The following is a 140972-nucleotide window of genomic DNA, read 5'->3' on the forward strand; positions in this document are numbered from 1 at the left end:
GATCAGACTGAAAACAGTGATTTTAAAATCGATGATCAAGGTGTGTTGAGATTCCGAGGAAGAATTTGTATCCCAGACAATGAAGAGATTAAGAAGATGATTCTTGAAGAGAGTCATAGAAGTAGCTTGAGTATTCATCCGGGAGCTACGAAGATGTATCATGATCTAAAGAAGATTTTCTGGTGGTCTGGTTTGAAACGAGATGTGGCACAGTTTGTGTATTCCTGTTTAGTTTGTCAGAAGTCGAAAGTTGAGCATCAGAAACCTGCTGGAATGATGGTACCTTTAGACGTGCCAGAATGGAAATGGGATAGTATATCCATGGATTTTGTGACGAGTTTGCCAAATACTCCTAGAGGGAACGACGCAATTTGGGTTATTGTTGATAGGTTGACGGAGTCAGCTCATTTCCTACCTATTAATATTAGTTTCCCTGTTGCCCAGTTGGCAGAGATTTACATCAAAGAGATTGTGAAGTTGCATGGTGTTCCTTCGAGCATTGTATCAGATAGAGATCCAAGATTTACTTCTAGATTTTGGAAAAGTTTGCAAGAGGCCTTGGGTTCGAAGTTGAGATTGAGTTCGGCGTATCATCCACAGACAGATGGTCAGTCGGAGAGGACAATTCAGTCGCTAGAGGATTTGTTGAGAATTTGTGTTCTTGAGCAAGGAGGAACTTGGGATAGTCATCTTCCGTTGATCGAGTTCACTTATAATAATAGTTATCATTCTAGTATTGGAATGGCACCGTTCGAGGCTTTGTATGGTCGGAGATGCAGAACTCCGTTGTGTTGGTTTGAATCAGGAGAAAGAGTGGTCTTAGGACCAGAGATTGTTCAGCAAACTACTGAGAAAGTTCAGATGATCCAAGAGAAAATGAAGGCGTCGCAGAGTCGACAAAAGAGTTATCATGATAAGCGTAGGAAAGATCTTGAGTTTCAAGAAGGAGACCACGTGTTTTTGAGAGTCACTCCTATGACTGGTGTAGGACGTGCTTTGAAGTCAAAGAAGTTGACCCCGAAGTTCATTGGTCCGTATCAGATATTGGAAAGAGTTGGAACGGTGGCTTACCGAGTGGGTTTACCGCCGCATCTTTCGAATTTGCACAACGTTTTCCATGTGTCGCAACTTCGAAAGTATGTTCCGGATCCATCTCATGTAATCCAAAGCGACGATGTGCAAATTAGAGACAACCTTACGGTAGAGACTTTACCGTTGAGGATTGATGATCGTAAAGTGAAGACGTTGAGAGGCAAGGAGATACCTCTCGTGAGAGTCGTTTGGTCGGGAGCGACTGGTGAAAGCTTGACGTGGGAGCTTGAGAGTAAGATGCTGGAGTCTTATCCAGAGTTGTTTGCTTGAGGTAAATTTTCGAGGACGAAAATCTTTTAAGTGGGGGAGAGTTGTAACGCCCACTTTCGTTTAATCGTTATTTAATCGAGATTAGGCAATTATATGATAATTATATAGTATATGCATGATTTTGGTATGTTTTGATGATTTGATCGATGACGTGTTAAGTTATGAGTATTGAAGGATTTGATTATGATATGGGAATTATTTTATTGTTAAATAAAATAAAGATTTGAAAATAATATAAAATATTTAGTTGAGGGCTGTTTTGATATTTTAGATAGTTTTGGGGGAGAAAGTGAGATAAGATAAGTAATTAGAAAAAGATATAAATAGGAGAAGACCTAATATTTTAGAAACTCATTGTACGTGAAAACTTTTGGAAGAAGGGAGAAAAGCCAAGTCTAGAGGAATCAAGGTAGAGTGCTGCGATTTTCTTCATTCAAGGTAAGGGTGAGACTAATAATTCAATAATGTTAATTACTGTAATTCTGATGATTAGTTGACAAAGTTAGGATTGATTTAGAGAAGTTTTGGAATTAGGTTAAAACCCTAAAAAATTGATGATCAAACGGTAAAACTTGTTAGATTGATGTAGAAACCGTCCTTTAACCTTAGAATATGTTTAGGATGAATTCTGGAATCAAAATTAGGCTTTGAACCATGTTGTGTGATGGATTTTTGAGAAAAACCCTAGTCTGCCCGTGCTTCTGTTCATCGCTCGCCACGGCGAGTGATGATCCTCGCCTCGCGAGTGATGAACTTCATCGCTCGCCACGCGAGCCCCTTTCCTTCGCCTCGCGAGTTGTTTGGTCCAACTCGCCATGGCGAGCAACCTTTCCTCGCCTCGCGAGCTTAGGCAGAGTGCATGTCATATTTTGTGTTTCGACCTTTTTAGTTGGACCTTGGATGCCATAGAGTGCCTGAACATACCTAGTATTGATTAGGAATGAATGTAGGATCAGAGGGAACCCAGAACGACCTTAGTTTGGGAGTTGAGTGGTACTCGCCATGGCGAGTAAGAGCTCTCGCCTCGCGAGTACAACCAGGATGAACTTGATTATGTGTTTGTGCGATCTGTGTCGCACTTGTTGATCAAGAGTGAACCCCTAACTGGTAATGAGACCTAGTGATGTCGTTTAATGCAGACTGTAGAGTTGTTTAAGTTATATTAATATTAATTGGATAAGAACTATTGTATTGTATATTCATGCAAAATGAGAAGATGTGATAATAATGCAATTTATGTGCTATTGATATAATGATATCATCTTGATATGTGACTTGTTTATGCTGCTTCCGTTGTTTAACTAAGTGCATAAGTATATGATGAAGTTTAGCTCCAAATTATTGGATGCATGTTGATAAGTCGATTACGTTGTTTTGTTCATATGTGTCCATGCATAGCATATCATTGAGCTTTGTCCTCACCACGAAAATTAGGAGCTTTGTCCTCCGCACGTTTTATAGGAGCTTTGTCCTCCGCACGATTAAAGTATATTAATACTTATGATGACGATTGGTACCACATGCATATAAGGAGTCTAGGAGCATTGTCACATTGTCATGATTAAGATGCCTTGTTGATGATGAGTGGATTTGTGATTACGTGATAAGTGTTCATTGATTTTGTTATGTTGTTTATAATGATTGGATATATGATTACGTGATAACTGTTTAGCATTTATGCAAAGTTAATAATGGAATGATTATGATGTTAATTTATGATTCGCAATTACATTGATTAATGTTATTTTATTATGAAATCTCACCCCTTCTGCTTGGAAATGTTGCCCTTCGTATGGGTAACTTGCAGGTGATCGTGCTTAGTGTGCAGTTGCTTCAGTGAGTGGCCTTGCCTCTCTGTGTCGTCTAGGTCGCTCTGATACGTAACGGGATGGGGTTAATGCTATAACATGCTTCATTCTTTTACGTGAACTGCCATGATAATTTATGCTTTGATAAACTCTTTTGAGATACTTGTTGGGGCCTGCGTGCCAAACTGATTTATGATTTCTGAACTAATACTCCGCTGCTATGTTAAGATATTATGTGGAAGTTGAATTATTATTTAACTGTTTTTGGATTACGTTTCTATGTGATATCCCGTTATGGTTTTCACTCTGATAAATGTTTAAGAAATTTGTATATTGGGAAAACGGGGTGTTACACGGAGGCACATGAATCTTATCAGCATAGATTTGACATTTGTGGCACTTTCTGGCGTGCTGGTAGCAATCATGCTCCATGGTCATCCAGTAGTAACCTGCCCGCAACAACTTCCTTGACATAGTATGCCCTGTAGCATGGGTCCCGAAGGTACCGTCATGTACATCATGCATTAACTGCTCTGCTTCATGTTCATCAACACATCTTAACAATACCATGTCATAGTTTCTCTTGTACAGAATATCTCCATCTAACATGAATCTACTGGCCAATCTTCTCAGGGTCTTCTTATCTTTGTTGGAAGCACCCGGCGGATACTCACGGCTCAGCAAGAACTGTTTGATGTCGTAGTACCAGGGTTTATAGTCAACCATATTTTCGCCAGCCTGATCGATCACATCCCCAATAGCAAACACATGTGAAGGTCTTTCAAGGCGTTGCACTTTGATTACTGGCACATCGTTCCAATGGTTTACTCGAAACATGGAGGATAGAGTAGCAAGAGCATCAGCCATTTGGTTCTCATCACGAGGAATATGGTGCAGCTCAACCTTTGTAAAATATGTCAGCAAACGTCTCGCATAATCCCGATAAGGAATCAACTTAGCATGGTGGGTCTCCCATTCACCCTTTATCTGATTGATGACGAGCGTGGAATCTCCATAGATGTCGAGGTGTTTGATTCTCATGTCAATTGCTTCCTCGATCCCGAAGATACATGCTTCATACTCAGCCATATTGTTGGTACATTCGAACAGAATTCGGGCGGTAAAAGGAATGTGATGTCCCTGCGGGGATACAATGACTGCCCCAATTCCTTTACCATAAGCATTGACAGCACCATCAAAGACTAAGCCCCACTTGCTATTGGGATCTGGACCTTCATCAATCAACGGTTCTTCGCAGTCTTTGGATTTCAAATACATGATCTCTTCATCGGGGAAATCGAACTCAATTGGTTGATAATCATCAAGAGGTTGGTAAGCAAGATGATCGGCAAGAATGCTACCTTTGATTGCCTTTTGAGTTTTGAACACAATATCATATTCAGACAAAAGCATCTGCCAGCGTGCAATCTTCCCAGTAACAGCAGCTTTCTCAAAGATATACTTTATCGGATCCATTCTGGATATCAACCAAGTTGTATGATTCACCAAATAATGACGCAGGCGTTTAGCGGCCCAGGCCAAAGCACAACAAGTCTTCTCAAGCATTGTATACCGAGTTTCACAATCGGTGAACTTCTTGCTTAGATAGTAGATAGCATGTTCTTTCTTTCCAGTCTCATCCTGTTGACCAAGTACGCATCCCATGGATTCATCAAATACTGCCAAATACATAATCAAAGGCCTTCCTTCCACGGGTGGGACAAGGATAGGTGGTTCCAGCAGGTAATTCTTGATGCTATCAAAAGCTTCTTGGCATTCATCATTCCATACAATAGGCTGATTCTTTCTGAGTAGCTTGAAGATCGGCCCGCAGGTTGCGGTCATATGAGATATGAATCGGGAGATGTAATTCAAACGCCCGAGGAAACCTCTGACTTGCTTCTCGGTCTGTGGAGCTGGCATTTCTCGGATGGCCCGGACTTTATCAGGATCGACTTCAATGCCCTTTTGGCTGACAATGAAGCCTAATAACTTCCCGGATCTGACGCCGAATGTACATTTGTTGGGATTCAATCGAAGCTTGTATTTTCTCAACCTTTCAAACATCTTTGTCAAATATTCAACATGTTGCTCCTCATCTGTTGACTTCACAATCATATCATCCACATATACTTCGACTTCTTTGTGAATCATGTCATGAAACAGAGTAGTCATTCCTCTTTGGTAGGTAGCACCAGCATTTATTAGGCCGAACGGCATCACTTTGTAGCAGAAAGTACCCCATGGAGTAATAAAAGACGTCTTTTCTCTATCTTCAGGAGACATTTTGATCTGATTGTAACCGGAGAAACCATCCATGAAGGAGAACACCTTAGACTGAGCAGTGTTATCAACAAGCACATCAATATGAGGTAACGGAAAGTTGTCTTTTGGACTGGCTTTGTTCAGGTCTCTGAAGTCAACACACATCCGGACTTTACCATCCTTCTTTGGCACAGGTACAATATTGGCAACCCATTCAGGGTACTCAACTTTCATGAGGAAACCCGCATCAATCTGTTTTTGAACCTCGCTCTTAATCTTGAGAGCCATATCTGGATGAGTCCTTCTCAATTTCTGCCTGACGGGAGGACATTCAGGCTTGGTGGGGATCCGATGCTCCACAATCATAGGATCTAGACCTGGCATATCTTCATACGACCATGCAAAAATATCCGGATATTCCCGGAGGAGTTGGATGATCTTCTTTTTAACCCCTTCCTCTAGAGCAGCACCGATCTTGATTTCTCGCTTGTTCTCCTCGGTACCTATGTTGATAAGCTCAATCTCTTCCTGGTGAGGCTGAATGGCTTTCTTTTCTTGCTCAAGTAACCGAGTGATCTCATATGGTATATCATCACCTTCCTCATCTTCGGCCTCATACACTGGGAATTCAAAATTCGGAGGGAATGCAGGGTTACTGTGCCCAACGGGTTCATTATAGTTCAATCTGCGTAAAATGGTTGGATGATTTTAGAAAGAGGGTTTTTATGCAGATTTTTGAAATTAATAAGAAAATACAGATGTTTTGATTTTTTCTGGCATTACCATTATTTCCAAGAAAAAAAGCACTAAAAAGCAGTCGTGAAAGAAACGACAAATTTTTTTTTATTAATCAACGGCAATGCCGAAACAAACATGCCCTTACAGAAAATATCACTCTCGCTTTGGGCAGAGCGAGAGGATTGTTATTTTGAAAAAACAAGATACTTAAGCAACAAGGTATATTACTCAGAAACATGCATGATTGAGGGAATGTCAATGGCATCCCAATCTCTCGCAATGCCTCCTGGTGTAACAAATACAGGCCTCGGGCCAAATCCAGTTGCTTCTTCTGTGATTGCGTTGACAAACCCAGCACTATAGAATGCCCCGGTGGAAACTCCTGAAGTTGGGGAAAAGCCAAGACCTTCCTTATGCTTGTTCTCACGAAGCTGTATTAACCTGCCCCAGCCGGCAGCTTGACCCTCTTGGACGGCTCTCTGTGCATCCTTCAAAGAAGCCATTGCAGTCCCATCCCTCTTGGGCTCCGTACCTTCGACAGTTAATCCTTGAAAAGCGGTCCCCTCTGCAGACCCTGCTTCTATGCAAGAGAAAGATGATAGCTGGCTGACCAGGTATGCCTCCTCTCCATGAATGGTAACAAGCTTTCCACTTTTTGCAAATTTCAACTTCTGATGCAAGGTAGAGGTCACTGCCCCCGCGTCATGTATCCATGGTCTCCCCAAGAGACAGCTGTAAGAGGCATTAATATCTATGACTTGAAAGGTGATTAGAAAGGTTTCGGGGCCGATAGTTATGGGCAAGTCTATCTCCCCGAGAACACTCTTGCGGGTTCCATCAAAGGCTTTGACCAAAAAAGTGCTCCTCCTCAAGGGAGTTCCCCGGTAACTCAGCTGATCCAGCGTTGACTTGGGCATCACGTTCAAAGATGAGCCAGTGTCTACTAACACATTTGAGATCATGTCGGACTTGCAATTTACGGAGATATGCAAGGCCAGATTATGATGCTTTCCTGCTTCGGGCAATTCATCTTCACTGAACCACAGGTTGCTACATGCGGTAATGTTCCCCACTATGCTACCAAAGTGATCCACAGTGACTTCATGATCCACATAAGCCTGCTCCAATACTTTCAAAAGGGTATCTCTGTGGGTAGCGGAACTCAGGAGTAGAGACAAAATGGATATCTTCGACGGAGTTTGCAGCAGCTGATCTACAATCTTATAATCACTTCTTTTGATCAACCTCAAAATCTCGTCCAGATTAGAATCCTCTATAGACCGGCCTGATTGGCTCGCGTCTCTGTTAACGGGAGAAACATCAGTCGGGGTTGGTTTGTCAATGGGTGGCACAGTAAGCGTAGCTGCCTTCTTTTGAAACAACGGTGGACGAACTCTTCCGCTCCTAAGGGCTGCTGAAGTTCCTTCGGCGGTATTGTTCATCACAGCCAAGGACACCAGAGGCACTTCTACTTCGTTTTCAATTATGGTAGCATTATATTTGTACGGGATAGCCCTATCTGAAGTATACGGTACCGGTCCGGGCAACCTTATCACCAGAGGCTCAGCATTCTCCTTCAAAGGTATACTCTTGACAGGCGGATCGTGAAAAACTGGCACAATCACGCAGACATCACTGACAGTCAAAAAATTATCATTCATCAAGCTTTGGATGTTATCTTGAACAGTGTAGTAACCCAAAGGATTATGAAGGCATCCTAGGCACTTGGCATGATCATGGCTAAACATAGAAGCTTTGCACAGCTTGATGTGTAGAGGCACCAGAGGAGTTGCGACGTTACGGACATCAAGTCTAGGAGCTTCCTCACATACTTCGATCATATTTACAGCGGCATGATTTGGAAGAGGATTGTCGAGGACATGCGGGACATTATTCTCAAAAGTCAGCTTTCCTTGATCAATGAGCTTTTTCACGATATACTTCAAAGCATAGCACCCCTCGACATCATGACCCAGGGCGCCTTGATGAAAATCACATTTGAGATCGGACCTGAACCTTGGAGGCAACAGATCAGGTGGGGGCTTGCCCTGTCTGGTTGTACAATGCCCTCTATGGAGTAAAGTCGGAAGCAACTCAGCATACAACATCGGTATCGGAGGGAAAGTAGGTCTAGCTTGCTGATTTTGTTGTTGTTGTTGAACTGGCAACTGTTGTTTCATCTGTTGAGCGATTGCATTAACGGGTACTTGAGGTTGACCCGGTGGCAGAGGGTACTGATGATAAAATGGCGGAAAGAAAGGATGCTGAGAATACGGCACATATGGGTATGACGGAGGCATTTGGGCTGCATTGATAGGAGCAACAGTAGCCATGGATTGACCGGCTCCAGCTGACACCATCCCTACTTCCGTTTCTTTCTTCTTGTGGTGTCCGTTACCATACCTCTTCGATGCATTCACAGAGGATTCAGCTTTCTCGAACACAATGATTCCATCCCTGACGGCTTCCTCCAGACGGGTTCCCATGGTGACCATCTCCGAAAAGTTATTCGGGGCAGCAATGATCATTCTCTCAACATAATCTTTCTTCAAGGTCTTTAAGAATGTCTGGGTCATTTCTTCTTCATCAAGAGCGGGAGTAATGCGGGCAGCCGCCCCCCTCCATCTCTGTGCGTATTCACGGAAGCTTTCCTCCTTCTTCTGGGAGAGAGATTTGAGGAATTCCCTGTTCGGCTTCAATCGGGTGTTAAACCCGTAGTGGCTCTTGAAAGCAGCGGCTAATTCATCAAAGGTATGGATGTCATTTTTGCTCAAACTAGTATACCACTCTGCAGCATCTTCCATCAAACTATCCTGGAAGCAGTGGATCATAAGGGAATCATTGTCTTTGTAATTGCCCATCTTTCGGACATACTTGATGATGTGGTTCTGGGGACAAGTCAGCCCGTTGTATCGGTCGAAATCTGGGATTTTGAACTTCTTAGGGACATCCACCTTTGACACCAAGCAGAGATCTTGAGTTTTGAAAGAGTCCGCATTTCCTCGATTGGCTTTGATCTCATGACGGAGTTCTTTAGCAAGTTCCTCCATCATCTCTTCCATGGTTTTGGTCACGGGGATGTTTCTGTGTTGTGTGTTGATGTTAACACCTTGACGCATGGTATGCACAAGAGGCTCGGTGACAGCTGCCGTTGTTTGTGGCAAAGTAGCATTGATGGAGACAGCATTTGTTGCAGGGATCAGAACATTGTTAGCAGTGCCCGAAGTGCCCGCTGCAATACTGGGAGTGAAGAACGGTGGAAGCCCATACGGAAACCCAACTGGCATAGCGAAGCGAGCGTCTGTAGATGCAGTTGGGAGCATGCTTGTAGTCACCGGTATAGCTGTGGCTATAGGGATAGCCGTGGCTGATTGTTCTTAAGCGGCTAGCAGAGCGGTCATGACATCATTAGCTTTAGCCAATTCTTCCCTTAGAGTGGCTAACTCGGTACGGAGCTGAGCATTCTCTTCTTCCATGGCTGCCGAATTCTTCTTTCTGTAGAGTCTAGTCCGGTGTATTCTGTCTGATTCGTAAACTTTCCGAGCACGAGCCACCTTTCAATCTCTGTGGCAGAAGAACTAGGAGGCAGTGAGCACTTGGAAACCTTTTGTGGCTTGATGAATGATGCACATGATGCATGATATGTACAAATGCAAATGCAAAAGTTGTTTTTGGACATCGAAGGATTTTTAGACAAATTAGGAGTTTTGTAAACAATATCTAAACAAACAAAGCAAAACGAAGTGTTTACAAGATGAATCCCTTTGAAATACTAAGCCAAGGGAAGACTTTTGAAATATAAACAAATAAAACTCTCAAGCATAGGAAGTAGTGGGATGATCCTCAGACTCAGACTCCGAATCCGAACCGCAGTATCTAGCATAGAAGTTGCGTCGTCCTCTAGCTCTCTTGGAGTCCCGCATAAGCAGCTCATCCTTTTCTTCAAGTTCCCTTCGGACCTTAACCAATTCCTTCTTCAACATCAGGTTCTCATGAGTCTTCTGCTCATCCTTACCATCCAAAGTCATGATTAGATTCTTAGCCTCATTGTATCGGGCTTTCCACATTTGTTTCTCACGACTTTCCATGGCCAGATGCTCCTGATACATCTCCTGAGTAGTGGGAGGTAGAGGTAAAGGTATAGATGGAGCAGATGCAGCCACATGTCTCATAGCAGGGTATGGCATACCAATCTCTTCGGCTCGGTTTATTACCCACTGAGTATAGGCCTCATGAGCAATACCAGATCTCACACCCAAATGCTTCACACTCTTCCTACGGACCTTAGACCAAGCCTTTGTGAAAGCCTCCCTTTGTCCGGTGGGGGCGTTCGAATAATAGAAGAAATCCGGAGATGTAGCAAGATTGATGGGCTTTGTCTTCATAGGGAACCCAAACTGTCTCATAGCAAGCTCCGGATTGTAGTTGATTCCCCCACGGGTACCAAGAAGAGGTACATTGAGAAAGTCTCCACAACCAGTAATAATCTCCTTAACCTGAGCGGCGGGAGTGATCCAGACCACCTCGTTAGGAGAGAGAGCCATTATCCGCTGTGAGTAGGACCAATCCTCCGAGTTGTCATGGAAGGAGCTCGGAAGGTGAGAAATAAACCACCTATATAGGAGAGGCACGCAGCAAAGGATATACCCACGACCTTTGAGAGTCCGGTCATGGATAGCATGGTACATGTCGGCTAGCAGGGTAGGAACCGGATTCCTAGAATGGAAGATCTCAATAGCATTCATGTCCACAAAGTTGTCAAGATTCGGGAAGAGAATGAGCCCATAGATAAGCAATGCAAGAATAGCCTCGAGTGCGTCCTGACAAGTAGTTTCGAGATTAGCTTGCTCAAGTAGATACTTGGAAGTGAACCCTCGGATGTGAGACTTAGTAGTAAGATGCTTGGAGACATCGGAAGTCTTGAGATAGAGATCCTTAGCAATAACCAGAGGAGTAAGAGAAGCCCCGGGACCGGTGAAAGGCGTCTTCTCGGCTATAGGTGAATCCAATAAGTGGGAATAAGCCTCAAGAGTAGGGACCAACTGGAAATCCGGGAAAGTGAAGCAGCGGAAACTCGGGTCATAGAATTGCACTAGAGTGTGCACGAGCTTCTCTTCGACATTAGTCCGGAGAATAGTAAGCAAACCACCATACCGGAGTCGGAAACCTGTTTGATTCTTCACCTTGAGTGTCAACTCTCTCAAACTAACCAAATCAACCTCCTTGAACTTGTAGGATTTAGTCTTCTTCATACCTGTAATGTTTACAAAGTTTTTAATTTGTCCAATCCTTCGACGAAAGTATGAGAAAAAATTTATGCATGAATGCATGTATGCATGATTGTTTTTTCAATTACAGAGAAAACATGGAGGGTTGAGATTAAAGTCGAGGAGCCACGGGCGGACACGGTGCCCGGTAAACTAAAGTTTAGGATAATAGTAACCAAGGTTCTAATTAAGTTCCCAAACTACAACCTCTCTTACGTATATCATGGTAGCACGGGACAACGTCCGTTCCATGTTTATTCGCAAGAAGGTCTAGCTTGAGTGTAGTATCGCGTGACGACTAAAACTCGAGACAACACTCGGTTTAGCCACCGCACTACGTCCTAAAAAAGGCCAGGGATGGGTTTGGTAACTACGGTCCATAGCATCGTCGAACAATTGAAAGCAAAGTGCCTAAGCATGACAACACACGCCGACAATATTACTTCCAAAATGCCTCAGCTATGTGAGATTGATCGCATAACCCAATACACGAGGCAACCCTCGGATCGAATTGTCGATTATATCTCTACCTATTCATAAGTTCACTCAGCCCGGGTATAGGACTTTTGATATTCTCACCCCACACGTCAAATGAAAATAAACAAGTATTCACATATGTAAGCAATAAAACAAAGTGTAAATATAAACTAAGGAAAACTAGGCGTGACCCGCTAAAAGGTTTCCCCAGTGAAGTCGCCATTTCTGTTATCGCGATTTTCGGGTGTCAAGTCATTCCGTGGATCTGTGCAGAATAAAGCTATTTATAGACTGCCATGTGTAATTTTGGACCAATGAGGCGCTGCCATCTGGACTTGGACCTTTCTGCAAAAAAAGAAAAATTGAAGGACTAAACTGCAATAATAAAAAAAATGGACCGAAATGAAATTTTTAAATGTTTTGGACTAAAATGCAATTTTAGAAACTGTCTCAGGGACTAAAATGCAATAAAAAATAAAATTGGACTAAAATTGGTAAACTGGACAAAACGTAAAGTGAAACCAAAAATAAAATCAACAAAAGGACTAAAATGAACCAGCTACAAAAATGAGGTATTTTAAAATACCTCTCTGCCGAAATTTTGACAGGAAAAGACCAAAATGCCCCTAGGGACTAAACTGACTCAAATTGACTCAGATGCAAATTTTGAAATGACTTTTTAAACAAAGACTCAACGGTGATTTGTACAGACAAGTTGAGAAGACTCAGAGGCAATTACAGGGACTAAAATGGGTTCCACTGCAGGAAATGACCAAAATACCCTTTTGTATGATTTTTTGAAATAAAATGCAAGAAAAGTAATGCGACGTTTCAGAGAGTTCTTAAATGACTTGTAATGCAAGAAAAGACACTTTGAATAATTTTATGCAAGAAAATCGAGCTTGAACGTACTTTGAGACAGAGATAGTAAAATATGCAGATGAAAAGAGAGCAAAGATTCCGCGTAAAACAACAGCGAATTGACAAGTATCAGTGTTAAAAAAGAAATTTGAACGAGTATTTTTAGGTCCAAAATCAGGGTATAACACACATATTCAATTATGACATACTTCATCAACCAATCAAATGCATGCAATGTTCTAGACTCTTCTAGATGCATGCGGTACCGGTCTCACCAATATTTAGGCCGTCGCCCATGATGCCGACAGAACATCATAATCTCACCATTTGGATATATAAAAATATCTGTCTCCATCAGTCATGTATGCATGAACATATGACTCAACAACAATACATATGTTCACACAAACAACTCACCACATTGGATATAAAATCCGTCACCATCAGTCATGTATGCATAAACATATATCTCAACAACAGTACATATGTTCATCCAAACAATTCACCATATTCTCACCAATATTACTTGCATTTATGCAATCACACCAATAATTCATCACCAATATTTATTTGCATTTATGGAATCACACCAATAATTCATCACCAATATTTATTTGCATTTATGGAATCACACCAATAATTCATCACCAATACATAATCAATACCATATCATAATAACAATGTATATGGACTCACCAACTAGCTTGGAAACCCGTGCCAAGCACGGGCTAGAATTCCGACTATTATTATTATTTTTATATAAAATCTAATTAAACGGCAAATTCATTATTTTATATACAATATATCAATAAAACACATCGTTATCGTATTTTCGATTACATATTATATACAAATATCAACGTGTATAGTTATTTGGATTTTCGCATCGTTAAACATGAATGATTTAACGAATGTAAAGTCGAAATGTTAGTATTTAATGCCAGAATATTTTACAAGGATGACTAAAATTAATAACGGAGACATGAGTCTTGCTTTTTTTTTTTTTTTGGTTGTTCTGCATATAACTGGGGGTATTAGAGTCTTGAGACCTACCACTGCATATACAATTAATTGTCCCTACCCAACAAATTGTCTCTACCAGATGTCCTTATATCTAGTTTCTTTCAAATTCCATGATTTCTATAGCGGATACCCTTATATATACAAAGTTAATATCGTGCATACATTTGATTCATCTTAACATCCAACACGAATTTGTAATTATTCAATCGCGTAACAAATAAGTATAACAAACAACGACAAATACACAAACTATCTATCGCATTTTTTTTTAACTAAGCATATTATAAAATAACCCATCAACAAAAACACACCAAAAATAAAGGCTTGAAAAAGGGACTACAAAATTGTCATGTGCATGCACATAGACATAGGCGCTCCAAAGAACAAAGAAAAAAAAAAGACGGATATATAGCTGATTGTATAAAAAAAAAATGAAGCAGAACATATAGTTCATAATATGGTCACTGAAAAAGTACGACTTACATTAGGAAAAATGAGAAAGATCAGAAGGATACTAACATTATAAATAAATTTAAATTGAATATGAGAATATTGGAGTTGCTCTATCAGATAATAGAAAAACTGAAGTCTCAGTAGATAAACACCTTAATTTATCAGGCATTGTTAATTTCGCAGCCGAAGAGAAGGCATTGCACCTATTGCAATTGGTCAATTATATTTCAATGCCATAGAAATTCCATTAACGTCAGCTTGTGTACATCTGAATGATATCATATCACCTGAAGCACTAAACCAGCACTTGAAGGTACATGAGACCAAAAATATTGTGAAAAAGGGATAAAAAATATTACTCCATGTAACATATTAGTCTTTATAACAAATCAATCACTCAACCTGTTCTTTGCACAACAATAAATGTCATTGAATTTTATACAATGAAATAAGAAGTGTGATCTCAATTGTTAGTTGCTAAATTGTAGTTTATCTACATGACCAATCCATTACTCTTTCTTTACGCAACTATTAGAATGGTTGCAAGTAGCAACAACCAATTCATATCCAAATAATATATATATATATATTACAACCAAGTTTAAAAGAGAGAAAAAAAACTCATATCCAGGAACCACCGGTTAAATGTTCCGAAAAATATCACGGTACATAACATTAGTGATCTCAGTACACACGCGATTTTCTTCATCCAGTATAAGCATTTTCAATCCGATTTTGGAAGTGACTCTCGACACAGCGACATACAACTGTCCATGAGTGAAAACCGGTTCGGAAAGATAGATATCAACGACTTACCCGAACTTTTATTTGTTGTCATTGCAAAACAAAAAACCAACGGGAACTGTCTCGTAGTTAATTTGAAAGGAAGTTTAGGATCACTCAGAAATAAGTTCATTCTTGGAATAATTACTTTTTCACCATCATTTTTTTTTGTAATAACAGTTGCACCGATAAAGTTCTTCCAAAGATTGTCTACAATCAACCTAGTCCAATTGCACAATCCAGTTTCTTGATCAATGTTCCTCATCAACATAACTGGACATCCAACTTTAAATCTCAACTTGCGGTTTGAAATATCGGAAAACTTGATATTGTTCAAGAATTCGATGGTAAATCATTCACTTTGTATCTCACTATTCTCGTCTGATTCGCAAACCAAATCAAAATTGATATACTCCTTTTCGTCTCTTGGAACCAATGATAGGAGAAATTTGTTTACATGCTCAATTGCGTTCAGTGTGGGAGCAAGTATCCCCCTCTCTTGAAAAAAAAATCGGATATACAAAATCAACCCGAGAACGCAACGGATCAGAAGAATATTTTATCAGTAACTCATCAGGAATGAGTACATTAATTTCTCCACTCTCGTTAGCGAATCGTATTCCATCTCCAATTGAAAGCATCAAATCAACAAACTTTCTTATCTCATCTCCAATTGAAACCACAGAAACACCCCCAAAAGGTTTGTCTGTAATATCAACAACATCATAAGACATTATATCGCCCATGGTTCGGTCAAATGCCTCAAAACAATAACGATGGATTATTGGTGCCTCATCCCCTATTATTAATTTTGAGCATAACAGTTTTGTCGCTCTCTGTATCGAATCCATAATTTGACACTTTGTACCTCATTATTCTCGTCTGTTTGCATACCGAATCATAACTAATATATTCCTTTTCGTCTCCTGGAACCAATGATAGAATGAATCCGTTTACATGCTCAACTGCATCCAGTGTGGGATAAAGTATCCCTTGCTCTTGGAAACAATCCGGATATACAAAAAAAAATTCAAGGGGCTGAAAAAAATCTTAATATTTATGGAGAACATTTACATAATTAACCATTTTTCAATGTAAAACTTTGTTTTTCGATGTCATTCACTTTTCTTTTTTTTGTATTCAAACTCTATTTTTTCAAACTCCTTCGAATATGATCTATGATGGATGTGACAATGGAAAATGTACATGTGTCAACTGATGAATTTACAAAATACATGTTTATTAGACATTTTAAAAATAAAAACATTTTGCTTTGACCCTTAAATGATGCTTCCTACGTGGAATATAAACATTGATTCTACTAATTTTCACTTCCTTATTAAATTACAACAAATATCTTGGTACATGTTGTATTTGTTTTTTCGTTTTTTTTTTTTATCTCTAATTGCACATCATGTGCCTAGTTTAAATGCTATCAATATTTTTATTTTTATATTTTTGATTTTATAGATAGAAAAAATCTTAAATTCAGCTCATTAATTTTTCAAATCACATAAAAAAAATATCATTTACTTCCAAAAAATTATAAGTATAATTCAACCTTCCCCTAAAAAGAAAAATGTAATTCAATCTTAATCTTCAAAAAGTAATTTTTTTTTTGTCAAGAAGGTATTCTCCAATGTTTTAATTTTCTTCATTCTATATTTATTTCAAATTAAAAGGCTATGAAAATGGATCTAACATATTTTCATGATTTAAAAGATAACAATATTTTAAATTTTAAATAATTTAAATATACACATTTTCTTGATGTATGTTCTTAGGAGAAAATTTTTCTTAATATATTCTTTCTTGATTTGTTTAAATATACACATTTATTAATTTTGTTTTTACGGAAGATTTATTATTTAGTTGCTTAATATAGATTTCCATAATTTGTGCATATTTGAGTGACCTCTAGTCATTCAAGATATGGACTGGTCCAAAGGTGGACCTTAACCTTTGGTACTTTTTTTTTAATATTTTTCAATTACTATTATTATTAATATAAAAAATAAATTAAAATTTATGGTAAATCTATCTTAGACCATTTTTTAGAGATTTATTTGATAATTAAAATTGAGATTTACAATAAGAATTGAATGAAAAATAATTATCAATCACCCATATGAATAAAATAAAAGAGAAAAACGATGCCACAAAATAGAATATGACATTGTAATCAACTTATGACTATGGTTTGGATTTAAAATTATAATAACAATCATAATTAATGAGAATTGATTCTCTAAAAAAAATTATGAGAATTGATTTTTTTATAGTTAACTTTTTATTTATGTTATTAGCGACAATTAATGTTTTTATATGTTATCAATCACATTTATTGTGTTACCAAGTGTATCATAAATTTCCCTAAAGAAAATGTATCAGAGTTTATTGTAATTTATTTAATAACTTGACCTCATAAATAGATTTTTAGATACCATTGTTGGCAAAAAAAAAAAAAATTTCATGTTTACGATGTTGATCTAGAGATTTATAATATTACATAGTATAATTATTAATTCTTGTGAATCTTGCAAAAATAAGTTTATTTGCACATTAATATTAACCTACAAAATAATATGATTATAAGAATATTTCATAACAAAATAAATTGTATTTTCGTATCTAGGTTAACGAATACATGAATGACATAGTAAAAACTATTAAAAAACCTACAATTCATAAAGAAATCCATAAAAAATATCATTCTTTATATATATATATATATATATATATATATATATATATATATATATATATATATATCACAAAAAATAAAGTCCTTTATATAATGAGTGAAAACGGTAATGAAACATACAAACATCGCAAAATCTTATAAAAAATGCAAAGAGGAATGAGCAAAAATCTGAAGGAAAAAAACTCCAATAGAATTTAGAATTGGTCATTACAATTAGTTTAGATGAAAAAACACCAACAATAGACTTATCAAATATGGATTATCAATTTTTCTCTTGTACATAAACATTCTTCAAGTTAGTGATTAGATCTATGCGATAAGTCATTAGAACATGAATATCTTAGCATAAACTTGCGTATTTGAACAACATACATTAAGATATACAAATATATAGTGGATTGATATGAGAAATTGAATCAATTCTCAAAATTTGGAGTCACATGTTCTTCAAAGGAACCCTTAAAAGGTAGACTTAGCACTAAGTTTCAAATATTAAAAAAAAAAACCATAATCTACAATCATGCAAATAAAAACACACTATAACTTTTTTATGGGAGAAAAACGAATTTCTATATGTAGGGAAAAAATGTATTAATTTACAAATGAGTCATGTTTCATTTTGATTGGAACATGAAAAACAAATGAGTTATGATCCTTTTTTTTTTAAAGAAGTCATTATCCTTTTCTTTATTGGTTGATATAAAATAAATGTGTCATAATCCATTTTGATTGGATGATAAGAAAGTATTAAATGAGATGATAAATATGAAGATGTCATGTGTACTTTTAATTTGAAGGAAGGAAAATGTTTATAATAGAGATCGAAAGACATTTTAGTTATCAATGCATTTACTTAGATAGATCATTATTTATTTTTATTTGTTGCTTTTTTAATTTATATTAATTATGACTCAATTTCTATTTACTTAAAATGAACAAATTTGAATGTGCACTTGACCAAATTAAAGATCTTTTTAAAGAGGAAATTAAAAATATTTATTTTGTCATGTTTTGTTTCTAGTGTCCATTTATCGTCATCAACGCATATTACGAAAATAAAATTGAATAGTAGTCGTGTTTGTATGAATTGATCAATCAATATTATTAATTTTTTTTTTTTGAAGGAAGGAATCAATCAATATTATTGTCATTATTTGATACATACATTGCATAGCACACTACTTTTCAACAATACAAAGGTGTGGAAAAAAAAATCAATAGCACAAAAATGTATTGAAATAGTGTGCAAAAAAAAGAAGTTGCTTATGTGGCTCTTCAAAAAAGTGTGCAAGAAAAAGAGAAATTGGTAGAAGCAAGATCAATATTTGTGAAAAATGTTTACAATGGGAGGCTATATTTATAGTAAAATAAGGTCGCAAGGGCAATATAGATATGATGATGGAAAAGACCTGATCAAAGGAAATCAATAATTAAAGTTTCGATACCGAAAATGAGATAATTGATTGGCTAATGATAGAAATCATGTTGTTTTACTTTTGGTTATGCAATTTTTTAATAGCAAATCAATTAATTTATATAGAAAAATCAAATGTGTGATTAAATACAATTAATTACATGATATGGTAATATTATACATTAATAGAAAATCATGGGTTTGACAAAAAAAAAATCATGGTCCAGAATTATGATAAATAAATGGCTTATTCAAATTCAAATATGAGATGATGTGGATCAATGATGAAACAATAGCCAATAAGAAACTTATATTTATATGATGAAGTGTACACATGTATATTTTTTACAACATGGCAGATCATTAAATAAGACTTAGAACATCAAAGTGGCATGTGTACTCTTAAAAAAAATTAAGGCAAATGTTTATGATAGAGAAGAGATAGAGATAAAGATATCACTAATAGGTTGCCACGTGTACCTTTAAAAAAATTATTGTGACTATCAAATATCGTGGCGTCAAATTATAAACTCGAACACTAAAAAATTTAAACAATGTAGCAACAATTTTACAAATACTAAAATTTTCAAAAAACAAAACAGCAATTTTTAAAGTTGATTATAATTGTCAATAAATTTTTTAATTGATAGTCACAATAAGGTCACAATGTTTATTAAAAAAATAAGAAAACCATTACCCTTTGTTTTCCATAATTTTCGGTTGCATTCGAAAAACTCATTTCCCCTTTGTTTTCCAAAATTTTTGGTTGCAATCATGGTACAATAAATAATCGTCCGAATTTTAGGAGTTGACATTTTGGTGCGTATATTCCCTCAACAAAAAAAAACATGTTGGTGTGTAGATGAAAGAAAACATTAAATGCAATTATGATTCTTTCACTAATAGGTTGCCACGTGTACTTTAAAAAAAAATAGTGCAAATATATATAATAAAGATATCATCTCATCATTCCAATATTTCTCATATACCAAGTAAGAGAACATATAACACCTCATGTTAATATCATGTCCAATATATCATAATTCAACATCAACTATCACATATAGTTTCACCATTCAAGCATTCCTTACATTCTAAGTAAGATAGCATACATATCTCATGATAAACATCATATCCAAAATATAATCACTCATTCAACTTCGCTTAGTCATATAAGAATAGTCACCATAAATCATAAGACAGATGACTCAAAAAAACATTTCCGACAAAAATCCAAATCATGTGGCAAACGGCCAACATTGATAATTTTCAAAGCTAGGCAACTTATTCAAATTTAAAATCCTACAATTCAATCTTAATCAATCATGTAGTCAAGGACTTAAGCCACTTGCAAACTATTAGAAATTAGTTCAAAGGATAGCTTAAGTTCGTATGAGAAATTCCAAGACAAAACAACATTTAGCTCCAAACTCGTTTTCACCGATTCAACTCCGCCCAAAATATTTCTTAAACCATCAACACATTCACATTCCCAAATACATAAATGCATACTCAATTATTCACTCTAAGTACTTCATTAAACCCAATATCAAGTTTGGAAAAGTCTCACGGCTCATAGAAAAAGTTATGCTAAGTTTTCACAAAAATCCACATGACCCATGTGTAGTAATTTGATCATAACTCAAGTTCTAAAAATTATTTGGACGTCAAACCAAAGCCAAAACAAAGCTAACACAATTATCTAAAACTTTCATGTTTACACCAAAGGCCAATTCAAAACAGAAATAGGTGAAAAAGACGCAAGAACGCGAAACAGGGGATGCTGGAACTGGGCATTTTCGCCTGGCGGAATGTTTTCTCGCCATGGCGAGCGAAGGCAGTAACTGCTCGCCACTAGCTCGCCATTAGCTCGCCCGGCGGAATCGCGCAGTTCAGAAAAATTCAGTTTTACGGGAAAAATCCATTTTTCACCCCAAAATCCCAATTTTCGACTTCCCATTACCCAAATTCGATTCCAAAGTATATCCAAACGTTTCTTAACATGAAAAGACACTCAACTACATATAATCACTTGAATCAAACATCATCTTAAACCAAAATCACCATTTGACCCATTTTTGCAAAACAACCAACAGCATCTTATTTCTCACCAACAATCATGATATATGAACACCCAAGCCATAATCATAAACAACAACATGTCTCAGCAACAACAACATCAATTAAAACTTGATTCTCACCTCAATTCAACAACAACAACTTGTCATAATTCATCAATTAAGCATAATTTTATAACAACCCATTCTCATACATTATGAACATGTTATTTCATCACTAACAATTCATTTATCATTCAATTAACATACTCAAAATTATCACCAAAACAAGAGCACGAATTTAACAACAATTATCAATTCATTCCAATCAACCCATTTCATACAACAAGGAAAATTGCAAACAAAACAATCATGATTATGAAGAACACTAACCCCCTTACCTTAGGTTATGATTAATTCACACTTAGGCTTCACTTTAGCTCCTAATTCTTCAATCTTCAAGTTTCTCCCTTTCTCTAACCCTTGTTCTTCCTTTCTCCCTCTTTCTCTCTCTACCTCTCTCTAACTTGTGAAATGAAATGAATGAATGAATTTCTCTCCAAGTTTAGGTTTAGGTGTGTTCCCACTCAATTGGGCTCAATTCTAGACCCTAATGGGCTTAACCCATTCTAACACAATTTTAAAAAGTTTCTATACACTCAACGGTAATTACTAACAACGGTAAAATATAACCAACGGTCACTAAACGGTAAAAACTAATCACTACACTAGTAACTTGGTAAAATAAGGGTTCTCACAATATATTAAAAATAATTCTCACCAAAATTACCATTTTACCCTTACCCGCCAAATGACCAAAATACTCTTCTAATACGGTAATCCATGAAAATATCACAATGAGAGTGGTATTGCAGTTGATCCTTCGAAAGTTGATCCTTTCTTGGCCACATTATTTCTGGCCACATTATTTCTGGTAGTGGTATTGCAGTTGATCCTTCGAAAGTTGATGCAGTATCATAATGGGAGACTCCGAAGTCAATGACTGAAATCAGAAGTTTCTTGGGTTTGGCTGGTTATTACCGCAGGTTCATTGAGGGATTTTCGAAGTTAGCACTTCCGTTGACTCGGTTAACCTGTAAGGGTGAGTCGTTTGTGTGGGATGCTCAGTGTGAGAGTAGTTTCAATGAGTTGAAGCGAAAATTGACAACTGCTCCTATTTTGATTCTACCGAAGCCGGAAGAACCTTTTGTTGTTTACTGTGATGCGTCGAAGTTGGGTTTGGGTGGTGTTTTGATGCAAGATGGTAAAGTGGTAGCGTATGCTTCTAGACAGTTGAGGATTCATGAAAAGAATTATCCTACGCATGATTTGGAATTGGCTGCGGTGGTTTTTGTTTTGAAAATTTGGAGGCATTATTTGTATGGTTCCAGATTTGAAGTATTCAGTGATCACAAGAGTCTAAAATATTTATTTGACCAGAAGGAGTTGAACATGAGGTAGAGGAGATGGTTGGAGCTGTTGAAGGATTATGATTTTGGCTTGAATTACCATCCTGGTAAAGCCAATGTGGTTGCAGATGCCTTGAGTAGGAAAACGCTGCATATGTCTGCTTTAATGGTGAAAGAATTCGATTTGCTAGAACAGTTTAGAGACTTGAGCCTTGTCTGTGAATTGACACCTCAGAGTGTTCAGTTGGGGATGCTGAAGATTAACAGTGATTTCTTGAATAGTATACGAGAAGCTCAACAAGTGGATGTGAAGTTTGTTGATTTAATGGTTGCTGGTAATGGCACTGAGGATAGTGACTTCAAGGTTGATGATCAGGGTGTGTTGAGATTCAGAGGAAGAATTTGCATTCCTGATGATGATAATTTGAAAAAGTTAATTCTAGAGGAAAGTCACAAGAGTAGCTTGACTATTCATCCGGGAGCTACGAAAATGTATCATGATTTGAAGAAGCTGTTTTGGTGGTCCGGTTTGAAGCGTGACGTCGCTCATTTTGTGTATGCATGTTTGACTTATCATAAGTCTAAGGTTGAACATCAGAAGCCTGCAGGGTTGTTGACACCGTTGGATGTGCCGGAGTGGAAATGGGATAGCATTTCTATGGATTTTGTGACGAGTTTACCAAACACTCCGAGAGGGCATGATTCTATATGGGTTGTGGTCGACAGGTTGACGAAGTCGGCGCACTTCATTCCAATTAATATCAGTTATCCGGTAGCTCAGTTGGCGGAGATTTATATTCATAACATTGTGAAGCTACATGGTGTACCGTCGAGTATTGTGTCGGATAGAGATCTGAGGTTCACTTCTAGATTCTGGAAGAGTTTGCAAGATGCTTTAGGTTCAAAGTTGAGGTTGAGTTCGGCTTATCATCCGCAGACAGATGGTCAGTCGGAGAGGACGATACAATCTTTAGAGGATTTACTGAGACTGTGTGTACTTGAGCAAGGTGTAGCTTGGGATAGTCACCTACCGTTGATAGAGTTCACGTACAACAACAGTTACCATTCGAGTATTGGTATGGCACCGTTCGAAGCTTTGTATGGTCGGAGGTGCAAGACTCCTTTATGCTGGTTTGAGTCAGGAGAGAGTGTTGTGTTGGGACCGGATTTGGTTCATCAGACTACAGAGAAAGTCAAGATGATCAGAGAGAAGATGAAAGCGTCGCAGAGTCGACAGAAGAGTTTTCATGACAAGCGTAGGAAGGCCCTTGAGTTTCAGGAGAGTGATCATGTATTTCTGAGGGTTACTCCTATGACGGGTGTAGGACGCGCATTGAAGTCGAGGAAGTTGACTCCAAAGTTTATTGGTCCGTATCAGATTTCAGAGAGGGTTGGAACAGTGGCATATAGAGTTGGTTTGCCACCACATCTTTCGAATTTGCATGTTGTGTTTCATGTGTCGCAACTTCGGAAGTATGTAGCGGATCCTTCGCATGTTATTCTGAGAGATGATGTGCAGGTTAGAGACAACCTTACAGTTGAGACCTTACCGTTGAGGATTGAAGACCGTGAGGTGAAGAAGTTGAGAGGCAAGGATATACCTCTAGTGAAGGTTGTTTGGGGTGGAGTAACTGGTGAAAGTTTGACTTGGGAGCTGAACAGTTTTTAACATCAACCCTACGAGGCTCTGAACTAAAGTGTCAACCCTACGAGGCTCTGTGTAACGCCCTAGTCGTTAATTTATTTATTTTGGATTTATTTAGAGTCTTTTATGTGATTTTAAATAATATTTGTGATTTATGTGGTGTGTATTATTTTATTATATAGTTTATTTTAATAATAATTAGAATAAGTGGGAAATTAATATTATTTTGGAGTTTGGGGAGTTAATTAGAATTTATTAGAATTAAGGGGAGTTTAATGAAATATAGGGAAGTTACATTTTGGGAGTTAAGAAAAGAGAATATCATAAAAACGTTTTTACGTGAAAATCAACTTTTGGGAGAAAAGGGAGAGAAGAACAAGTAGAGCCAAGAACCGATTTTGCTGTGCATTTCTTTCTGCAAATCTAAGGTAAGGGTGTGGTTTACTTCAATTGTATTGATTCTGAATTCTGATTTTGAGTTTAACAGGTTTTGGTAGAATTTGGGAATTCTAGGTTTATGTTGAATTAGTGGGTTTGAGTGCAGAGATTGCTGTTTTGTTGTTAGAATTAGGTTATGGTTGCATACAACACTTAGTTTAGCATCTGTAAACTGATTTGGGGAGTGGAATTGAGAAAATTGGGATTTTGGGTAAAAATCTGGGTTCTGGTCGTGCTGATATTCATCGCTCGCCTAGGCGAGTAGATCTTCCCGCCTCGCGAGTGAGCAACTTCATGGCTCGCCTCGCGAGCAAGTGCCTGTGAGATCATGATTTTTGAAGTGTATTTATAAGCTGTAAAATGAATAGTTTTAAGTACCTAGATGTTTTTAGAGAGGTCTGGGACAATTTTCAGATTAAAAAGATGAATAGGGAACTTTAAAATGAAGATTTAGTGAGAAAAATGTCAAAACTCCCGAGAGCACCCCTTTTCCAGTTCGCCTCGTACTCGCCACCGCGAGTAACCTTTTTGCTTGAGCTCGCCATGGCGAGCAGATGCACTCGCGTGGCGAGTTGCCCAGTTTCAGAGCTGTTTGTGTTTAATTGTTTATTGTTGATTGGTATTGGTGTTTAAGCATGAATATGATAAATTGTGCATTTTTCTGGAATGATTGGATTGTTTATGATGACCTGTTGATCTCTGTGATGTATGTTACATTAATTAAATCATACATGGAGTTTCGTTTAGCGGAGTTGTAAGTCATATGTACATATATGCATTGTCTAGTTGTATGTAGATATACACAAGTGGAGTTAGTTGCATAAGCACAAAAGCGGGAGGGCTCCGGCCCTGGAACGCCTTGTCGTTCAAAGCGGTGGAACACTTTGTTGTTCAAAGCGGTGTTTAGCGGTGAGGACTTATGTCCTGAAAAAGAATGCTTTAACCATTCGATTAGCGGTGAGGGCTTCGGCCCTGAATATGGTACCACATGCATTGTAGAGGAGTCTTAGTGGAGTTGTGGAGTCTTGCATGAGTCGATGTTGTTGGTTTTAATTGCCATTTGTTGTTGATGTTGATAATGATGATATTTATATATGTTGATGAATTATTATTATGATAGGGTGTTAGATTCAATTGATGCATTCATTATCTATCTTTATTGTTGTGAATCTCACCCCTTCTGCTTGAAAATGTTGCCCTTCCTATGGGTAACTTGCAGGTGATCCTGAGTAGTAGGTGGTGGCTCAAAGTGTCTAGGCTCTGTTACGTGGGATGGGATTTTAATGTTACCTTCATTCCTGTGTATCAATTTTTGAATATTGCTGATGTAGCCCTATGGTTGTGGAATTTATGTTGATAAGGCTTTTATGCCAAGATTTAATTATGGAGATTTAAACAGTTGTTGTTATTGTATTGATGCAAATTTTTCTGCTGCAAAATTAATGATGATTTTGAAGGATGTTTATTAAATAGATTTTATATTCTATTTAAGAAATTTTGAAAATGTAGTGTGATATGCCCGTTTGGGAATTACTCTGATGCATGTTTATTTATTATTAAATTGATTTTGGGTAACGGGGTGTTACACTCTGAACAGTTTTTAATGTCAACCCTACGAGGCTCTGAACGAAAGTATCAATCTTACGTGGCCCTGAACGCCCTGTCAACCATACCAGGATCTAAACAAAACGAGCAACTTACAAAAATTCTACACACCATGTTCGCCTACAAAGATACAACCATAAAATATAAAGCACAAACTATGCGACGAAATTCGACGCAACACCATAGGAAAGTTCAACTCGTCAAACATATTATCCACACTGCCATAAAACGTCAACAGTTATAAAAAGATAATCGCCAGCAATCGTCAGAAAATGACCAAAACTATAGTTAGAAAAACAGCCATATTTCCTCAACAAAAAAGCAAGCATCACTTAAAAAAAACGCACCACAAAGCAAAATTAAGGACAAACTTTGAAGGAAACAATAAATAACTAGAAACAACATTGTGATCGCCTAAAGGAAACAAAATCACAGATACCACTAACAAACAATCAACAAATCGAAGCAAAATAGAGCACAACACTACAAGCAACAAAAAAATTGTTGCACGAATAGGAGACAAAGAAATACTAAAATACAAAGTATTAAGAAGGACTCGCCTGCTTCAAGTTATATCCAAAATAAAAATCACAAGTATTTAGGACGCCATGTACAACTTGTAACACTCCTATTTCTATTAAAGCAATTAAACATGCGAATAATACATTTATTCAAGAAATAGAGGCTACATTATCATTCAAAATTCAAAACCAAAGATTCAAGCATGCATGCCTAAATAATCTCATCGGTCGCAGCGGAATATAAACCAGAGTAATCCAAATATACATGTCATGAATCAATCATTACATCAACATAGATGCATCTCAAAATCCCAACATACGGGTAATCTCCAAACATGACAAAAGTCCAACAAAAGCTAATCTAGACCGACACAACGAAGCCTAGATCAGAGCCAATCTAACTCTAAACACCGATACCGGAGAAAGATCCCGGTATCACCAAGCACAAGAACTCACCAAACACTACTCCTGCACAACGTCTACCCATCCATACAGATAGGTAGGTGGTTAAAACCACTAGGGGTAAGTATTACATCATCATAATCCAAATAACAGTTAATATGAATATTTCAATATAAACATCATGTACTTGATCAATAATAATATTCTCATACATATACTTACATCAAACCCCAATATCTCACATCAATAATCACCAATCACATGTGTCATGAACAAATATCAATTCACAATTATTCATACACAATCACCAATCACATATATCAATAAGACTCATGTCATGATATGCACCTATTGACACATATATGCATGTGGTACCAAATCACCTCAAGGTCGTCACCTGAATCCAGACCACCAAGGGTCTCTACAAGACCGAAGTCCACAAACTAGATCACAAATGATCTCTGCAAGACCGAAGTCCACAAACTAGATCTCAAAAGATCTCTGCTAGGCCAGAGCCCAATAATGAATAAAACATCATATAAAATCTCAACACGACTATGATGCATGGACATGTACAAGGACTCGATAATGCGACAACAATCCACAATTTTCACCTCAATATATAGGACAACACCCAATTATATTGATTACCTCCACAACATTGCATTATCAAGAAAACATGCTCATACACAATTAATTCATAGTATTCATCATCACACATCAACATGATTATCAATAATCAACAAATGTCATTCAACTTCAACTATCACATATAGTTTCACCATTCAAGCATTCCTTACATCCTAAGTAAGATAGCATACACATCTCATGATAAACATCATATCCAATACAATCATTCATTCATACAACTTAACTTAGTCATATAAAAATGGTCACAACAATTCATAAGACAATTGGCTCAAGAAACATTTCCGACCAAAAACCATATCAAGTGGTCACCGACCAACATTGAAAAATCCCAAGGCAAAACGACATAGACAAGTTGACAACCTTCAAACAATCTTAATCGACAATATAATCATGAACTTAGGCCACCTCCGGATCATTAGTCATCAACCCGAGAATAACTTAAGTTCATACAAAACCCCATTTTCACAACCTTTCACATTCCCACCCGAAATATCCCTTTTACATGATTAAGATGTTTGACCACTCTTACCTAAGTCTATATGAGCTGTAGGTTCAACTTGCAAGCTTCATTAGTTTACAAAAGTTGTTTTCGACAAAAGTCTAGAATTCCCAAAAATTCCCAAGTTAACACTAAAATGAAGAATTCCAAGTTTAGGCAAGCTAATCATTGTTCCAGTAGGTTTTAGGGGATTAACAGTAGTTAAACATGCTTAAAGAATCATTTTACAAAGCTCAGATTGGCCCCCAAAGACCCGGAACAAAAGATTAATGTGGCTGAAACTAGAGCTGTTCGCTTAAGCGACCACCTGGTTCGCTTAAGCGAACGAGTTACAGTGACAAATACACTTGCACGTTTTCTGGTCGCTGACTGGTCGCTCACCAGTTCGCTTGAGCGACCACATGTTCGCTTAAGCGAACGAGTTCCAGTAGCTACCAGAAAACTTCGTTTACCAGCTCGCTCACCGGTCGCTTAAGCGACCTAAACCCAGAAAAGAGTATGAATACTCGCTTACCAGGTCGCTTAAGCGAACCTTCACAGTTTTGCAGAAAATGTTACGAGTTTGGACCCCTTTTCACCCCAAATGCCCAATTTTGATCCCTCATTGCCCAAATGTGTTTCCAAAACATATTTATAGGTCAATATGACTAAAAAGACCCACAAAGACTCAATCAAACTTGAAAACACTTGACAATTGGACCAATTCACAAATTTCACGAAAACACCAACAACATCTCATTTCTCAACAACAAACCATGAATCATGCAAACTCAAGCCATGAATTATCATCAACAACATGACATATCAACAACAACATCAATTGATCATGAAACTTATCACAATTCATCAACAACAATGCATAATTCACCAATTGAGCATATTTTCAACACATACCCATTTTCATACACTTTGAACATGTAATTCAACTACAACAATTCAATTATTCATAACTTCATACATCTAAGCATGTCATCACAATTAGAGCACGAATTTCATCATATATGAACAATTAATCAATTCATCCAATTAAACACTTATCATACAAATAATTGAAATTACAATAAGTGATTATGATGAATTATATCCCCCTTACCTTAGTAGGTTAATCTCTCTAGCTTAGACTTCAATTTTGCTCCTAGCTCTTCTCCCAACCCTTGATTCTTCAAGTCCTCTTCTCTCTACCCTTTTCTCCTCTTGCTCCCACTCTCTCTCTCTATTCACTCTCAAAACTATCTTATGAAGGAAAGTGTGAGGAAATTCTCAAAAGAGTAGGTTTTTATACTAAGTCTCCTTATTGGGCCTAACCCTCCACTTAATAATGGTTAAGTAACGGTCAAATGTCACTAACGGTCACTAAACGGTAAAATCTTAGTTTTACTCTAGTAACTTAGTAAAATAACTATTCTCACTAATCACTAAAAGTAATTCCCACCAAAATTATAATTTTACCCGTTCTCACAAAATGACCAAAATACCCCTAAGTCCAAAATGACTAAAATACCATTCTGTAATGGAAACCCATGAAAATGCACCCAATGAAGAATAATCACACACAAACACATAAAACACATAATAAAAGTAATTAAAATAAATCTAGCTAAAAATCGGGCTGTTACACAACTCGCCCCGATAAATTACATCAACAATGAAGTTACAAAGTACTATGTCGCCAAAAAGGGCTTGCCCATACATACACCTGTGAACTCGCCGAAGATGTCATGCAGATGCAAAATCCCCCATCTCCCAATATTGAAAGAGCAACGTTATAATTAATCACTTTGCCTTGTCCCAAGCCTCGTGCTTGGGGGGTTATGGACCATCATTATATTCTTAAGGGCTTAAATGCCCTCAAGAAAGACTCTGGAATGTCTAGGTGTGCCGCTAAAAAAGTCACAAAATCTAAACTGCATGATCATATTAGAAATAGAAGAACTCGCCTCGTAATTTTAGGACAACTCGCCGTAAGTTTCTAAAAAAAAAAAAGCCAACTCGTCAAGCCATTACAAATCATGCCGCCTTATCCAAGACTCGTGCTTGCGGGGTTGTTGTGAACCATCATCGTATAATTGAGTAAAAGAAAAAATTGGGAAATGTTAGCATCTACACAAATTAAAATAAATAAAGCTTCCTAGGGGGCTCTAAGAGCCTCGGCGAAAGCACCCCAAGACACACGAATAAAAACATAAACATACGTAGCGAATTTTTGAAGAAAGCATTGAAATTAATCACTCTGCCTTGTATCAAGACTCATGCTTGGGGGGCTGTGGACCGTTAATATCTTCTTAAAGACTTAGAAGTCCTCCCAAAGGGTCTAAAGACCCTCCTAGATGTCTTAACGCCCTTCTAAAGGGCTCTATGGCCCAGGGGGAGCCCTCCCTATGGCGCCGCCTCAACAAGCTTCTAGAAGTCTTTAGAGCTCGACATAAAGACCTCAATACTCTCATTACTTATGGCTTAAGTCACGATAAATCAGGCCCATAGAGGCTATAAATACAACCTTTCAGAGCCTTCCCAAGGCATGGACAATACATATTAACCCTAATATCAATTATTGTACTTTTGCAGGTACAATATCTTAGTGATTCTAGAGTACTAAGTGTAACGCCCTAGTCATACTTTATTTATTTTTGATTTATTTAGGGTCTTTTAAATGATTTTAAATAATATTTGTGATTCATGTGGTGTGTATTATTTTATTATATAGTTTATTTTAATAATAATTAGAATAAGTGGGAAATTAATATTATTTTGGAGTTTGGGGAGTTAATTAGAATTAATAGAATTAAGGGGAGTTTAATGAATTAAAATGAAGTTACATTTTGGGGAGTTAAGAAAAGAGAAGTCAGAGAAACATTTTTACGTACAACCAAGCTTTTGGGAGAAAAGGGAGAGAAGAGCAAGTAGAGCCAAGAGAATCAATTGATGTGCATTTTTTTCTGCAAAACTAAGGTAAGGGTGAGGTTTACTTCAATAGTGTAGATGGTTAATTCTGATTTTGATTTTAACAGGTTTGTGTTAGAATTGGGAATTTTAGGTTTATGGTGAATTATTGGATTTTGGGTGTAGGAATTGTTGTTCTGATGTTAGAAATAGGTTATGAGTGCATATAGCAAGTTATTTCACATCTGTAAACCAATTTGGGGAGTGAAAATGAGAAAATTGGATTTTTGGGGAAAAACCTGCATTCTGGTCGTGCTGACATTCATCGCTCGCCCCGCGAGCAAGCCAACTCGCCATGGCGAGTACCCGTGAGAAAAACATGATTTTTGAATTGTTGTTATAAGCTGTAATGTGGATAGTTTTAGGTGCCTGGATGATTTTAGAGAGGTCTGGGACAATTTTCAGATTAAAAAGATGAATAGGGAACTTAAAAATGAAGATTTAGTGAGAAAAATGTCAAAACTCCCGAGAGCACCTGTTTTTCGTTCGCCTTGAGTTCGCTGTGGCGAGCAGCCCGTTTTCTTGTGCCGCCATAGCGAGTAGATGTACTCGCGAGGCGAGTTGCCAAATTCTGAAGCTGTTTGTTAGTTAATTGAATAATGTTGAATGAACTTGAATGTATGAGCATAGTTATGCTTAATTATGTATTTTCTGGACTGTTGGATTGATTATGATGACCTGTTGTTGACTGTCATGTATGCTTATTTAATTAAATCATACATGTTCTTGGATTGTGGGTCGTGAGTCATATATGCATATATGCATTTGTTGAAGTTGTATGTAGATATACACAAGTGGAGTCAGTTGCATAAGCATAAAAGCGGGAGGGCTCTGGCCCTGGAACGCCTTGTCGTTCAAAGCGGGAGGACTCGTGTCCTGGAACACTTATTGTTCAAAGCGGTGAGGGCTTATGCCCTAAATGAATGCTTTAACCATTCAATATCCGGTGAGGGCTACTGCCCTGTAAATTGGTACCACATGCATGTGCATTGTTGAGGGGTCTTAGTGGGGTCGTTGAGTAGTTGCATGAGTCGATGTTGTTGGTTATAAATACCATTTGTTGTTGATGTTGTTAATGATGATATATTTATATATTGGTGAATTATAATTATGTTAGGGTGTTAGATTCATTTGATGAATTATTATCTATATTGATTGTTGTGAATCTCACCCCTTCTGCTTGAAAATGTTGCCCTTCCTATGGGTAACTTGCAGGTGATCCTGAGTAGTAGGTGGTGGCTCAAGTGTCTAGGACTCTGATACGTACGGGATGGGATTTATCTGCTTATTTTCATTCCTATGTATCAAATTTTGGAACTTAATGATGTAGCCCTTTATTGGTTGTTGAATTTATGTTGATGAGGTTTTTATGCCAAAATTTATTTATGGAGAATTAAACAGTTGTCGTTGTTGCTTTTGATGCAAATATTCCGCTGCAAATTAATGATGATTTTGAAGGATGTTTATTAAATAGTTTTTATATTCTATTTAAGAAATTTTGAAAATGTAGTGTGACATGCCCGTTTGGGATTTACTATGATGTATGTTTAATTATTATTTAATTGCTTTTGGGTAACGGGGTGTTACACTAAGAGTCTGATTTGTTTTGTATTGTGAACACCACTGATTGTATATCAAATGTTGAAACCAGACTTATTTCATTGTAATTTGTTTGTTTAGAAGTCTTCTGCTTTTGTGCTTGAGCATAAGAAATTTTTTGCTTGTGTGCTTAAACATTTGTAATCAAATTGAATTATAGTGAAAATCTCCTTGAAAGTGCAAGGGAGATTTGACTACTTCCAGATTGTGGAAGGAACCAGAATAATTGCTCTCTCTCTCTCTCTCTCTCTCTCTCTCTCTCTCTCTCTCCCCCCCCCTCTCTCTCTATTATCTTTTATATTCGCTGGATTAGACTCTGAACATTGTTCCAGACTCTGAACTCTATCAGACTCTGGACTTAGTTTTAAAAGAAGAAAAAACTAACACAATTCAACCTCTCTTCTTGTGTTTTTCTCACCTTCATAGAGAAATAAAAAAGAACCAACTATGAACATCTTGAGCCATTCCGACGAACATTTTTTGTACACTTAAGAATTTTCCTTTTTTTGTTTTTTTTATACTTTGTGTGCGTACATTAGGGATGACAATTGGACCCAGGCCCAATGGACACCCGCAAAAAATACCCGCAATTGGTATGGTAAAACCCCGCTTTCATGGGTATGGGCTTGGGTCAAGGTAATTACCCGCAAATTTAAGTGGGTATAGGTGCGGGTAAGGGCACTATACTACTCAGCCCCGCAACCCACATATACATATTTACATAATATAATAAATACTTTATTTATTTTTGGTGCATAATTACTCAATTTCTTTAGCTATTTATGACTATACCTAAACCTAAAAACTAATACGATAATTTTTCATTCTTCCTTTCATACCTTAAATCAATTTGATGTTTATTTTAGTATGCACTTTTTTATATGTATTTTGAATGTTTTTACTTTTATTTTCAAGGGATATTTTGGATGTTTTTTTATTTAACTAAATATTATGATTCGTACTATTTTATGAGTTGATTTAAAAATTTTGGGACCATAATTTTATTTTCAATTGTGATATATTTTATTGTCTTTTGATAGTTAAAGTGCGGATAATGGGTACATGTATGAGTACTTAGACGCCCATAAGGTATGGGGAAGGACACTAAAATTGTTGCCCACGCGAGTATGGGATCGGGTACGAGTATTTTTTACAAACGCATGTATGGGGAAGAGTACTATAGTACCCTACCTATTAGATACCCATTGCTATCCCAGGCCCTACAAGTAATTTAGGTAGAATCAATCTAATGATTTTATTTTAAAATTATATAAATGAAATAAATTTAAAAATGCTATTATTTATATGACATAAATTCGATAGTATGCTAAAACAAATGAAATAGTTTACCATCAATTTGTTTTTTTGAACAAGCCAAAATGGAATATATTATATCACCAAAGATGATTATTTTTATTTTTTTTCCAAAAAAAGAGTAGCTAGCAATGATTCAACTTACACAAGGTGTGCAAAAGAGAACCACCCACCAAAAAAATACAGCTAAATGTCTGGTGCCATAAATGGACACTCTTGAAGAACAACAAAGCAACACAAGGCTACAATAAAACACTCATACAAGGTAAAGGGTGCCGCCACCAGTCGTGGTAACTAAAAGCATAAGTAGGCTTGTTTTCCTTTAGCCAAGAAAAAGACATCAATTTAATTTTATCCACTAAATGATCCAAAGTATCAATCTTCTGGTTAAAAATCTTGTTGGTTCTTTCCTTCCAGATAACCCAGACAGTAGCCATCCAGATTACCGTTAGAAAAGAGTGAATAACGCGCGGAAACCCCGCCAAATGACAAAACTGATGAAGATGATCGGAGATAGACGCCGGAGCAATAAAATAAATGCCTAGCCACTGAAAGATGCGATGCAACACCACTCCAAAATGAGGACAATGAAGTAGGAGATGATCCACCATCTCGGGAGAATCACAGCCAACAATGCAAGAAATGTCGTCGAAAGGAATGATGCGCCGACGGAAGAGGTTATCTTTAGTTGGGATTCGATTGCGGAGCAAACGCCAAACAAAGATAGAGACCTTAAGCAGAGCTTCCTTCACCCACACATCATCAAACCGATCACGTTCGGAAGGCACATCTGGCGTCGTGAGATAAGCATAAGTACCCTTCACGGAGTTGCCATGTAAAGGATCCAGCATCCACCGCCACCTGTCAGTAGTATGGTCCTGCAAAACAACATTATGCAACAAAGATGCACACTCAGACACCGTCTCCTCCTCCCACGCCAAGAGACGTCTCCTCCACTCCCAAGCACCTCCACCATCCGCCCATCCCCTACTCTCCATCTGCTGCACCGTTACCCATTTATCAACTGCCAAATCAAAAAGGCGAGGGAATTTAACCCATAATGACACATCCCCCACCCAATTATCTGACCAAAAGAATGTGCTAGAGGCTCCACCTACAATCCTACGTACATTATCTTCAAACCAACTCCCCTCCCACAACCCCACACCACAACGGATACTAGAAATCATCCGCCACCACGAAGAACTCTCTCTCCCACCCTCCTTTAGCCTCCCCCTTCCTCCCCATACCTAGCCTTCAAAACTCGATACCATAACCCCTCCTTATTGACCAACATACGCCAACACCACTTCCCCAATAAAGAAACATTAAACTCCCTCAACCTCCTCACGCCTAGACCACCCTCCTCCCTCGGTAAACAGACAGAATCCCAATCCACCCATAAAATTTTCCTAAAATATTTTTTTATTATCAAATAGTCGAGCGGCTAGAACGAAAATCCAAAATTTCATTTAATCAAATATTTTAATGGGCTCTACATGTAAAGCAGATCTAGTCAGACACAAGCCTGATGGTTCTAGCTATTTCGTGTCGTCTCTTATAAACCCTACTGCGCGCACATTTTTTCTCGTCTCCTTCACGCCAAAACCCTAGCCTCTTCTATTCTTCCATCAATCACCGCCGCCCCAAAAATGGTACCTTGTTTCCTTTCTCCTATTCATTGTTTGGAACAATTTTTATCGTTCCGTTTCTCATTTTTCTTCCTTTTTTTTTTCTTCTGCAGACTGGAGAAACAGTGAATCCAAAAGCTTACCCTTTGGCGGATGCACAACTTACGATAACGATAATGGATCTTGTTCAACAAGCTGCTAATTACAAGCAACTCAAAAAGGGTGCCAATGAAGGTGAGCTTTTGATGAATATTCGTTCATTTCTGTTTTTGTGTTATGAGTTTTATTTTCAGTTTCTATGATTAGAAAGAAAAAAGTGGTATTTTAAATGGGTTATGTTTGATTTATGATTAGTGAGTGATACTGGATTGTATGGTTATGATTTTGTTTTATATGTTTTTTCAGCTACGAAGACACTTAACAGAGGCATTTCTGAGTTTGTTGTGATGGCTGCAGACACTGAACCACTTGAGATTCTTCTTCATCTTCCTTTGCTTGCTGAGGATAAGGTAAATTTCCAACAAATTTAATTTTGTCTGTTTTTTTTTTTCTTTTTCTTCTTAATATGTTTGGGTTTTTGAAGGGGCGGGTCATGTGTGATTGTGATTCTGTTTCGATTATTACTGTTGTTATTGCTGCTGTCCTTTGTTTTTTATTTGTATGGGGCAATTTTCGAGAGGAGAAAAGCTTGTTACCTCGACCCTGGGGTGACACGGATCTAGTCAAGTGGCGGAAAAAGGGTACAGGGAGAGGATTGAAATGTGGTTAGAGATTTAGAAGATATAAAGGATTTATGAGCTTGGGTCTCTTGCCACTCCTTCTGTTGGTTTTTCGAAGGACATGTGGAGCCGGTTAAGCACCGGTGGAACCAATATGGTTTGGGCAGGAACAATGTCAAGGTTAGGTAGAAATTTGCACGCTGGTTTGGTTAGATTATTGCATTGGTATGCTAGTGGTAAACCATGGTTGAGAATTGGTTTAGGAAACCCCTGTCCTCTTAATGCTCTTTGGGCACCCTTTGATTTGTTTAGACTTTGACCTAGACATAATCGCTATGGAAATACACTATTAGGGCAATAAATTCATGTTTATGCTAATTTTTTAAGTTCTGTACTTTTATTTGATTGAATTCTGATTATTTTGGTTGATTTTTTTTGTTCTACTTCTGTTGATGAGATGCAATTAATAACCAAATAGAAATATTTATTCATGATTTTTCAGTATTTAATTAATTTATTACAAGCCCTTTCTTTTGTCTGTTTTGTTTGTATTCTATTTAATTAATTTGATTTAATTCCTCTATTGAAAAAATAAATTGGGTGAAGAAAAGAAAGATAAACTAAAATCTTGTTCTTTTGGGTTACTTCATCTAATTTATTTTCAATTTTGGAATTAAATCAAATAAAATTCAATATTATACAAACAAAACAGACCAAAGGGCTTATATATGAACAAATACTAGAAAACTATGACTAAACATTACCATCTGATTAATAATCTCTCATCTTATCAACACATAAGTGGAACAAAAAACATTAATCAAAAAAATCAGTATTCAATGAAATAATAGTAGAGCTTAGAAATTTAGAAGGAAAATGAACCATTACAATCTGGTTAATAATATAATCTCATCAACACTCAAGTGGACATAGAAAATGAACCAAAAAAAAAATCATAATTCAAGGAAGTACATGTTCAGAGCTTAAAATTTTAGCAGAAACATCAAATTGCCCTAGTAGTGTTTTTCTATGATGATTCATGTCTACGTTGATGTCCATACAAATCAAAAGGTGCCCAAAGAGCATCAAGAGGACAATGGTTTCCTGAATCAAGTCTCTTCCATGGTTTACCACTACCAGACCAATGTAGAAAACTAACACTAGCAGCACGCAAATGTCTACGACTACCATTGACATTGTCACCCAAACCATGCTGGTTCCACCGGTGCTCAATCGCTGCCACGTGTCCTGCAAAAACCAATAGAAGCGGTGGCAGAGCCCCAAACTCGTAAATCCTTTTTTCCTTCTAAATTTCCATCCACCTTTCAATCCTCTCCATGTACCCTCTTTTCCGCCACTTGACCAGATCCACCACCATCACCCAAGTGTTGAAGTAACAAGCTTTTTTCCCTCTCATACGTGGCCTTGTTGTTGTTGTTGTTTCTGCTGCTTTCCTTTGTTTTCTTGAATATTTTAATTGAAAAATTGGTTGAGCCTATAACTTTGGTTCTTTGGGTTACTGCCGATATCAATTTTCTATCACACATGAGAAATGTTTCAAATTTTGTTGTGCATCTGACTCTGCTGTTAATGCATTTGAGGGATTTAAAAATTAGGAATTAGTTATTCACTTATTTGTGTGTGTGTGTGTGTATACATATTGTTTAGATTCATTTCTTGTGGAAAGTGGCTTGTTTTCCAACATGTTTGTATTCATGACTCATGATTTCCCAAGCGGTATGCATTTGAGTTTGATTTGCATTGATTATCTGCATGTATGCCATGTTGAAATTTGTAATGCCTTCCCACTTTGGGAGGGATTATTGAATGGAAATTGTTTTGTTGGTAACTGTTAAAGTAATCTGTGTAGTGGCTTTTTATCAAGTTTCGCTGTGGCTACTTACCCTATCAAATTCCTTATTGATAAGTAATCGGTGTAGTGGCTTTTGATCAAGTTTCTTTGTCTGGAGCTTAAATTGTGTTTTACTATAAACAAGCCCCAAAACCAATCTTTTAGCCAGTAGCCGTGAACCTTAGTGATGGTCTAGTTTGATCCGTAATGTTCCAACGATCACACATTGCACCACATTGTCTTATACATATAATTGATTTCCATGCCTTTTGTAAATTGTGGCTAGGGTTACTGTGTGGTCAACTGTAAGCTGGGTACTGAGACAAATCTTAAGTTTTTTTAATAGCTATGTATGTTAATTTCATCCTGAGATCCAACCTATTACCAATATATGCCAAATTGACTGATATTCCCCTGTTTTGTTTTTTCCAGACTACAGCCACATCTATTTCTATTCATTCATGTTCTTGGCATTTTAATATATGACAGTTGAAAAGCCCAATAACCATGTAATTATTTGAATTTTCAGAATGTTCCTTATGTATTTGTCCCATCAAAACAAGCACTTGGACGCGCATGCGGTGTGACCCGGCCAGTGATTGCATGTTCTGTGACAACCAATGAGGGAAGTCAACTCAAATCTCAAATACAGCAACTGAAGGTATGCACCATGTTTTGCTTGATATTATTATGTAGTCACCAACAAACTATATTAGCTGTTATAATGCCAACACATTTCGACATTCTTGATATGCAGGATGCTATTGAGAAACTATTGATCTGAAAGATTGATTTCGGTATGATGGGCTTCTTGAGTTTGCTGAATGCTCCTTTTGAGGCTTTGACTGGACGAGTTGTGTTCAACTCGAAAAGGTGCTTTAGATGTAAACATACATTAATATTTATATCCACTGTTTGAGGATTGAAAGTGCAATTTTTAAGTTTGCGTGCTCGTGTAATGTCTTAAACTTGTGTACACTATAAATGCTATTTTGGAAAGTGCTGAGTAAATTTAAATTGTGTGTGAATTTTTCACTCGCTATTTTGGATAAGTCGAGGATATATTTAGTTGTCAATAAGAAGAGTATATTATTCTGTTTATTTCATTTTCACTTGGTTGGACAAGTTGAATTTTTGAGTGCTTTATTTTTCCTTTTTTACAAAAAAAAACTTGACATTTGAACGCTTTCTTTAGTAGGGGGAGCATATTCGAGTTTTTGGTATATTCAAATTTCCATTGAACTCTGAAAGCAGTTGAACAGACTTATTGTGATTTTTTGGATGACTAAAAATAATCACACTAATCTCTAAATGCTATTTTTCTGTTTCAATTATGAATCTCTTGATTTTTATTTGACCAATCACTTTTGTGACTTGCTTACTATTGCACCAACCTTCATTCATGTATTCAAAAAGCAATGAATACGCTCTCCTTAAGTAACTCATAATTTAATGGATACCAACCAATATTTATTTTAAATGAAGACTTTGTACTATTATATAATGTAACATGATTATTAGTGGTATACTGGTATACATTAAAAATTGATTCCACGATGAAGACTCTGCATCGACCACGTTCAATCAAAAGTGGCTGTTAGAAAGGTGAGAAAATGCATTAGATTAATACGTGATCAAAAGATAGCTTTTGGGTTTTTTTTTTTTTATCTCAAATACACTCAACTAATTACAAAAGAGCAAAGCAAAGTTCATGTGCAACAATGAAGAAGAAATAGAATATGAAAAAGTAAACTATTATGCTTCTGGTTTGAAAAAATAACGTGATCTATTCGTGTAAAGCATGGGGCAGAGTCAAATTCTCTCAATTCCTAAAAAGAAACTCAAGTTTTAATTTGAGAAGAAAACTCATTTTACCAAAATGAGCAAAGTATTTTCAAATGAATGAGTGAAGAACGATGGTGCGGAGTACAACCTGTGAGAAGATACTTATCGAATTTTATTTTGGCGATAGTTGATCCATGAAACTTAATTCAATATGTAGAGATGACAATCTTCACAATCGTTATGTTATTTCAATCGTTAAATGAGAGATTGCTCTAGGTTTAGAATGCATAATTTTTTTGAAAACACGCTCCCAACCGCAACATAATTTGAAAAGAAAACTCATCATGCCAAAATGAGAGAGTAATAATGATTTAGAGTACAACTTGTCAAAAAGGTACTCATCAAATATTATATAAAATTGCAAACAGATGTGTTTGACGAAATTTATTTCAATTGTGAAGTAGAAACGGCAGTCTCTACAATCATTATAATTTCGATTGTTAAACTCCCAAGAACGCCCTAAGTGGACAAAATCGTGCACGGAAGACATAAAAGTCTTAAAAAAATATATTTTCAAAGGACTTAGTAGAAGGAAAACCAGCACACACTAGAGTACGAAAGTAGAAAATTGCATATTGAAATTCACGCTCCAGTATATAATGTGTCAATGCAACATTTTACCATTTGAGCTAAACACGCAACATGTTTTTCGATTGTTGAAAGTGCTTGCGGTCACAATTAGAGTTGTAATTGTAAAGCCACAACTTAAACTACAACTAGAGAAACTAAAAAATAAAGTAACTAACAAGAATATGAAGATAGCAACCACGAATTATGCTCATCAATCATCATCCATAAGATTGTTTGACCATACAATTTGTTTGGTAAATATCCATAATGCCTAATTCATTCTCTATTCATAAACTCAATAAAATTTAAAAGGGACATAACATCAGTATAGTATCAGCCCCAAACATGGACTATACCAACAAACATGCATAATAATGTAAATAAGAATAATTTCAGTATCCAAATATCAGGTCAACAATCATTTCAAATCCTATTCTCATTCTTCTTTGTACTTTCTTCATCATCTTTCCCATCTCTCTCTTCCAACAATTTCCCAGCCTCAGAATCATCTTCCTGCTGAACCCTGACCTTTTGTGCCTCAGAAGCCTTAAGTGCCACCAACTTACAGTGATTATAATAAGCAACCCCCAAAAATGCAAGTCCATAACCAATCAAATTGAGTGGTGTAACAGTATCCTTAATCACTGACCAAGAAAATGCAATAAGCAACCAATCCTTCACAACACCAGCAACATTCATCGTCAAAGCCGAAGTCTTCCCAACAAGCAAAAACACAGCAAGGTTCAAAGCAAAAGCACACAACGAATTACTTCCGAAAACCCAAAAATCAAAACTCAAACTTGCTTTATCCCTCAACAAAGGATACTCCATAACGAACCAAGGAAACGACAAAAAAACCAAACAACAAGGAGCAATGTAGTAAAGCGAGGTAATAGGATTCAACTTAATCCCTTTCGAGTTCAAAAGAATTTGAATTAAAACCAACCTCGTGGCTTCAAACGCTACAGCCATGAGCTGTAGCGTAACACCAAAGACATCAAACTTGGCTTCGCCATAGGCAGCTACAGCGACGCCAAGTGATATAGAAACCATGTTGATCATGGTTTCTTTTTTAAACGATTCTTTTTTAAAAGAAACCCCGATGGAGTAAACGGCCACGGGCATAAGAGCTTTTAGCATTTGAATGAATGAAACTGACAAGTAAATGTAAGCAGAGTTTGAGAACCAAAGGGAAAGAGAGTAAAGTGCACCAATAGGGACCACTGATTTAAGGTATGTGTCTAAAGACATTGAAATTGGGTCAACTACTTTGAAGATGTTTACAAGGATGTAAGCAAGGGAGGAACAAAAGGCCATGTGGATCATTGTTAGTGATATTGGGAATGGCCAATTGTACATTTTTTGGTCTAGGATGTATTTGTTGTAGACAATTACTGAGAAACTTAAGAAAATCCATATGGCTACATATGTGTATGATAGAAGCACTTTTTTCATCACACCCTCTGATACTGCCATGTTTGTTGTTGAGAATTAGGTTTGGGGATGAAGTTATATGATTATGAAGGAGATTTGAGATATGATGAGGGTTTAATTGGAAGGATTTTTTTTTTTGATTATTTGGGATTTGAGAGTTTGAATTTGAGGAGGAAGGTATGCATTGAAAAATTTGATTTGATGAGTTAATTGTGCTGTTTGGTAGTGTGGAATGAGATTTGGACTATTTAAGGTTTGTTGAGCTTTCTTTTTCTGTAGTCTAAGCAAAAAACGTACGACTTCTTTTGAGTGATTATCGTTGACGTTTTTGTTTGGTGAATTACCATATTTTGGTGTTTCATTCATTGCTTCCAGCCGGAAAATGTGGCTTTTTTCTAACGTTTTTTTTCCTGACAATTTTTAACTTTTTACCTGGAACATAATCAAATCATATTAATTTATTCCAAATAAAACATTAATTCTGGTCAAATTACTCAGAGTCTCATATTAAAACATATTTAATTTTCTTCTAAAAATGGACGTAAAATTTGCAAATCATCATCAATTGAGTAAAAAAATACATTAGTTTTCGGATCGATTATGTTTATTTCTGTATAATATAATTTTTTTTTATTTTGTACCAAATTTATTTATTTATTTATTTAATGATTTAACAAAAATGTGTATTCTTCCAAGCCTACCTTCTGCCAAACCACTGCCGGGAACCGTCCATTACCTTCTACCAAACCATTGGCTAAGCTCTATAATATATAGTGGTCCTATAGACTATAGCAACCTAAACTTGTTGGAATTATCCGTAAATTCTTTTATATTTTTGATATAATTGCATAATTATTAATTTCAGAAGTAAAATTCACAAGAATGCCTCTTAAATGTAGTGGCCAAACCAAATTGGTAATTAAAGTAAATCGTGAATGAGGAGGAGCACATCGTGAAAGATCACGTGAGGGTCATTTTGTTGTTTTTTTGGGTACATAGATCATGTGGGATCATGCTGTAACTTGTGTATAAGAGAAGTACTGTCCAGCAAAGTGGATGGTGGCTTATTATCTAAGGGGTTGCGTTTGAATTTTGGGTTTAAACACTCGAAAAATATGGGGTGTTGGATGATTTATTTCACATGGGATAGCTGACTTGTGAGACACTTTACCAATATAGAATACGACTTGCACTTTGCTCATATTGCAATCTTCCGAGTCTCAGTTTTGGTAAAATTTTAGCACCTTAGTTAAATAGAGACATAAAATAGAACAATACAGCAAATTCCATGTGTGAAGCCGATAAGAGTGTAACACCTAAATGTGAAAGCAAAGTAAAATGGATTTAATTTTTATACACCGGAAAACCGATATGACTTGTGAAACCATAAATGTGAAAGCATCGTTAACCAGTACCCTGGAGCACCGGTTAATATTTCCCTAATTTGTATACACCGCACTCAATGATACCACTTTTTTGGGTTAATTTCTAAAATATCTCTATAACTAATTACTTGGCATGTTTTGATTAGATGCAATATAAGTAAGTAAAATAGTCACATAATATGCCACACACATACAAAAAAACACCCATATCAAGTCAAATACACAAGCATCCTCTAATATCCAAGGACCGTCCTTCTCCATTTGATGCAACATGATTACATGATGACATGGCCACAATTTATTGCCATCAACACTCCCTACACAGGGCAGCAACATGCTATCCCCCAAAATCAGAAGCAAGAGATAATAAGTCGATTGTCTGTATAGCTATAAAGTATAAACTCAGACACGGACACCGGACATGACACGGACATGTTGACAACTATAATAATTTGAGAAAATAATATAATTCAATGTAATCATATGTGTCGGTGTCATCATGTCGGACATGATACGTATCAGATAACGGGACACGCCTAATCCAAGGAGCATGTGCTTCATAGCTATATAGAAATCTCCATGCGTCAAAACTGATAAAAATGCATATCGTTTTGACATAAGCTTAATTCACCATTATCTTTTTATGAGAGAGCTATGTGCAAACACCAAAGTATAATTGTAAATTCTCTCAACTGAGAGCTTAATATATTTTTGTCAAGACAAGCAGATACAATAGTCTATTGCATTCCAAGTAAGCTACTCATGTGTATATTCAGGTGACAAGATACATATAATTAGCAGAACACTAAAAGAAAATTTGGAATGAAGTCAAAAATTAAGAGTGACAAGGATGAGAGAGAGAACATTATAGTGTTGTGATTTATAAAATCTATTCTAATAGTCTGTAGATGCAGTGGCATGATTACTCGGAATTTCAATACCCTCTGAACTTGCCAATTCTTTTCCTGTCTCTGTACCACATATGTTTATGTTGCTTGTTGGTAATCTCACTACATCCTTTGTTAAGCATCTGAGATTAGCTGTGTGACCATTCCATACACATTCATTTCATTGGTAATTAGGTTATATGTTCCACTTGTGTAATTTCTCATTTATTTTCACGGTATGTTTGCCTAAACACAACCATTTGCCTAAACACAACCATTTGCCACTAATCTATTGCAGGAGATCAGGAGTTTACATCTATACGGTCTTAGCTCAGCGGTAGTTTGGAATTGTTAGCTCAAAGAAAAAAGTTTAAATTCCCTTGGAGACAATTGTGAAATGATCATTAGTAAAACTGTATTTTATAATAAATTCCCCTTCTCCGATTGTTTTCTTTTTAAAGATTAGGGGTTTACACAACGCTAAGATAAATCCGAACTATAGGAAATCTAGAGAAAGAAACTCACAAGTGATAATTCCAGTTCCTGATTCTCCAAGTTCTTAAACTTTGATTCTTGATTTTGCTCAGGTTCTGCAAGGATGATGCGTTCTCTCCCTTTTACCGAATACTGTCTATGGGGTGGAGATAACTAGCCTAGAACTGTCTTGGTGTATTATGCAAACTTTCTGTCTTCCCCTGAAGGATACTTTTACACAGACATCTGTAATACAGAGGAGTTTTGCAATACCACTATGAATCACGACCACCATTTCATGGAACAACCTTCCAAAAGAACACCCAGCAATGCTCCTTTTGCTAGAAAATTTGTCAGGAATGTACCTGTCTTCAATAAGATTGATGCCGAACTCTTGGGACGAAATGCAGATGGTTGCATGCCTAATATGTGGTTTAGTCAAGCAAATTCAAGCGTCACTAAACAGCATTCTGCTGTGAGAAATATCACCGAACTTAGGCTTGGTCCTGGAGCTGAAAGGCTCAAACATCGTATTGATGGTTATTATCGGCACAAGATTTTCACGCAAATGAGTGTTCTTAACACCCATGTTTGAAAAACCCATTTTCTATCACCAAACAGATGAGCGGCAAGAGGTTTCTGAGGATATCAAACATAAAAGATGATTAACAGAAGGGAAAGTAGAAATGGCTACTTCTGACAGAATATTTTATCAAAATCTATAATGTAACCCCAAATTTGTAGCCAAAATGTATTGGCCAGTTTGTACCAATCACTATAGTTTATTGCATGACAAATCATCAATGCAATTGTTGTACTCTATATAATCGGAGAAAATTAAGAGATTCAATTGATAAAACCTGAGAGCAAGACACATCAAGCTTGAACTTAAATAAGCCAGTGTACATATTCTCCAAATTCTTTATATAAGGACATGCTCTAGTTATATGAATAAATGAGTAACAATTTGTATATGATTTCTTTTATCATTACTATAGGCCCTGGCTAATGACTACAAAGCAATAAGATAATTTGGACGCAAAAATTAACTTTATACCCAATTAGAAGTTGTCTATATTCACCACCGTCTTGAGAATTGAATCCAGCAACCTGCACATTTCCTGTGCTTGTGGATGAGATTGATCACCAGCAAGAAACTCTTCAACTTCATTACCTACCTCGATTATACTGCATCCAGGTTTCTTCTTCATCCCAGCTTCCGAAATCATACTTCTAACTCTGTTAGCCTCTGCATCCCACCCAGCTTCTCTATATATGTTATATGTAAGAACATGGGTACCACAGTCAGCTACACCCATATCTATAAGCTTTTTCCACACTCTATTCCCAACATTAATATTCTTATAAATTCTACACGCATTGAGTATCGCACCCCAAACATTAGCATCTCCAGCAGCAAATCCACCCATTTTCTCCTCGATAAACCTCTCGGCTTCCTCCACCATTCCAGACCTAGACAAAAGATCCACAACACACGCGTAATGCTCCGCACATGGCTCAACTCCATAAGTACCACTCATCTCTTCAAATAACCGAAGACCTTCGCGAACCATCCTCGCGTGTGTACAAGCAGTAAGGACAGCCACAAAGGTAGTCTCATTAGGCTTATTCCCACAAACAATCATCTGTTGAAACAACTCCAACGATTTCCTCGCATCACCATTCAAGGCCACACCAGAAATCATAGCATTCCAAGCTCCAACATCCTTATCAGAAATACCATCAAAAACAGATAAAGCTGATTCCACACACCCACATTTCGAATACATGTCCACTAAAGCCGTTGCCAAGATAGGATTCGAGCTTACCCGGTCGAATCTCCTAGCATAAGAATGCACCCACATTCCCTGCGTGAGTGCACCCAGGTGCGCACACGCAGTTAGCACAGTAACAAGTACAGAATCATTCGGCCTCACGCCTTCACTCTGCATCTCTAAAAACAAATCCAACACTTCTCTAAACTCACTAACACGAGAATACGCAGCCATCATAGCACTCCACGACACAACATTTCTCTCCGGCATTTCATCAAACATCTCTCTCGCACTTTCAACATCCCCTATTTTACCATAACCATCAATCATCGCCGTCCACAAAACAACATCTTTCCTCCCCGTTTGATCAAACAACACCCTCGCCTTTCGTAACTCACCCAAAGCCGAGTAAAACTCGATAAACCCACTCACAACATAAGCATCATTCGTTAGCCCGAATAGAACGACATGACAATGCACCAAACAACCAATCATAACACTCGAAGCGCACTTCGAAGAAGCAGCTATAAGTGCAGTGCAGGATTTGATCAAAGGTGGGAATGTATAGTTATTAACGGCAATGCCGTTTTGCAACATTGTCGTGTAGCATGAAACAGCGTGTGTAGGGGAATGGTTTTGAAGATAGGCTCTGATCATGGTGTTGTGAATGAAAGTGTTACGGTTGCGGTGAGTGAGGTTATGGAAAATGGAACGAGCGTAAAGGAAAAACGATGTGTAGTTTGAGGTTGCTGCGACGGAGAGGATAGGAGCGAGGGCGTAGGGAGAGTGTTGGATATGACATCGGAGGATGTGAGCGTGTAGTTGTTTGAGTTGGGTTAAGGAGTTGCAATTTTGTGCAAGGGTTGTGAGGAATGGTTTTTGAGTCATGTGAATATTGAAAACTGTGGTGGAGCATTTTTTTGGGTTCTCTTATGCACTTCACTTCACCGGACAAGGCATTTGCAAAATTGTTTGTTTTTGCTATGAATTGCTGATTACACATTATATAAGGCTGTGCCACACGAGTACTTTACGAAAATGCCCTTCGGCGGTTAACTGCCGAAGTTTTAGTAAACTGGCGGCAGTAAACTGCCGAGGAAAACCTCGATAGTTAACTGCAGAGGAAAACTTCGGTAGTTAACTGCCGAGGAAATCTGATTGCAGACAGTGAGCTCTGCATCATTCTAAAACATTTCCAAACCTTTTTTCGACCAGTTTTTACCTGTAATTAAACCAGAGCATTTCGAAAGGCAAAACAATTCATACAATATTGAAACTCAGACATAAACAAGATAAATACAATATCTTTTACAATTGTCCATAATTAAATCAAATCGACATTTGGTTCAAATTACACAAACGTTTGAAATTCATCATAACGGTTCAAATAACAAAAAAATATTGGCGCAAATGCAGTTAACTACCGAGGTTTTCCTCGGCAGTTAACTGTCGAAGGGCATTTTCGTAAAATACTCGTGTGACACAGCCTTATGTAATGTGTAAACAACAATTCTCATATCATTTTAGTTCTTTCGTGTAATAGTCACTTCAATGAATGTAAATTTTATGGTTAATTAAGTTTTTAGTCCCTATAAATATAGCGAATTTCGTTTTTAATCTTCATAAAAAAATTTGACAGAGTTTGGTTCCTATCAAATTTTTCAGCATGTAGTTTTAATCCATGTTAAATTAAACTTGTTTAATTATGCTTAAAAATTTAATTTTTTTTAATGATTTTTTACATACTTGTTTAAAACATTATAAAACGTTCCTCCACAATAAGTTATCTCAAAATTTTATTTTTAGGTCTAAATTTTCATTAGTTTTATCTAGAATTTTTTGTTTTTAAAAAAATTATATTTAATTCATTATATGTTAAAAAATTCTAATTTTTTGTGTTTAAAAAAATTATATTTAATTCATTATATGTTAAAAAATTCTATTTTTTTAAAAAAGAGATTATTATAATGATCTTAACATGTCTGTTAAAAATCATTTAAAAATATAAAAGTCTAAGTATAATTGAACAAATTTTAATTTATCAGGGACCATCGCATACTTTTAGTCCTTGTAAAATTAAAATTCGCTTAATTGTGCTTAAAATTTTAAATTTTTAACATATTTTTTACATACTTGTTTAGAACATTATATAAAGTTCCTTCGTAAAAAAGTAGCTCAAAATTTTATTATTAGGTCTAAATTTTCATTAATATAATCTTAAAAATTTGGCTTTTAGAAAAATTCATATTTAATTCATTACATGTTAAAAAATTTATAAAAGAGTGTCCTACGATGTTATGAACGTGTATGTAAAAAATCTTTCAAAAATTTAAAAGTTTAAGCATAATTAAACAAATTTTAATTTGACAGGGACTAAAACGACGTGCTGAAATTTTTTATAAAGAATAAAATCTGTCACTTTTTTTATGAGGACTAAAAACGAAATTTAGTATATTTATAAGGACTAAAAACTTAATTAACCCTAAATTTTAAAACAGTTTCATTTTGTTAGTTAAAATAATTTCTAACGTTAAAATATTTGCTTTTTAGTCCACGTGAGCACAACTCAGTTGACATAATGCATTGTTATGTGCAGGGGTTGAGGTTCGAACCCCAGACGCCCCATTTATTCACCTTATAAAGTGAATTCTAACAACTGAGCTACTTGATAAAAAAATGTTTGCTTTTTAATTATCTTATATTAGTCTTTCAAGAGACATATTTACTGTCATATTAGTGGCTATAAGTACTCACTATCATATCATTCTGTATTGGACCGTCATCTGTCCTTAAAACCACTTAGCCCTTACGAAAAACTCGTGTTTGGGGGCTGTGGACCGAAATGTTGGAATAGACTCCAAAGGTGAAACATTTAAGATAAAGACAAGTATTGAGGATAAGGGTGCCATAAGACCAACGAGTGGGTGCACATATCTCTTAATCCAAGCATAAGAGATAAAGCCAAGATTCTCGGGCAAGATACCTTGATGTAGATAAGCCATACACGCCTCTCCTTATAGGAACTGATTTGCTAAAGCTCAGAAAGAGGATCTAATGTTGTTGCGGCTAAAAGGAGCCAAAAACATTATAACGATGACCCTTGGGATCATTCTAAGACCAAGACCTAAACAAATACAGAAAACCTGAGAATTTCAGCTTAGCATATCGGAGGATAGGTTCCTATATTGTACTCTTGCAAGTACATTTGGAGCCCATCGTGAGGCCGATAAATCTAACATGGGTCGCACTCATCAAACCCAAAATTCATAGGCTATCTCAAAATGATGGTTGTTGAAACTAGAACAAATATCAATCCAGGCACCGTAGAAGCGATGCAACTTCAACTAGAGCAACTACTACAACAAAATGAAGCCCTATAGGCCTCCATGACCACAATCCATCAACAACAACATGATAACAACAATGAAAACAAAGGAACCAAACCCCCAACCAATATCAGCTAAAATTTGGAACACCATAGTCCTAGATAATTTCAAGCCGTCTCCACTGTCCCATTTTGAGTGAAGAAGCGATCAAGTTGAGCATATGAATCACTCAAATGCAAGCTATTGTTCGAAATCCTAAAGGAATCCGCCCTACGATGGTACATGAACTTACCCCGCTTGTCCAACATTGGATACTAAGACATGTCGCGTAAATTGATCCACCGGTTTTATGCTAGCTAACATTGCAAAGTGTACACCAGCAGCCTCTTAAATGTGCGCCAGAGACATAATGAATCGTTGCGAGAATACCTTGCCCAATTTAACACACCACAATCAAGGTTGTGAGCTCAAACCACTAGATGATCGTTGGGGCATTTTAGAATGGTCTAAAGGCGCGCCAGTTCAATGACTCCCTTGCCCAAAAATCGGTGGACTCAATGGAGGAGATTATGTTAAGAGCAGAATGCTATATCAAAGGCGAGGAAAGTATTGTTGAAAAGAAAGCTAGATATGCAAAGGAGATAAGTTACATCGTGTCTGAACCAAGAATGAATCATTACATCCCCCAATAAGAGACAAAGGAACATTCAAAAAATTAGATAGAAAGGCCGTAGAAACTTTCAAACCCCTCAATTCGAGGAGAGAACGTGTCATTTAGGAGGTTTATCACGACAAAATCATCATATAACCTCCAAGACCATTCTAAGAAATGATGGGATCCAATCTAGAAAATTGGTTTAAATACCACAAAGTCAAAAGGCATACCATAGACGACATCATCCATCTGAATAGGGAGATTGAGAGGTTGATCCAGAAAGGACAATGTCAGTGACATTTTGCCAAGTTTGAATCGCGGAACAAAGAGCGGTTGTAGAACTGGAAGTATCAGGGGTGGTGTTCTTGGGGTCTCGAGATCTGGCCATCAAAAAGTGTAACATAAAACAGTTACGGTGGTGGATTTGAGGAAATTCGAAGGAATTGATGAAACATTTCCCTTCTTCTAGCGGTAATGATCTGAAGTAGACCATAACTTCGGATGATTGGTGGAAATGCTTGTGCAAGACGGATTCCAGTGCGGTGGTAGCTATTCTTTGTGTGGTGGAAGAGGTCATTCGATAGGGGAAATGAACGTAGAAAACAGGTTAGCACTCCAACGCTCAAGTCAGTATAAGATTGAGGAATGAAAAGTATGTGAGAAGAGGTAAAATATGACCGTACCTTAGGTTTGATGCAAAGTCACACTTATATAGTGGAGATCAATTGTATGTGTCTTCGTTAAATCCGACGCAGGGCGCAGGAGGCTGTTGGAGATTAGCTTAAGGCGAGTTCTTCTGCAATGATGCTCACAGAAGATCATTTGTGTTACTCCAATCCGAAGAGGATTATAGGTTAATGAGCCTCCATGTATTGGGTAGGCGGTATGGGCTCTGCCGAGTCCGTGATATAATATAATGTCTCCCCTTACTTTTTTTCTGTTAGCAACAAGAAGCTTCCTTACATTTCGAGCTGCCCTATAGCCATAAATTTCAGTAGATATTATAGGAGATTTAAGCATTGTCAAATGTGATGTGTAGTTTCATAATTAAATTTTCCGTTCATTCATTTAGAAGAAGTCCATTAATATTCAATTCTATTGTTAAGATGATTGAAAGAAGTGTTTTAAAGACCAAACCAGCTGGTTTAATCAGTTGAATCTAGAAGTTGTCACGCTATTGGTTTGTTCAATTTCATTTTAATCATAGTTTAGTCAAACTGAATTGAGAATAAAGGTCAGTTTAATCAAATTTGAACTTTAAAAGTCTTATTAACAAATTTTTGAAGTTGACACCACTAATATTCCGTTAAAGCAAGTTTGCTTAAAATCAATCTTATTCCAAAGATTAAGTTCCTGAGGCAACAGTGGCATTTTAGCTTCCTATTCATTACATGATCACTCATCTGCTAAAACAACAACTTTCTTTCCAACGTTGTCTCCATTGAAGAGTCCAACAAATGCAGAAGGGATGCTCTCTACACCCAACGACCTGTCTTCAATCACCCGCAACTGACCATTGCGAAGATAATCCAATGTTTTAGCAGAAAAATCTCCGAAAACATTCATATAATCAGCAGCTAAAAATCCTCTGATGGTGATTCTCTTATATACAACATCCATCATATTTGGTGAAGCTCTCTTTCCAATATCAGTATACTCAGAAATTACGCCACAAACAGACACTCTACCAAATGCTTTCATGTTAGCAACTGCTGCTTCTAGCATTTCTCCCCCGACATTGTCAAAATATATGTCAATTCCATCTGGAAAGTACCTGAAATATTCAAAACAAATTACATCAAAAGAACTCAATCTCGTTAAATATTTCTAATTATGAACTTCTATTCAATCTAAATGATATAATTTAGCTGCGTAGCATTGACACTTCAGATGAAAAACAATTTTTTGTGTCCGAAACATGTGTTTGTGTCTTTGTCGTGTCGAATATCTATGTATGTGGTTCTTAGTACTCCCTCCGATCCTAATTATAAGAGAAAGTTGGATCAACAAAAGTTTATGTATCTGGACTGAATTTTGAACTAGGTATATCAACTTTTGTTGACCTAATATTCTCCTATAAATAGGACCGGAGGGAGTATTTGACATCGCTAACAAACCTTTTAAGAGTGGAGTTTAGATCAGTTTCTTCCTTGTAGTTGAAGGCATCATCAAATCCTAGCTCTTCTTTGAGTAATGTCACCTAAGATAAAAATAAATTCATGGATTAGTATTTTCAGCTTAAAGCCAAAATCATTGTACTCAAAGGCATGATCCTAATAAAGCTCACCTTTTTTTGGCTCCCAGCACAGCCAACAACATAGCAACCTAAAAGTTTTGCATATTGTCCTACAATATTTCCAACTGATCCAGATGCTGCTGAAACAAATACCGTTTCACCCTTTCGAGGTTTGCAAATTTCAAAAAATCCTCCATAAGCAGACAGTCCACTAAATCCTGCAAAAAGTATATCTTATAAAACACTTTTCTTTCCATTTACTAGACATTTTTCTTCAAGTTTATAACAGCAAGTAAAAACCAGAAAAGAGAGAGTAGTTCGGTGCTAAGTACTAAACAATTACCAAGAATTCCAAGATGATAAGTGAGTGGAAATTCAAAGGACTCTAATTTTTTTATGATGCTTTGTTCCTTAACCACACTGTACTCAGCCCAAGTGAATACTCCCATAACCAAATCATCTTTCTCAAACTTAGCATTCCCAGAAGTCACAACTCTTCCAATAACTAGAGCATCAATAGCCTGGAAAAGTGCCAAAATAGGACAATAAGAAGAAGCTTAGCAACATTGTTTTGAAGAAGAAGCTTGCCAAAAATTCATAGAATATATATAAAATTGTGTCAAATAATTTACAAAAATTATTAACTGGGACGGTTGTTAATTTTGCTTAAATATTACACCCTAGATGAGGGTTCAGGTCTTGGCAAAAGCTTATTTTTGAATAAATATGCTTAAAAAGGTGGCGGTGTGACAAATGCAAACTACATAATATTCTCGAGGAGGATCATACTTCAAAGTCTCAAGTCAACACCACCAAGCCAGCCCAAGTGGGGTCTCCACTGGTCATATTGAACCGGATGATAAATAATTAAAGTAAGAAGCTATTAAAAAACAAATAAAAATGAAAACAGGTTGAATTAACTGCCGTTGGACCACAATTAAACCCATTAAACCAAGATCAACTCTCATTCAATATGACTGAACTAGACTGCGATGTAACCACGATCAAACTAACCCGTGAACTGGCCGGTTCTTGATTCAACAACTAGTTGAATCAGCCAATTCGGTCCCGATTTCTATAGCATACTTAGGAAGACACAAATTATTAACGAATAAACCAAATTCTACTTCTCCTACATCAAGAATTTTGAGTACCAAACAAGTGATGAGTACCTGGCCTGGAGTTAATGGAGTTGCAAAGCTAATAGCATTATGAGAAGCACTGTAACTTTTCATGCGGTTAATAAGATATGGATCAATAGAGATATATAGATTCTTTATTATGACTTCATCAGAACCTGGCTTCAACGAAAGACCAATAGCCTCAGTTTTTACTTCAAAATGGGACTCCTTTGGGGAATCTTCAATGTGATGCTTTATCACTATGTATTTGTTGGTCACTTCCATTTCACTTTGCTTAGTTGCTAATTCTCTGGTATTAGCTATATAGTTTCATTAATTTTAAGTTTTCTGAAATTGGTTATATAATAGTAAGAGTAGTAACTAGCAACTAAAGAAAGTTAACAGTAACAACAGATTAGGACTAAGAAAAATGGACGGCGAAAAAGTGGCCTGCAAGAAACGACATTTCCAATAGCAGACAAAAGTGGAATCATAGGAATACACAATCGTATCACTATCATTAGGTAGTTTTATGCTCCTAGTCACTGTTGATGCCTTTTATGTATTTTTATATTTTATTTTCAGAATTTCGACAAAAAAACAAAAAAAATTATATTTTATTTTCAGAATCAACAACTTTCAAACTAGAGGAAAATATGGAGTACACACTATGCATGGAGCATTCACCACCAAGGTACGAAGGTTTTAAAAGATGGGGGCGTTACCGCGATAACGGCCGTTACAGAACGGTATAGGAAGGCAGCGATACCGTTATTGCCCGTTTTAAGGTTGGGAAGAAGAATCACAAGAAAACGGCGTTACACAACGCCGTTTTGGTAGCAACACGTCGTTACGGCCGTGACCAACCGTTACAACTGAGAAAAAAACAAAGTTTCCGGATTTTGGTACTTCTTCTTTATTTAAAGCTTCATTACTCCTTCAATTCCCATATCTCTCCTCCTTCACCCACTCTCTTAATTTTGGCATTGTTGTGTAAGTGTGTAACATAGATGAAATGAGATTTTAGAGGAGAGAACAAATGGAACTTTGAGTTGAGTATATTTATGTGAATATGGTTGTGTGAGTTCGGACTTTAGAGATGAGATATTTGGTGTTTATGAATCCGTGGTTGCTTGCTTTAGTACAGTGACATTGGAAAAGAAATGAGAAAGAATCTGGAAAGAGTAAAGTGAGGTGAGTGAGGGTAATTGTGTAAAATTTTGATTAATTCACACTGCGACAATCGCAATGTCTAAGACAATATGGTAATAGCCAAAATCACGACAACCTTAACGCATCCACTACCGTTATTTAAAACCTTAGGTATGATAGTATTAATTAAGACTTAAACACATTACTTTAGCTACATGGTATTAGCTATATAGGCCGATTAGGAAGTGGATGGCATGAACGAGGCTCATGCATAGTTTAGCTACTTAGTGAAATAGGTTGCGAGTCGTTTGCAGGCAGCAGAGCTAGGTGAGAAGGAGGGTGATGTGGTGGAAACATAGATGAATGAATAGTACAATGTCTCAATATACCATTTATACTTAGTGGGCATCGCTATTTGAGTTATTTGTAGTACTTTCTTGACCTAGAGATGGTTCACGACTCTGCCTGGGCGATGGCTACCCTATCCCACCTATACATAGAGATTTAACGTTGCTTTCATTTATATGACGAGGCAGCTTCCTGGTTATTGATGATGGAATAAAATATGGTGTTTTTAGTGTAATTCTTTGCATTTGAAGTCAATTAGAGGAGTTTTCATTGATTTGTGGAACATTTTAAATTGTTTTCATTCGAGTCGTTGTAATTCATTTTTATCATAAATCATGCAACCCTAAAAGTGTTGTATGTTTTATAGTGAGAAATCATGTAAATCGACAAATCAAGACATCACGTGAAGGATCGAGTGTATGAATATTGAAGACAATGGTTCTTAGAAGGTATTTGAAGACAATACAAAGTGAAGAAAATTCATTTCAAGTTCCAAGACATTGCAAGACGGAAGAACGGGTGAAAAAGGGTCGAAAATTGCTGAATTCGCGCAGGAGAGGCTGTCTCAAGCGCCCGTGCGCATGAAGCCATGCGCCCTTGCACATGGGGCAGTAGCTATACATCCATGTGCACCAGACCATGAGCCCCACACATGGACACAACCAGGAAGTGCTGTTTTCTTGTTTTCCAAGCTATTTTTGGTTGAAAAACCATATTTTCACTCTCATGCACTATGAATAGAGACCCTTGAAGACTATTTCATTCAAGGCAAGGGTCAAAAGCATCAGGAGCTTCAAGGATCTCCATCCTCCTCTTGTTCTCTCTAGAGTATGTTTTTCAATTGTTTTGTTATATGATGTCGGTTTCCATGAGCAAATGCACTTCTTTGAGTAGGGTTCCATGATAAACCCCTTACTATTTGTTAGATTTCATTAATAAAGTTATTATTCAGTTTATAGTCTAAAGTTTTATTTAATTCGCATATGACCGCTTTTATCAAAATCCTAGATGGATCAATATTTGAATTGACAACCCTCGCCTCCATTCTAACAAGATATTAGTGAATTGCTTAGTTTAAAATATAATTGAATCTAAGTACAAATTTAGGGCTATAACTCATCTTTAGAGACCCTCGCAATTTGCACGGACGAATTGTGGGGATCAAAATAAACGTCCACAGATTCATCATAAGGTTATGTTCTACTTTCTTAAATCCAACATAAGACAAATTATAAACGAATGATTTCTTAATTTAATTTTCAACAAAGACAAATCGGGGATTCATGGATTCCCTAATCGCCGTTAAACATCCAAATGAACCAAACTTAATCTCGAATTGGGTAGGACAATTAAGTTTAAAACCCTGCAACCACTTTAAATATTTTCTCTTTTATTTGCTTTTCTAAATAGATTATGCTAATTACCGAGTTGAACGGCAATCCTAGTGGAGACGATAATTTACTACTTTGTCCAATTCCCATAAATCTTGCTTTTCTAAATAAATTCTGTCTAATTACCGAGTCGCATGTGATAGAGAAGAAGGATGTTGCTGACAGAAGTGTCCCTCTCAAAGGCCATTCAATGATAACTCCACTGAGGATTGAACCTCGAAACAAATCTTTCCATTTCATTTCAAAGAGATCCCATCTTTAACACACACCTCCCTTCAACTGTTGTTTGCAGTAAATCTCCATCGCAAAATGATTCGAGGGATGACACCACCGCTTCCTCCACCCCCCTTCAAACTAGTTGTGGCCAAAATGTCCATGCTAGCTCCACCAGACTTTTGCCCAGTTATCTCACTTTTTCCAACACTTTGTCTAATTCCCAAAAATTTTAACCACCAAGTAATGAAGATTGTAAACTGAGAGAGCAGATAAGACTGACTTTATCATTACCACACGACCACCGATGGACAACTGTTTATTCCTCCAACTTGACAATCTAGATCTCATCGCCCCAATCACTGGGTGCCACATATCTCTTCTATTTAGATTAGCTCCAATTGGAAGACTAAGATACTTAAAAGGAGTGGGGCCTAATTTGCAGTTCAAAATGTTTGCCGCCTCTAAGAGCCATCTCTGATGAATATTTATCCTTACTAATAAATGCTTATTAAATTTAACTTTTAAACCTGACATTAATTCAAACAATAACATGTTTGATCAAAATGTCGTCTGCATACTGAAGCTGAGTAAGACGTTTGTCACCCAAATCAAATTTGAGCCAAGTGAACTTCCCCATCTCCAGTACTCTATTCATCAACATATTAAAGCCTTCATTAACTATTAAAAAAATAAATGGCGATTATGGGTCTTCTTGTATTAACCCACACCCCAACTGAAATTCTTTTGTAGGACTACCATTGCCAACACTGAAACGAAAGAAGTACTTAAACATTCCGATCTCCATTTCCTCAATTTCTCATGAAATCCCATTTTTTGCATCACAAATTCTAGAAAATCCCAATCGACTAAATCATACGCTTTCTCAAAGTCAACCTTAAACAACAAAACTTCTTTTTTCTTTCTCCTCTCCTCATCCACAATTTCATTTGCAATTAGAATCCCAAAGATTTGTTGGTGTGATATAAATGTTGATTGTGTTTCTGATATAACTGCTCCAATCACTTTTTTTTAGTCTATTTGCCAGAACCTTTGATAACACTTTGTAAATACACTCAATCAATGACATTGGCCTGAAATTTGTTATTTTTACAGCATTTTTCTTTTTGGGAATTATTACAATGAATGAACTATTTGCCCCTCTAACCATCCGACCTTTTACATGGAATTCAACTATAATCCTCATAAAGTCATGTTTATTGTCCTCCCAAAATTCTTTCATAAATAGAAAATTTACTCCGTCAAAACTTAGGCTTTTTGAGCTATCGCAATCCCAAACTGCACTTTGAACTTCCTCTTCTGTAAATTCTCGAACCAGGTCATAATTATGCACGCCTTCAATTCTATTGAAATTCACATTAGCCGAAATTAGTCTCACACCTCTAGCCGAAAAATGATTAAGAAAGTTCTCGAAAATTGAATCTTTTATTTCCACTACTCTTGTCAGGCGTCTTTCATTCACTTTCAAATTTAAAATATCATTGAATTTTCTTCTTTTGTTTATGCACTTGTGAAAGTACTTGATATTTGGAACCCCGTACTTCAATCACCTAGCTCTGAATTTTTGCAAGTGAATGCTGCAATTTAGTTTTGAGAACTTATTTGAAAGCTCTCTCTTGATAAGGGCCTCCTCAGTCCAAAGACTCACAACTTCACCTTTAATTTTAAGTATGTTGATTTCTTCTTTTACGTCCTTAATTTTTCGTCATAGATTTTGAGTGATTCTTATGCCACTCTTTGAGGTTTTTTTTTTGGGTTAAATATGTTTTTGGTCCTTATAAATATATCAACTTTTCGTTTTAGTCTCTAAAATTTTCAATCACTACTTTTGGTCCCTATTTTTAAATTAAGTTTTGTATTTTTTTAATGAAATTGTGCAGAAATGTGACATATTTATTGGGACATATATCCGACCTTTTTAATCACTACTTTTGAATTCTACATATGAGTTTACTTTAAAAGAGGGACCAAAAGTGAAGATGAGAAATTTTGCAGGGACTAAAAGTGAAGATGAGAAATTTTGCAGGGACTAAAAGTTGAAGGAAAATTTTAGAGGGACTAAAACGAAAAATTGACATATTTATTGGGACCAAAAATATATTTAACATTTTTTTTTATTCGTTTTAGTTTTTCTTTTAGCACGAAAATACCAACTCTTCAAACTTCATCTAACGCCACTACTCACTACGTTGACTAATTTTTTGTCTTCGCCCCACTCTCCTTCCAACCATAAAACGTGATCCAAAATACTAGTTTTTCTTCGCATTGAAAATATATTGCTATCCCATATCGCCAATAACATTCAAACCCTTTGTAGTGTTCTTAATTTTTTTTTTTTTCCAACAAAACTAACAATGAAAAACCGTCTTTAACATAATATCGTGGGTACGTACAAATGGATCATAACGCCTAATGTTAAAACTTCCAGCTGCATTTCAATTAGTCATACTTTATTTTAATTAGTACATTCCACAATTTTTATTTTTTTTGACTTTCGCACCGGTTTCCGACCCACCAAAGATGGACGACTAATCCGGCTCGTGCGTAGAGGTATGTGCACTGATCAAACGTTATTCTCCCTGAGATTCGAACCCGATATTCTCCGAATACGTCCTTAGAAGATGCTCCTTGCCACTAGAGCTCAAGCAACTTGGTGACATTCCACAGTTTCATTTGCATATATAAAGTACATACGTCAAATCATAATGTCAAGTAGGCTTCGTCTAAATAAAGGCTATTAAAAATAGTTGGATCAAACATTTGGATCAGAAACCATATTTTCCCTCTACCAAGCAATAAGTTGGGCACTAATACATTGTACTGTCTATACATCGTCCTCGCAATAAAGATGTTGACCCACATGGGGTTTTATACTTAGTCAAGAATTGTTGTTCGCCCATTTAATTTAAAATTGCATGTTTCTGGAAAAAAGCCAAACGTTAATTAAGTTATGTAGATCTATATTTAACATGAGTTAACTTAATGTGAATTAAATCACGTTGGACATAAATGTGGAAAAACAAATGTAACTACTTTTATACAAATGATTTCCTAAACTACCTTAGTAGTTGTCTCAGAACTAATTAATATTCCCCTCTTAAAGAGATTTTATGCCGTAATAAAATTGATTAAAATTTTATTGTCACTTATTATTGAGAGGTACTAACTTTAATATTTGACACGTCTCAATTATTGAATAGAAATGAATATGCAAGAAACACCTTTTTTTTAATTCCGGTTCATCGCATAGATGGATACACTAATTATTACAAAAAAAAAAAAAAAAAAAAACCCGATAATAATAAGATTATTGTTATTTGTTCAATATACATTAGTATTATCGTAATTAAGAATTAAAAAAGAAACAGAGGTTTGCATCAGCAAGGAAAATATTTGTGACTTTTGTTTGCCGACAACCAACAAAAGTAATGCTCATGTTCATAAGTAATTATAATGACATAAACTTCAATGCTTCCTTGCGTATGTTCTTCACAAGTTGCTTTATGCTCAAGTTGTAGCCTTCACCCAACTATAAAATAATTAAGATAAATATTAAATAATAAGTATACGAAAAAAACACCAAAATTCAAAGACAACAAAATGAATATATCAAGCAAATATATTGGAAAACAACCTGGAATAAAATACTTTAATAATATTTAGAAAAAAATCAGTTAGTATATTTTTTGGTGGTGATCGAGGTTTGAACCCCAAACCTTGCATATATTATGTATTGTCCATACCAACTGAGCTAAGCTCACGAGGACGATCTGTTAGTATAATAGTGATGACACCAAAAGTTAAAAAGTGGTGAAAAAAGTATTTAGTTGCAATTTAAAGGTAGATAGAGTCATAGAGAGACGGTCACTACCTGAGCAATGATAGTAATATCGAGGATAGAATCTCCAAAGGGTAAAACACTGCTGTTGACAACATATAGTTGAAATCTTTGGATCTCGACCATAATTTTCACTAAAAGCCCCTTGTATTCTTTACATTGGATCCGAATCAACATATATTTCCCTAACACTTTTGCTTCCACTTGAAATATTGAACCAACAACACTTTCATTGCGCTCATCAAATGATGAGGAATCATCTTCGCTGCAGAGGTCTGGTTTGGTCAGAACCACATGCGACTCTGTTTTTGTTCTCTTGTTTTGTTCTTCTAAAACTTCCAAACGCTTTTTAAGCTCTTTCATGTATTTGATAGTGTCAACCAATACAGAAAATTTGTCCATCTAACAGATTTTTACACAATCGATTAGTGAGTAGTGTAACATGAATAGAGTAATCAAGATTATAATATCTTCGTCTCTAAATATAAGACTCTTATGCGTTTTTTACTTGTCATTTTTATAATACTTCTTTAAAACAATTTTCAAATATGCATTAAATAATTTTTCACCAAAATACCCTTAACTTTGAACTGCATATAATCATTTTATAACATATTGTACCTTTTTAAGGTTGGGAACAAGAGCTGCAAGAGCAATGAAGCTTTGGGTGAGTTTCTCTCTTCGCTTTCTCTCTGCCATGATATGATCCTCACCATTATTAGCACGAGACCTTTTGGTTTTTGAGGTTTTTGTTGAATGATTCTTATTTTCCAATTCGGTTGGAGACACGGAAACTCTTTCATTTTGTATTGAATTTAAGGTAGGGTATTGTTGGGAACTAGTAGTAGGTGAATTTGGGGGGCTGTCAAAAGATGGAATTTGAACTTGAAAAGATGAAGAACGTTTTTGGGTAAAGGTTTCATTGATTTTGTCACTATGATCAATTGTTTTCATCTCCATAATAGTCTTATCAATATTGAAGTCAAAACAATCCAACTTTGTTTCATCACTAAATGTGTTGCTGAGAGTAGTTGTGGAAGTGGACCCTGAAATTAAACATTGTTGTTTATTTTGTTCTTGGAAGATATTAGTTATGTCATGTGAAAGAAAATCTTCCACACCAGTATCAAGGAAATTCAGGTTGCATTCCTCAGCAAATAAATTGTGTTCGTCCATTTCCTGTGGAAAAAAGGAAATTTTAAGTATATATATTAAAGAATTAATTTATAATCAACCATTTATTTGTAATTAACTACGACAATTAAGAGCAAGTTTGTCTCTCATGTGCAAATTTACGCATGTTAATAAATTCAAAGCTGTTATTAATTTCTATCTCTCAAAATTTATATACTCTCACTAGTGTTTTTTAAAGAAATATTCTCTCTTAGATTCATTAATAAATAATTAATATATTTAATTTATATTAAAGATCAGATACATCAATTATTTAAGAGATATTGCTAGGGTCACACTTTTTAATACATTCCTCTAACACACTTCAATAATAATCAGCCACATAATCAAATTTTTTTAGCCGCCATCAATCTGTCTCATCTCGAAGTTCTGGTGTCCATCAATGGCTTGGTCAGGAGTTCCATCTTTATTTTTCACAGGGTTCCATTTTTTGTTGAATATTTTTTTTTTTTTTTGTATTTATTCAATTTAAAAATGGCATTCTCTTTTGCATAATTTTTTTCCGTTCATATACTGAAGCATAACATCGTTTACAATGACATTCTCTTTTGTTTTGTAATTGAAAAACATGTATAAACATTCTTTTGGTGATTGTTTACAAAAGATATTTAACTTAATTTGTCCATGACAATATTTGGGGAAAAAATAACTTAGATCTGAAAGTCTATTTATTTTTTATCATAAAATAAATAGTTAGACTTTTTAAAAATGGATCCGGTAACAGATCAACAAATTTAGATTCTCATGCCCTTGTCACACCATGCCCTGGCCAAATCCGTCCTTGGAGACAAGGACTAACTAAATTTCTAAATTTAGTGAGATGGTCGACTTAGGGGTATGTAATTAATTATGCCAAAAATTCATATTACAAACAAAAATACATTTCCTTGTCAATATGGAATCAATTGATACATCATTATGGTTCAAATAGGAAATTTATGAATTTGTTGATGACAAATATACTATAAGTCGTTCTTCAAATAGGGTTTAAGGTTTATGGAATACTGATGACACTCAAAAATAAATATTAAATATTTTGCAAGAAATATCAAGTGTTAAGGAATTAATTTATAATCAACCATTTGTGAATTAGAAAGAAAAAAAAAAATAGAAAGTGTGAATTTGCAGTCTCATTTTCTTACCAAATCAGATAACCAGCTGCTGCTTGATGATACGTTCATAGCTGTGCTGTTGATTTCCTCCATAGTCTCAAAGGTAACACTTTTTTTTTTTTTTTGAAGGAATCAAAGGTAACACTTGTATACTGTTACTATGAGCTGAATTAGAGTTCCAAATGTTGAATCTTTTATAGGACTAGATTTTAAGCACGTGTAGTAAATCAGGTATGTATCATTAATTTATTGGCAACATGGTACCGTTACTGTATTTATTTTTGGAAGGTGTGTGTTCTATCATATCATTTACTTGCAAGTGGCCACATGCTATTTTTAGTGAACACTAATGTGCCATGTCATTTAGTAGTTGAATGTCAGAAAAACATAATGGGGTTGAATTGTATTGGTAAAAGACAAAAGATAAATGTATTAATGTAAAATGACGTATAATTTAAGACAAATCTATTTCGCTAAAATGAAATATAATTTGGAAGAGATGATGTTTTTTTTTTTAAGGAGTGTGCTATATCATTTAAGATTTTGCCACTAACAAGTGCCTTACAAGAGAAAGGGAAAAGAAAAAGAAAAAGAAAAAGACAACAGAAGCAAGAAAAAAGAAAGAAAAAAAGAAGGAACCACTCTCTAGAATAGAGAGTTCCAACTGCGTCCATCCTGAGGAGGTCGAAGAAATCACCTGGAGAACAGACATGGTAGAGCAGCTCAGAATCCAAACTTGCTCTAAGCTTGGCCATAAAATCTGCATATTGACTGCCGTTTTTAAGAGTGTGGTAAACAGTTACATTACCTTGCCTAATCAGATCTTTCACATTACCTTGAAGATATTGTTTAAGAAACCTACAAAAAAATATTTTTTTCTTAAAAATACAAGTAAAACATATATAACTTTCTATATAAAAATTACTACTTTTAAATGCTTCGACAACGTGACACCATGTTAAGATTTTGCTATCATTTACGAGCAAGTGGCAAGTGTGCTATATCAATATATTACTATATCATTAAAGAGAAATGATATTTGTACAACCACTTTGTGACAACTTTTTGACAACTTTCTTTCTTATATTCACATTATACTCTTATTCTCTCTCTTCCTTTATCTCTCTCCATTGTTTTTGACCAATGAAAAGAGAGAGAAAAGAAGTTGTCACATAAATTGTCTAAAGTATGTTGTTCAAATATCACTACTCATCATTAAATAAGGAAAATTGATATTACACGAATGATTGGTAAACACCCGTTGTTCACATATACCCAACCCATCAACAACCTTTCATATTGAACACAATAAATAAAAAATAAAATTTTATTTATATTTTAAAACTATTTTATTGGACCAAATCACAATCCTTCATTAACATACTTTGGCTTAAGAAAGCTGGTTTACACCCCTTGTGATTTTTTACTGGGAAATGTTAACGAGTGTTTCCAGAACACTTTTTAAGGGTCTTAAATAATAATTTTTTTTTATAAAAATATATGTATTTAATGCATTGGAAATTGAACTATTTGACTTTTGTAAAGAATAATTTCCTAATTTAAAATGCTTAAAGAATGTCCTTAAGACACTCGTTAATAAATACAAACGTTTAAGTGTTTAGTAGTAAGTAAAAAACTTGTAGTCCACAAAGATAAACACTCATATAGAAACATTTTTTTATATACATAGATCTGAGGAAGGACATTATAATACTTTGTCCAAAGGATGCCATTGCATCCCAATTGATTATGATAGAAAATTTGAGGGACACACTCATGATAAAATATGGCAAGATCTTGTGTGTGTTTCTAATTCATATGGTACCCATTGCAATTGCCATCCCTATTTATGGTGTTTGGGGACCGTACCCAGCGAGACGGTAGAGGAATTGAATTACGTACGATTGGAGGAGCAATGATGAATGATCCACGACACATTTGTTACAGTTTTTCTAACTATATCATCCTTTATTAATTCATTTTCTCTATGTCAAAATAAGTGACATTGTTTTTTTTGTTAGGTAGTCTAATGGTTAGAATTCACCATATAATATAAACAAGTGGGGTATCCGGTGTTCGAACATCGGCCCCTGAATATAATAATGCATTGTCCTACAACTAAGTTATACTCACGAGACAAGTGACATTGTTTAACTATAATCAAATGTTTTTTTTTTTTTTTTTTTTTTTATAAATAAGAAATGTTGTTGGATTTGTCTCAATAAATATTTTTTCAATATCAAAATGTTATAATTTTTGCTAATACACAATTAAAGATATCAAATGTTAAAGATGTGTGTTGGTTTTCCTAGTGAGCTTAGCTCAGTTGTTATGAACAATGCATAATATATATATATATATATATATATATATATATATATATATATATATATATTGAACAAATCAAAATGAGATATATTACGAAATCAACCGAGTTTCCCCGCGCACAAAATGTGCTAAAGGAGTAAACAACGACAAATATTTACAGAGTCACAGTGCTAAAACAAAAGCCAAAAATTACACAAGAACATCCATGCAAGGGATTGGGTGTTTCCACCAATCGTGGTAAGAGTAAACAAAATCCACTTGCTTAGACCTCAACCATAAGTAAGAATGAAGCTTCACTTTTTCAATGATGTTAAGAGGACCGGACACCGTATTTTGAAAAACACGGTTATTCCTCTCCTTCCAAATCTCCCAAATAGTAGATAACCAAATAATCCTAAAATATAAATGAGAGTAAAGTGGCATTCCCGCCATCTTCTTGAACTGAGTAAAATGATGTCGAAGCTCACCAGCGTGCACAAAAGAAATACCTAACCAGTGACAGACAAGACCCCAAAGGTTGACGAAAAAGTTACAGTGAATAAATAGATGAACCGCAGACTCAGTGGATCCACAACCAAACGCACAAGACATGTCAGCTGAAAGAAGGACACCACGAATTGCCAAATTGTCTTTAGTTGGAATACCATTACGAAGGAATCGCCAAACAAAAATAGAACCCTTCGATGGAATATGCTTATGTCAAACGTCGTCAACCATGGACCAGTCCACCATAGCGCCAGTACTTGTCAGAAAAGAGTATGCTCTCCCCTCACCGTGTATCCGTGAATGGGGTCTAACAACCAGCACCATTTATCGTGAACAGAATCCTGCAAAATAACGTTATGTAATAATAAAGAACACTCCCTCAGACAATGCATAATATATTATGTAAGGTTCGGGGTTCAAACTCTGTTCACCATAAAAAAAAAAAGAAAAAAAAAGAAGTGTGTTGGCTTGTGTGTAACAGTCAACAATGTCATTTATTTTAGGACGGGGAGAGGATAATATGAAAAATTATCCTTGAATGAGTTTATATATAAATGACAATTTAGTAATAGTTACATCTTTTAGACAAATTTATTCATCGGACATCCGTAATTTTTACAAAATACTCCTATATTAATGACTGATGGTGTATTAAAATTCATTTCAGCTACCCCTTTTCACGACGGGGAAATCAACAACAACACACCAATGGACGTATAAAAAATAACATATAGGCCCCTTTAAAACAATAAAATAAGAAGAATTTTAGGTTATAGGAACTTGTAAGCATTGTTGTCCGCATTGTCCGAATAAGTAAATTCTTTAACCGGAAAAATTCAAATCTCATATTTGTTACAATGACGAATGATCCACGACACATTTGTTACAGTTTTTCTAACTATATCATCCTTTATTAATTCATTTTCTCTATGTCAAAATAAGTGACATTGTTTTTTTTTTAGTCAGGTAGTCTAATGGCTAGAATTCAACATATAATGTAAACAAATGGGGTATCTGGTGTTCGAACATCGGCCCCGGAATATAATAATGCATTGTCCTACAACTAAGTTATACTCACGAGACAAGTGACATTGTTTAACTATAATAAAATGTTTTTTTTTTTTTTATAAATAAGAAATGTTGTTGGATTTGTTTCAATAAATATTTTTTCAATATCAAAATGTTATAATTTTTGCTAATACACAATTAAAGATATCAAATGTTAAAGATGTGTGTTGGTTGTCCTAGTGAGCTTAGCTCAGTTGTTATGAACAATGCATAATATATATATATATATATATATATATATATATATTATTTGAGGGGGGGAGAGTTGTAACGCCCTCTTTAATTATTTGATTATTTTAATGAGTTTAGAATATACTTATATGATTTGTGTGATTTATATGATTTATTTTGATGAGTGATATTTTGTTATGTTATATGTTGGTATTTATTAGTATAATATATATGCTATTTGATTTAGAAATATATATATATATATATATATATATATATATATATATATGTTATTTGATTTAGAAATATATATGTTATTTGGTTTATAAATACATAATTTGTTGTAGAAATACACATGATTTGTTGTAGAAATATATGTTATTTGTTGTAGAAATACACATGATTTGTTGTAGAAATTTATATGATTTGTTTTAGAGATATATTTGTTATTTGTTATAGAAAATATATTAGAATAGGATATTAAGATTTGGATATAAGAGAAAAATAAGTAGGTTAAGGATTTATATAAATAGAAAAGACCTAGTTTAGAAAAACATAACGTACGACTGTTTTTGGAGAAAAGGGAGAAAAAGCCAAGAGAAGAGAGAGAAGACCTAGAGGCTGCGATTTTCATTCTTTAAGGTAAGGGTGAGACTAACTTTGAAATTTTATTAAGTCTATGAATCAACGGTTAAATTTAACATGAAATAGGATGAGTTTAAGATGAATTGGAAATTAGGTCAAATTGAGAGAATTGATGATGAAACGGTGAAAACTTGTTAAAAAGATTTAGAAACTATCCTTAGACCTTAGATAATGATTATGATGAATTATGGAATCAAGGTTAGGCTTAAAACCATGAGAATTAGTGATTTTTGTGAAAAACTGCACTTCTGCCCGTAGCGACATTCATCGCTCGCCTCCCGAGCTATGATCCTCGCCACGGCGAGGGATGAACTTCATCGCTCGCCTCGGGAGCAAACCTTACCCGCCTCGCGAGTTACACGTCGCAGCTCGCCATAGCGAGCAGTTGAACTCGCCTCGCGAGCTTGACCAGCGAGCATGCAAGATTTCGTGATTTTGAATTTTGAGTTGAACCTTAGATGCCTTTGAGTGCCTGAACATGTCTAAGATTGATTAGGAAAGAATGTAGGATGAGATTGAACCTGGAAAGACTTAGAATGAAACTTTGGAGAATCTGACTGAACTCGCCATGGCGAGCAGAGGCTCTCGCCTCGCGAGCACTAGTATTACAGAATGCCTTGTTTAGGTTAAATGCGATCTTTGTCGCACGAGTTGTTATGAGTTGAACCTTGGGATAGTAATGAGGAATATGTATGATATTAATGATGATCTGTGAAGTTATTATATGATGATTTGATGATATTGATAATGTTATATAATTAGATATATATTATATGAATTATGTTTGATGATTGAAATGTTGATGACGTGCATTTGTAGTTGTTATATATGATGATTATTATTATTGAATGATGCTGTTTTGTTGTTGTGATGAATATGATTTACTTGATGATTAATGAGAGAATATTATATATTGTGGATGATGATGATATGATTAATGAGTGAATATTATAATGTGAATTAATGATTAAATGCATTACTTGAAATATTATTGAATGATCAAGATGCTGTTGAAATGAATTGATATTATAAAGTTATACTGTTGATGTGATCTGATTATGCTGCTATTGTTATTTAACTAAGTTGCGTGAGTCTATATAAGATGATTAAGATGATGATGAACTCCAAATTATTGGATGTATAGGAGATTTGATGATTAAGATGTTTTGTTGATAGAATCCATGCATTAGCATACATTGAGCTTTGTCCTCACCACGATTTGAGCTTTGTCCTCACCACGATTGGAGCTTTGTCCTCCCCACGATGCTTAAAGTATATTAATACTATGATGACGATTGGTACCACATGCATATAAGAGGTCTAAGTTGCATTGTCGCATTTGTCGAGTCTAAAGATGTTATGTTATTGACGATGATTGAATGCTGTGATTACTTGATAATTGTTATCGAAGATGCTATGATGATATGAGATGTTTATGTTGAAGATTTATGATGTTGATTATGTTGTATTGTATCTGATTATCATTATGTTGTATTATATATGATTATTATCATTAAGTGATGATTACGTTATGCTGTTGTTATATTACTATATGATGATGAATATGTGTTGTTATATTACTATATGATGATGAATATGTTGTTGTTATATTACTATACGATAATGAATATGTTGTTGTTATATTATTATGAGATGATGTTTATGATGTGATGTATATAATTATTATTATTAAAGTGATGATTATATTGTGTTGTTTAAGTTATTAGTGATTGATGATTACAGGATGTTATCTATGAGTTGTTAAATGTATTTGATGATAGTTATGTTAAGTTGATAAGTTGCCTTTTATTCATGAATTTATAATGAGATGTTTGATGAATAATTATTATTATGAATTGATGATGTTACGTATAGTTGATAAGTTGTCTTTTATCCATGAATTGATAATGAGATGTTTGATGAATAATCATTATTATGAATTAATGATGTTGTTATGTTGAATATGGATTAGAAATAATGATGTTGTTATGTTGTATATGAATCAGAATTAAGATATGGTTATGTTGTATATGAACTATGATTATGATGTGATGATCTATGTTGGTTATGATTTGGTTATTAGGTGTTATATGATGATGTTTATAATGTGATGAATATGAAGTAAATGATAATTAGAAGTTGGTTGAACTATTAAGAATTATTACATGAAGAATTATTATTACTAATAGATGAAGTTATTTAAGTTGTTAAATATAATTATTGAATTATATGCTTGATATTATTGTTTTGTGAAATCTCACCCCTTCTGCTTGGAAATGTTGCTCTTCGTACGAGTAACTTGCAGGTATTAAAGATTAGTAGGAGTGGTGGCTCAAGTGTCTTAGGTGCTCTGATACGTAACGGGATGGGGTTTATGTTATGCATGCTTCATTCTTTTACGTGTTCATTTATTGAAGATTAACTGAAATTTTATGAGATGTTTTAATGAGGCCTGCGTGCCAAGACTTTATGATGATTTGAATTTAATTCCGCTGCAGTTTTGTCGATGAAGGATAAATTATTATTTATCTATGTTTTTAACATTTTTAAGAATGTGATATCCCGTTATTTGATGATTACTCTGATTATATGTTTGAAATTTTTATGTTGGGAAAACGGGGTGTTACAAAAGTGGCATTCCCGCCATCTTCGTGAACTGAGTAAAATGATGTCGAAGCTCACCAGCGTGGACAAAAGAAATACCTAACCAGTGACAGACAAGAGCCCAAAGGTTGGCGGAAAAGTTACAGTGAATAAATAGATGAACCGCAGAATCAGTGGATCCACAACGAAGCGCACAAGACATGTCAGCTGAAAGAAGGACACCACGAATTGCAAAATTGTCTTTAGTTGGAACACGATTACGAAGGAATCGCCAAACAAAAAGAGAAACCTTCGATGGAGTATGCTTATGTCAAACGTCGTCAACCATGGACCAGTCCACCATAGCGCCATTACTTGTCAGAAAAGAGTATGCTTTCCACTCACCGTGTATCCGTGAATAGGGTCTAACAACCAGCACCATTTATCGTTAACAGAATCCTGCAAAATAACGTTATGTAATAATAAAGAACACTCCCTCAGACAATGCATAATATATTGTGTAAGGTTCGGGGTTCAAACTCTGTTCACCATAAAAAAAAAAAAAAAAGAAGTGTGTTGGCTTGTGTGTAACAGTCAACAATGTCATTTATTTTAGGACGGGGAGAGGATAATATGAAAAATTATCCTTGAATGAGTTTATATATAAATGACAATTTAGTAATAGTTACATCTTTTAGACAAATTTATTCATCGGACATCCGTAATTTTTACAAAATTCTCCTATATTAATGGCTGATGGTGTATTAAAATTCATTTCAGCTACCCCTTTTCACGACGGGGAAATCAACAACAACACACCAATGGGCGTATAAAAAATAACATATAGGCCCCTTTAGAACAATAAAATAAGAAGAATTTTAGGTTATAGGAACTTGTAAGCATTGTTGTCCGCATTGTCCGAATAAGTAAATTCTTTAACCGGAAAAATTCAAATCTCATATTGATAAAAGGTAAGGTGTAATTATCTTCTTATCTATTAAAGTTAACCCGTAAGTCCTAATTTTAACCTAAACCCTGTTGCATAATTTTACTATTTAAACCCTAATGCTCACACCTAATCTCCTATTTTCATGAACAACCCTAATACTCACACCTAATCTCCTATTTTCATGAACAACCCTAATACTCACACCTAATCTCCTATTTTCATGAATAAAGCAAACCGGCATCGCTTTATTTCTTCAACAAAACAAATCTCTTGGTTCATGACATACTGCAAGCAACATCACTCTCTCTCTTCTATGCATGTTTTCCTCTCTCTCGTCCCAACTACTCTCATCTGCTTCTTCTATTGATCTCAGGTATCTCAATTCCTATACTCTTTCCTTTAATTGATTCAATTTATTTTCATGGTCGCACGCTACACTAGATGGCTCGAATTTCATTTTTTGATTCTGTGTTTAGGGTTTTTGAGGGGATAAACATGATGTTTTGATAGTTTTGTAAAAATTTGATTTTGAGTTTGATTTTATATACTCACCGACCTTTTACTCATTTATTCTATTCTGCTCATATTTAAATCACCATTTTTTCTATTGCCCAGATGAAAGAAGAGTTTTTGAAGATCCATGTAATCCCATCACATTCTCCATGGTTCTTTTATTTTTGCTTTTGTGTTATGTATCATTTGTCCCATTTTAGTTAATTTTTCATTTTTTGAACAATGAAATTAAACTTCATCTTATGTTTACTGTGTATGCAGAAATCTGTGCTTAAAATGAACATATGGAATGGATGCAACCATAAAGTCAAGAAAATCTTGCAGAAAATTGATGGTATGAACCTATTAATATGATTTATTTACATCTTAAAAATACATGTTATGCTTTCAATTGTTATTATCTGAAGTTGAACAAAACCAAACTGGAATGTGCATCTGTTTCTTATATGGTAGGCTTTGTGAATCAGTTTTTCCACTTACTTTTGCCTCCCCCATCTGTTTGATATAATGTTTTGATGAACTTTCACCTATAATTTGACCTATATTGTGATTTGTGTGTTTTGGCTGCAGTGAGTGCTCAAATTTCGAAATCGTTGGGACTTAATACATTTGAAAATGTTGAGGATGATGATGAAACACAACTTGGCGATGGTAATCACATTCCTTTCTTCCATGTGATGTGACTAGAGATTCTTCAAATTCTTATATTGTGATTTGGAATCATGCCTCAGACAACCTCTAATATGTCCTTAGTTTGTTTATTGTTTGTTCTTTATTACTTCTCTCCACTGTTGAATCGATGTCGCCAAATTCTTAATCAAATTTGGCACCGATCTCATCCGTCAAAATTGTTGGAAAAACATGGTAATTCTTTTATTCCTTCCTGTTTTTCTCTTTCGAAGTGCTCAAAGCGGCCGCCGGCGGCACCTATTGAAGGTTTATTGTTCCTTTCTTTTATTCTAAAAAATTCTAAAACCTACATATTGTGCTAATTTTTTTTACAGCATAATGTGGATGCACCGGTAAAAGAGGAATAAGAGGTTTATCAAGGAGGAAAACAATTACTAAAATTAGGTTTTATCAGTTGTTTTAAAATTGATTTTTAGCTTAGAACAACAATGACATAGGAAGGAGCACTACATTTTTGCAGTCTATTCTTTTTGTTTCTAAAATAAATTTAATAAGGTTCCTTCAAGTTGAGCCCTAAAGTTTATAGTTAGTAAAGGTTCAGTTAGCATATAGTACTCAAAATATAAAAGAAAATGTTAATCAGTAAGGATTATAATAAGAATACGGGAAGGAGCTGAGTTTAGTTCAGGGTTTTGGAGCAACTAATTTTTGTTTGAGTGCTGATGCATTTTTGTACTTTTATGTTTCGGCTGCAAGTCTATTTCTATTTTTTTATTGTTGGCTGCCTTCCATGTTGTTTTCTGCAGCTGTGTTGTGCACGATGTGAATGTTTTCTGCTGGATTTGTTTTCCGTCTATGTTTATGCAACTGCAGTTTTGTTTTGCAGGGTTATCAGTTCAGCTTCGCTTCTTTAAACACTGTTGAGGTTGTTTTGTGCGTTTTGTTGCCCTGCTGCAGTTTCCTTTGATATTGGTTTTTTAGCCAAGAACAACATTGACATATGAAGGTGCAGTGCATTTTTGCAGTCTATTCGTTTTGTTTCCAAAATAAATTTATTAAGGTTGCTTCAAGTTGAGCCCTAAAGCTTATAGTTAGTAAAGGTTCACTTAACATATATTACTCAAAATATAAAAGAAAATGTTCATAGTAAGGATTAGAGATTTCAAACTTGATTTTGAATTATTTTACCAATTATGCAAGCAAGTGACTTTGAAATGCCTTTAGTATCACCTTGCTTCTCTCATATCTACTCTAATTATTTTATGTGATATGTGTAGTGTCCTTCATCTTTTGTTTAGTCTATTCAATTCATCTCTTTTGTTTTCAATTGATAGCTTTTAATACTAATCAAGTTACCTTTCCTAAAAAAAAAAAAAATACTAATCAAGTTACTGTTAGTAATAGGACTCCTACGGGCAGCAGTTATAGAATAATAGTAGTTTATTTAATAATATTATAAATAAGTAACTGTTACTTGTGTGTAGTAATTGCTGTCTACTAAACTTCTATGTAACAGCTATAGGACTTAGTATTATAAATAAGATGCAGAAGAAAAGAAAGATATTCAGGGATTGGGATAAAGGATTGGTAGGGAGAGACCAAGCTCTCGAATACTTGGAGGGGAGAGAACCAAGACTCTCGAATTTCTTGGCATTGTATTGTAATCTTACTATTAGTTTATATTTTGATATCAGTTCCTATCAACTGGTATCAGAGCAGTTCTGATCCAGGGCAAGAAATTCACAGTAGAGGGAAAATGGACATGCCACAATTTGATGGCAGCAGTGACGCTTATTGGTGGTTGATTTGTATTGAGAAACATTTTGATGTCGTGGGAACACAGGAGGGTGAGAAGTTGCTGGAGGCGGTGAAAGCCTTGCGAAACCGTGCTCTCGTATGGTGGCAGTGGTGGAGTCGATGCCATCTGCATGCGAGTTGGCGAGCGTTTCACATTGCACTACTTTGGCATTTTAAGCCAGAGTATAGAGACGTTCTACCTATATCTGATGAAGAAGAGGAATCTGGATTGGAATGGGAGTTATCGACGCCTCACACATTCAGCCTTCAATCAGAAGAAATTGATCAAGGAAATTTTGAACTCATTCAGACAGCAGAAGAGAAAAATGAGGAAAAGGCAGAGAACGCAGAAGAAAGGGATGCAGAAAATTCCTCCGTGAATGTCATCATTGTGGAAAAGCAACAAGAGACCAAAGCAGATCTGCGCAAATTTCTTGGTATCGACAGACTCTTTTATGAACATGGTATGAGTAGTGTGTTCGAATCGAGGGCGAAATTGCCTAGAAAAACTATCGGAGAGGGATGGGTTTCACTCGAGTTGGGCGGCCTACCTCCACCGCCGCCAAGGCCCCCAGATCCAGACGTGTTTGTGGTGAAGGGTGGATTATCCTCTGGTTTGTGAAGGTGAAAAACACAAGAAGGGGGGGGGGGGGGGGGGTTGAATTGTGTTTTCTTTTTCTCTTAAAAAATACTTCTTCTGATAAAACTTCAGAAGCAGTTTGATTGCTTCTGATGAAATGATCAGAGTCAGATTGCAGCGGAAAAGAACAGAGCAGAGAAAAGAAAGACAAAGACACAAGCAGTTATCCTGGTTCCTTCCACAACACGGAAGTAGTCCAGTCCCCCTTGCACTTCCAAGGAGATTTCACTATAATCACAAAGATTACAACTGCTCAATACTTTCTAAGTATGAGACTTCACAAAAATGCTCAAGCACACACGCAAGAGTCTTCCAATGCTCAAGCACTAAGCAAGAGACTTCTAATGCTCAAGCACGCAGGCAAGAGACTTCTAATCAAACAAAAATACAGAGAATTGAGTTTGAGTTGAACACTTGATATACAATCAGTGGTCTTCACAATACAATACAGTAAAGACTCTAGACCTTGAATTTCTAAGATGTATCAAATCAGTGCAGAAATTCAGTGTGCTTTGTAGAATCAAATTGACAGAGTTTTGGCACTTTTGAACTTGTGTATATCTCTACAATCTTCAAGTCTTCACTCCTTTATATAGAGGCGTGAAAGAGACGTTGAGATAATCAGCACGTCTAAAGAGTCGTTTGAAATCCTTTGATAATCCACCAGTGATCCTTTGCCTGATTTGGGTGTAGTCCTTTGAAGAATAAGCTTCAAATTCATTCCCATCTTGAGTGTACAAATTCTGCAGGCATGGCTGTTGTTTTGTCTTGTAGCGTAGACAGAAAACAGAGTAGTGGAGGTAGTGGTTGTACACTTGTACTTTGTCAACTCTATTAACGAGAGACAAGTGCTCAGTGCTATCCATATATCCGTTGATACCTCCCTTTCAATTCTTCGTTCTTCTTTGATAAGACTGAATTGAGAATCAGCTACTTTGAATCTTCAGTTTGATTAAAGGATCAAACGTAGCTTCTGGTGAAGATATTGCTTCTGATGAAAACTTTTACTTCTGATGACCTTCTGCTTCTGATGACGTCATCACTTCAGAAGCACTTCAGCTTCAGGAGCAGTTTTCTTCAGATGCTCAGAATTTCTTTTTCTTTCCATTGTTCTTCCAAGACCTATTGAAATAACTTGAGTAGCCTTTGGTCCTGTACACTTGAACAATTATTAGTAATAACCAATTGACAATTTTTAATACCTTGTTATCATCAAAACTTAATAAGGTTCATTGTGAAACACATTTTGTTCCAACAGTTTGATCAAACTGGCACTGTGCCTATTGCTGCCAAAAATTCCTCCCCAGAAGAGAGTGTCTGATGTATGCATTAGTTATCATGTTTCACACCTTGCTCTGTCACTCTACTTCAAGTTATGGGACCCTGGTGGACACTTATGTTATCCTTCACCTTGAGGACAAGGTGAATCTTTAGGGGGGGAGTATTGTTAGTAATAGGACTCCTAAGGGCAGCAGTTATAGAATAATAGTAGTTTATTTAATAATATTATAAATAAGTAACTGTTACTTGTGTGTAGTAATTGCTGTCTACTAAACTTCTATGTAACAGCTATAGGACTTAGTATTATAAATAAGATGCAGAAGAAAAGAAAGGTATTCAGGGATTGGGATAAAGGATTGGTAGGGAGAGACCAAGCTCTCGAATACTTGGAGGGGAGAGAACCAAGACTCTCGAATTTCTTGGGATTGTATTGTAATCTTACTATTAGTTTATATTTTGATATCAGTTCCTATCAGTTACCTACTAAAAATTATGAAATAAATATGATTGAAGTGAAAGCCATATTTCTTTGGTATCCCTTGTGTGGTTGAAGTGGAAATGTTATCTTACTAATATTTTCATACTAGAATGGCTGGGGCATATCAGATATATTTTTTATATCTGTTTTGGCATTTTATTATTTCATCCCCCATGTATTTTCGCCACACTCTCCTTCCAACCATAGAACGTGATCCAAAATACTAGTTTTTCTTCGCATTGAAAATATATTGCTATCCAACTATCGAATCAAAGTGGCGATAGATCTAAGGAACCCTTTGAAGCGAGGTACTGTGCTGAAATACCAGAAAAGAAACCTATGGATTTTCTTCAAGTACGGAAGACTACCCAACTTCTGCTACAAATGTGGGAGGATTAGCCATCAGATGAAAGAATGTGAAGAGGAAACGGGACAAGATAGTGAAGGGTATACAGAAGTGGAAGAACAGGATCAAGCTTATGGTTCTTGGATGAGAGCTTCTCCATTATCAAAGGTTCAGTCGGAATTCAAGAAGGAACCTAACACCGGTACATGCAGTACGTCACTTTTCTCCTCAACTAGTTCAAGTAAGTGTTCTGAAGCAGGAGAGGAGAAAACCTCAAAAGCGTTAACGAAGCAGAGACCCCTGTGGTGGAAAAACAAAATGTTGGGTTGGATGCGGGGTCTGAAGAAACAAGCAAGGCTATTGAAGGTGTGGCTGAAACTCTAGGCTCGGTTTCTTTATCTCAAAAGTCTGCAGCTGGTGCGAAGGATAAGAAGGAGGAAACTAAGGTGAGAAAGAAGTGGAGTCGCCAAAAGGGTCCCAAAATTCAAAAGCCAAAAGCGCAAGATAAAGGGAAGAAAGAAGGTGGGAAGAGGCAGTTATGTGTAGCTAATGTCACAGATAGTGTTGTGGAGGTGATGGGTGGTGTTGAGAAAAAGAGACATCTTGTAGCTATGGAGATTGATATCAATAAACTAGAGGGGGTGTTGGATGACCAACACCTCCTACCCCAATGAAACTCTTAAGTTGGAATTGCAGGGGGTTGGGGAACCCTCAGGCAATTTGAGCCTTGTTAAGGCTTAACCGTATCCAAAATCCTCAAGTAGTTTTCTTAATGGAAACTAGATTAAATTCTGATGAAATGGAGAGAGTCAGAATCAATTGTGGATTCTCTTCTGGTTTGTTTGTTCCTTGTGATGGATTTGGTAAAGAAAGGGCAGGTGGTACATCGCTTATGTGGATGGATAGTGTTAACCTGTCAATTATATCTTACTCTCTAAACCATATTATGGGGAGGATTGAAGATGTAGAAAGTGGCAAATATTGGAGTATTACTGGAATTTATGGGTACCCGGATGAAACAAATAAAAAGAAAACATGGGATTTGTTGAGAAGTCTTATTCCGGGTGATAAGGATATGTAGTTATGTTGCGGGGATTTCAATGATATCCTTTCAAATGAAGAGAAGCCCGGTGGTAATATTAGAAGTTTTACGCAACTGTCCTTGAGTAGAAATGCGGTGGAAGATTGCAATCTCCTTGATTTGGGCTTTAATGGTTATCCTTTTACATGGTCAAATGACAGACAGGGAAGTGGTAGAATTCAATGTAGATTGGATCAGGTTTTTGCTTCTGATGAATTTATCAAATGGTTTTCCCCTATTCAGATCAATCACTTGGCAAGATTTGGGTCTGATCATGTTGCTATTTCTATTGAGTTCGATGTGTCTTTAGAAGATGCGCATAAGAAAAAGCTTCATGTGTTCCGGTTTGAAAAGTGTTGGGCTGATGATGAGAGATGTGAAGCAATGGTTAGAGGCTCCTGGAATAACCCAACAGGTTTGGTTAGCAAGATTGAAGCCATGCAATCCCTTGATTCTGAGTTTAAAGAGTACAGGACATCTGAAATCAGAAAGGAGCTGCTGGAGATTGAAACCCAACTCAATAACCATGGCCTATGGGATGGTTCTCCTGATAATATTACAAAGTTCAGAGAGTTGGAAGCTAAACATTCGAAGCTGCTCCAAACAGAGGAGACTATGTGGCGGCAGAGGAGTCGGGAAACGTGGCAGAAGGAAGGGGATAAGAATTCTAAGTTCTTCCATGCAAAAGCGAAACAGAGAGGAAAGATTAACTCAATTAAAAATCTCAAGTATGACAGGGGTGTCTGGTGTAATGGTAGAGATAAGGTGGAAAAGGTGCTTGTTGATTACTTTGCTGGATTATTCACTTCTTCAAATCCAACAACAGTGGAGCAGACTTGTTTAGTGGTTAAAGATAGGCTCTCTCTTAAGCATGTGGAGTGGTGTAACCGTAGTTTCTCCCCCGCTGAAATCAAGGAAGCGATTGATCAAATGCACCCTCATAAAGCTCCTGGCCCGAATGGTTTACCTGCTCTTTTCTTTCAAAAGTACTGGCACATAGTTGAAAGTGAGGTTGTTTCTCTAACCTTGGGTATTCTTAATGAAAGAAAATCACCAGAATGCATCACCAAAACCTTCATAGCTCTGATTCCTAAATGTAAGAACCCATCCTCTCTTAACCAATTCCGTTCCATAAGCCTATGTAATCTGGTGATGAAAATTGTTACTAAAACTATTGCAAACCGGTTAAAGCCAATCCTTCCGAAAATTGTGGATGAGGAGCAAAGCGCCTTTGTTCAAGGGAGGCTTATTACTGATAATGCTCTTATCGCCATGGAGTGCTTCCATTAGATGAAAAAGAAAACTAAAGGCAAGAAAGGGGTGATGACAATGAAACTTGATATGGCCAAGGCGTATGACCGGATAGAGTGGTCTTTTGTTAAATCCAGCTTCACTCTATGAATTTCCCTGAGAATATCTGTCATACCCCAAATTTTGACCAAAGGTCCCACTGACACACGTCTCCGAACTCGGACCAGACTCACATTTCAGTGAAAAATTCGGCAGGGAGGTATTTTAAAATACCTCATTTTGTTTCCGAGTCGGGCCCTCTTTCTCTCAGTCTTTAATCAATTATTTCCATCTTTTATTTTTTTAAACTAATCTTAATTTTATTTTTAATTCCGTATTAGATAAGCCCAAAAGAAGTCTGCGTTGATTTTATTTTTATTTTATTTTCTCCTTTTATCACTTTATTCATTTGTTAATATCCATAAAAAAATCCAAAAGGGTCCAGATTCAGAATAATAGGTTGTCACGCGAATGCCATTCCAATCCAGCTTTCACCAAGCCTCATCTGCAGAAACACAGGAACACAAGCGCGTTCTTCTTTCATCCTAATCCAACAACCGAAATTGCCTTTTCTCCTCCCCAAGCTACTGATTTCTGGCCTCAACCTCACTGTATAAATAGAGACCTGCACAACACAAGGAAAAGACAACGAAACAGAGGACGGCAGAACACGGGAAAGACAGCAGAGCACACAAGAATCGCACAACAGAAGCCAGAGAGACGCGCACAAGAAGCAGATCAGACATCAACGAGGTCCAAACCGCAACACCAACAACACGGCATCGCACCACAGCACAACAGCACACAATATCGCAAGCCAGCACCATAACAGAACCGGATTCACGAAAGAAAAAGAGGTAGTATTTTCTTTTACCTTTAGATCTAGGTCTCTGTGTGTACGTTTTCGAAAATCTAGGTTTAGAATCGTGTAGAGGGGAAGAAAACAAGTGAAAGAGCTAAAAAAAAAACACAAAAAGGTCGACTTTAAAGTCCGGCGCGGCGGCGGCGCCACCCTTGGCCGGCGACCACCGCGCCGGAAAATTCATACTCGCCGGAAAATTGTTGGAAGTGAAGAACATGAAGAGAGAGAACAGAGAGCATAGAAGAGAAGAGAGAGAAAGGGAAAAGAAAAATAAAGAAAAAACCAGCCACTGCCTATTTATATCTAGGCTGAACCGGTTCAACCATTGAGCCGAACCGGACCAAAACCGGTTCCCTTTAAGCCCAATTTCCCCAACCCGTGAGGCCCAACGTGCGCCTCTGAGCCCAGTTTCCTTTTCTTACTATTCTGCACACCCCATAATACTGCTGCACCCCCACCTTGTGTTTGGACCATTTTTACTTTTATTTTTCCTTATTCCTTTTCGTATTTATTTATTTTTTTAGCATTTTTATTTTTATTGCAGACCTTAGAATGTAAATAGGCTTTTTATGTAATAGTCATAGATTTTATATTTCTAACTTAGGGTAGCCGCGCTTTTTATTCTTTATGCTCCGTTAGTTCTATCTTATTCCGAATATACAAAAAAACAAAGAATCTTTTCTAAACAAACCTTGATCCTAAATCAAGTGATCGTCATTTTTATTTTATTTCTTTAATCAAACATTAATCAAATTTAATTTTATCCTAAGTCTATTTTCTTTAATTTAAAAAATACAAACAAACTTATTTGCCACTTGGCTTTTTCTTTTAAAATCTCTTTTTTTCAAAATTAATAAAAAACACTCAACCAATCAAACGTCAATTTTTACCCCGAACTACGAGGTTTTGATCCCTCACGGGTACGTAGGCAGAGGACCATGTCCTTCCAAACAATAAAAAATGTAGATATTTAGGTCTTTATTTTTCCACTTTAATTCCTTCTTTTCAAAATAAGCAAGCAAGTTATAGCACGAAAATTAAGTAAAAACCAAGAGGTTCCCGTAGAGTACTACGGACATAAAGGGTGCTAGTACCTTCCCTTTATGTAACTAACCCCCGAACCCAAAATCTTTTCAATATGGGGTTGTTTGAACTTTTTCCCCCTTTTCATAATAAAATGTTCAGTCGTGAAATAATTAGTGAGTCAAAAGCTAATCAAATAGCCTTGATCTCCGAAAAATGACGCGACAATATCATTAACACTATTTTGCAGTGTATCTCCACAGTTTCATATCAAATTCTCATCAATGGCCAACCAAGTCGTAGGTTCTTTCCAGAAAGGGGATTGCGTCAGGGTGACCCATTGTCCCCATATCTTTTCATTTTGTGTGCTAATGTGCTCTCGGGTCTCCTTAAGAAAGAAGAAAAGGAAAACAAAATTCATGGAATCCGGATAGCTAGGAATGCGCCAAAGATCACCCATTTACTTTTTGTAGACGATAGCTTGTTGTTTGCCATGGCAAGTGTGGAGAAAGCTCAATGTATCATCTCTGTTCTCAATACTTACCAGGAGGCTTCAGGTCAAATTGTGAATTTGGACAAGTCTGAGGTTTCATATAGTCGTAATGTGCATAATCATGAAAAAGAAATCATTTGTCAAAGGATTAATATAAAGACTATGAATACCTATTCTAGATACCTAGGCTTGCCGGTGATTTTTGGTAGGTCTAAGAAAGAGGTTTTCTCCTTTGTCCAAGAGAGAGTGTGGAAGAAGATCAAAGGTTGGAAAGAGAAATTTTTCTCCCGTGCTGGGAAAGAAACTTTAATCAAAGCGGTTGCTCAGGCTATCCCAAATTACATCATGAGTTATTACAAGCTGCTAGAAGGTTGTTGTGATGCTGTGGAAGGAATGCTGGCCAAATTTTGGTGGGGTTCTGATGAATACAAGAGGAAAATTCACTGGATGAGATGGGCAGGCTCGGAGAAACTAAGAAGAGAGAGGGCTTGGGCTCTTGGTCTTTCATTGATTTTAACAAAGCTCTTCTTGGAAAGCAATATTGGAGACTTATGGTTGACAATAATTCTCTTATGTTAGTATTTTGAAAAACAAGTATTTTCCCCGGATAAGCATTTCTAACGCCAAGGTGGGCTTCCAACCGAGCTATGCATGGAGAAGCCTCTTGAAAGCTAGAGAGTTGGTGGAGAACGGCGCTCATTGGGTGATTGGCAACGACATAACTGTTCGGATTTTGAAAGACAACTGGATTCCTGGAACACGATGTACTCCAATTCAGAGATAAGAAGGTACAATTGATGACGATGCAGTCGTAGCTGATCTTATCGTTCATGAAACTCGTTCGTGGCATAGAGAAAGAGTTATGGCTTCATTGAACAGCTTCATTGCGAAGAAAATCCTTAGCATCCCAATCTCTTTTAGACTTCCTCATGACAAAGTTACGTGGCAATGGGAGAAATCAGGTGAATACTCAGTTACGTCAGGCCACCACTTACTGTGTGAGAACAAATCTAAAGAAGTGGTTGAATCCTCCTTAATGAGAGGATCTGATATTTGGAAGCAGATATGGAATTTCAATGGTCCCAGGAGCGTGCAAAATTTCCTTTGGCGGCTTGCTAGCAACAGTCTCCCTACCAGATGTAATCTCAGCAAAAATGGTATAACTCTGGACCAAACCTTCCCTCTTTGTAACTCTGGACTGGAAGATTTGAACCATCTCTTTTTGCACTGTCCGGCTGCGAAGGCTGTTTGGTTTTCATCTCCACTTGGAATTCATATTCCTCCCAACAGTATGTGTAGAGAGTGGCTGGAACTTCGGTTGAAGAAGGATGACCCTCTAGCTGTCCAGTTTTTTGGTATTACCCTTTGGCGGTTGTGGCAGGGAAGGAATCAATTGATTTTTAAAAATTCACCATTTGATCCTGCCTTAATTGCGCAGTCAGCAGTGCTGCTAGTTGAAGAGTTCAATTTGGCTAATAGGAAAGCAGCGTGTCAGCCAATCTCCCGCGTTCCCACTCGGTGGTGCCCTCCTCAGACCGGTATTGTCAAGATCAATGTGGATGCAGGAGTTTTCACTGATGGCAGCACAGGTTGGGGTTTTGTTGCTAGAGATCACCATGGTGTTGTTCTGTTCTCTGCTACCCGTAAGGAAGAGATGGTGGTGACCCCGCTTGTGGCTGAGACGCTTGCGCTTAGATGGTGTTTAAGCTGGGCAGAAGGGGAGCAATTCACGAGCCTGTGTATAGAGACTGATGCTGAACAGGTTGTTCATTGCCTGCGCCGTAGGAAGAAAATTGCAGCTATTGAGTTTCTAATCCTAGACTGTTTAGATTATTTGTCACGTTTTAGCAATTGATCTGTTAATTTTGCTGGAACAAGTTGTAATCAAGCAGCCCATAGTCTTGTGGGTTTGGCAAAAACAGTAGGAAATAGATGTTGGGTGGGGTCTGTCCCTCAACAAATCTATCCATCTTTATGTAAGGATTTCCCTCTTTATCAATGAAATGCCTTGGTTTATGTCAAAAAAAAAATATATTGCTATCCCATATTGCCAATAACATTCCAACCCTCTGTAGTGTTTTTTTTTTTTTTTTTTTATTTCCAACAAAACTAACAATGAAAAACCGTCTTTAGCAGAATATCATGGGTACGTACAAATGGATCATAACGCCTAATGTTAAAACTTCCAGCTGCATTTCAATTATTCATACTTTTGTTTAATGAGTACATTCCACAATTTTTATTTTTATTTTGCTTTCGTGTAACACCCTATTACCCAAAATCAATTAATTAATAAATAATTCATCAGAGTAATAACCCAAACGGGCATGTCACACTACATTTTCAAAATTTCTTAAATAGAATATAAAACTATTTAATAAACAACCAACATTAATCATTTCATCAAAACTTTGCAGCGGAATATTTTCAACTTTAAATAACAACAACATCCAACATATTTAATCTCCAATAAATAATCTTGGCATAAAAGCCTCATCAAAGAAATTCAAACAACAATAGGGCTACATCATCATGTTCCAAAATTTGATACATAGGAATGAAAATAAGCAATAAAATCCCATCCCGTACGTATCAGAGCCCTAGACACTTGAGCCACCACCTACTACTCAGAATCACCTGCAAGTTACCCATATGAAGGGCAACATTTTCAAGCTGAAGGGGTGAGATTCACAACAATAAATATAGATAATAAATTCATCAATTGAATCTAACACCCTATCATAATAACAATTCATCAATATATAAGAATATCATCATTATCAACATCAACAACAAATGGTAATTAAAACCAACACATCGACTCATGCAACACTCAACAACTCCACTAAGACTCCTCTACAATGCTCATGCATGCGGTACCATATTCAGGGCCGGAGCCCTCACCGCTAATTGAATGGTTAAAGCATTCATTTTCAGGACATAAGTCCTCACCGCTAAACACCGCTTTGAACAACAAAGTGTTCCACCGCTTTGAACGACAAGGTGTTCCAGGGCCAGAGCCCTCCCACTTTTGTGCTTATGCAACTGACTCCACTTGTGTATATCTGCATACAACTTGACAATGCATATATGTACACATGACTTACAACCCTGCTAATTAAACACCATGTATGATTTAATTAATGTAACATACATCACAGACATCAACAGGTCATTATAATCAATTCAGTAATTCCAGAAAAATGCAAAATTAATCATAATCAGGCTTAAACATCAATATCATCCAACATTCTTCAATTAAATAACAAACAGCTCTGAAACTGGACAACTCGCCTCGCGAGTACAAGAAAGAGGCTGCTCGCCGTGACGAACTCAAGGCGAACTCAAAACAGGCGCTCTCGGGAGTTTTGACATTTTTCTCACTAAATCTTCATTTTTAAGTTCCCTATTCATCTTTTTAATCTGAAAATTGTCCCAGACCTCTCTAAAATCATCTAGGCACTTAAAACTATCCAATTTACAGCTTATAACAACACTTCAAAAAACATGATCTCTTAGGTACATACTTGCCATGGCGAGTGGTTCTGCTCACGATGTGAGCCATGAAGTTGCTAACTCGCGAGGCGGGAAGGTCTACTCACCTAGGAGAGCGATGAATCTCAGCACGGACAGAATGCAGGTTTTTCCCTAAAAATCCAATTTTCTCACTTTCACTCCCCAAATTGGTTTACAGATGTGAAATAACTTGTTGTATGCACTCAGAACCTATTTCTAACATCAGAACAACAATTCCTACACTCAATTCACCCAAAAACCTAGAATTCAACATAAACCCCAAAATTCCCAATTCTCACATAAACCTGTTAAAAATCAAAATCAGAATTTATCAACTACACTATTGAAGTAAACCTCACCCTTACCTTAGTTTTGTTGAAAGAAATGCACATCAATTGATTCTCTTGGCTCTACTTGCTCTTCTCTCCCTTTTCTCCCAAAAGTTTGGTTTCACGTAAAAGCAGTTCTGACTTCTCATTTCCTAACTCCCCAAATATTAACTCCCCTTTATTTCATTTACTCCCCCTTAATTCTATTCAATCATAATTAACTCCCCAACCTCCAAAATAATATTAATTTCCCACTTATTCTAATTATTATTAAAATAAACTATATAATAAAATAATGCACACCACAAAAATCGCAAATATTATTTAAAATCACATAAAAGACTCTAAATAAATCCAAAATAAATAAAATAACGACTAGGGCGTTACAACTCTCCCTAATTTAGAGAATTTTGTCCTCGAAATCTTACCTCAATCAAACAACTCTGGATACGAATCCCGCATCTTACTCTCCAGCTCCCAAGTCAAACTCTCACCAGTTACTCCACCCCAAACAACCTTCAGTAGAGGTATATCCTTGCCTCTCAACTTCTTCACCTCACGGAAGGTCTCAACTGTAAGGTTGTCTCTAACCTGCACATCATCTCTCGGAATAACATGCGAAGGATCCGCTACATACTTCCGAAGTTGCGACACATGAAACACATCATGCAAATTCGAAAGATGTGGTGGCAAACCAACTCTATATGCCACTGTTCCAACCTTCTCTGATATCTGATACGGACCAATGAACTTTGGAGTCAACTTCCTAGACTTCAATGCACGTCCTACACCCGTCATAGGAGTAACCCTCAGAAAACATGATCACCCTCCTGAAACTCAAGGGCCTTCCTACGCTTGTCATGATAACTCTTCTGTCGTCTCTACGACGCTTTCATCTTCTCTATGATCATCTTGACTTTCTCTGTAGTCTGATGAACCAAGTCCGGTCCCAACACAACACTCTCTCCTGACTCAAACCAGCATAAAGGAGTCCTGCACCTCCGACCATATAAAGCTTCGAACGGTGCCATACCAATACTCGGATGGTAACTGTTGTTGTATGTGAACTCTATCAACGGTAGGTGACTATCCCAAGCTCCACCTTGCTCAGGTACACACACTCTCAGTAAATCCTTCAAAGATTGTATCGTCCTCTCCGACGACCATCTGTCTGAGGATGGTAAGCCGAACTCAACCTCAACTTCGAACCCAATGCATGTTGCAAACTCTTCCAAAATCTTGAAGTGAACCTCGGATCTCTATCCGACACAATACTCGACGGTACACCATGCAGCTTCACAATGTTATGAATATAAACCTCTGCTAACTGAGCTACCGGATAAATGATATTAATCGGAATAAAGTGCGCCGACTTTGTCAACCTGTCGACCACAACCCATATAGCATCATGCCCTCTCAGAGTGTTCGGTAAACTCGTCACAAAATCCATAGAAATGCTATCCAACTTCCACTCCGGCACATCCAACGGTGTCAACAACCCTGGAGGCTTCTGATGTTCAACCTTAGACTTCTGACAAGTCAAACATGCATACACAAAATGAGCGACGTCACGCTTCAAACCGGACCACCAAAACAGCTTCTTCAAATCGTGATACATCTTTGTAGCTCCCGGATGAATACTTAAGCTACTCTTGTGACTTTCCTCTAAAATTAACTTTTTCAAATCATCATCATCAGGAATGCAAATTCTTCCTCTGAATCTCAACACACCCTGATCATCAACCTTGAAGTCACTATCCTCAGTGCCATTACCAACAACCATTAAATCAACAAACTTCACATCCACTTGTTGTGCTTCTCGAATACTATTCAAGAAATCACTGTTAATCTTCAGCATCCCCAACTGTACACTCAGAGGTGTCAATTCGCAAACAAGACTCAAGTATCTAAACTACTCTAGCAACTCAAATTCTTTCACCATCAAAGCAGACATATGCAACGTCTTCCTACTCAAGGCATCAATAACCACATTGGCTTTACCAGGATGGTAATTCAAGCCAAAATCATAATCCTTCAACACCTCCAACCATCTCCTCTGCCTCATGTTCAATTCCTTCTGATCAAATAAATATTTTAGACTTTTGTGATCACCGAATACTTAAAATCTGGAACCATACAAATAATGCCTCCAAATCTTCAAAACAAAAACCACCGCAGCCAACTCCAAATCATGCGTAGGATAATTCTTTTCATGAATTCTTAACTGCCTAGAAGCATAAGCTACTACCTTACCATCTTGCATCAAAACACCACCCAAGCCCAATTTAGACGCATCACAGTAAACAACAAACGGTTCTTCCGGCTTCGGTTGAATCAAAATAGGAGCAGTTGTCAATCTTTGCTTCAACTCATTGAAACTACTCTCACACTGAGCATCCCACACAAACGACTTACCCTTACAGGTTAACTGAGTCAACGGAAGTGCTAACTTCGAAAATCCTTCAATGAACCTGCGGTAATAGCCAGCCAAACCCAAGAAACTTCTGATTTCAGTCACTGACTTCGGAGTCTCCCATTGTGATACTGCATCAACTTTCGATGGATCAACTGCAATACCACTACCAGAAATAATGTGGCCAAGAAAACTCACTTCACTTAACCAGAACTCACACTTCGACAACTTAGCATACGACTTCTTTTCTTTCAAAACTTGTAACACAATCCTCAGATGTTCTGCATGCTCTTCTTCAGTCTTTGAATAAATCAGAATGTCATCAATAAATACAACCACAAATTTATCCAGGTAAGCATGGAAAATTCGGTTCATATACTCCATGAACACACCAGGTGCATTAGTAACACCGAAAGGCATCACCTTGTATTCGTTATGACCATATCGTGTCCTAAAGGCCGTCTTCTGCATATCCTCATCCTTCACCTTAATCTGATGGTAACCTGACCTCAAGTCAATCTTACTAAAAACCTTTGCACCCACTAACTGATCCATCAAGTCGTCAATCCTCGGAAGTGGATACCTGTTCTTTATTGTAACTTTATTCAACTGACGATAGTCAATGTATAACCTCATACTACCATCCTTCTTCTTTACCAACAATACCGGCGCTCCCCAAGGTGAGACACTTGGTCTTACAAACTTCTTATCAAGCAAGTCTTCCAACTGTTTCTTCAACTCAGCTAACTCGGAAGCTGACATGCGATAAGGTGTCATCGACACCGGCTTCGTTCCTGGAACAAGTTCAATTGAAAATTCAACCTCCCTTTCTGGTGGTACATCTGGAATCTCGTCCGGAAAAACTTCAGGAAACTCATTCACAATTGGCAACCTGTCAATTACAGCTTGATTTTCTAACGACAAATATGCCATCAAAGAAAACATAAGAATTCCATCACGCTCCAACTGCTTCAACTGTTTCGTACATAGGAACTCTGCTCCACTCTCTTCTTCCGCAGAAGAAAAATGCACCGTCTTGCTAAAGCAATTGATATGAACCCGGTTATACTCTAACCAGTTCATCCCAAAAATAACATCCATACCTGTCAACGGTAAACAAACTAAGTCGACTTCAAAGTCTCTACCAAACATAGACAACGGACACCTTAGACAAACAAGAGAAGTAGTTACTGAACCCTTAGTTGGAGTTTCAACAACCATTTCCCCTTTCATATCAGATACAACCAGACCCAACTTATAAGCACATTCAATAGTAATGAAACAATGAGTAGCACCAGTATCTATAATAGCAATTAAAGGAGTACTATTAAAGAAACAAGTACCTCTGATAAGTCGATCCTTACTAGTGGTTTGCGTACCAGTCAGAGCAAACACTTTACCACCGATCCTAACCTTCTTCGGTTGTGTACACTGCGACCACACCTGAAGTACTTCTTCTCATCTTTATCACAGACATTACTCTTGTGGCCTTTCTAGCCACACTTGTAGCAAACAATCTCAGCAGGAGCATCTCTCCTCTTAGGCCTCCTCTCATCATTCAATCTCTGCTTACCCTTGTCAGCAGGAGCACTATATGGTTTAGGACGACTCTGTTGTCCCTTACCTCTGCGCTCACTCATCACCTTGTAATGAGCCTTATTATCCTCCTCATATATTCTGCAGCTACTCACCAACTCAGAGAAAATTCTAATCTTCTGATACCCAATGGCTCTCTTGATGTCAGCTCTCAAGCCATTCTCAAACTTGATACATTTGGAGAACTCAGCTGTCTCCGCGGTATAGTGGGGAATAGAACTTTGCCAGTTCCACAAACTTAGTAGCATATTCTGTAGCTGACATATCACCCTGCTTCAGCTCCAGAAATTCAATCTCTTTCTTTCCTCAGACGTCCTCCGGGAAGTACCTATTCAGGAATTCTCTCCTGAATACAGCCCAAGTCAGTACCGCACCGTCCTGTTCCAGCACAGGTAACAAACTTACCCACCAGTCATCAGCTTCCTCAACTAACATGTGCGTCCCGAACCGCACCTTTTGCACCTCTGAACATTGCATGACCCTGAAAATTCTTTCAACTTCCTTAAGCCACTTCTGGGCGCCATCAGGATCATACCTTCCTTTGAATGCTGGTGGATGATTCCTCAAAAAGGTCTCCAGCATCCTCACTTCACCGTTACCAGCTCCAGCATGCAATTGTTTTTGAATAGCTTGAGCTACAGCCTCAAGTGCAGCTGCAAGAGCAGCATCATTATGACCAGCCATTTCAAAGTTCTACATAAGAAACAACAATTCAGAACAACAACAAAAACAACATTAGAGTTGACACTCTATCCTAGGTGGCTCAACACGACTCTTCTACTCGGCCGGACGGACCAACCTGCTCTGATACCAATTGTAACACCCCGTTACCCAAAATCAATTCATTAATAAATAATTCATCAGAGTAATAACCCAAACGGGCATGTCACAATACATTTTCAAAATTTCTTAAATATAATATAAAACTATTTAATAAACAACAAACTTTAATCATTTCATCAAAACTTTGCAGCGGAATATTTTCAACTTTAAATAACAACAACATCCAACATATTTAATCTCCAATAAATAATATTGGCATAAAAGCCTCATCAAAGAAATTCAAACAACAATAGGGCTACATCATCATGTTCCAAAATTTGATACATAGGAATGAAAATAAGCAATAAAATCCGATCCCGTACGTATCAGAGCCCTAGACACTTGAGCCACCACCTACTACTCAGGATCACCTGCAAGTTACCCATAGGAAGGGCAACATTTTCAAGCAGAAGGGGTGAGATTCACAACAATAAATATAGATAATAAATTCATCAATTGAATCTAACACCCTATCAAAATAACAATTCATTAATATATAAGAATATTATCATTATCAACATCAACAACAAATGGTAATTAAAACCAACACATCGACTCATGCAACACTCAACAACTCCCCTAAGACTCCTCTACAATGCTCATGCATGTGGTACCATATTCAGGACCGGAGCCCTCACCGCTAATTGAATGGTTAAAGCATTCATTTTCAGGACATAAGTCCTCACCGCTAAACACTGCTTTGAACAACAAAGTGTTCCATCGGTTTGAACGACAAGGCGTTCCAGGGCCAGAGCCCTCCCACTTTTGTGCTTATGCAACTGACTCCACTTGTGTATATCTACATACAACTTGACAATGCATATATGTACACATGACTTACAACTCCGCTAATTAAACACCATGTATGATTTAATTAATGTAACATACATCACAGACATCAACAGGTCATTATAATCAATTCAGTAATTCCAGAAAAATGCACAATTAATCATAATCAGGCTTAAACATCAATATCATCCAACATTCTTCAATTAAATAACAAACAGCTCTGAAACTGGACAACTCGCCTCGCGAGTACATCTACTCGCTATGGCGAGCACAAGAAAAAGGCTGCTCACCGTGGCGAACTCAAAACAGGTGCTCTCGGGAGTTTTGACATTTTTCTCACTAAATCTTCATTTTTAAGTTCCCTATTCATCTTTTTAATCTGAAAATTGTCCCGGACCTCTCTAAAATCATCTAGGCACTTAAAACTATCCAATTTACAGCTTATAACAACACTTCAAAAAACATGATCTCTCAGGTACATACTCGCCATGGCGAGTGGTTCTGCTCGCGAGGCGAGCCATAAAGTTGCTCACTCGCGAGGCGGGAAGGTCTACTCGCCTAGGCGAGCGATGAATCTCAGCACGGACAGAATTCAGGTTTTTCCCCAAAAATCTAATTTTCTCACTTTCACTCCCCAAATTGGTTTACAGATGTGAAATAACTTGATGTATGCACTCAGAACCTATTTCTAACATCAGAACAACAATTCCTACACTCAATTCACCCAAAAACCTAGAATTCAACATAAACCCCAAAATTCCCAATTCTCACATAAACCTGTTAAAATCAAAATCAGAATTTATCAACTACACTATTGAAGTAAACCTCACCATTACCTTAGTTTTGCAGAAAGAAATGCGCAGCAATTGATTCTCTTGGCTCTACTTGCTCTTCTCTCCCTTTTCTCCCAAAAGTTTGGTTTCACGTAAAAGCAGTTCTGACTTCTCATTTCCTAACTCCCCAAATATTAACTCCCCTTTATTTCATTTACTCACCCTTAATTCTATTAAATCCTAATTAACTCCCCAACCTCCAAAATAATATTAATTTCCCACTTATTCTAATTATTATTAAAATAAACTATATAATAAAATAATGCACACCACAAAAATCACAAATATTATTTAAAATCGCATAAAAAACTCTAAATAAATCCAAAATAAATAAAATAACGACTAGGGCGTTACATTTCACACCGGTTTCCGACCCACTAAAGATGAACGACTAATCCGGCTCGTGCGTAGAGGCATGTGCACTGACCAAACATTATTCTCCCTGAAATCGAACCCGATATTCTCCAAATACATCCTTAGAAGGTGCTCCTTGCCACTAGAGCTCAACCAACTTGATTTACATTCCACAATTTATTTCATTTGCATGTATAAAGTACATACGTCAAATCATAATGTCAAGTAGGCTTCGTCTAAATAAAGGCTATTAAAAATAGTTGGATCAAACATTTGGATCAGAAACCATATTTTCCCTCTACCAAGCAATATGTTGGGCACTAATACATTGTACTGTCTATACATCGTCCTCGCAATAAAGATTTTGACCCACATGGGGTTTTATACTTAGTCAAAGAATTGTTGTTCTTCCATTTAATTTAAAATTGCATGTTCCCGTAAAAAAGCCGAACGTTAATTAATTTATGTAGATCTATATTTAACATGAGTTAACATAATGTGAATTAAATCATGTTGGACATAAATGAGGAAAAACAAATGTAACTACTTTTGTACAAATGATTTCCTAAACTACCATTAGTAGTTGTCTCAGAACTAATTAATATTCCCCTCTTAAAGAGATTTTATGCCGTAATAAAATTGATTAAAATTTTATTGTCACTTATTATTGAGAGATATTCACTTTTAATATTTGACATATCTCAATTATTGAATACAAATGAATATGCAAGAAACACCTTTTTTTTTTTTTTTTTTTTTAATTTCACTTCATTTCTAAAATAATAAACTAAAAAGAATCATCCTAAACATAATTTTATCCTGTTCATCGCACAGATGGATACACTAATTATTACAAAAAAAAAAACCGATAATAATAAGATTATTGTTATTTGTTTAATATATATTAGTATTATCGTAATTAAGAATTAAAAAAGAAACAGAGGTTTACATCTTCTAATAGGAACAAAGATACGATTTAACGAATTTTGTTTGCCGACAACTAACAACACTCGTGCTCGTGCTCGTGCTCATGTTATCGTGATGACATAAACTTCAATGCTTCTTTGCGTATGTTCTTCACAAGTTCCTTTATGCTCAAGTTGTAGCCTTCACCCAACTATAAAATAAATAATTGAGATTAATATTAAATACTACGGTAAATAATAAGTATATCAAAAAAACACCAAAATTCAAAGACAACAAAATGAATATATCAAGCAAATATATTGGAAAACAACCTGGAATAAAATACTTTAATAATATTTAGAAAAAGATCGGTTAGTATATTTTTTGATGGTGACCGGGGTTTGAACCCCGGATCTTGCATATTTTATGCATTGTCCATACCAACTGAGCTAAGCTCACGAGGACAATCTGTTAGTATAATACTGATTACACCAAAAGTTAAAAAGTGGTCAAAAAAGTATTTAGTTGCAATTTAAAGGTAGATAGAGACGTAGAGAGACGATCACTACCTGAGCAATGATAGTAATATCGAAGATAGAATCTCCAAAGGGTAAAACACTACTGTTGACAATACATAGTTGAAATCTTTGGATCTCGACCATAATTTTCACTAAAAGCCCCTTGTATTCTTTACATTGGATCCGAATCAACATATATTTCCCTAACACTTTTGCTTCCACTTGAAATATTGAACCAACAACACTTTCATTGTGCTCATCAAATGATGAGGAATCATCTTCGCTGCAAAGGTCTGGTTTGGTCAGAATCACATGTGATTCTGTTTTTATTCTCTTGTTTTGTTCTTCTAAAACTTCCAAACGCTTTTTAAGCTCTTTCATGTATTTGATAGTGTCAACTAATACAGAAAATTTGTCCATCTAACAGATTTTTACACAATCGATTAGTGAGTAGTGTAACATGAATAGAGTAATCAAGATTATAATATCTTCGTCTCTAAATATAAGACTCTTATGCGTTTTTTGTCATTTTTATAATACTTCTTTAAAACAATTTTCAAACATGGATTAAATAATTTTTCACCAAAATACCCTTAACTTTGAACTGCATATAATCATTTTATAACATTGTACCTTTTTAAGGTTGGGAACAAGAGCTGCAAGAGCAATGAAGCTTTGGGTGAGTTTCTCTCTTCGCTTTCTCTCTGCCATGATATGATCCTCACCATTATTAGCACGAGACCTTTTGGTTTTTGAGGTTTTTGAGGTTTTTGTTGAATGATTCTTATTTTCCAATTCGGTTGGAGACACTGAAACTCTTTCATTTTGTATTGAATTTAAGGTAGGGTATTGTTGGGAACTAGTAGTAGGTGAATTTGGGGGGCTGTCAAAAGATGGAATTTGAACTTGAAAAGATGAAGAACGTTTTTGGGTAAAGGTTTCATTGATTTTGTCACTATGATCAATTGTTTTCATCTCCATAATAGTCTTATCAATATTGAAGTCAAAACAATCCAACTTTGTTTCATCACTAAATGTGTTGCTGAGAGTAGTTGTGGAAGTGGACCCTGAAGTTAAACATTGTTGTTTATTTTGTTCTTGGAAGACATTAATAGTTATGTCATGTGAAAGAAAATCTTCCACACTAGTATCAAGGAAATTCAGGTTGCATTCCTTAGCAAATAAATTGTATTCGTCCATTTCCTGTGGAAAAAAGGAAATTTTAAGTATATATATTAAAGAATTAATTTATAATCAACCATTTATTTGTAATTAACTACGACAATTAAGAGCAAGTTTGTCTCTCATGTGCAAATTTACACATGTTAATAAATTCAAAGCTGTTATTAATTTCTATCTCTCAAAATTTATATACTCTCACTAGTGTTTTTTATAAGAAATATTCTCTCTTAGATTCATTAATAAATAACTAATATATTTAGTTTATATTAAAGATCAGATACATCAATTATTTAAGAGATATTGCTAGGGTCACACTTTTTAATACATTCCTCTAACACACTTCAATAATAATCAGCCACATAATCAAGTTTTTTTAGCCGCCATCAATCTGTCTAATCTCGAAGTTCTGGTGTCCATCAATGGCTTGGTCTGGAGTTCCATCTTTATTTTTCACTGGGTTCCATTTTTTGTTGAATATTTATTTTTTTTGTATTTATTCAATTTAAAAATGGCATTCTCTTTTGCATAAGTTTTTTCCGTTCATATACTGAAGCATAACATCATTTACAATGACATTATCTTTTGTTTTGTAATTGAAAAACATGTATAAACATTCTTTTGGTGATTGTTTACAAAAATATTTAACTTAATTTGTCCATGACAATATTGGGGAAAAAAAAACTTAGATCTGAAAGTCTATTTATTTTTTATCCTAAAATAGATAGTTAGACTTTTTAAAAATGGATCCGGTAACAGATCAACAAATTTAGGTTCTCATTCCCTTGTCACACCATGCCCTGGCCAAATCCGTCATTGGAGACAAGGACTAACTAAATTTCTAAATTTAGTGAGATGGTCGACTTAGGGGTATGTAATTAATTATGCCAAAAATTCATATTACAAACAAAAATACATTTCCTTGTCAATATGGAATCAATTGATACATCATTATGGTTCAAATAGGAAATTTATGAATTTGTTGATGACAAATATACTATAAGTCGTTGTTCAAATAGGTTTTAGGGTTTATGGAATACCGATGACACTCAAAAATAAATATTAAATATTTTGCAAGAAATATCAAGTGTTAAGGAATTAGTTTATAATCAACCATCTGTGAATTAGAAAAATAAATAGAAAGTGTGAATTTGCAGTCTCATTTTCTTACCAAATCCGATAACCAGCTGCTGCTTGATGATACGTTCATAGCTGTGCTGTTGATTTCCTCCATAGTCTCAAAGGGAACACTTTTTTTTTTTTTTGAAGGAATCAAAGGTAACACTTGTATACTGTACTATGAGCTGAATTAGAGTTCCAAATGTTGAATCTTTTATAGGACTAGATTTTAAGCACGTGTAGTAAATCAGGTATGTATCATTAATTTATTGGCAACATGGTACTGTTACTGTATTTATTTTTGGAATTGACAGTTCCAACCGCGTCCATCCTGAGGAGTTGAAGAAATCACCTGGAGAACAGACATGGTAGAGCAGCTCAGAATCCGAACTTGCTCTAAGCTTGGCCATAAAATCTGCATATTGACTGCCGTTTTTAAGAGTGTGACAAACAGTTACATTACCTTGCCTAATCAAATCCTTCACATTACCTTGAAGATATTGTTTAAGAAACCTACAAAAATATTTTTTTTCTTAAAAATACAAGTCAAACATATATAACTTTCTATATAAAAATTACTACTTTTAAATGCTTCGACAACGTGACACCATGTTAAGATTTTGCTATCATTTACGAGCAAGTGGCAAGTGTGCTATATCAATATACTACTATATCATTAAAGAGAAATGATATTTGTACAACCACTTTGTGACAACTTTTTGACAACTTTCTCATTTATATTCTCATTATACTCTTATTCTGTCTCTTCCTTTTTCTCTCTCTATTGTTTTTGACCAATGAAAAGAGAGAGAAAAGAACTTGTCATATAAGTTGTCTAAAGTGAGTTGTTCAAATATCACTACTCATCATTAAATAAGGAAAATTGATATTACACGAATGATTGATAAACACCCCTTGTTCACATATACCCAACCCATCAACAACCTTTCATATTCAACACAATAAATAAAAAATAAAATTTTATTTATATTTTAAAAACTATTTTATTGGACCAAATCCCAATCCTTCATTAACATACTTTGGCTTAAAAGGCTGGTTTACACCCCCTTGTGATTTTTTATTGGAAAATGTTAGAGTGTTCCCGGGACACTTGTTAAGGGTCTTAAATAATAATTTTTTTTTTTTATAAAAATATGTGTATTTAATGTGTTGGAAATTGAACTATTTGACTCCTGTAAAGAATAATTTCCTAATTTAGAATGCTTAAAGAGTGTGAAAGTAAGTAACAAACTTGTAGTCCACAAAGATGTCAAACATTTTTTTTATATACATAGATCTGAGGAAGGTCATTATAATACTTTGTCCAAAGGATGCCATTGCATCCCAATTGATTATGATAGAAAATTTGAGGGACACACTCATGATAAAATATGGCAAGATCTTGTGTGTGTTTCTAATTCATATGGTACCCATTGCAATTGCCATCCCTATTTATGGTGTTTGGGGACCGTACCCAGCGAGACGGTAGAGGAATTGAATTGCGTACAATTGGAATTTAATTCATTTGACAGACAGCACCGTTGGCGGTCTGAAGTAAAAATACACCGGAGAAGTCTCATTCTACCTTGTTTGAAGGAGCAATGATGATCATTGAATTATCCACGACACATTTGTTACAGTTTTTCTAACTATATCATCCTTTATTAATTCATTTTCTCTATGTCAAAATAAAGGAGATTAGTCATTTAGTTCCTGAATAGAAAAAGAATCGTTCCTTTAATCCCTGAATGTAGATAAATTGCAAAATAGTTTCTAAATACAGACTTTGTTAGTCAATTTAGTTCCTGAATACAGACTCTGTTAGTCAATTTAGTCCCTAAATGTAAACTATGTTAATCAATTTAATCCCTGAAATTGACCAACAGAGTCTACATTCAGAGACTGTTTTGCAATTTCTCTGCATTCAGAGACTAAAATGACTACTCTTTTCCCATTCAGGGACTAAAATGACTAATTCCCGGTCAAAATAAGTGACATTGTTTAACAATAATAATTTTTTTTATAAATGATAAAATGGTGTTGGATTTGTCTCAATAAATATTTTTTGCTAATACACAATTAAAGATATCAAATGTTAAAGATGTACGTTGACTACCATCTTGAGTTTAGCTCAGTTGTTGAAGACAATGCATAATATATGTAAGGTTCGGGGTTCAAACCCTGGTCACCATAAAAAAAAAAAAAAAAGCATTGGCTTGTGTGTAACAGTCAACAATATCATTTATTTTAGGACGGAGAGAGGATAATATGAAAAATTATCCTTGAATGAGTTTATATATAAACGACAATTTAGTAATAGTTACATCTTTTAGACAATTATATTTATTCATCTGACATCTGTAATTTTTACAAAATACTCCTATATTAAGGACCGATGGTGTATTAAAATTCATTTCAGCTGCCCTTTTCACGATGGGGAAATCAACAACAACACACCAATGGGCGTATAAAAAAGGCTAAAATATAGTTTTTGTCGCTGCAAATATGCCTCATTTTGGTTTTAATCTCTGTAATCTTTTTTGTTGTTGTTGGTCCTTGCAAAATATTTTGTTTTTTAAATACTATTTTCAATAGTAAAATATTTTGCAACGACCTTTTTAAAAATCAAAAGATTTTGCAGGGACTATTTTTCTAATAAATGGGTTCAATCATCATATGCCACGTGTGCAAATCATCACAAAAGTGGGGCCAGGGACCAAAACCAAAATGAGTCATATTTGCAGGAACTAAAAACAACAAAAAATATCACAAGAACTAAAACCAAAACGAGGCATATTTACAGGAATCAAAACTATATTTTAGCCTATAATAAATAACATATATGCCCCTTTAAAACAATAAAATAAGAAGAATTTTAGGTTATAGGAACTTGTTAGCATTGTCCGAATAAATAAATTCTTTAACCGAAAAAAGGGTTGAATTTTTAATTTATAATATATTTTTCAGATGTTTTTAAGGAATGTTGTGCTTGGTTAGATACGGGACAATTCCCTCCTGATTTGAATATTACTAACATTGCTCTTATTCCAAAAGGTTCTACGCAAGTTAGTATGAAGGATTGGTGCCCTACAGCACTTTGTAATGTCTTGTATAAAATTATTTCCAAGGCAGTCACAAACAGGTTGAAGAAAGTTTTGTCTCAATGCATCTCTGATAACCAATCCGCTTTTGTTCCGGGGAGATCTATCCTAGATAATGCTATGGTCGCAATCGAAGTTTTGCATTTTATGAAAACCAGGACGCGAGGCGAAGACACATCTTGCTCTGAAACTTGACATTAGAAAAGCCTATGATCATATGGATTGGGACTATTTAAGGGTTGTTATGAATAAAATGGGATTTAATAATCGTTGGATTCATTGGATGAGTATGTGTATCGAGTCTGTCGATTATTCTGTGCTTGTTAACGGTGAACAGGTTGGTCCCATTATTCCGGGGCGTGGTCTGCGTCAAGGGGATCCTCTTTCTTCGTATTTGTTTATTATTTCTTGTGAAGGCTTATCTTCTCTCATTAGAGATGCTGAGATACGAGGTGAGCTCACGGGTACAAAAGTTTGTCGACGCGCACCACCTGTCTCCCATCTTTTGTTTGCGGACGACTGTTTTCTTTTTTCAAAGCTGATCAGATGCAGGTGAACGTTATGAAAAATATTCTCTCTACTTATGAGTTAGCGTCAGGTCAAGCTATTAGCCTTAAAAAATCAGAGATTTATTGTAGTCGTAATGTGTTGACACTCTCAAATATACTATTACTACTATTCTTGTAGTTCAGGTTGTTTTGGGCATAGGTAAATATCTGGGTTTACCTTCTATGATAAGTCGAGATCGTAATGCAACGTTTGCTTATATAAAGGATCAGGTGTGGCAAAAAAATTAATTCTTGGAGTGGTAAGTGTCTCTCTAAAGCAGGTCGTGAGGTTATGATAAATACTGTTTTTCGGGCTATCCCATCATATGTGATGAGCATTTTTCAGTTACCAACCACCTTAATCGACTCAATTGAGAAGATGATGAACTCATTTTGGTGGGGTCATGGTAGAACAACACAGCGCGGTATTCGCTGGATGAATTGGGAGAAATTATCCGCCCCAAAAATTCATGGAGGTATGGGTTTTAAAGACTTATCTGCTTTTAATTTAGCTATGCTAGGAAAACAGGGTTGGAACTTTATCACAAAACCAGATTGTTTGGTTTCTCGAATTTTCAAAGCTCGATATTTCCCTTCTGGCTCCTACCTCACGGCTGTAATAGGGCATAACCCTAGCTATGTCTGGCGCAACATTATGTGAGCTAGATTCCTTGTGCGCGGTGCTCGGTGGAGTATGTAACAACCCGATTTTTTAGCTAGATTTATTTTAATTACTTTTATTATGTGTTTATATGTGCTTGTGTGTGATTATTCTTCATTGGGTGCATTTTCATGGGTTTCCGTGTTAGAAGGGTATTTTAGTCATTTTGGGCTTAGGGGTATTTTGGTCATTTTGTGAGAATGGGTAAAATTATAATTTTGGTGGGAATTACTTTTAGTGATTAGTGAGAATAGTTATTTCATTAAGTTACTAGAGTAAATTGAGATTTTACCGTTTAGTGACCGTTAGTGACATTTTACCGTTATTAGTTAAAATACCGTCTGGAGTGTAGAAATATTTTTGGTTTGAATAGAAATGGGTTAAGTCCACTAGAAATTAGGTTAAGCCCATTAAGGGATATGCCAAATGAGTTGTCTTAGGAAAATATCATTTCATTCATTTCATAAGATATTTTCTAGAGAGAGGTAGAGAGAGAAAGTGGTGAAGAGAAGAAAAAGGGTTGAGAAGGAGAACTTGAAGAATCAAGAATTGGAGTGAGCTTAGGAGCTAAATTGAAGCCTAAGTTGGGATTAATCTTTATCTAAGGTAAGGGGGTTAGTCTTCATCATAACCATCATCATTTTGTAAATTTTCAAATGATTGTATGAATTTTGCATAATAGATAATTGTTGCTAAATTCGTGCTGCAACTGTGATGATATGTTTGTATGCATGAATTGATGATAATTGTATGATTGTTGGTGAAATTATATGTTCAAATAGGAACAAATGATAAGTTGTGAAAATTGTGCTCAATTGGTGAATTTTGCTAAGTTGTTGTTAGATTGAGTTATGATTCTTGTTCAATTGATGTTATGGCTGTTAATTGATGTTGTGGTTGATGAATCATTGCTTGGGTATGCATATTCATGAATTGAGGATGAGAATTTGAATTGTTGTTGGTGCTTTGGTTAAATTTGTGAATTGGTCCAATTGTCAAGTGTTTTCAAGTTTGATTGAGTCTTTGTGAGTCTTTTTAGTCATATTGACCTATAAACATGTTCTAGAAACACATTTGGGAGATGAGGGATCAAAATTGGGAATTTGGGGTGAAAAGGGGTCCAAACCCGTAAATTTTTCTACAAACCTGTGAAGGTTCGCTTAAGCGACCTGTTAAGTGAACATTCATACTTTTTCTGGGTTCAGTTCGCCTAAGCGAACTGTGAGCGAGCTAGTGAGTGAAGTTTTCTGGTAGCTACTGGAACTCGTTCGCTTAAGCGAACATGTGGTCGCTTAAGCGAACTGGTGAGCGACCAGTCAGCGACCAGAAAGCGAACAAAGTGAGTTGCTACTGTAACTTGTTTGCTTAAGCAAACCAGGTGGTCACTTAAGCGAACAGCTCCAGTTTCAGTCACTTTGATCTTTTGTTCCGGGTCTTTGGGGGCCAATCCGAGTTTTCTTAAATGATTCTTTAAGCATGTTTAACTACTGTTAATCCCCTAAAACCTACTGGAACAATGATTGCTTAACTATACTTGAAATTCTTGAATTCAGTCTTAACTTGTGAAATTTTGAGAATTCCAAACTTTGTCGAAAACGAATTTTGTAAACTAATAAAGCTTGCAAGTTGAACCTATAGCTCATATAGACTTAGGTAATACTTGCAAGAGTGGTCAAACCTCTTAATCAAGTAAAAAGTGATATTTCGGGTGGGAAAGTGAAAGGTTGTGAAAACGGGATTTTCATATGAACTTAAGTTGTGCTTGGGTTAATGTTAATGATTCGAAGACAACTTAACTTCATGAATATATTGTCGATTAAGATTGTTTGAAGGTTTTCAACTTGTCTATGTCGTTTTGTCTTGGAGTTCGTCAATGTTGGCCGGTGGCCACTTGGTATAGTTTTAGTCGGATATGTTTCTCGAACCAATTGTTTTAAGAATTATGGTGGTTATGTTTATATAACTAAGTGAAGTTGTATGAATGAATGATTATATTGCATATGATGTTTATCATGAGATGTGTTTGAAGTGGTGAAACCATATGTGATAGTTGATGTTGAATAACATTGTTGATTATTGATAATCATGTTGATGTGTGTTGAAGAATACTATGATTTAATTGTGTGTGGGCATGTTTTCTTGATAATGCAATGTGTGGAGATAATCAATATAATTGGGTGTCGTCCTATATATTGAGGTTGAAATTGTGGATTGTTGTCGCATTATCGAGTCCTTATACATGTCCATGCATCATAGTCGTGTTCAAATGATATTTATTCATTATTGGGCTTCGGCCTAGCAGAGATCTTTTGAGGTCTAGTTTTAGGGCTTCGGCCTGGCAAAGATCTTTTGAGATCAAGTTATAGGGCTTCGGCCTGGCAGAGATCTTTTGAGATCTAGATACGATGTTTGATTTCGTTATAGGGCTTCTGCTTGGCAAAGATCTTTTGAGATCTGGATTTGGGTGACGACCCTTTGGAGATTTGGTACCACATGCATATATGTGTCATTAGGTGCATATCATGGCATGAGTCTTATTGATATATGTGATTGGTGATTATTTACGAAATGTGATTAATGATTGTTCATAACAAATGTGATAGGTGATTGTGAATGAATATTTGTGAATTGATAACTGTTCATGTGATTGATGATTATTGATGTGAGATATTGGGGTGTAATGTAAGTATTAATGTGTGATTATTATTGATCAAATGCATGATGTTAATTGAAATATTCATGATAACTGTTATTTGGATTATGTTGATGTAATACTTACCCTAGTGGTTTTAACCGCCTACTTGTCTGTGTGGATTGGTAGACGTTGTGCAGGAGTAGTTCTTGGTGAGTTTGTGCTTGGTGATATCGGGAGTTTTCTCCGATATCGGTGTTGAGTCGGCTCTGATCTAGGCTTGTTGTGTCGGTCTAGATTAGTTTATTTTTGGATTCTGTTATGTTGGAGTTTACCCGTTTGTTTGGGATTTTTGAGATGCATATATGTGATGTAATTTATTGATTCATAACATGTATATATTTGGATTACTCTGGTTTATATTCCGTTGCAACTGTTGAGGTTTATATACATGTTTATTGGTTTTTGAATATTGAATGCGGCGTAGCCTCTATTTCTTAAATAAATGTATTATTCGCATGTTTAATTGCTTTAATAGAAATAGGAGTGTTACAAGTTGGTATCAGAGCCATGGTCAGTCGTGTCTAGACTAATACTTGTTGTTTTTCCCAGTTGTGTGCGAATGGTAGCATAGTACCTTCGACATTTGCTTTGTTGTGTTGTTTTCTTATCAGTGAGTTGGTTGTGTAGTGCTGAGATGGCAGGTGGTAGAGACGATGCGGCAATTGCGCAAGCTTTAGCGACTATGGCATAAGTTTTGGCCCAGTCGAATGAGAATGCGGTGGCTAACCGTAGGAATAAAGGTGAGGCCAAAGAGAGGAGGCTCGATAGGTTCTTGAGGAACAATCCACCGACTTTCAAAGGGAGGTTCGATCCAGAGGGAGCACATACTTGGGTGCAGGGTATGGAGCGGATTTTCCGAGCTATGGTTACGGGAGATGACCAGAAGGTCAGACTAGCGACTCATATGCTAGCTGAGGAAGCAGAGCACTGATGGACTAATGCCAAAGGAAGGCTTGAGTTGGGAGGTTATGTGGTGACGTGGGCTAAGTTCAAGGTTGAATTCTTGAGGAAGTATTTCCCGTAAGACTTGAGGACCAAGAAGGAGATTGAGTTTCTGAATCTGAAACAAGGGATCATGTCTGTAGCCGAGTATGCGGCGAAGTTCGAGGAACTTTCGAGGTTTTGTCCCTACATCAATGTTGAGGATGGTATGATCTCGAAGTGTTTGAAGTTTGAGAGTGGGCTTAGGCCGGATATCTATTAGTACATGTGTGTTCAGGAGATCCGAGACTTTGATACTTTGGTGCATAAGTGTCGTATGTTTGATGATGTTGGGAAAGCTAAGTCTAATTACTACAACGCTCAGAGTGATAGGAGAGGAAGAGGCCATGGAGTTGGAAAACCTTACAACAAGGACAAAGGAAAGAAGAGAGAATCTGGTGGGGGCTCTAAGCCGAATTTGTCAGACGTCAGGTGTTTCAAGTGTGGAAATATGGGTCATTATGCCAATGATTGTAAGAAGGATATCGGTTGTCACAAGTGTGGGAAAGTGGGTCACAAAGGTTATGAATGCAAGGGTGTTGCAAAGGAGATTACTTGCTACAATTGTGGAGAGAAGGGTCAGATTAGTACTAAGTGTACCAAGCCGAAGAAGGCGGCGAGAAAGGTGTTTGCTTTGAATGCGGAGGAGGTGGAGCAGCCGGATAATCTTATCCGAGGTATGTGTTTTATCAATAGTACTCCTTTGATTGCAATTATTGATACTGGTGCTACTCATTCTTTTATCTCGGTTAGTTGTGTTGAACGTTTGAAATTCGTTGTAACTCCTTTTTTGCGGGGAATGGTTATTGACACCCCGGCTAGCGGTTCGGTGACTACTTCATTTATGTCTGCTAAGTTGTCTAAGTGTGAATTTTGGTTGAAGGAAGTGAGTTTCCTTGGTCATGTGATTTCTAAGGGTGGTATTTATGTGGATCCTTCTAAGGTTGATGTAGTGTTGCAGTGGGAGTCTCCTAAGTCTGTTTTTAAGATTAGAAGCTTTTTGGGTTTGGCCGGTTACTATCGGAGGTTTATTGAGGGATTCTCTAAGTTAGCGTTGCCATTGACGCAGTTGACTCGGAAAGGACAAGCTTATGTTTGGGATGCCAAGTGTGAGAAGAGTTTCCAAGAGTTGAAGAAGAGGTTGACTTCAGCTCCAGTGTTGATTTTGCCGAATCCGAAAGAATCGTTTGTTGTGTATTGTGATGCTTCAAAGATGGGTCTTGGTGGTGTGCTTATGCATAATCGTTAGGTTGTGGCTTGTGCTTCGAGGCAGTTGAAAGTACATGAGAAGAATTATCCGACTCATGATTTGGAACTGGCGGCCGTTGTATATTCATTGAAGATTTGGAGACATTATCTGTATGGTTCTAAGTTTGAGGTGTTCAGTGACCACAAGATTTTGAAGTACTTGTTTGATCAGAAAGAGTTGAATATGAGGCAATGAAGATGGTTGGAGTATCTTAAGGATTTTGATTTTCAGTTGAGTTATCATCCCGGGAAGGCTAATGTTGGTGCTGATGCTTTGAGTAGAAAAACTTTGCATATGTCTGCTTTGATTGTTAAAGAGTTGGAATTGGTTGAGCAGTTTTGAGACTTGAGTTTGGTTAGTGAGTTGACACCGGATGGTGTGAGATTGGGTATGTTGAAGTTGACAAGCAATATTTTGGAAGAGATTAGGAATGGTCAGAAGGAAGATTTGGAACTTGTGGATCGAATAATGTTGGTTAATCAAGGTAAAGGTGGAGACTTTAGATTGGATGAGAATGATGTTTTGATGTTTCGTGATCGAGTTTGTGTGTCGTATGTTCTTGAGCTTAAGAGGAAGATTTTGGACGAAGGTCATAGAAGTAGTTTGAGTATTCATCCAGGAGCAACTAAGATGTATCAAGATTTAAAGATGTTGTTTTGGTGGCCTAGAATGAAGAAGGAGATTGCTGAGTTTGTTTATGCTTGTTTGGTTTGTCAGAAATCGAAGATTGAACATCAGAGACCGTCGGGTTTGATGCAACCGTTGTTTGTGCCAGAGTGGAAGTGGGATAACATTTCTATGGACTTTCTTAGAGCGTTGCCTAAGACTAGTAAGAGTTTTGATTCCATTTGGGTGATTGTTGATCAGTTGACGAAGTCAACACATTTTGTTCCTATTAAGACTGGTATGTCTGTGGCTAAGTTGGCTGAGATCTACATTGAACAGATTGTTAGATTGCATGGTATTCCTTCTAGTATTGTGTCAGATCGGGATCCGAGGTTTACTTCTAAGTTCTGGGAGAGTTTAAAAGCTGCTTTGGGAACTAAGTTGAGGATGAGTTATGCTTACCATCCTCAGACCGATGGGCAGAGGAAGAGGACTATTCAGAGTTTAGAAGATTTGTTGAGAGCTTGTGTTTTGGAGCAAGGTGTTAGTTGGGACGAATGTTTACCGTTGATTGAGTTTACTTACAACAACAGTTTTCATTCTAGTATCGGAATGGCACCGTTTGAGGCTTTGTATGGTAGGAGGTGTAGGACACCATTGTGTTGGTTTGAGTCCGGAGAAAGTGTTTTGTTAGGACCGCAAGTTGTGCAAGAAACTACGGAAAAGGTTAAGATGATTCAGGAGAAGATGAAGTCGTCTCAGAGTAGACAGAAGAGTTATCATGATAAGAGGAGAAAGGATATTGAGTTTCTAGTTGGTGATCATGTCATTTTGAGGGTGAATCCTTTGACCGGTGTTGGTCGTGCTTTGAAGTGTAGGAAGTCGACTCCTCGTTTTGTTGGACCGTTTGATGTTATTGAGAAGGTTGGGGTTGTAGCGTATCGGATTGCGTTACCACCGTCTTTGTCGAATCTTCCTAATGTGTTTCATGTGTCTTAGTTGAGGAAGTATGTGCATGATGCGTCTCATGTGATTCAAGTGGATGATGTGGAAGTAAGAGATAATTTGACCGTTGAGACTTGGCCGGTTAGGATTGAGGATCATGAGTTGAAGCGTTTGCGTGGCAAGGATATTGTTTTGGTCAAAGTGATTTGGGTTGGACCAACTGGTGAGAGTGCCACTTGGGAACCGGAGAGTAAGATGAAGGTTTCGTATCCGAAGTTGTTTCCTTCAGGTAATTTTCGAGGGCGAAAATTCTTTTAGGGGGGGAGAGTTGTAACAGCCCGATTTTTTAGCTAGATTTATTTTAATTACTTTTATTATGTGTTTATATGTGCTTGTGTGTGATTATTCTTCATTGGGTGCATTTTCATGGGTTTCCGTGTTAGAAGGGTATTTTAGTCATTTTGGGCTTAGGGGTATTTTGGTCATTTTTTGATAACGGGTAAAATTATAATTTTGGTGGGAAGTACTTTTAGTGATTAGTGAGAATAGTTATTTCATTAAGTTACTAGAGTAAATTGAGATTTTACCGTTTAGTGACCGTTAGTGACATTTTACCGTTATTAGTTAAAATACCGTTTGGAGTGTAGAAATTTTTTTGGTTTGAATAGAAATGGGTTAAGTCCACTAGAAATTAGGTTAAGCCCATTAAGGGATATGCCAAATGAGTTGTCTTAGGAGAATATCACATCATTCATTTCATAAGATATTTTCTAGAGAGAGGTAGAGAGAGAAAGTGGTGAAGAGAAGAAAAAGGGTTGAGAAGGAGAACATGAAGAATCAAGAATTGTAGTGAGCTTAGGAGCTAAATTGAAGCCTAAGTTGGGATTAATCTTTATCTAAGGTAAGGGGGTTAGTCTTCATCATAACCATCATCATTTTGTAAATTTTCAAATGATTGTATGAATTTTCCATAATGGATAATTCTTGCTAAATTCGTGCTCCAACTGTGATGATATGTTTGTATGCATGAATTGATGATAATTGTATGATTGTTGGTGAAATTACATGTTTAAATAGGAACAAATGATAAGTTGTGAAAATTGTGCTCAATTGGTGAATTTTGCTAAGTTGTTGTTAGATTGAGTTATGATTCTTGTTCAATTAATGTTATGGTTGTTAATTGATGTTGTGGTTGATGAATCATTGCTTGGGTATGCATATTCATGAATTGAGGATGAGAATTTGAATTGTTGTTGGTGCTTTGGTGAAATTTGTGAGTTTTCTTAAATGATTCTTTAAGCATGTTTAACTACTGTTAATCCCCTAAAACCTACTGGAACAATGATTGCTTAACTATACTTGAAATTCTTGAATTTAGTCTTAACTTGTGAATTTTGAGAATTCCAAACTTTGTCGAAAACGAATTTTGTAAACTAATAAAGCTTGCAAGTTGAACCTATAGCTCATATAGACTTAGGTAATACTTGCAAGAGTGGTCAAACCTCTTAATCAAGTAAAAAGTGATATTTCGGGTGGGAAAGTGAAAGGTTGTGAAAACGGGATTTTCATATGAACTTAAGTTGTGCTTGGGTTAATGTTAATGATTCGAAGACGACTTAACTTCATGAATATATTGTCGATTAAGATTGTTTGAAGGTTTTCAACTTGTCTATGTCGTTTTGTCTTGGAGTACGTCAATGTTGGCCGGTGGCCACTTGGTATAGTTTTAGTCGGATATGTTTCTCAAACCAATTGTCTTAAGAATTATGGTGGTTATGTTTATATAACTAATTGAAGTTGTATGAATGAATGATTATATTGGATATGATGTTTATCATGAGATGTGTTTGAACTGGTGAAACGATATGTGGTAGTTGATGTTGAATGACATTGTTGATTATTGATAATCATGTTTATGTGTGTTGAAGAATACTATGATTTAATTGTGTGTGGGCATGTTTTCTTGGTAATGCAATGTGTGGAGATAATCAATATAATTGGGTGTCGTCCTATATATTGAGGTTGAAATTGTGGATTGTTGTCGCATTATCGAGTCCTTATACATGTCCATGCATCATAGTCGTGTTCAAATGATATTTATTCATTATTGGGCTTCGGCCTAGCAGAGATCTTTTGAGGTCTAGTTTTAGGGCTTCGGCCTGGCAGAGATCTTTTGAGATCAAGTTATAGGGCTTCGGCCTGGCAGAGATCTTTTGAGATCTATATACGATGTTTGATTTCGTTATAGGGCTTCGGCCTGGCAAAGATCTTTTGAGATCTGGATTTGGGTGACGACCCTTTGGAGATTTGGTACCACATGCATATATGTGTCATTAGGTGCATATCATGGCATGAGTCTTATTGATATATGTGATTGGTTATTATTCATGAAATGTGATTAATGATTGTTCATGACAAATGTGATAGGTGATTGTGAATGAACATTTGTGAATTGATAATTGTTCATGTAATTGATGATTATTGATGTGAGATATTGGGGTGTAATGTAAGTATTAATGTGTGATTATTATTGATCAAATGCATGATGTTAATTGAAATATTCATGATAACTGTTATTTGGATTATGTTGATGTAATACTTACCCTAGTGGTTTTAACTGCCTACCTGTCTGTGTGGATAGGTAGACGTTGTGCAGGAGTAGTTCTTGGTGAGTTTGTGCTTGGTGATATCGGGAGCTTTCTCCGATATCGGTGTTGAGTCGGCTCTGATCTAGGCTTGTTGTGTCAGTCTAGATTAGTTTATTTTTGGATTCTGTTATGTTGGAGTTTACCCGTCTGTTTGGGATTTTTGAGATGTATATATGTGATGTAATTTATTGATTCATAACATGTATATATTTGGATTACTCTGGTTTATATTCCGTTGCAACTGTTGAGGTTAATATATATGTTTATTGGTTTTTGAATATTGAATGTGGCATAGCCTCTATTTCTTGAATAAATGTATTATTCGCATGTTTAATTGCTTTAATAGAAATAGGAGTGTTACAGAGTATAGGTTCAGGTGCATCTATTTCTATCCTAATCGAACCTTGGTTACACAATGGGGAGTTTATTAGTAGCGAGGTTCTAGGTGCTCCTTTTGTTCAAAATTTTACTATTAATAGCTTGATGAATTTGTATGACAAAATCTAGAATGAACAGGTGATTAGACAAGTGTTTAGTACTGCTATAGCAGATAAGATACTTCATACCCCGCTTATACATTAGGTTGCAGAGGATAGAATCATTTGGAAAGCAGAACGACATGGTCGGTATTCTGTGCGTAGTGCATACAAATTATGTGTAACTGATTTGATCGACTCTTCTTATAACTGGCGACCAGGATATTGGTCTGGGATTTGGAATCTAAAGGCCCCACCAAAAGTCAAGAACTTACTACGGCGCATGTGTCGGGGCTGCCTCCCAACACGAGTCCGTTTTTTAGATAAAGGAATTGTATGTCCGACCGATTCTGCTAGTTGTGATTCAAACCATGAGGATTTTAAGCATGTGTTTTTTGAATTTCCTTTTACTGTACAGGTGTGGAACAGAACCAGCTTGTGGGGATCTGTACAACATGCTCGTTTTTCTACTATTTCGGTTACAGATGTTATTTTCTCCCTACTAGAGCAACTGTCTGTGGAATTAGCTCAGCGTCTGGTAACAGTGTTTTGGAGCATTTGGAAACACAGGAACCTCAGAGTTTGCGATAATGTCATAGAAACTAGTACAACGGTAGTGGAGCGTGCTAGAAATATGGTCGTTGATTGTCAACTAGCTAATACTCCTGTGGTTCTTGCATCAATAGCGCAACATCAGCCTTCACCGACCCTTGCGTTGGGGGCTTCCACTTCGGCACAACCTACCACTCATACGTGGCAGCACCCTACCCCAGGGAGATACAAATGCAACATTGACGCGACTTTTTCCTCTCAATTCAATCGCACAGGTATTGGAATTTGTGTTCGTGACTCAGAAAGTACTTTTGTGTTGGCCAAGACAGTCACATATCCTTTTATGGTTTCGGTTGATGTGGGTGAAGCTTTAGGTTTGCACCCGGCTCTACAATGGCTAAGTGATATGCAGATGGATGGCGTGGATTTTGAAACAGATTCGAAGCTGACATCAGACGCTTTTCTGTCTACTAGGAACGACACATCCAAATTTGGCTCTATTATTTCATCTTGTCGTTTGCTTTTTAGTTCTTTCTTTTCTAACTCTAGGGTGGAGTTTGTTAGGCGACAAGCCAACGCGGTTGCTCATGCACTTGCAAGAAAAGCCACGTTCTTAACTAGTCCCGCTATTTATTATGATATACCTGTTATCGCGATTTTCGGGTGTCAAGTCATTAATTAGGCTGGAACCTTTCAATCTTTGATATTCTCTATTTTTTCTTGGGAAGGGCAAAATTGAGAAAAACCCTTAGATTCTAAGTTCGGGGGTCGTTTTCGCTACGGGAAGGTGTTAAGCACCCGGAACGATTATGGTATTCCATAAGAACCGTTCTCCTAAGTTTATTTCTACGCTTTATTTTTATTGCCTACTTATTTAAAAAAGGGTTTTATTTGAGTGAAGAATGGGGGAGAGAAGATGATTGAGGTTTTATTTTACTTGGCTTGGAGGAGTTTTAACTCATTGCCTACGTACCCTTTTAAGGGATCAAAACCAAACGTAGTTCATTCTCGAAAATTGCTCTTTTTGTTTTTGTTGGTTGATTTTAAGTTTGAAAAAGGAATTTTGAAGAATGGAGATGAGAGGCCTCAAGGGCATGAGATTTAGAAAATGTGAGGTGGAAGTAGTTATTTTGCAAAATAAAGTCTAAGTATGATTAAAATTCATTGAGATTTTTGACTTAAGAAAACAAAAGGCAAATGAGGAGTTTTGACTCCTATTTTAGAAAAAAGGTTTTCAAGTGAGGTTATTCACATTTTTTGGAAAATGATTTTTTTGTCTAAGCGTTGTAAAACCTAAGCATACATCTAAGCATACATTCCCTAATCATGCATCTAGAACATCCATGTGGGGTGTGTGCATGTGTCGGTGCTCGTGTCGGTGTACATCACTTATAGTGTCCATAGTCCTTTACATTGAGTCCTAAATACATGCTATGGTCTTGCAAGAATTAAAAAGATGAATTTAAACTAGCCTAAAATATTACATAACCATTGGAAATACAAAAAAGGAAAAAATTGCAAGAAATAAAACCTAATCTAATAGAAATGAGAATGATGAGGTGAGATGCTATGAGATGAGTGAAACATGAGTCAACAATGTTAGCAAAACAAGATGAAAAAATATAACATGAGTGATAGAGAAAGTAATCAATTGAATATGAAATAAAATGGTGAAGAAATGGTGAAAATAACCAAGATATATTGAGAAGAAAAGTTGCTTAAAATGCAAGAAACACACAAATCATACCAAAACAGTAGCACAATCATAAAATCAACATCACATTTATCATAAAATTGCATACTAATTGTTCATAACATGTGCCAAAATTTATGAGAAAAAATATGGCAAGAAATTCACAAAATTAGGTCAAAAAGAACAAATTAATCAAGAAAAATGACACCTATATTTTTATCATTTCTTTCAACATGTGAAAAGCATCACAAAAAATACCTAAAATGAACTAAAAACAATAGGAATTTTTCTACAATTTTTGAGGGAAAAATTGAGCAAGCAGGGGTTCAATCAGCAAGAAAACGAGGTGTAAATAGCAAGAAAAAAAAGCAAAAACGTAAGGAACTGCAAAGAAAAAGGCCCAAGCCCAAAACCTAAAAGCCTGGAAGCACAGGGAGCGTTGGATTGATCCAGGGAGGGAAACCCTAGATCCAACGCTCAGGATTGAAGGGATTGGACCGGTCTTGAACCGGTCCGGTTCAGTTGTCTATATATACACGTTCACACCGGTTTTCTCATTTTCCTTTGTTCTTTCTCTCTCTTCTCTCAACCTAGTGAGAGAAGCTCTCACCTCTCTCTTCTCCTCCCTCGCCGGTTCGTGGAAAATGAAGATGAACTTCATCTTCTCCGGTGAACCTTGCTTCTCCGGCGTGGTGGCCGGCCGCCCAAGGGAGGCGGCGCCGCCGCCGGAGTTGAGCAAGCTTCTCCGTTTTCAAATTTTTTTTACATATTTGGAAATCCTTTTTCGTTCTAAACACGAATCCGGCACTGGTTTTTTCATGCAAGGCTTAAATCTTTGTAGATCTACACTTTTGTTCACGGTTTTGAAAAAGATTTTTCTTGATTCTTTTTAGTGTTTTGTTGAATGAAAGCTTTGGAACTTTGCAGATCTATATCTGATTCGTGTTTGTTGATATTTTTGAGAAAGAAAGTGGAGTTTTACGTGTTTACCTGTGGTTTCAATTGGAGATTTTGAGCGAAGATCTTCGGAAACACTTGAACTTGATTCTGTTTGTTGATTTTTGGATTTAAATCCGAAAATAAATCGGTTCTTCACTGATTTGATATCTTCTTCTTCTTCACCGGTTCAATCTTCTTCTCATGGTTTTCTCTGTGATCGTGCTTGGATTTGTCGCCAAACGGTGACGGATTCGCACTTGAATTGCAGAGAAATCAGTTCGATGATGATGATTCTTCAATGAATCACTGAGAACTGTGATGAATTTGTTGAATCTTGTGTTGATTTTTGATTCTGGAGAATTAGGGTTTATGAATGTTCTTGGTGTTCTTGGTGATTTTCTGAGTTTTGATCTAACTGACAAGAGAGAGAAATTTCTCAGGTGTTTTTGATGATGGCGCGTGACTGATCTTTTTCTGACTTGTGCATTGAATGCGCCTTTTATAGGCTGCCACTTGTATCTGAGACCCAATGGAACACTGCCACCTGGAATTGGACTTAGGGACTTTTCTGCAAAAATAAGAAAATTGAAGGACTGGACTGCAATTTACAGAAAAGGACCTAAAAATGCAATTTTAAAAAGTATTGAACTAAAATGCAATTTTAGAAACTGTTTCAGGGACTAAAATGCAATAAAAATAAAATTGGACTAAAATTGGTAAATTGGACAAAACGTAAAGTGAAACCAAAAATAAAATCAACAAAAGGACTAAAACGAACCAAATACTGACATGAGGTATTTTAAAATACCTCCCTGTCAAAATTTTGACAGGAAAAGACCAAAATGCCCCTAGGGACTAAACTGACTCAAACTGACTCAGATGTAATTTTTGAAATGATTTTTAAACAAAGACTCAACAATAATTCGCACAGACAGGTTGAAAAGACTCAGAGGCAAACACAGGGACTAAAATGGGTTCCATTGCAGGAAATGACCAAAATACCCTTTTGCATGTTTTTTGAAATAAAATGCCAGAAAAGTAATGCGATGTTTCTGAGAGTTCTTCAATGACTCGTAATGCAAGAAAAGACACTTTGAATGATTTTATGCAAGAAAATCGAGCTTGAACGTACTTTGAGACAGAGACAGTAAAATATGCAGATGAAAAGAGAGTAAAGATTCAGAGTAAGACAATAGCGAATTGACAAATATCAGTGTTAAAAAAGAAATTTGAACGAGTATTTTTAGGTCCAAAATCAGGGTACAACAATACCCAAATGTATTGAATCCTTAATTATCAATGAAATTCCTTAAAAAAAAAAAAAAAAAAAAAAACACAACACGGTTTACTATAGTTTTTTCTTCTCGTGCTACTATCTCATCAACATCATATATATTCATATTTATATACTGGTTTAAATAAAAATTGATAGATTCGATGGTCAATAAAATTAAAATTGATTTACTAAGTCATATACAAATTATACCTCGAAAAATCATCTTATTATAGTCACACATAATTGACTAATAACCCATCAAGTAATATAGAATAAATCTTTATATAACATATCTAAAATATTGGGATGTTACAATTTTCCTCTATGAAAAACAGGTCACAATTCAAACATACTAAAAGCTTACACACTCAAACTATCCGCACACACACAAGGAGAAACGAGTAAACAAACCATAACGTATGAATTTGTGTACCAACCTTTCTACATTCATTTTTTAATGCAATTCTAGTTTAACTTAAACTCTTTTTTTCCTTTTTTCCTTTAACATTTAATCCTTTTTTAAAGCTTTTGCATCGATCCATTGAAGATAATCTCGACGGGTCTTACCCTGTTTCGGGATTTCGACAGTTATGTTCATAGTTCGCTATTGATACAAGACCAAACGTAGTTTCCAGGAAGACAATCAAGCACGAACAGTCTTGAGATTTGTTGGCTGATCTCGCTCACCCCTTCGTCCTAAACCAGTTCAGTAGTTTACCAAAATCCAGGGTAAACAAATTGGCACGCCTAGTGGGACGGTTTGTGATTTTATTCAAATTTCTAGGAAATTTGTCCTGTTTTTTCTAAACCAGTGATTTCTGTGGTGTATGTTCGTGAGGAGTAGAAAGAAACTTCCAAAAATGGTACGGTCTACTTGCAGTAATGATCCACCATCAAATATCATAAACACACTAGCTTCACAGTCCAAAGACTTCTTCACTTGCTCCAAGGTCAACAACTTCCCACCTACCTCATCTACTAGCTTAGAGAAAGTTATACTCTTGGTTAAACAATTAATGCTAACACTAAAAGACAACATCCAGTCCATACCAAAAATCACATCCATGTGCTTTAACGGAAGAAACACAAGAACCAACTCAAAATCAACATTACCAAAGTTAACGGGACACTTAGAACACCTCAAGGAAGTAGTCACCGAACCACTGGTCGGGGTATCGATGACCATTCCTCACAATAACGGAGTCACAACCAAATTCAAACGTTTAACACAACTAACGGAGATGAAAGAATGAGTAGCACCAGTATCAATAATTGCAATCAAAGGAGTACTATTGATAAAAACTAATGTAGTAAATCCGCAAGTGCACGATTTACCGAAGTAGTAAAAAGAGAGTATCGTTCCAACAAGGAGTTGTTTAATTCAATTAACTTTTATTGATGATTAGAAAAGAGTTTCAGTTGCAAAGTTGTAATTTTAACGTTTTAAAAAGAATAATAAAAAGCGCCTTGAGATTATTGGTTCATCTTGATGACAAACCCTTTACAAACCAAACCCTAAACCTAGAAATTTATATTGGACCTACTTTCTAAAGACAAGTTTCTCTTAAGCCTGTCACATCTTGTAACACCCCGTTACCCAAAAGTAATTAAATAATTAAACATACATCAGAGTAAATCCCAAACGGGCATGTCACACTACATTTTCAAATTTTTCTTAAATAGAAATATAAAACTATTTAATTAAACCTCAATAATCTGCAGCGGAATATTTGCATTAAGAGCAACAACATTAACTGTTTAATTCTCCATGATAATCCTTGGCATAAAAGCCTCAACAACATAAATTCAACCACTAAAAAGGGCTACAACATCAAGTTTCAAAATATGATACATAAGGAATGAAACATAAATAAGGTAAACCCATCCCAAATGTATCAGAGCCCTAGACACTTGAGCCACCACCAACTACTCAGGATCACCTGCAAGTTACCCATAGGAAGGGCAACATTTTCAAGCAGAAGGGGTGAGATTCACAACAATAAGATATAGATATTAAAATTCGTCAATTGAATCTAACACCCTAAATATAATCAGTTCATCATCTTATATGCATATGTATATATACTTCATAAAACAACATCATCATCATCAAATCAATCATCATCATATAGGTATAAATATATACTTCATCAAACAACATCATCATCGTCAATATGGCAACTACAACCAACAACACCGACTCATGCAAATGACATGACAACACCGCTAAGACAACACCCTAGACTCCTCAATAAATGCAAATATGCATGTGGTACCATAATCAGGGCCGTGACCCACACCGCTGTCGAATGGTTAAAGCATTCTCATCAGGACCTAAGTCCTCACCGCTCAACACCGCTTTTGAACAACTAGTGTTCCACCACTTTGAACGACAAGGCGTTCCAGAGCCGAAGCTCTCCCACTTTGATGTTATGCAACTACCCAACCTGTGTATATCTACATACAACTCAACAAATGCATATATATGTATATGACTCAACTCTCCATAACTCCACACTTGTATGATTTAATGAATGTAAACATACAACACAGTCATCAATAGTTCATCATTAATCAATCCAACAATCCAGAAAAATGCACAATTTATCTTAATCATGCTCATACATCAAGCTCCATTCAAAACGTTCAAACAGGATTCAACAACTCAAGGATATTAGTAATCAACAACATCAATTATATTAGCTTAGATACATTGAGAGGCTATACCCTTATAGACAACTTCCATCCCTACCCCAAGGACCACTCATGAACTCATTAGACCCTTATACAACGTTATATCTTTCCTAAAAACATCTCTATACGTTTAGGATAAAGTCCCTACACTTAGGAAGAAGTTTGGAAGCATTTGGAGTGAAGAAAATTGCATTTTAGGGTTTATGGTAAGACAACATCAGTCATACTAAAATTACACATTTTCTATCAAAATCGCCTCATGATCACCAGAATCGCCTCATGATTTCGACAGTATCAGACATACTAAAATTACAGATTTTTCTGTCAAAATCGTCTCATGATCACTAGAATCGCCTCATGATTTCGACAGTATCAGACATGCTGAAATCACAGATTTTCTGCGATTTTCTACCATGGGAACCTCCTTGGCTCCATCTCTTAACCCTAAACTCTCCAAAATCATCCATAATCATCACCATATGATTACCCTATCATTAGAACGTTAACCCATCACTAACCTACCTGATTAACCACTCTTTTCACCATTGAATTCTATGGTTTCTACACTTTTTCATTCAAAAACCAATAATCAAAACCTAATCCCAAATTTCTCAATTTCTACCAGAAACATGTTAAATCAAAATCAGAATTACAATCTATACTATTGAAAGAAAATCTCACCCTTACCTTAGTTCAGAAAATCGCACGACACACGGTTGATCTTGGTTCTACTTGTTCTTCTCTCCCCTTGTTCTTGGTTTTCTCTCCCAAAACTTGTTTCACGTAAAACTGCTTCTGACCTTTTCTTTTCCTAACTCCCAAACTATAACTCCCCTTTTATTTCATTAAACTCCCCTTAATTCTATTAAATCCTAATTAACTCCCTAATTTCTAAAATAATAATAATTCCCACTAATTTTAATTATTATTTTATTAAACCATATATTAAAATGCACACACCACATAAATCACCAAAAATCATATAAAATCATATATGAGACTCCAAATAATTCAAAATAAAATAAATAACAACTAGGGCGTTACACATCTCCTTTCGGTTTCAGTGAGTGTGTTCCTCTAGCAACCACGCTTATTTTCATGGTTGATTGCTATTGGAATCCTTGAAGAACGAAACTTTATTTGTCTTAAGGTTTGCTAGACTATTCTCATATTTTGCAATCCTTGTCTAATTTCACTTTTTCCAATATCAAAACTTATTCTTTCGATGCTTCGCTTTGATATTTGTGATGATGAATTAACAAGTACTAACCCTCCATTGTCGCTTTATGAGTTTGATACTTGTTAATTCATTATGAAAACGGTGAAATTAGATTAGAAAGTAGATTTATATAAATTTAGGGTTCGAGGCATGGTTTGATTAGAATTAGGTCATTAGACTCATCCAACATTCCCAATACAAGAACAGTCTACTCACTCATGTTCATCGTAGACATAGAAGAGAAGAAGGAGAATAACATAAAATAAAATAACAAGAAAGTAAAGAACTTTTATTAAGAGAAAACAATTGTCACTATTGAATTCCAAGAACAAAAGATGAATTGTTGTGATTGCTAGCTACTCTATTTATAGTTTACAATGACTTAAGCCCCAAGAAATATATCACTAGAATGTTCCAGAAGAAACCACGGGCTTTTAGGTCATAAATAAACTAATAGGTAGCTTGTCTATGAAGCAAAAAGCAACAAAAGAGGCTTGTGGGGGTTGGCACAGTCGTGTGGCTAGTGGCACGGGCCATGCCGAGCTTCTGACTTGGGGGAATTATATTTTTGTCTTAAATCTTTGTATTTTCAGCCCGAATCAGCTCCAAATCCTCTTTCTGTTGCTCCAAGACTCAATCTTTAGAATATATGTTCTTGAAATTAAATAACTTGCAATGGAAGTAAAATAGTTCTAGAAAGAAAATAAAAACAAATAAAATCTAAATATAATAGACTCAAATAATATATTTAAAACACTAATTATTGACTTATCAAACTCCCCCACACTTGAATCTTTGCTTGTCCTCAAGCAAAAGGCATAAACATAGCAGCATAAACACGATTTACATATGACAATAAAATTAAAAACTTATGTATCCTCTAAGGCTTCATTTCAAGTGTACATTAATCATAACTTCAAGCATTCCTTATGAACCTATTCAACCCAACAACAACTCTCAAGTGAGTGTGTGTGTGTGTAGTCCAGCCCTTTTCTTGCTCCTGTGTAAGAGATATTATGAGGAATAGGTTCTAACCTTATCACTAAATTAACCGAGAAAAGTCTTTTCTTCATTTCATATAAGAGAGATGGGAATTTTATGATCAGTGGATCATTTGACATTTTAAGAAGGAATTACAGAAGCTATTGGTAATTGTCAGAGAAACACCACCTTCACGTGGGAAGTTAGTGAGGCCTACTCCTGCCCCTTAGAGTCAGTGGTGTCCCCTTAAAAGTATATTTGCTTCCGACCCTCTTGATAATCAACCTAATTTAGGAATTTTTGATTATTTTAATGTCTTTGTGACCAAACAATTTTGGGCACTTGGTAACTTTTTATTTTTAAAGTCTTTTCTCCCCACACAAACTTATACTACTTTTACGCTGAAGACTTTTAAGGGTCAATTTTCCACTAAAATTAGAACGTGCTCCTTAAAATACATACCTACATACTTACTCAAAGACTTCAACTTTGTGCTTTTCTCATAGAGAATTTTCACATTAAAAAAAGATGTGGGTATAGCAAGAACACTTAAAATACAAGAAATCACTTTCATGTACAACAAACAACCATTTGGTAAGAGACAAAAGAAAAATTATGTCATAATTCACAATAAAAACAGGCCATTTTCCATGCCTTTCGCAATCAAAACAAAACAAAAAAGATTAAAATAAGACTAGACACTTTCTGCCAATTTGATGCTTTTTGTGTACTGGATGCAGGCACGACCATGCCACCACAGGCACGGGCCGTGCCAACATTCTGGCAACGGGCTCCAATTTTTTTTCCGCTTTTTCTCATCATAGTTGGACAATTACCTACAAAACAAATTAAAATAACACAAAACAAAAAAAATAAAATACAATTAAACTCGTGGGTTGCCTCCCACGAAGCGCTCTTTTATCGTCCCTAACTTGATGAAAGGAAGTGAGTCGTTTCTCAAGGGGGTTCCTTAAGAGCCCATATGGCTCTTTCTTCAACGGCTTCACCTGCATTGTAAATTTTTAACCTTTGGCCATTAACCTTGAATGGTCCAGTTTTCTTAGAAAAAATCTCAATCGCTCCTTAAGGATAAACCTTGCGGACTTGAAACGGAGCAGACCACCTTGATCTGAGCTTACCGGGGAAAAGTTTTAACCTAGAGTTAAAGAGCAGCACAAGATCACCGCTCTTGAAGTCCTTTTTGAGGATATGCTTGTCATGCCATTTTTTAGTTCTTTATTTGTAGATGCGGGCATTCTCATAAACATCCATCCTAAGTTCTTCTAAATCACTTAATTGAAGTTTTCTTTTTTCACCAGCTAATTTTGGGTCTAAGTTGAGGTTCCTGATTGCCCAATAAGCCTTGTGCTCGAGCTCAACCGGAAGGTGGCAAGATTTCCCATAAATTAGTTTAAATGGAGTCATTCTAATGGGAGTCTTGTATGTCATCCGATAAGCCCAAAGAGCATCATCAAGCTTAGTTGACCAATCTTTTCTAGAAGCTGAAACAATTTCTTCAAGAATAGCTTTTATTTGTCTATTTGAGACCTCAACTTGGCCACTTGTTTGTGGGTGATAGGGTGTTGCAACTTTGTGTCTCACTCCAAACCTTTGTAAAAGTTTTTCAAAATGTTTAGAAATGAAGTGAGATCCTCCATCGCCTTGGCACTCCAAACCTTGGAAAAATAATTTTCTTAAACAACTTTATAACTACTTATGCATCATTGGTAGGGGAGGCAACGACCTCAATCCATTTTGACACGTAGTCAACCGCCACCAATATGTATTGATTTCCAAAAGAAGAAGGAAATGAACCCATGAAATCAACACCCCATACATCAAAAATTTCTACTTCGAGTATGTTGTTAAAGGGCATCTCATTTCTTTTAGTAATATTACCTGTGCGTTGACATTGGTCACACTTATAAACAAAGAGATGCACATGTTTAAAAAGTGATGGCCACTAGAAACGAGATTGAAGAATTTTGAAAGAAGTCTTTTGAGTACTGGCGTGACCACCATAGGAAGAAGAGAGACAATGGTTTAGAATGTCACTTACCTCGTTTTCAGGAATGTGCCTTCTGAAAATTCCATCCAATCCTCATTTGAAGAGGTAAGGTTCATCCCAATAGTAGTGCTTGAGATCATGGAAGAACTTCTTCTTTTGCTGGTAGTTCAAATCAAGGGGTAGTACTCCTGCTGCAAGAAAATTAACAAAATCTGCATACCAAGGTGCGTTAGTTTGTACCAATGAGAAAAGTTAATCATCCGGGAAGGAGTCATCTAAAGGCAACTCATCCTCATTGGTTTCTCTAAGACAGGACAAGTGATCAGCTACAACATTTTCAATACCCTTTTTATCCTTTTTTTAAATGTCAAATTCTTGGAGGAGCAAAATCCATCGGATCAACCTCGGTTTGAAATCTTTTTTGTTTAACAAATATTTTATTGCCGAGTGATCCGTGTAGAGAATGATTTTTGAGCCTACCAAGTATTGTCTAAATTTGTCAATGGCATAAACTGCCGCTAACAATTCCTTTTCTGTTGTGGTATAATTTACCTGTGTCCCATCTAGGGTCTTAGTTGCATAATATATCGCATGCATCTTCTTGTCCTTTCTTTGACCTGACACTGCCCCAACTGCATAGTCACTTGCATCACACATTATTTCAAAGGGCAAGCTCCAATCTGGTGGTTGTACGATTGGGGTAGTGACCATTGCTTCCTTCAACCTACAAAATGCCTTTAGGAACGAATCATCAAAAACAAAATCTACATCCTTAAGGAGCAGGCTTGTTAGTGGCTTAGTAATCAATGAAAAATCTTTAATGAAGCGGAGGTAGAACCCCGCATGACCTAGGAAACTTCTTTCTTCTTTGACTGAGGTGGGAGGTGACATTTTTTCAATAATTTCAATTTGTTCTTTGTCTACCTCTATACCCCGTTCGTAGAAGTGTCCTAGGACAATTCCTCTTTAATGAAGCCTTCAGTTCCAATAGAGTTGATTCTTGTTTTTTCATTATAGCAACATATTTTTCTTTTAAATCAACCAACTCATTGGTTCTGTGTTCAAATAGTGATAAAAGTTCCTTGAGAGACTCAACAAGTTCTTGTCTGGGAATTTTGGAATATACCTCATTTTCATCTTCTGAATCTGATTCAGATTCTGATACAGCTTCTGATGACACTGTTTGTAACACCCAGTTTTCCCAACATAATAATTTCATAAACATTTATCAGAGTAAACAACATATAACGGGATATCACACTTCTTAAAAATCTCAAAATAGATAAATAATAATTTATCCTTCAACATAAAACTTCAACATAATAGAATTTGAATTAATTCAACGTCATAAATAGTCTTGGCACGCAGGCCTCATCAAAACACATCATAAATTCAGTTCAATAACTTAATCATAATTCAAAAAGTCAATACGTAAAGGAATATAAGCATGCAATCAAAGACCCCATCCCGTTACGTATCAGAGCAACCTAAGACTCAGTGAGGAAAGGTCAGTCACGACAGCACAAACAACAACCTACTCTAGATCACCTGCAAGTTACTCGTACGAAGAGCAACATTTCCAAGCAGAAAGGGTGAGATCTCACAAAACAATAATATTAAAAATATAATTCAACAATTATATTTAACAACATAAAACATCTTATTATTCAACATTTATAATAATATATCATAAATCACTTCATTCTTAATAATCACAACTTAATCATTTTATCATCATCGACTCAACAAATGCAACTATGCAACTTAGACCTCTTATATGCATGTGGTACCAATACAGGGCATCAAGCCCCCATCGCTATTTGAGTATTAAAATACTTCCAGGGCATCAAGCCCCCATCGCTAATTTGAGCTAAAGCTCCAACGTGGTGAGTACAAAGCTCCAGGGCATCAAGCCCCCAACAATGAATGCTAATGCATGGACTCGACCTCTTAAACATCTTAATTCGACAACCTCTTATATTAGTCCAATAATTTGGAACATCATCATCTTCAACAACTTAGACCGACTCATGCAGCTTAGTTAAATAACAACAACAACATAGGCAGTATACAAAAATAGCATGACATAATAATATCAATTGCAATTCATCAACATCTTAAATATTCAAATATTATTCAAGTAATGCATAAACATTATATCACATCATAATCAACCAAAACACATCTTAAACAGCTTCAAAGATTATAATTAACCTCTTCATTAAGTCTTAATGCTACCCAAAGGTTCAACTCTCGACAATTCGTGCAACAAAGGTCGCAAAATCTAACAAGTCACTCTGTTTCTGGGTCACTCGCGAGGCGAGAGCCTCTGCTCGCCGTGGCGAGTTCAGGTCAGAATCCCACAAGTTTCAATCTAGGTTCAATCTCATCCTAAATTCTTTCCTAATCATTATTAGACATGTTCAGGCACTCAAAAGCATCTAAGGTTCAACTCAAAAGTCAAAATTACGAAATCTTGCATGCTCTCTGGTCAAGCTCGCTAGGCGAGTTCATCTGCTCGCTATGGCGAGCTACGACGTGCAACTCGCGAGGCGGGGAAAAGTTACCCGCGTGGCGAGCGATGAAGTTCATCCCTCGCCGTGGCGAGGATCATAGCTCGGGAGGCGAGCGATGAATGTCGCTACGGGCAGAAGTGCAGTTTTGCCTAAAAATCATCAACTCTCATGGTTTAAAGCCTAATCTCGATTCCAGAATTCATCATAATCATCATCTAAGGTCTAGGAACAATTTCTACATCAATCTAACAACTTTTCACCGTTTAATCATCAATTCAATCAATTTGACCTAATTTCCGATTCCTTTTAAACTCATCCTAATTCATGTTAAATGTAACGGTTGATTCACATACTTAATAGAATTGCAGAGTTAGTCTCACCCTTACCTTAGAATATGAAAATCGCAGCTTTCCTAGGTCTTCTCCCTTCTCTTGGCTTTTTCTCCCTTTTCTCCAAAATTGATCGTACGTACAATGTTTTTTTTTTCCTAAACTAGGTTTCCCTATTTATATCTCCTCCAATTATCTTATCTTATTTCTCTTTCTCCCCCAAAACTCTCTAAAATCTCAAAACAACCCCTAAACTCAATATTTATTTTATTTTCAAATCTTATTTTATTAAACAATAAAATAAGTCACAACTCCTCATAAAATCATATAAAACCACCTCAATCATATAAATCACACATATATTATATAAATATAATATAAACTCATCTAAATAATTTCTAGACTCAATTAGATAATTAAATAATTAAATAATTCGAAACGGGCGTTACACTGTTGCCTTTAACCCCATGGCTGCTTTTGCATCATCCTCAGCTTCTTCTTTCTCAGAACCAGACTCTTTATCCAGATCTTCCCAGGTTGCCATCAAACTCTTTTTGATCTGCTTTCTGAATTTGCTTGAACTAAAACTTGGCTTCTTCGTTCTGCTCTTTGACTTTTCCTTCTGAAGATCAGGGCATTCAGCAATGAAATGACCAGACTTCTTGCAGTTGAAACATCCCTTCTGATCTTCCTTCTTGAAGTTCTTATAGCTACCTCTCTTGCTCAAAAACTTTTTCTGCTTCTTTGTTAGATATTCAAGCTTGTTGGAAAGCATGGCCATCTTTACAAACTGATCTTCATCAGAACCTCCATCTGGTGATTCTTCTTCAGATTCACTAGCCTTGTATGCTTTAGATGGCTTTCCTTTAGATGGTAGAGCAATAGATTTATTCTTCTTTGAGGAATCATGCTCATTCAGGCTCATTTCATGAACCTTGAGGGAACTGACAAGATCCTCAACACTCAAAGTGTTTAGATCCTTAGCTTCTTCAATGGCAGTAACCTTAGGTCTCCATCTAGAAGGCAAGCTTCTCAATATCTTTCTCACATGATCAGAAGCAACATAACTCTTCTTCAGTATTTGCAGTCCAGATACTAAAGTTTGAAATCTTGAGTACATTTCTTCTATACTCTCATCATCCTTCATCTTGAACAGCTCATATTGATGAACTAGCATAAGTGCCTTTGCTTCTTTAACCTTCTTGCTACCTTCGTAGTTTGCACAGAGTGAAGCAAACATTGCCTTAGTAGTGGATTTATCACTCATTTTCATATATTCAGTGCGAGGTATAGAAGCAACAATGATCCCTCTGATCTAGTGATGCTTTTTGTATAACTTCTTTTGAGCAGGAGTGTGTATCTTTCTGTCAATAGCAGCTCCTTCCTCATCCAGGTCAAGATCATCAACTTCATCTTCAAGAATATCCCACAGCTCATCATCTAATCCCATGATGTAGCTGCACATGTCGGTTTTCCACCAAGAAAACTCTTCAGGATCTCCATTGAACTTTGGAGCTTTTCCAGAATCTGATTTCTTATCAGCTGTGCCATAATCATATGAAACAGTCTTGTTTCCTGAAGGAGAGGTTTCAGTCATGTTTTTCTCAGATCTTGAAATGTTACACGGTTAAGTGTGTTTACAACAGACCAAGGCTTTGATACCAATTGAAGGTGAGAAAAACGCAAGAAGGGGGGGTTGAATTGTGTTTTCTTTTTCCCAAGATAAAATCTTCTTCTGAGGTCACTTCAGAAGCTGTTGAAAAATGATTCTGATGTGATGACACTTGAGAGGCAGTTGACTTGCTTCTGATGTGCAGTTCAGAATTGGATGCACAGCGGAGTAAAATAGAGTAAGATAGAAGAAAGAAAGACACAGGCAATTATACAAGTTCCTTCCACAAACCGGAAGTCACTCCTGTCTCCCTTGCACTTCCAAGGAGAGTTTCACTAAGTTTAATCACAAATGATTACAACTGCTCAATACTACACCTAGTATGAGACTTCAAATTGCTCAAGCACACAAGCAAGAGACTTCCTATGCTCAAGCACTAAAGCAAGAGACTTCTATTCAAACAAAATTACACAGAAAATTGTTTGAGTTTGAATCCATTCGTCTTCTGAGGGAACATTTCTGCAGGCAGAGCTGTTTTTCTTGTCTTGTAGCGTAGACATAAACAGAGTAGTGGAGGTAGTGGTCGTACACTTCGTACAGACGTACTTTGTCAACGCTCTTTGAAGGATAAGCATCCAATGCCTTCAAATCCTTTCAAATTAGTTGTTGCTACTATACTACAGTCTTTCGCTTTCTTTAGACGAGTTTGAATCCATTAAACAGCTATTTGAAACTTTAGGTTGCATCTACTGATGAACTACAGTTTCTAGTGATATACAGCTTCTGAGGAAATAGCTTCTGATAGACTTGGTTCTGATGAACTTGCTTCTGATGACGTCATCAGGTGCACTGTATCTTCAGGAGCATTTTAACTTCAGGAGCTTCTTTAACTTCAGAGGTAGATTTCTTCAGATGCTTTAAGCTTCTCTTTTTGTTGATATTCTAGCTCTTTATTTGTTCTTTCAGGATCAATTTAAGATGTCAAATATTGTCTATAGACCTGTACACTTGAACAAATATTAGATTATTGAGTTGAATAAGGTTTATGAGAAATGCTTGAGTTTGTGATTAGTGTGCGCTTTAAATTGAAGCCCTTGAGGAGACATGTGTTTTAATTAAATTGTCATATGATAATATTGTTTTGTGCTACCATGTTTATGCCTTTTGCTTGAGGATAAGCAAAGATTCAAGTGTGGGGGAGTTTGATGAGTCAATTATTATCTATTTTTATATGTTATTTAGTTTCGTTTTAATTAGATTTAAGTTTATTTTATATTAGTATTATTTACTTTTTGAACTATTTTACTTTAATTGCATATTGCTATATTTCAGGAACGAATATTTGATGGATTGAGTCTTGGAGCAAAAGAAAGGGGTTTGGAGCTGATTTGGAGCAAAAATACGAAGATTCGGAGACAAAAATATATCTCCCCAAGTTAGAAGCTTGGCACGGCCCGTGCTAAGGTTGGCACGGCCGTGCCACCTCCCAGACTCACTTTTGCTGCTTTTGCTTTGATTCTAAGTTACTCTGTTTTAGTTTACCAAATAGCCCTTTGTAATTGCTTAGAGTTTAAGTCGAATGTAAACTATAAATAGAGTAGCTAACCATCACATATATTCATCTTTTGTTCTGTGAAATAATAAGTGACAATTGTTTCTTTGAATAAAAGTTCACCTTTATTTTATGTTCTTCTTTTTCTTCTTCTCTTATATGTCTACAATGAACGTTAGTGAGTTGACTTCTTCTTGTCTTGGGATTGTTGGATAAGTCTAAATGACATAATCCTAATCAAACCAAGCTTTAAACCTTAATCTTATGTAACCCTAATCTCTAATCTAAATTCACCGCTTTAACGTGAATTAACCATTATCAAACTGTGGAAACGAAAGTGGAGGTTTTGATAATTGTTAATCCATCATCTCAAATATCAATTCATAAAACAAAAGTGGAGCTTTGATATTCAAACAAGTCAATTTAGACAAAGATTGTAAAGTCAGCGAAATAGGCTTGGTTGCTAGAGGAACAAAAGAGAAACTGTCTTTAGAAGTTAGGTCTAACATAAGGTTATAAGTTTAATAGTTTGGTTTGTGAAGGACTTGTCAATTAGATGAACCAATAATCCCAAGGCACCTTTTTTATTTTATTATTGTTATTTTCTTTTAATTATACAAAAATACAACTTTCAATCTTTTAAACTTTAATTCTAATCATTGTTAAAAGATAATTCAATTCATAACTCACTATCGGAACGATACTCATCTTTTTACTACTTCGGTAAGACCGTGCACTTGCGGTTTTATCCCATCAATGAGTGATGGGATAAAACCGCAAGTGTACGGTTCTATCGAAGTAGTAAAATAAGAGTATCGTTCCGATAGGAAGTTGTTTATTTCAATTAACTTTTATTGATGATTAGAAGAAGATCAAGTTGCAAAGGTGGGGTTTTCAAACGGTTGAAAAGATAATATAATAAAGAGAGCCTTGGGATTATTGGTTCATCTAATTGACAAGTCTTTCGCAAACCAAGCTATTACACTTATAACCTTATGTTAGACCTAACTTCTAAAGACATTTTATCTTTTGTTCCTCTTGAAACCAAGCCTATTTCGCTGACTTGATTACTATTAGATTTTGGTTCTAGGTTGCAACCAAGCCTATTTCGCTGACTTGATCACAATTAGAATCCTTGAAGTTCGAAACTATATGTCTCAAAGATTGTAAAGACTATTTCGCTGCCTTTACAATCTTTGTCTAAATTCATTTGTTCGAATATCAAAGCTCCACTTTGGTTTTATGAATTGATATTTGAGATGATGAATTAACAATTATCAAACCCTCCACTTTCGTTTCCATAGTTTGATAATGGTTAACCCATGTTAAAACGGTGAATTTAGATTAGAAATCAGGGTTACATAAGATTAAGGTTTAAAGCTTGGTTTGATTAGGATTATGTCATTTAGACTTATCCAACAATCCCAAGACAAGAAGAAGTCTACTCACTCATGTTCATCGTAGACATGGAGAAGAAGAGAGAAAGCATAAAAGTAAATAACAAGAAAGTAAAGGAAAAGAAAAGAACTTTTGTTAGAAAGACAATTGTCACTTATTGAATTTCAAGAAAAGATGAATATTTGTGATGGCTAACTACTCTATTTATAGGTTACATTTGACTTAGAATCTAAGCAATGATCCACAAGAAACTGCGGGCTTTTTTGTAAAACTATAACAGAGTAGCTTAAAATCTAAGCAAAAGCAACAAAAGAGACTCTGAAGCTTGGCACGGCCATGCCAGTGGGAGCACGGGCCGTGCCACCTCTCTAACTTGGGGAGTGACATATTTTTGTCCCATATTTCGTATTTTCATCTTGAATCTCCTCGTAATCCTCTTTCTTTTGCTCCAAGACTCAATCGATCAAATATTCGTTCCTGAAATATAATAATATGCAATTGAAGTAAAATAGTTCAAAAAGGAAATAATATTAAAATAAAATAAACTTAAATCTAATTAAAACATAACTAAATATTAAACTAAAATGGATAATTATTGACTCATCAAACTCCCCCACACTTGAATCTTTGCTTGTCCTCAAGCAAAAGGCATAGACATAGCAGCAATAAAAAGATAACATATGACAATTCAAACAAAAGCTTATGTCTCCTCTAAGCTTTCATTTCAATGTACACTAATCACAATTTCAAGTATTCCTTGTGAACCTATTCAACCCAACAACAAGTCTCAAGTAAGTGTGTGTGTGTAGTCCAACCCTTTTCTTGCTCCTGTATAAGACATATATTATGAGGAACATATTCTAACCTTAACACTAAAGTGACCGAGAAAAATCCTTTCTTCATTTCATATAAGAGAGATGGGAATTAGTTAAATTAAAATTGACAAATTAAATAATTGGGGGCTTGCAGATTGCTTAGGGGATATCATTTCTCATAGGAAATCCACGAGGGGGTATCCTTTCCTCCAAGATTTCATGATCACTCTAAGTAGTGCTACAACTTTAATCATTTTCACGTAGGAAGTCAGCGAGGGGGTGTCCTTTCTAGAGGGATTTATGGAAATTATGTCCAATTCATTTGAGAAGTCATCACCACTTAGGAAGTCAGCGAGGGGGTGTCCTTTCTCCACGTGTTGGTGATATTTCTTCCGCCCCATTTTGGTTTAACATATTATAGCACATTAAAAATATTCCCACACAAACTTATACTACTTTTACTCTGAAGATTTTTAAGGGTCCAAGTTACCATTAAAGTTAGAACTTGTTCCTTAAAATACCTACTCATACACTTACTCAAGGATTGCAACTAAGTGCTTTTTCTCATTGGAGAATTTTCACAATAAAACTTGATGTGGGTATAGCAAGAACACTTAAAACACAAGAAATCACTTTCATGTACAAGAAACGACCATTTTTAGAAGAGATAACAAAAAATCTATGTCATAATAAAACAATAAAAGCAGCTGCTTAATCAGGCCTTTCACAATAAAACGAAACAAAAGAATAAAGTTCAAGGGAGTTTGGGACACTACGACACAAGACACTTTATTAGGCTCCCCCCACACTTAGGGGAAGCATTGTCCTCAATGATTGAAAGTAAGAAAATTAAAAGAGAAGAAGAAGAAACAAGAAAAGAAGGAGAAAGGATGCAAAAAGCTCACAATTTAGCACAAGAAGTGAAAAATTGAACCCTGGATGCTTGTCACGTTGGCACGGCCATGCCAATGTAGGCACGGGTTGTAACACCCCGTTTTCCCGACTTAAAAATTTCATTTAATTAATCAGAGTATTCAACATGTAAACGGAATGCTACACTTCATAAAATCATAAATAAGTTAATTAACTAATTTATCCTTCAACATATTAATTCAAACTTTGCAGCGGATTAAATTCATTAACATAAAAAGTCTTGGCACGAAGGCCTCATCAAAACATCTCATAAAAATCCAATTAACAACTTAATCATGTAAATTTATAAACAATACGTAAGGAATAGAAAAGCATGCAACAAAGTTCCCATCCCGTTACGTATCAGAGCACCTAAACGACTCAGTGAGGGATAGCCACTCACGACAGCAAAAACACAGCAACCTACTCTTGATCACCTGCAAGTTACTCATACGAAGAGCAACATTTTCAAGCAGAAGGGGTGAGATTCACAATCAATAATAATAATATATAATTCATCAAATGCATCTAACAACTTAAACTTCATCAATTAGTAATAGTAATTCTTTTAACGACTCCTAAACCATATCATATACTCATCATATCAACAGTCATAACTCGATATCATAAACAACATCATAACAGCATCATTTAACTTCATAATTAACATCTTAATCATAATCATATAACATCATACTCATAATTCGTATACAACATGACAACTTCATAATCAATGACCTAAACAACGTAACAACATCATATTCATAGTTCATATACAACATAACAACATCATTAATTCATGTTAACATTCTCCACCTAGCACCTTATTAACAACTCATGAATAGAGGACAACTTAGCAACTATATGTAACGTCATCATTTCATAATAATAATTATTCATCAAACATTCCATTAGCAATTCATGAATAAAAGACAACTTATCAACTTAACATAACCATCATCAAGTACATTTAACAACTCATAGATAACATCACATAATCATCATCACAACATTCATAATCATCATCATGTAACATCATAACAATCTTATATTCAACACCATAAACAGTCATCATAACATCGTGATCAATATCATAAATATCTTCTCATAATAATATAAACGACACGACATAATCATCACATCATAACAACAACTACATATATTTAACAATAATGTTCTTACTTCTTTAACTTTAGTAACACTTACTAATTCAACCAACGACGACGATAACTACAATTATCCAATATATGTATATATTTCATAATCAACAATATCATCAATAATAGATATCTAACTCATCAATTAAATATATCACCCTGTCATAATAATAATTCATCAATATATAAGTATATCATCATTAACAACATCAACCAAATGATAATTAAAACCAACAACGACGATTCATGCAACAACTCGACACCACCGCTAAGACTCATGCAAGACATGACAACTCCACTAAGACTCCTCAACAAAAGCAACTATGCATGTGGTACCAAAATCAGGGCCGTGACCCACACCACTGTCGAATGGTTAAAGCATTCTCATCAGGACATAAGTCCTCACCACTAACACCACTTTGAGCAACTAGTGCTCCACCACTTTGAACGACAAGGCGTTCCAGAGCCGAAGCTCTTCCACTTTTATGCTTATGCAACTGACCCACCTGTGTATATCTACATACAACTCAACTACAAACACCGACAATATGAACGACGACAACCACCCCTCAACAAATACATATACATATATATATGAATAAGACTTACACCACAATAATACAACTAATGATAGCCAACAACAACTTCAACGCCATATATTTTCCACATAATATATATATTTCACATTAACCAACACCAGCCAACATTTCCCACAACATTAACCAACGTCACCTAAATATTAACCAACTTTAATCAAAGGTTAACCCACTTTAATTAAACATTAACCCACTTTAATCAAATATTAACCAACATATTAACCAACAGATGCATCTTAATCAATAATAACCAGTAACATGGCAACACACAAACAATCTCAAGATATAACAACATCAAATGGTAATCAACATCTTAAAACATCATATATACATATAACACTTCATCAATCATTGACAATATCGTATTCACAAATATATACATACATATATTAATTCATCAATCATAAACAATTTTTCACTGTGACCTACGTGCAGTAATTTGACCATAACTCAAGTTCTATAAATCCTTTTGAAGTCAAACCAACGGCATTAGAAAGCTAACATCCATACCTACAACTTTCGTGCTTACACCTAAGACCAATTCTGTATCAATCAATACCAGTTTTCATTTCAAATTCTGACAAAGTTGTGCTGAAATTCATAAAAATTCACTAAGACCTCCTTGGAGTATTTTCATCATATCTTATAAACCAAAAATCATTTTCGAGTCAAACTAAAGCCATTGGAAAGCTAACAAAATTATCTACAACTTTCATGTTTACACCAAAGACCAATTCAAAACAGAAACATGTGAAAAAGACGGAAGAACGCGAAACAGGTGATGCTGTCTCTGTGCAGCTCGCGAGGCGAGTAAGTTTACTCGCTGTGGCGAGTTGCGACGAACAACCCTACGGGAACAGACCAGTTTTCAGCCAAAAACCCAATTTTTCATCCACCCAAACCCCAAATTTGATAGGAAACTCAACATATGTTTATTCTACAATCTGAACATCGATTCTTAACACAATTGTCATGATTTCTACACTTTTCAATCCAAGAATCATACTCCAAAAACCTAACCCCCAATTCCCAATTTCAACTAGAACTATGCTAAATCAAAATCAGAATTATATAACCATTATCATTGAGAGATAGTCTCACCCTTACCTTAATTCAGAAGAAAAATGCACAACGATCGGATTCCCTTGGCTCTACTTGCTCTTCTCTCCCTTGGCTTGGTTTTCTCTCCCAAAACTTGTTTCAGGTAAAACTGTTTCTAACCTTTTCTTTTCCTAACTCCCAAAATATAACTCCTCCTTTATTTCATTAAACTCCCCTTAATTCTATTAATTCCTAATTAACTCCCCAATCTCCAAAATAATATTAATTCTCACATTATTCTAATTAATATTAAAATAAACTATATAATAAAATAATACACACCACATAATCAACCAATATTATTTAAAATCACATAAATTATATAAATATATCCTAACTCAATAAAAATAATTAAATAATCAAATAATTCAAGGAGGGCGTTACACGGGTCGTGCCATGTCTCTGCCATTTGTATTGTTTTTGGGTGTTGGATGCAGGCACGGCTGTGCCACCTTAAGCACGGGCCGTGCCACCTTTCTGGTTCATATATCTTCAATTTTTCTTGCATTTTCGCATCATACGCGGACATTTACCTACAAAACAAAGGGAAATAACAGGAAACAAATAAAGTAATTAAATCCGTGGGTTGCCTCCCACGAAGCGCTCTTTTATTGTCACTAACTTGACAAAAACGAGGATGTAGGTCCTCAAGGAGGGTCACGTAGAGTAAAATCAGCTACCACTTCATTTACATCTCCATTATTATAGATTTTTAGCCTTTGTCCATTAACCGTGAATGATCCGGTTTCTTCAGAAAAAATCTCAATTGCCCCATAAGGGTAGACCGTGCGGACTTGAAATGGACCGGACCATCGTGACCTTAATTTACCTGGAAAGAGCTTCTGCGTAGAGTTAAAGAGCAGCACAAGGTCACACCATTTTTGAAGTGCTTTTTGAGTATTTTCTTGTCATGCCATTTCTTTGTTCTTTCCTTGTAAATGCGGGCATTCTCATAGGCATCTATCCTAAGTTCTTCTAGCTCACTTAATTGAAGTTTTCTTTTCTCACCAGCTAATTTAGGGTCTAAGTTGAGGTTTCTAATTGCCCAATAAGCCTTGTGCTGAAGCTCAACCAGGAGGTGACAAGATTTCCCGTAGATTAGTTTAAAAGGAGTCATTTCAATGGGAGTTTTGTAAGCTGTCCGATAGGCCCAAAGAGCATCGTCAAGCTTACTTGACCAATCTTTCCTAGAAGTTCAAACAGTTTTTTCAAGAATAGCCTTGATTTGTCTATTTAAGACCTCAACTTGTCCACTAGTTTGTGGGTGATAGGGTGTTGCAATTTTGTGCCTCACTCCAAGCTTTTGCAAAAGTTTTTCAAAATGTTTAGAAATGAAGTGAGGCCCTCCATCGCTTATCACAACCCTTGACACTCCAAACCTTGGAAAAATGATTTTTTTTAAACAACTTTATAACAACTTGAGCATCATTAGTAGAGGAAGCGATGACCTCAACCCATTTGGACACATAGTCAACTGCCACCAATATGTATTGGTTTCCAAAAGAAGAAGGAAATGGTCCCATAAAGTCAACACCCCACACATCAAAAATTTCTACTTCAAGGATGTTGTTCAACGACATTTCATTTACCTTGAAGGATGTTGTTCGAAACTTATAACTAATATTGAGTAACATATGCTGAAATCAGGATGTAAGTAGTTAGTAATTAAGGAAACTATGACTCCCCTTTTTGATGATGACTATATAGTGTTACTTTGTAATCTTTCCCGTTGCTAATGAGTTAATTAGTGGCTATCGAAGACACACTCTGTTTTATTATAATTAGTGGCTATTGAAGACACACTATGTTTTATTATAATAGTGATGATCTGTTGCTCACACAACCAAACGTATTGCTTTTGTCTTGTTTTTTTATGCTAAAAAAAGTGTAGGAACTGTAGCGCGTGGATATTAGGATTTTACACGCGTCCGTGAAAATTCTTACTGCAATATCCGTACTGAATAGCAATTCTCTTAAACACTACATCGTGATTTTAGAGGTGGGTAAAGTGGGGAATACTTGGGTGCCATTGGTATTTGGTGTCATTGATACTATTAGTTTATTTGATATGAAAGAGAATGATAAATGAATGATTAAAATTCCAATGACATTAAAAACCAATGGCTTCTAAATGCTACTCGATGAAGTGTGTGCAACGTTAGTACTTAAAAGGAACTTTCCGAGGGCCTGCGCATTGCAGCATATTGAAGTTTATGGGCCTACTACTATTATTGTTCTGTCAGAGAAAAAACTCTACTGCGATTATTATAGCATAATCATGATAATATGATGATCCCCACAGATTCAAGCTGTTCTTATAACGCTCGTCAGAAAAATAAAAACTTTTTATAACCAGAAGATTTGATACCTACTTTGGTCATGTTAGTTTTTGGATTTCCAAATTCATGTATTTGAATTTCCAAATCTATTTTGAAAAATAATTTTCATCTATCGAAGTTATTAATAGGTGTCAATCACGACCAGGTCGTTCTCTTTAAGACGTTTCGTGGGGCTGCCCAACCACGCCGCCTCTAGGATAAAACAAGTTCAGCTACAACTGTGCGATTAACTACTGCTGTAACGCCCTAGTCGTTATTTTAATTATTTCGATTTATTTAAAGTCTTTTATGTGATTATAAATAATATTTGTTGATGATGTGGTGTGTATTATTTTATTATATAGTTTATTTTAATAATAATTAGATTAAGTGGGAAATTAATATTATTTTGGAGTTCGGGGAGTTAATTAGAATTAATAGAATTAAGGGGGGAGTAAATGAAAGAGAAGTCAGAAAACGTTTTCACGTGCAACAGTCAGTTTTGGGAGAAAAACCAAGAGCAAGAGAGAAGAACCAAGAGAATCCGATCGTTGTGCATTTGTCTTTCTGATTTAAGGTAAGGGTGAGGTTTACTTCAGTAGTGTAGATGCTTAATTCTGATTTCTGATTTTAACAGGTTTATAATAGAATTGGGAATTTTGGAGTTTATGTTGAATTCTAGGTTTTTGGGTGATTTGAGTGTAGAGATTGCTATTTCGATGTTAGAAATAGGTTCTGAGTGGATACAGTATTTCATTTCACATCTGTAAACTGATTTGGGGAGTGAAATTGAGAAAATTGGGATTTTGGGTAAAAACCTGCATTCTGGTCGTGCTGACATTCATCGCTCGCCTAGGCGAGTGGACTTTCCCGCCTCGCGAGTGAGCAATGTTCATAGCTCGCCCCGCGAGCAAGCCAACTCGCCATGGCGAGTACCCATGAGAAAAACATGATTTTTGAATTGTTGTTATAAGCTGTACCATGGATAGTTTTAAGTGCCTAGATGATTTTAGAGAGGTCTGAGACAATTTTCAGATTAAAAAGATGAATAGGGAGCTTAAAAATGAAGATTTAGTGAGAAAAATGTCAAAACTCCCGAGAGCACCATATTTTCATTCGCCTTGAGTTCGCCACGGCGAGCAACCCCTTTTCTTGTGCTCGCCATAGCGAGTAGATGCACTCGCGAGGCGAGTTGCCCAGTTCTGAGCTGTTTGTTAATTAATTGAATGTTGTTGAATGATATTGATGTATAAGCATGATTATTATAAATTGTGAATTTTTCCGGAATGGTTGGATTGATTATACTGATCTGTTGTTGACTGTGATGTATGCTTTTATTTAATTAAGTCATAAATGTTGTTGAATTGCGGGTTGTGAGTCATATATACATATATGCATTTTATTGAAGTTGTATGTAGATATACACAAGTGGAGTCAGTTGCATAAGCATAAAAGCGGGAGGACTATGGCCCTGGAACGCCTTGTCGTTCAAAGCGGGAGGACTCATGTCCTGGAACACCTTGTTGTTCAAAGCGGTGAGGGCTTAGGCCCTGATGAATTGTTGTTCAAAACGGTGAGGGCTTACCCCCATTACACCGCGAAGACAGCTGAGTTCTCCAAGTGTATCAAGTTTGAGAATGGCTTGAGAGCTGACATCAAGAGAGCCATTGGTTATCAGAAGATTAGAAACTTCTCTGAGTTGGTAAGCAGCTGTAGGATTTATGAGGAGGAGACGAAAGCTCATTACAAGGTGATGGGTGAACAAAGAGGTAAGGGACAGCAGAGTCGTCCGAAGCCATATAGTGCTCCTGCTGACAAGGGTAAGCAGCGACTGAATGATGAGAGGAGGCCCAAGAGGAGAGATGCTCCCACTGAGATTGTTTGCTTCAAGTGTGGTGAAAAAAGCCATAAGAGTAATGTCTGTGATAGAGATGAGAAGAAGTGCTTCAGGTGTGGTCAGAAAGGACACACATTAGCTGATTGTAAGCGTGGAGACATTGTTTGCTATAACTGCAATGAGGAAGGTCACATTAGTTCGCAGTGTACTTATAACACCCTAGTTGATATTTTATTTATTTTTGATTTATTTGGAGACTCATATGTGGTTGTATATGATTTGTGGTGATTTATGTGGTGTGTGTATTTTATTATATAGTTTATTATAATAATAATTAGAATAAGTGGAAATTAATATTATTTTGGAAATTAGGGAGTTAATTAGAATTTATTAAAATTAAGGGGAGTTAATAGAATTGAAGGGAGTTAAGAAAGAGGTTAAGAAAGAGAGAAAAGAGTCAGAACGTTTTTACGTAAGAAAACTAAGCTTTTGGGAGAAAAGGGAGAGGAAGAGCAAAAACAAGAGAGGAGAGCCTAGGAACCGATTTTGCTATGCAATCTTTCTGCGATTCTAAGGTAAGGGTGAGGTTTACTCTCAATAGTATAGATTGAATTCTGATTTTGATTCTAACAAGAGGGTTTTGGTGAATTTGGGAAATTAGGTTTGATTTTTGATTCTTGAATTGGTAAACGTTTAGAAACCAGATTAATGTACTTAGTTTATGTTCCGGGCGATTTTAGGATTGCATAACATTACTGTAAATTGTTTTGGGGATTGAATTGGAAAAAATGGGGATTTTTGGTGAAGAAACTGTAAATTCACGATTCTGAAACTGATACATTTCGCCTGGCGGATTGAGATTTTCGCCTGGCGAAATTTTGCCTTTTGCTCGCCATTGGTTCGCCATGGCGAAGCTGCCCATAAAGTTTCCCGAGAACACTGCCTTAGCTCGCCATTCCTTCGCCTTTTGCTCGCCCCGCCGAAAGTGCCCAGTAGCTTTTCGCCTTTCGCTCGCCATTGGCTCGCCATGGCGAGAAGCCTTTTTGTTGAACTTCGCCTGGCAAGAATAGTAGTTCGCCTGGCGAAAATGCCCAAAACTGAACTATAATTTTGGAGTTTTGTATACCCAGTTGAACGCACTGTTTGGTTGATTCTTTTGGCTGTGCTAATGATTAACTGTTGAGTGATGAATTATGTATGATCATACTCAAATAAATTATATGAAATGTTGGATTGATGGTAATGAATTGTTGTTGACTAAGATGTATGCTCTATTTAATTAAGTCATACATGTCATTGCATTGTAGAGTTGTAAGTCATATGTACATATATGTATGGTTGAGTTGTATGTAGATATACACAAGTGGGTTAGTTGCATAAGCATAAAAGTGGGAGAGCTTCGGCTCTGGAACGCCTTGTCGTTCAAAGTGGTGGAGCACTAGTTGCTCAAAGTGGTGTTAGTGGTGAGGACTTATGTCCTGAAAATGATTGCTTTAACCATTCTACAGCGCGGAGGGCTACGGTCCTGATTATGGTACCACATGCATGGATGTTGTTAGAGGAGTCTTAGTGGAGTGGTGATGAGTTGCATGAGTCGTTGAGTGGGTTGTTAATTACCATTGTTGATGATATTTGAAAATGATGATATTTATATATTGTTGGTGAATTATGTGATAGGGTGTTAGATTCAATTGATGCATTCTTTATCTATATTATTGTTGTGAATCTCACCCCTTCTGCTTGAAAATGTTGCCCTTCCTATGGGTAACTTGCATGTGATCCTCAGTAGTAGGTGGTGGCTCAAAGTGTCTAGGGCTCTGATACGTGGGATGAGATTTTATTGCTTAATTTCTTCCTATGTATCAAATTTTGAATATTGCTGCTGTAGCCCTATTGATGTTGGATTTATGATGTTAAGGCTTTCATGCCAAGAATTTACTATGGAGAATTAAAACAGTTGTTGGAGTTATTTTAATGCAAATATTTCCGCTGCAAGTTAATGATGTTTATGAAGGATGTTTTAATAAATAGTTTTATATTCTATTTATATGAAGTCTGACATGCCCATTTTTTGGGTTTTACTCTGATGTCATTTATTATTAAATTGACTTTGGGAAACGGGGTGTTACAGTACTCAACCGAAGAAGGTTAGGACCGGTGGTAAAGTGTTTGCTCTGACTGGTACGCAAACCACTAGTGAGGACAGGCTTATTAGAGGTATTTGTTTCTTTAATAGTACTCCTTTAATTGCTATTATAGATACTAGTGCTACTCATTGTTTCATTGCTATTGAATGTGCTTATAAGTTGGGTCTGGTTGTATCTTATATGAAAGGAGAAATGGTTGTTGAAACTCCAGCTAAGGGTTCAGTAACTACTTCTCTTGTTTGTCTAAGATGTCCGTTGTCTATGTTTGGTAGAGACATTGAAGTCGACTTAGTTTGTTTACAGTTGACGGGTATGGATGTTATTTTTGGGATGAACTGGTTAGAGTATAACCGAGTTCATATCAATTGTTTCAGCAAGACGGTGCATTTTTCTTCTGCGGAAGAAGAGAGTGGAGCAGAGTTCCTATCTACGAAACAGTTGAAGCAGTTGGAGCGTGATGGAATCTTAATGTTTCCTTTGATGGCATATTTGTCGTTAGAAAATCAAGCTGTGATTGACAGGTTGCCAGTTGTGAATGAGTTTCCTGAAGTTTTTCCGGATGAGATTCCAGATGTGCCACCAGAGAGGGAGGTTGAATTTTCAATTGACCTTGTTCCAGGAACGAAGCCGGTGTCGATGGCACCTTATCGTCGGCGTCCGAACTTGCTGAGTTGAAGAAACAGTTGGAGGACTTGCTTGATAAGAAGTTTGTAAGACCAAGTGTTTCACCTTGGGGAGCGCCGGTATTGCTGGTTAAGAAGAAGGATGGTACTATGAGGTTATGCATTGACTATCGTCAGTTGAACAAAGTTACAATAAAGAACAGGTATCCACTTCCGAGGATTGATGACTTAATGGATCAGTTAGTGGGTGCACGTGTATTTAGTAAGATTGACTTGAGGTCAGGTTACCATCAGATTAAGGTGAAGGATGAGGATATGCAGAAGACGGCCTTTAG

The 140972-nt window shown here is 36.2% G+C and overlaps 8 protein-coding genes and 1 long non-coding RNA gene across 10 annotated transcripts; 4 read left to right on the plus strand and 5 right to left on the minus strand.

The window, feature by feature from the left end:
- The first annotated feature begins 35732 nt into the window (after positions 1 to 35732).
- LOC25479574 (NHP2-like protein 1) lies at positions 35733 to 39499 on the plus strand. The gene is made up of 5 exons (XM_013588021.3): positions 35733 to 35890; positions 35980 to 36100; positions 36272 to 36375; positions 38967 to 39098; positions 39195 to 39499. The coding sequence occupies exons 1-5, from the start codon at positions 35888 to 35890 to the stop codon at positions 39219 to 39221; spliced, it is 387 nt and encodes a 128-aa protein (XP_013443475.1). The 5' UTR covers positions 35733 to 35887; the 3' UTR covers positions 39222 to 39499.
- A 1536-nt stretch (positions 39500 to 41035) lies between these two features.
- LOC25479573 (probable sugar phosphate/phosphate translocator At4g32390) lies at positions 41036 to 42563 on the minus strand. The gene has a single exon (XM_013588020.3). It carries the CDS (start codon positions 42326 to 42328, stop codon positions 41276 to 41278), a length of 1053 nt encoding a protein of 350 aa, XP_013443474.1. The 5' UTR covers positions 42329 to 42563; the 3' UTR covers positions 41036 to 41275.
- A 1848-nt stretch (positions 42564 to 44411) lies between these two features.
- Positions 44412 to 47786, minus strand: LOC25479571 (pentatricopeptide repeat-containing protein At5g06540). The gene is made up of 2 exons (XM_013588018.3): positions 46090 to 47786; positions 44412 to 45671 (listed from the first exon to the last, which is right to left on the minus strand). The coding sequence occupies exon 1, from the start codon at positions 47693 to 47695 to the stop codon at positions 46094 to 46096; it is 1602 nt and encodes a 533-aa protein (XP_013443472.1). The 5' UTR covers positions 47696 to 47786; the 3' UTR covers positions 44412 to 45671; positions 46090 to 46093.
- Positions 47787 to 52027: 4241 nt separating this feature from the next.
- LOC25479569 (2-alkenal reductase (NADP(+)-dependent)) lies at positions 52028 to 54518 on the minus strand. The gene is made up of 5 exons (XM_013588016.3): positions 54197 to 54518; positions 53368 to 53545; positions 53076 to 53242; positions 52906 to 52988; positions 52028 to 52562 (listed from the first exon to the last, which is right to left on the minus strand). The coding sequence occupies exons 1-5, from the start codon at positions 54428 to 54430 to the stop codon at positions 52184 to 52186; spliced, it is 1041 nt and encodes a 346-aa protein (XP_013443470.1). The 5' UTR covers positions 54431 to 54518; the 3' UTR covers positions 52028 to 52183.
- A 6054-nt stretch (positions 54519 to 60572) lies between these two features.
- LOC25479567 (transcription factor bHLH18) lies at positions 60573 to 63596 on the minus strand. Its single transcript, XM_013588014.3, has 4 exons — positions 63445 to 63596; positions 61730 to 62287; positions 61142 to 61510; positions 60573 to 60799 (listed from the first exon to the last, which is right to left on the minus strand). Exons 1-4 carry the CDS (start codon positions 63505 to 63507, stop codon positions 60719 to 60721), a joined length of 1071 nt encoding a protein of 356 aa, XP_013443468.2. The 5' UTR covers positions 63508 to 63596; the 3' UTR covers positions 60573 to 60718.
- Positions 63597 to 71937: 8341 nt separating this feature from the next.
- Positions 71938 to 73822, plus strand: LOC120578206 (uncharacterized). 2 transcript variants are annotated; one of them, XR_005644146.1, is made up of 4 exons: positions 71938 to 72017; positions 72419 to 72491; positions 72728 to 73021; positions 73674 to 73822. It is a non-coding gene; the product is annotated as an uncharacterized lncRNA (long non-coding RNA). The 2 variants fall into 2 exon arrangements; XR_005644145.1 differs by having other exon boundaries at positions 72728 to 73822.
- An 8256-nt stretch (positions 73823 to 82078) lies between these two features.
- On the plus strand, positions 82079 to 82657 carry LOC120578364 (uncharacterized). The gene has a single exon (XM_039831044.1). The coding sequence runs from the start codon at positions 82079 to 82081 to the stop codon at positions 82655 to 82657; it is 579 nt and encodes a 192-aa protein (XP_039686978.1).
- Positions 82658 to 82820: 163 nt separating this feature from the next.
- On the plus strand, positions 82821 to 83907 carry LOC120578064 (uncharacterized). The gene is made up of 2 exons (XM_039830141.1): positions 82821 to 83693; positions 83791 to 83907. Exons 1-2 carry the CDS (start codon positions 82941 to 82943, stop codon positions 83821 to 83823), a joined length of 786 nt encoding a protein of 261 aa, XP_039686075.1. The 5' UTR covers positions 82821 to 82940; the 3' UTR covers positions 83824 to 83907.
- Positions 83908 to 93484: 9577 nt separating this feature from the next.
- Positions 93485 to 96617, minus strand: LOC25479566 (transcription factor bHLH18). The gene is made up of 4 exons (XM_013588013.3): positions 96505 to 96617; positions 94788 to 95357; positions 94206 to 94574; positions 93485 to 93847 (listed from the first exon to the last, which is right to left on the minus strand). Exons 1-4 carry the CDS (start codon positions 96565 to 96567, stop codon positions 93764 to 93766), a joined length of 1086 nt encoding a protein of 361 aa, XP_013443467.2. The 5' UTR covers positions 96568 to 96617; the 3' UTR covers positions 93485 to 93763.
- Positions 96618 to 140972: the final 44355 nt, after the last annotated feature.

This window comes from Medicago truncatula, chromosome 2 (assembly GCF_003473485.1).
Source record: "Medicago truncatula cultivar Jemalong A17 chromosome 2, MtrunA17r5.0-ANR, whole genome shotgun sequence".
In the NCBI taxonomy this organism is placed as follows: domain Eukaryota; kingdom Viridiplantae; phylum Streptophyta; class Magnoliopsida; order Fabales; family Fabaceae; genus Medicago; species Medicago truncatula.

Excerpts from the sequence above, each read along its gene's own strand:
- LOC25479574 (XM_013588021.3), top strand. Across the intron at positions 36,101-36,271 it reads CAAAAAGGGTGCCAATGAAG|CTACGAAGACACTTAACAGA; the intron begins GTGAGCTTTTGA and ends ATGTTTTTTCAG. Across the intron at positions 39,099-39,194 it reads CTCAAATACAGCAACTGAAG|GATGCTATTGAGAAACTATT; the intron begins GTATGCACCATG and ends CTTGATATGCAG.
- LOC25479573 (XM_013588020.3), bottom strand. The coding sequence starts at position 42,328 with ATGGCAGTATCAGAGGGTGTGATGAAAAAAGTGCTTCTATCATACACA.
- LOC25479571 (XM_013588018.3), bottom strand. The coding sequence starts at position 47,695 with ATGACTCAAAAACCATTCCTCACAACCCTTGCACAAAATTGCAACTCC.
- LOC25479569 (XM_013588016.3), bottom strand. The coding sequence starts at position 54,430 with ATGGAAGTGACCAACAAATACATAGTGATAAAGCATCACATTGAAGAT. Across the intron at positions 53,546-54,196 it reads CTCCATTAACTCCAGGCCAG|GCTATTGATGCTCTAGTTAT; the intron begins GTACTCATCACT and ends GCACTTTTCCAG. Across the intron at positions 53,243-53,367 it reads TTATCATCTTGGAATTCTTG|GATTTAGTGGACTGTCTGCT; the intron begins GTAATTGTTTAG and ends TACTTTTTGCAG.
- LOC25479567 (XM_013588014.3), bottom strand. The coding sequence starts at position 63,507 with ATGGAGGAAATCAACAGCACAGCTATGAACGTATCATCAAGCAGCAGC. Across the intron at positions 62,288-63,444 it reads GCAGCTGGTTATCTGATTTG|GAAATGGACGAACACAATTT; the intron begins GTAAGAAAATGA and ends TTTTTTCCACAG. Across the intron at positions 61,511-61,729 it reads TTGTTCCCAACCTTAAAAAG|ATGGACAAATTTTCTGTATT; the intron begins GTACAATATGTT and ends AAAATCTGTTAG.
- LOC120578364 (XM_039831044.1), top strand. The coding sequence starts at position 82,079 with ATGGCAAGTGTGGAGAAAGCTCAATGTATCATCTCTGTTCTCAATACT.
- LOC120578064 (XM_039830141.1), top strand. The coding sequence starts at position 82,941 with ATGGCTTCATTGAACAGCTTCATTGCGAAGAAAATCCTTAGCATCCCA. Across the intron at positions 83,694-83,790 it reads GTTTTGTTGCTAGAGATCAC|CAGAAGGGGAGCAATTCACG; the intron begins CATGGTGTTGTT and ends GTTTAAGCTGGG.
- LOC25479566 (XM_013588013.3), bottom strand. The coding sequence starts at position 96,567 with ATGGAGGAAATCAACAGCACAGCTATGAACGTATCATCAAGCAGCAGC. Across the intron at positions 94,575-94,787 it reads TTGTTCCCAACCTTAAAAAG|ATGGACAAATTTTCTGTATT; the intron begins GTACAATGTTAT and ends AAAATCTGTTAG. Across the intron at positions 93,848-94,205 it reads ATATTACTATCATTGCTCAG|TTGGGTGAAGGCTACAACTT; the intron begins GTAGTGATCGTC and ends TTTATTTTATAG.